General features: G+C 33.2%; 2 protein-coding genes and 3 pseudogenes across 2 annotated transcripts; 4 read left to right on the top strand and 1 right to left on the bottom strand.

Moving 5' to 3' along the window:
- Positions 1–23,334: 23,334 nt before the first annotated feature.
- Positions 23,335–39,332, top strand: LOC142616026 (G-type lectin S-receptor-like serine/threonine-protein kinase At1g67520; annotated as a pseudogene).
- Positions 39,333–39,340: 8 nt separating this feature from the next.
- LOC142616025 (G-type lectin S-receptor-like serine/threonine-protein kinase At1g11330) lies at positions 39,341–103,978 on the top strand (annotated as a pseudogene).
- LOC142615277 (protein SUPPRESSOR OF K(+) TRANSPORT GROWTH DEFECT 1-like) lies at positions 87,041–95,960 on the top strand. Its single transcript, XM_075788012.1, has 9 exons — positions 87,041–87,272; positions 87,399–87,504; positions 90,281–90,479; positions 91,502–91,533; positions 93,307–93,352; positions 93,453–93,527; positions 93,638–93,736; positions 93,814–93,963; positions 95,673–95,960. Exons 1-9 carry the CDS (start codon positions 87,041–87,043, stop codon positions 95,802–95,804), a joined length of 1,071 nt encoding a protein of 356 aa, XP_075644127.1. The 3' UTR covers positions 95,805–95,960.
- A 9,775-nt stretch (positions 103,979–113,753) lies between the features above and the next one.
- On the top strand, positions 113,754–120,903 carry LOC142614713 (G-type lectin S-receptor-like serine/threonine-protein kinase CES101; annotated as a pseudogene).
- A 13,592-nt stretch (positions 120,904–134,495) lies between these two features.
- Positions 134,496–134,975, bottom strand: LOC142616024 (uncharacterized). The gene has a single exon (XM_075788919.1). It carries the CDS (start codon positions 134,973–134,975, stop codon positions 134,496–134,498), a length of 480 nt encoding a protein of 159 aa, XP_075645034.1.
- Positions 134,976–136,977: the final 2,002 nt, after the last annotated feature.

The raw sequence follows: 136,977 nt of genomic DNA, 5'->3' as shown, positions 1-136,977 counted from the left end.
AAAGTAATTCTTAATTTATAAAAACTCTCATCAGTCACTTTTTGCTTTTTAATTTTGTTAATAGAAGGAAATTATAAAATTCAGTTATTTGTGTTTTTTTATGTCAATATATTCAATTTTTCTTTTAATTAGATTTTGTTTGATTTAAGTCTCCTTTTGAACACCCTAAAAAAATTTCTAGAGCCACCACCTATCTATTACATATAGGAACTTAAATGTGCTTACTACCATATATCTAGATGAACATATTTATTTCATAAGGATAATTTAATGTAAAACAGATAACACAAACTTTCCTTGAGCAAAGAGATTATCAACTCACACGAAGTTTGGAAAGTATAAAAATATTAGTAGAAATCATTCGGAGAAAATGGAAGAATTGCATAAATTTTGGTGATCTAAAGGGAATCCACATGAGGATCAAAACTCATCGTCTTATAACCATAACCTACACTACTTTTCAAGCAAGGTCCTCTATTTAGGCTTTAATTTTGCTATTTGTGGTCATTTTTTCAATTATAACTTTAATTTAAAATTCAGAATAATGTCACATATATTTTGGGATATTTCTTAAAGTCCAAAAGATTGTAAATTTCATAATTTTTCTCTCTTTTTTTCCTTTCCTATATTTTTCTTAAAAGAAACAATTTAACCTATTTTCTACCATGGTTTTGTACTTAAAAGTGGAGTGTTCAAGGGTCTCCTAGTTGATAGGGTACCTTATGAGAGACATTCTCTTGACATGACTCTTTCGAATAGGGACGGAGCCATGTATTGGGCTTGGGGGCTATCAATTTGAATATATATATATATATATATATATATATATATATATATATATATATATATATATATATATATTTACAACTTTACCCCTGAAATATAGACACTTCCCCCTCCCAAAAAACCAAAAAAAAAAAAATAATAAAACTAACCCCGTTGAACCAAAAACGAAAGAACTGCTCAATTGCCTAGACAAATCTTTAGACAAGCATCAATATATGAACAAAACAAATCACAAATCCAATATACGAGTTTCTAAAAAAATAAAAAATAAATAAACAACTCCAAATAAATAAATAAACTTATTTTTCATTTCCTCATTTCTTCGTTTATTCTCTTTGAATATCTTGCAATCCCATATCTAATTGTTAGCAACAAATATTCAAACTCAAAAATGAGATCTGGACTTTATAGAGAGAGTATGAATTTGAGAGAGAGAGAGAGAGAGAGAGAGAGAGAGAGGTATGGTTGAGAAAAACTTAAAAAGAAAGAGGGAAGATAAAGAGAGGGAATTGGTTATGGTTGAGTGTTGAGACTGAAAGAGAGGGAGTGCAGTGGAGATGAGAGTCACTGTAAAGAGATGGTTTGATTAGGGACCGTTGGATTCGTGCACACTAAGCTGTTGGATTATAATCCTTAATACTATTAATGTCAGATAATAATATTTTACGATATTTCTCTTCCATTTATAGTCATTTATCCTCATGTTATAGGACAATAAAGATAGTAAGAGTTTTTGTTGTGTAGATAGTAAAAGTTGCTAAAGAATATGCATGCTCCCTGCGCATGCGTGCATCCCAGAAGCCTTAATTTTGACAGCTCTGATGGCCCAACTTCAAATGGCCATAACTCGCTCATTATTAATCTAAATTGGGAAAAATATGTGTTCAAATTAAAGCCCAAGATGTCTACTTGCCAATGAATCAAACCTTACTAAAACATTCTTTATGAATCAAAATTTATTATAAAAACAATAAGCAAAGGTCAATTTTTAGCATCGTTTTCAAAGCGATTTGAACACTTTTGAGTTGTGATTACTTCCAAACTATCAAAATAACTTAAATTATCTTTTGCAGACATTCCAAGCTCATCATTGGGACTTGAGACTAAAATTTATTAATGGGTACAAAATGTGGTGTCTACAATTACTAATTCTAATTTTGGGCCAATACTTATATCATTTTTTCACCCACTAATAATAGCTTGTTTTATAAGATTTGTTGTGAAAATGTTGTACATATAGCATTAATCCAAAAATATTAATCCTCTCTCTTACTCTTTATCTCATAACTTTCATACCTATTTTACTCTTATGGCTTGTGAAAGCTCGGATTTGTGTTAAAAACACAAGAGCTGTTTAGACCCCAAATTAATAAATTACGGCTCAATTGATTTTACTTTAACTTAAACTAAGTGCGGAATAGAGTAAATGCGAGCGAACAAACAAAACCGCTACTCTAAGCCATATTCAATAAAACATAGCAGTAAAATGAAAGTTAAAAGAGTAGGGAAGAGAGATGCAAACACAAGATAACACGCCGATGTGTTATCGAAGAGGAAATTGAAGAACTCAACGAAAAACCTCTCCACCGCCCTTTAAGCGGTAAATCGATCCACTAGATAATAATCTGGGAAACACGAATAGCAAAAGACCCTCCAAGCCTAGTCTACCCAATGCACTTAAGCCCTCCAAGCCCATATTCCAACAAGGCTTCTCAGAACCGTGTCTTGTTTAGTTTTCCGGATCGCGCAATGCGTCCGATTGCATCCGCCAAAACTTGGCTTCTTCTAATACTTCCTAGCAGCACCAAAAATTCACTGGACACTCAGTATGAGTTTGGTAAGTGTTTGGGCTATCAACCTCTCAAGGATATAGAAATGGAGAGGTAGGAGTAGAGGAAAACCACAATGGATGGTTTGTAGAATTGTGGGTATGACAATCTCACACTCTCAAGGGTTGAGGCTAGGATTTTCTCTTCTGAAAAACTCTCTACTCAATATGTGGGTAATGATGGTATATATAGTGTGTATGAGGATGTAGTGGAGCAAATATGACAAAATAGCAAAATAGACTGTTTCGCCGGTACCTCGCGGGAAGGCCTTACCCACGAAACACTCACGAAAACTAGCTGTCACCATCAGTCATGACTCTTCGCATTCCAATCATGTGCAAGGCACATGCATCACTTCAGGGGATGCTTAGTTACGAGATACCCGCGAGAAATCTTCTGTCTTCAAATGCTTGAGTCTTCACACACTCTCTCTCTCTATCCCACAACCTTTACAATAAAATCCCACATAAAGTACAGGGTATAAAAGATTGAACAAAATTACAATCAAATTTGGCACGAAATTAAAGCCAACACAAAACAGTTGTAAATCACAACTTTACAGCTTTTTTTCCCACTTTCTGTTAACGCAAAGGCTTATCAAAACCACTCCAATGTAACACATTTAGGATCTTCGCTTTCTCCCAATTCAAACCATACTTCATGGCTCTCTTCTTCTGGACTTTTTGCATTTGGATTCTACTCACAAGGTGATGGCTTTACTATTGGAATATGGCTGATTAATCAAGCTGAAAAAACAATAACTTGGATTGCAAATCGAGATGACCTACCTGTCTCCTCACACACACACACACACACACACACACAGCTATGAGGCATGGCAAGGGCTTCAGATAAGTATTGTCCCAACCCTAGAAACCCTAAGGGTGCCAAGAGAGTGAAGTAATTCCTATGTATGACAGGAGAGAGCTTTATCCTTAGAGAAAAACCAAGTTCTTAATCTCCCTTTTCCATCTCTTTCATTCTATTGATAGAAATTCTATAAATGCATTCCTCATCCACAAACACATACCTGTGAGTAAGTGAATGCATAAGGAAACTTGAGAAGCCACAAAATAAATCCAATCTTTATTGGTGGTGATTCTATTGGTGCTTCAATGGAGGGTCTCTGATAAGTTAGGAAGAGAAAGGGCTCATTGACAGTTACTAGTTGGAGCTTGGAGGGCTCAAATACATGTAGGAGCTTAGGCTTAGAGGGTTCATTATATGCCTTATGTACAACAACTATCTTGCATAGTGGAGATTTTCGACGGGTGGTCAGGGGAGAAGTTTTACTCTCGGTGCTTGGGTTCTCCTCTTCCATAATACTTGTGGTGTTATATGTGGTTTGCTTGTCTTCCCCTTTCTATTTCCTTTACCTTACGATATTACCATGCTTGTGTACTGTAGTTTGTGTGTTGGAAAATTTGCTAAGTCACTTACACTTTAACTATTGCTTAGTTTAGTGTTAAAACCAACTTAGCCGTAAAATTTGGTGTTAAAGGTTCTAAATATTTGCTAGGTTGTACATAGCAATTTATCAATTGGTATCAAAGCGAATTCATATTTGCTTGTGATTCACATCACATTGTGTGGACCTTGAATCCTTGTTGTGTTAGCATTTTCCTTTTTTGTGTGTTTTTCCCCTATTTTTGTTGCATTCCTTTTGGTCTTTACCCTTATGGAACGTGGCCAATCGATAGCTACTGCCTCACTCTTTGATGGGAGCAATTATGCTTTTTGGAAGAGGCGCATATGTACTTTCCTCTATTCCATTAATGACAGCATTTGGAGTTACATTGAGGAAGGTTGGGTAGCACCTGATAAGCCTAAGGCTGAATGGGATAAGGTTGCCAAAGAAGTCTATCGCTTACAACAAAGCCTTGAATGCTATATTTTGTGCTATGTTTCCTGAGGAATTTCGTAGGGTATCTCACATGGAACTAAAAGCATGGGACATCCTTCAAATGACCTACGAAGAAATGAAAAGGATCAAGGATACCAAGCTACAAATGCTCGCAATTCATTTTGAATAGCTGAAGATGAGGGTTAAAGATGGGGGGAAGATGAATCATTTGACTCGTTCTACTCCAAGCTAAATCAGATTTTGACATCAAAGCTGAATCTCAGAGAGAGAGTTCCAAATGAGAAAATAGTAAGGAATGTTTTGAGGACCTTGCGAAAAGTGTTTCATCCTAAAGTTGCTGCAATAGAGGAGAGCGATAATATTGATAAAATCAAAATTCAAGAGCTTTTGGGATCATTACAAACCTATGAGATGGGACTACCTTCACACAAGTCTGGAAAATCCATTGCCTTAAAATCGGTTGAAGAGTTGAAAGTTTCAAATTCCAATGAGATTGATATTGAGAAAGAGGTTTCTTGCAAAGAATTTCAATAAATTTCTGAAATTCAAGAAAAACTCAAGAAGGCAAGATGGAAAGCCATTTAGGAAGTCATTTGATTCAAGAAGAGAGTTCCAAAAGGACGATGGGAAAAGGGACTACAAGTGGAAGAAATCTAGTGAAGGATCTTCAAACTCCACACCTAATGCTATCAGTGCAATGGAGTAGGTCATTTGAAAAGAGAATGCCCAAATAACATTAGGGTAAAGGGAAAGGTTATGAGTGCAACTCTTGGTGATTCAGAAAGCTTGTCATCTGAATTCCGATGATGAAGTGGACGAAGATGGAAATTACATTACTTTTATTTCCATCTCTAATGGTGATGCTACAACTCATCTTGATGAGATAAATGAAGAGGATGGTGACGATCCGGAGACCATCCCTACAGAAAAAGAAGTTGTTCCTGAAACAAACTTCTCCCATTATCAATTTTAAGATAATGAAGAAGAGTAAGGGAAAGAAGGAGTTATAAATTCTTCGGCAAAATTATGATGCTTTGCTCAAAATGAGTGGCAAGTACGCTAGGAAAGCTGAAAATGCTACCATATGAATGAAAAAAGCTGAAGAAGATAAGAAAGCTACGTTGGAAGAATTGGAATCTATATGCGGCTACTGTTGTCTACAAGAAATTAAGGACGTTCAGACAGAAGTCTCATCCATAGAGATTGTTGCTCAACACTTTAGTAATTTTTAGTTACATTCATCAGAATTGGGATTTATCACACAAATCCACTATTTTAGAATATGGGAGTAAATTCTCCAAAACTTGCTCCCACTCCCCCCACTAAGTTAACATGTCTTCCATGAGCGGAGTTACATAAAATAAGGAGGCCCACTCAAGATTCCTTATATAAAGACCAAACCTCATCAAATTCAAGGTATATGAGAAATTTACAAACTCTTGTATTTCGAGAGTTCATGGAGATCTTGAGAGAGTTTCTGACTTAACCATATCAGGTCCATGGCTGGCACCATTCTAGTGCGCTTCAATGGTATGTTTCCTCTCTTTTCAAGTCTAATATACTTAGCTTGATATAAACATTCATAGAGATTTTAAAATCTAGCAATATAGTGATATACTTCTTAATTAGGTAAAAGCTAACAATATACCCTTCAAGTATAAACATTTTGATTTTGGTGTGGCAAGAATTTTTTAGCAAATCAAACAAGAATTAAGTACTACTAGGGTTGTTGGGACATACTAAGTAAATAAATATATACCGTTTCATTTTAAATGCTTGCATTACTTCTTCGACTTGATTATTAATGGAGTTATAAATTTAAAACTTGTTTTATGTGTTGATGTAGTGGACATATGTATGCTCAATATGACATGAAAGTTTATTTTTATTTTTTATTTATTTATTTTTTCTATAAATCTGATGTCTACCATTTTGGAGTCATGGTGAGACAGACTTATAAGATGTGTAAAAGCTATTAGTTCCTTACAAAACAAAGTGGCACAACTTTTGGTATATATAGTGGTTTCACTCATTGTTGTGAAATGAGAAACCTCTATTTAATAAATATTATTTTTGATTTTCTTTTGTTTGTTTGTTTGTTTGTTTTTTTTTTTTTTTTTTAAGTTAATGTGAAAGGGTTCGGATTTGTGCTAAAACATACGAGCTTGTTTAGACTTCAAATTTTAAATTACGGCTAGATTACTTTTACTCTTACTTAATCAAAGTGCAGAACAAGAGTAAATGTGCGCAATGAACCGATACTACTCTAGTACATAAACAAGAACAACAAATAATAAATGTAAAGCACAAGAGTAAGGGAAGAGAGATGCAAACACAAGATAACACCAAGACATGTTATCGAAGAGAAAACTGAAAAACTCAACCAAAAACCTCTCCAAACTCAACCAAAATCGATCCACTAGAGAATAAAGTTGGAGTACACAAATAACAAAAGACTCTTCAAGCCTAGTCTACCCAATGTACTTAAGCCCTCCAAGCTCCTGTTACCAACGAACTTCTCGAAGTCATGTCTTTTCTAGCTTTCCGGATTCCACAATACACCCGATTGCATCCGCCAAGCCTCACTGGCTTCTTTTGGCAAATCTCCAAAGCTTCCCAAGCTCTAAGATACTCACTACACTCTGAATAGGTGTGGGTGGTTTTTTGGTACAAATCTCCTCTCAAAGTATGACAATGAGAAAGGGAAGGAGAAGAGGCTACAATGATTTCTCAGTAAAGGATGAGTAGGTCTCTCTCTAAAAGATGGGTGTGTTGTGTTGTAGAAAACCTATCTAGGGTTTTCCTCTTTGAATATGGCCTCTCTTACTTTTGTAGGTAATGAGGGTTTATATAGTATAGGTGAAGGGTAAGAAAGTCACACTTAAAATCCTCCAAGCAGGTTAAGGGTACCTCGCGAGATGGCCTGTCCCACAAAACACTTGCGAAATGCAGCCTGGCACTTAACTCTTCAGTTTCCAGTATATGATTCTCACGTGCCCTTTTCACGGGATCCCTTTTCGTGAACTTCTTGCGATTTAGTCGAAAAACTGCACTGATCTTTCATTCATGCTTGATTCTTCACCAATTTAATACTAAACCCAATACAATAAAATCCCACAAAATACAAGGAAATAAATTAATGTAATTACAACACTTTTTGTCATGGAATAAAGCCAACATAAAATATAGTTGTAAATCACAACTTTACAATCTCCCCCTTTGGCTAAATACTTGTATTCTGAAACACTTGCACAAAACACATTAGACCCTCAAGGTAAAGCAAGTAATAAAAGGACAAGTATAATTAAACAAGTAAAAATGCGATCAAGTAAATATGATGTGAAACATATGAACAACTTGATCAAACATATGACAGTTATATGGAATTGACTACAATGTTCACATAACAAAACAAATGATCATCCGAACATGCAATCAATAAAGCACAATGGTATAAGGATGTATGCATGTCCAACACATAAATATGATGCGATGAGAACAACAAAGCATAGATACTAAACATAACTCAAAACACCATAAAGCAAAACAAGAAAACAAACAAAGAGTAAACCAAACAAGACAAGGTTTTCTCATTGAAAGATGTCTTCTCCCACTTGGTATATGCATCTTTCCTATGACTTTCTCCCTCTACGAATGTGCACCAGATAGAATTTCTCCCCCTGAGAATGTGCACATGAGTCATATAGAAATGACGATACACTCTAGTATACTTTTTAGTATACTCTCCCCCTTTTTATCACGAATAGACAAATGAGTCAAGAAAAAGGAGGGGAAAAAAAGAAGAAGATATGAACAAGGGCAATGATGCATGAGGAGTGCAAGATGAATGAGAAAATGAAGCTTAAACAAAAGATAAAATATCATAAAAACACAATGCTACAAAGCATAAAGAAAACACGACATGCTGAGGATGATGGAACAAGATATAGACCAAGGCATGACATCGACACAAGAACATGTTATATATGCTAAAAAGGTCTAAAAAGACTTAGCTAGCATGAGTGAATGCAAAACATGTCAAGTGATAGAGTGTGTGCACCAACAGTGCATCTAGTGTACATGTGAGATGCATGACCAATGCATGAGTAAGCACTCATGGGGCAAAGTATGTAAAACACACACCAATGATCAAAACATGATAAACATGCATAGTCATGGTAATCTCCCAAAATTGGTACTCATCGGAGTACAAAAGAGTGAAAAAATACCATAAAGGCATTTTATCAAACACTTAAGAGTGTACACACTACACTTGTATACTAAACAATGCATGAACAGATGAAAATCTTGCCTAAATACATGTTAATTTTGCCATAAGGGGTCAACATCCAAAGCGAATAGACATTTAAAACAAAACCCAATGAAAAATATTGACAAAAATTAAGCTTTCCAACCCCTATTTAAGAAAGTCCCAACTATGAACATAAACCCCCAAAAACATAATCTAAGGATTAAATCAATTAAAAGTGTTAAAGATTACCATAGAGATGTTTATAGAGTGTAAAGCAATTGAAATTAGTTGGGTTTTAATGTAAAATCTTTGAAAAATAGGGTTTGGAAAGGATAGAGTCATAAGAGAGACATATGAGGAATTTTAGACCAAAAACTCAAGAAATACCCATAAAATAGCTGATCTGAAAATTTTTGCAGATAACTAGGAATTTTCACGGGTACTTCGCAAGTAAGCCCTTCTTGCGAGACAGCAAGGCAGTCGCAAGACACTCGTAAAAGTCTTTGTTTGATGACCAAAAATGCTAAAAATGCAATTTTTAGTTTCGCAACTTGCAGCCAAATCACAAACAACTCGCGAAAGACTTTGATTCATGTTTTTCAACACAAAAACAAGCTTGAAACATTAAAAAACAAAGAAGGTACAAAACCTAGAAACAAAGAGTGATGAAAAACACTTCCAAATACAAATAAAACGATCAAAATTTTTATTTTTTCAATTTGATCCACATATGGTTGAGCACACACACATCACATTTGAACACATACAATCACACAAATGAAATAGACATTCATTGAACATTAAACTTGTGTGTTGTGTGTGTGAATCAAGTATGAACTAGTCCATAGTCTAATATGAAGCTTCAATTTTCAATTCAATCAAGTCATACAAAACTAGTACGAAGAAAAGTGACTTATCTCACTTATAGAAATGAACATCTATGACCCCTCACCAATGTGTTCACATATGATAGAAAGCTTTTCATTTGGCTTTCACTTTTTATGCTTTTGATCAAAACAACTCAAAATTTTGAGAAACGATGTCATGAACTTTTTGATATTTCTTTGATAAATAAGCCTTTGGCTTTGGCACCATACATTCTAATACATATTTGCTCCATCTTTTCCTAGTCAAACTAGTTTTCGAAGCAAGGGTTTTTCAGCTCTTTTCTCCTTTTAGAGATAGACATTTGTAGAGCTCTTTGCAAAAAAAAAAAATGTCTCTTTGAAAAAAAAATGTGAGGAGATATATAGGCACAAGTATACGCATGTATCAAGATCAAACAAGACTATTGATTAATCATTCATAACAAGCTTAAAGATCCATTTACAACAATCAAATGTAGATTTCTAGATCTCACTCACACTTAGCATACATAATAAGCTAAGCTCGTAAATACACTACGTCATTAGTACGGAGGTACTAGGCCAAACTCACATGTGAAATGTGCTTAAACATATACGATCAAACTTTTTGAATTTTCCACTTTTTACGGGTTTTTGGATTTTTACTCACACAAAACAAAAGCATAAAAGTAAGATCAACTACAAAAACAATGCATACAAGGAAATGCTAGATGCACAAATGCATGAGTATGAAGCATCTAATGCATAAAAAGGTCCTACAAAGATTGAAAGAATTAGATCAAGGACCAAAAGAGCATAAGCTCAACCATAGGAACTCTTCCTCATCCAAACGGGATGATTGTTTGGAGTAAGTATCTCATGAGAAGTGAGACAAGGGTTGGAAGAATGAGAACTGGAGATGCACATAGAGAAGGAGATAAGAGCATTAATTAGCTTGCACAAAAACAACTTCCAAGAAGCTCAAGTTTATCTTTTCTTTTGATTCTTTTAAGAGCTTGAAAGTTAGAGTAATGAGGTCTAATATGACCAAAGGCACCACAATGGTGACAAACAATGGGTTTAGGTCCACTAATTTTTTTAGGGAGGGATCTAGCAACATGGTTTTGTTCTCTCTTCAACATGGAACATTGTGGTTTTATGTGACCGATCACATCGCAATGGTGGCAAGTAGAAACAAACTTAGATCCACTCAAATCCCTAGGATGGGACCTAAACGAAGGCTTGACTTCTTTACAATTCATAACATTTGATCTTTACATCTCTTTTTGAGATCGATGCCTGAAATTTTTAATATTTCAATTTGATGAATAAGCTTTTGGCTTTTGGGCACCATACACTTTCATAAATGTCGCTTTCCCTTTTTTCTAGTCAAATACTAGTATGTGCGACGGCTTTTGCAACTCATTATCTCTTTTCATTTTGAGATTTATATTTGTTGAGCTCTTTAAGTAAAAATAAAAGGGTGGGAAGATATATAGGCACAACTATATGCAAGTCTCAAAATCATCAAAACCATTGACTAATCATTCATGACAAGTTTGAAGATCTATTTACAACAATCACATAGATGTCAAGATTTTTCCCACAAAGTTATGAGTGCAAAAAGAACAAGCTACACGTAAATGCTCAAGGCCATTTATATGAAGGTACAAGGCAAAACATGTGTGTGAAATAACACAATAATGCCAATCAAACCTTTTGGATTTTCTACTTTTTATGTGTTTTTGGATTTTTGACACAAAAACAAGTAAAGATTGATAAAAAAAAATGTAAAGACATTCAAAGAAAAAGGCAAACAAACAAATTTTTTTTTTCAATACAGAGAACACACAAACATTCAATGTCCCATTACATAGGAAGTATTAATGCATGGACATGTTATAGTGCTTATGCATGTGTACCCCTCTTCACCCACACGACATATGCGTTTGGGGTGATATCCTTAGAGGATTGGGTACTTGTCTTACAATTCTCAAACCTGGTTGAAGTTTGTGAAACAGGTAGTGAATGCTTCAATCATCTTCATCACATCCCTCACTTCAGGATCACTTTCTTGAATTTTTGATTGCTCAGCAGTCTAATTCTCTTTGCCATTTCTTGGTCCTCTTGTCCTTTAGGCACTTGCATTCTTTAATGCTTGAAGATTATGAAAATTAGGTCTGGTGTGTCCTTAAATTCTACAATGGTGGCAGAAATGTTGAATTCTTGGACCTCTTTGTGACTTTGGGAGTGATTTCCCTTTAGCCTTAGATTTAACCATTGATTGGTTAGGAGGCTTTGTCAAAAACCATTGGTCAATCTCATTCCGCTTCTTCTCAAACTTCACTTTCTCAACAGCTAAAGTTGCTACCATCGGTTCCTTAGCTTTCACAAACTTTATATCCTTGGACATATTTGCACTCAAACTGCTCTCTCTAGTGTATCCCAAACTGCTCTTGTCAAAAAAGGGATTTTGATGTGCAAGGACTTCATCAAGCTTGTTGGAGGAGACCAGCTCTACTTTAGCATTAGTTTGAATCACTTCAAGCTTAAGAAACTTGATCTTTGAGTAGGCTTCGATTAGCTCTTCATTCAGCATCTCAACTTCACATTTCGTCTCCTTGTACTGCACTAGAAGACTTCTATAATCTTGCTATGCTCTCTTCATTTTCTTAATGGCTACTTTAGCCACTTTTGCATATTCGCCGGTCTTCTCAAGAAGAGCATTATAGGTTTCTTGTAACCCCATTGTTTTTCCAACTTCCTCATCATCAAATTCCTCCACTATCCCCATCGACTCCACTTCTGTGTGCTCACCAAGTTCTTCCACTAACATACTCAATTCATCCGAAGATTCCACGTGAGAAATGGTCATAAATGCGGAGTAGTTTCCTTCTCTATCACAGCTTTCTTCTGAGTCTGAATTAGAGGAGTCTGGGTCACTAAGAGTAGTGGAATACACTTTACCCTTCTCTCTCAAATAGTTCGGACACTCTTTCTTGAGATGTCCATGACCGTTGCATTCATAGCACGTGATTCCTTGAGAGGATTGAGAATCCTTCTCATCTTTATTTTTGAAACCCTTCTTCTCCTTCCAGGAATTTGAGGATTTTCCCTTGTCAGTATGTTAGGATTAGTGCCCTTAAATCCTATTGTATGATGCTATGTATGATATTATGTATGACTTAATATTGTGATTGATAAAATTATTTTATTATTATCTAAAATAATGGTAACATGAATATGGGACATTATCATATAGTTCATGAGATGCATTGTATGTGATTTATGTGAAAAGTCACAGAAAATGTAAATCACAAGTTCTTTGTAAACTCAGAATTTATAGCTCGTAGTCGGTGATAAAATTGGGCATTTCATCTACGAAGACTATAACGTATCAACTAAGATGATTTGTCTTGATCATAGAAATGGAGACTTCTAGTTAATATGTTGATATGTTTTAAGAGTTAAGACATATTAAACAGGACCGTTGTGAGATTTATTATTCTCCTAATGACTGTCAAATGAATAATAAATCTCATGACTTCTATTTACATGAACTCTTAATCCTGAGAGAATAATGGACCTGATCATGAGGTGTAGGTTGCTTTGATATATCAGGAGTAAGATCTAAAGTGACGGTCAAAACCTCAGTATGTTGGGCAGCCACATTTAGTGTTGATGGAATATATATTCTCAAGATGGAATTCATAGTTTCTTGATAGAGACATAAAATATTCCCTTGAGATAAGTATAATGAGTTAAATTATTCAGAGAGTTAGGCCTAACCACTTTAGTAAGAAATTACTAAAGTATATATTTATGAAATTGGATTTCATAAATATATAATGAATAACTTTAAAGGATTAAACCAGGTACTCAAGGATAAGATGTAGTAATTTACAAAGTGGCAGTCTACATTTATAACTTTGTGTTACTACGAATATATTTATGAAGGGGTTGCATGTATAATAAAGTATTGGGATATAATTTGTTAATAAAGCCTAGAGTGCAATTATATTTATATAGTGGTATTAAATATAATTAATAGTAACTTTGGACTTGTCAAGAGTTGACGGAAAAGTCCAAGGCCCATTGGAGCTAGTGTCTTATTGGTCCCTTTTGGTCCCACTCCAAGCCACACACTAAAACACAATTAGAAAGGCCCAATAAGTCAGCCCAATTAGATAATCAGTTAGTTATAAAGGGAGAAACATACAGAATTTTTATAAGTGAAAATTAGAAACGATGTGTGAGAGAGTGTGAGACACACTTTCATTCTCCCTTGAAAACTGATTGAGAGACCACACATCTTGGGCGTAAAGTGGAATTGGAGTGAAGATTAAAAGTGTTCCCAAGTGCTTCTAATCTTTGTTTTGAATTTCGCCACACCAAGGTATGCTATCTTGTTCTTAAATTCTAAAATTTACATAGTGCACGTTATCAATCATGAATGAAATAGATCCTTGTTTGCTGCTTCCGCTGTGTGTTTTGTATGAGATACAAAACCAGAAATTTTCCTTCATAGCAAACTTTTCATTCTTGTTGAACTTCAAGAATTTTTGGAAGTTCTTAAGAAGATACGCCACATCTTTTTCAACCTCATCCTCATCCGATGAGTCTTGAGCTTCCACTCTCTCATTGATGGTCTTTAGAGCAAGAAATTTGCTCTTTCGTAGTGATGGTAGGGACAGCTTATAGGTTTGAAGTGAGCCAATGAGTTCTTGAACTTTGATCTCATCGAGGTCCTTGCTCTCTTCAATGGCAATAACCTTTGCAAGGGAAGTTCTCTAGTAGTGATCATAGTATTTTTCTTACAATCTTGGAGGTATCCGTCTTTTCCCCCAAGTTAAATTTCCCAATTACCACCTCATTAAGCTTCCCATAAAATGGGTCGAATGACTCGTCTTCACTCATTTTCAGCTCTTCGAACCGTGTGGTAAGCATTTGGAGCTTGGTATCCTTCACCTTTTTGGTTCCCTCATATGTGATTTCCAAAATTTGCCATGCCTCCTTGGAAATTATAACATGAGAGATCCTGTGAAATTCATCATTAAAAACACCACAAAAAAATAGCATTTAAAGCCTTGCTATTAGCATTAGCTGCTGCAGGAGCTACCTTATCCCATGTGGATTTAGTAGCCTCTGGCCTAGTCCATCCAATATCTACAGCATCCCAAACACTCTCATCAATAGAACATAGGAATGCCCTCATACGGACTTTCCAAAATGCATAGTTGCTTCCATCCAAATATGGAGGAGCATTAAGAAATTGAGACCGATCCATCTCAAAAGGGGTCTAGGATCACACTTAGGTAATTAAACTGCAGCAAGTGCACCTACTCTAATACCAATAGAAAGTTCAATTAGTGTATAAAACACCAATGAACGTTTAGACCCCCAATTCCAAAATTACTAACACAAGCTTATACACAAACAATATATGTGCAGAATGATGAATATAAGCTAAACCCAAGTTGGTAGCACACTTTAAACCATAATTAATTACAAACACATTAGCAATTAAAAGGTAAAGAAAAAGGGAAGAGAGATGCAAACACAAGGATAACACGCCGTTGTGTTATCGAAGAGGAAACCAAAGAACTCAGCAAAAAACCTCTCCGCCGCCCTCCAAGCGGTCAATAATCCACTAGAGAATGAAGTTGGGATATATGAATAGCAGAAGACCCTCCAAGCCTAATCTACCTAGTGCACCTAAGCCCTCCAAGCTTCTTGCTCCAACAGAGTTACGCTGAACCTTGTCTTCTCTAGCTTACCGAATCCCACAATCGCCCATTGCATCAACCAAAATGAATTGGTCCCTTCTAAACTGCTTCCCAAGCACCAAAATTCCTCCTCACGAATATGAGTATGGTGAGATGAGGATTTGGTTAAATGTACCTCTCAAGGATATATCAATGGAGAGGGTGAGAGTAGAGGAATTTGAAAAATCAAAGGATGAAGATTGTGGATGAGTCAATCTTGTTTTTCTCTAGGGTTTCTCTCTTAAAATTCTCTCTGGAAGCTCTTTACATTTCATGGGTATAAGGGTATTAATAGTAGAGTATATGAGGAATGTGAAACGTCAAGTTTTATCCAAACAAGGCATTCTAGCGACTCGACCTCACAACTGGAATAAGTCGCGAGTTTGAGTCACGAGCTAAGTGCCTGGCTAGACTGGAAGTTTTGTCCTGTAGTGCTCTAGCTATCACGACCCTTCAGCTCCCCTGCATGCACCACATGTGTGCCACCTTTGGCGACTAGCCAGTCGCGAGCCAGTTGCGAGGCTCTTCTTGAGTGCACACATTTAAGGTTTCTTCACACTCTCTCACATAATACCCTTACATAATTTTCACCTAAATACAAGGTATCTAATTGCTAAAATGCAAGCAAATTTGGCACGGAATAAAGCCAACACATGAATGAATAAATTCAACCTTACACATGTCATCACAAGCATGAGGATAAACACTCATAGAGGTATTTTCACAAACATATGGCATGTTACAATCAACAACATTCATAGAAGCATACAAAGCACTATCCATGGGAATAAACACAAGGGGTCAAGGATCACACTTAGGTAATGAAAACAAACAAGTGTATTTGCTTTAATACCACGTGAAAGGGCTCAGATTTTTGCTAAAATACATGAGCTTGTTTAGACCCAAATTTTAAATTACATCTAGATTGCTTTTACTCTTACTTAATCAAAGTATGGAGCAAGAGTAAATGTGCGCAATGAACTGATACTACCCTAGTGCATAAACATGAACAACAAACAATAAATGTAAAGTACAAAAGTAAGGGAAGAAAGTTGCAAACACAACATAACATCAAGACGTGTTATCAAAGAGGAGGCTGAAGAACTCGGTGAAAAACCTCTCCATAACCCTCCAAGTCGAAATCGATCCACTAGAGAATAAAGTTGGAGTACACAAATAATAAAAGACCCTTCAAGCCTAGTCAACCCAATGCTTGAGCTCTCCAAGCTCCTGCTACCAACGGACTTCTCAGAGTCATGTCTTCTCTAGCTTTCTGGATCCCTAAAGCTTCCCAAGCTCCAAAACACTCACTACACTCTTAATAGGTGTGGATTGTATTTGGGTACAAATCTCCTCTCAAAGTATGACAATGGGATAGGGAATGAGAAGATGCTACAATGATTTCTCACTAAATGATGAGTAGCTCTCTCCCTCTAAAAGATGGGTGTGTTGTGTTGTAGAAAACCTATCTAGGGTTTTTCTCTCTGAATATGGCATCTCTTACTTTTGTGGATAATGAAGATATATATAGTATGGGTGAAGGTAAAAAAGTCACACTTAAAATCCTCTAGGCAGAGTGTTTCACGGGTACCTCGTGAGATGGCCTGTCTCACGAAGCATTCACGAAATGCAGGCTGACACTTGACTCTTTAGCTTCCAACATGTGCTTCTCACATGCTCTTTTCGCGAGAACCCTTCTCGCAAACTTCTTGCGAGCTAATCGTAAAACTGCACTAATCCTCAATTCATGCTCGATTCTTCACTAACTTAATACTAAACCCAATACAATAAAATCTCAAAAAATACAAGGAAATAAATTAATGCAATTACAACACTTTTTGTCATGGAATATAGCCAACATAAAATATAGTTGTAAATTATAACTTTACACAATGGAAGATAAGATTCGTCTCCATTTGAAACATCAAAAATTGCAGCAAGTTGGGTTACAAGGCTCTTGACAAAACAACCTTTTTTTTTTTTGCAAAAGTGTTTGAACGAAAATACCAAACAATATAATAACAAGAACGTATTTTCAGTCCTTAAGAAAGAGATAAGACGTGGGATGCAATGGGTAGGTGATAAAAAAATGTGAATCGATAACTTTGTGATCGTTTGAGAATAACTTATCTAGTTTTTTGCTGAAATTGTGTTAAAATATACTTGTACCTTGAAAAATGTGAAGAAAAGTGAGAAAAAGGGGAAAAAGGGGGAAATTAGAGGGAAATTTTGAAAATTTTAAAAAGGTGTACATAAAAAAAAAGAAGCTAAAACTAATACCAAACACACTCTTAGTATAAAAAAGTGAAGCGAAAACTTCTCTCAAAAAAGTGAATCGAAGACTCTCAAATGTACCCATGAGTATTGTTAGCATAAACACCACGCGTGGGCTTTTTTCATCCTTTCTTTGGGTGAGTACGCCTTGGCCTAGGGTGGACCATGACGGAGAAATGAAGTCACCACCTAGATTAGATCTAGGAACGATAAATTAACGCCCTTTGTGGAAGGACTAATCTACTACCAGAGCACGTGTCTGAAGTTTAGGTATGAGGATGAGAAGGTGTTAGGCACCCAACCCCACCTGACCCGTGGGTCGGCTTCCACTTATCGTGTTCCATGTATTAATCCCATTAAAGACAAATTCAATATCGTTATTCTAACTCACACACACCCTAGCATGCATCTAAAGCATAAAAACATGGCATAATCATCTCACAACCTAACATTCATCTATCATGGCATCGTAAGAATACATCCCAAGGACAAAAACATAACATGGTAGGATTATCATACTAGAGGGATCTAAACATCAAAGCATATAGCATTTAAACAAGCATGTTCATATCCATCACCAAGGCAACATCATATTTGACTCAATGCATGTTCATGTAAATGCATGACTTACCTCACTTACCTTACTGCATCACAGCACCTATGCATCAATGCATGTTCATGTTATATGCATGTTCATGGTGTATCAAGAGATCAAAACCCTAACTAAAAGTAAAGAGATAAACAAGACAAAACAAACAAGGCAAAGAAACAAAGGCTTACTGATGTGAATAACAACCCAGACAGAGGCATATTATATAAATAAAATAAAGAAAACAGAAACAATAAATCACGGATTAGGATTTCTGGGTATGAGTATGTGTGCGCATACATAGGGCATGCGTGCGCAACCCAGTTGTATGCGTACGCATACTTCGAGTGCATGCATACACGCCCTAAACCCTAACTTAGAAAGCAAGAACACTAAAATAGACAGAAGTTGAAATCTAACAACCTAACTCGCTTAATACGACAATGTAAAGCAAATCTAAACTACACAGATATATTAAGATGCCAAAAAAAAAAAAAACATATAAGACATATAAAACAAGAATTAAAACAAAAGGAAAACAAAATAAAATGGCAAAGATAAAGCTAGAACTTTACCTCCATACAAAGACTCTCTAGCTTGATTTTGACTGTTCCCCTCAGACAATCTAGTCACAACCAAATAAAAACAAGTTAGTAAAACCTTGGAATTCAAAGATCAAGACCAAAAAAGGTCTTGATCAGAAAAATATTGACTTGAGGGTGTTTTGTGAAAAAATCCCTCTTTGATTCACTATTTTCTAGTGAATCTTGTTTGTTTTTCTCCTAAATTCATCCTCCCTTGAAAATCTACCATTAATGGGTTTTTTATAATTAAAAAAAAAAGGTTTAGAATGGCTCCCAAATGATGTGGGATTTGTTCCAAACCAAGTTTTAAATGCAGAAAAAACTTGTCTTTTATAGTTTTTGGAACCTTAGCAAGCGCATACATGCCTGTGTATGCGTACACATGTATTAAACATGTGCATGTAGAGCTTGAACATGCGTGCGCATATGCTTGCATGCATACGCATACCCTAGGGTTTTTGTGGTCTTCATTTTCCAAAAATAGCTTATTTAGTCCAAAAAAGAGTTATATTTTTCCAAAAAAATTTCCTCAAATCAATTTCCATCCAATTAGGCCCTAAACCAACCTTGAGTTTTAAAATTCCAACATCATTGGGAAAAGGGGGCCCGAGTCGTAAGGAGTACAAAATACAGTGTCTACAAGCATCACGGGGACCTTTTACCACAATGGATAGCCACAATATCAAAAGTTTTCCTGGGTGGTATTCATGTGGTTTGTGATTGTGTGTTGTTTGTTTAATTTAGAACTAATTACATAATTAATCACTTCAATTAATTGATTAGAAATCTGATTGAATTTGACTCAACTAAGGTCTAAACCCTAACAATATGTTTGAAAATGAGGATCACTAGGCGCTCATGATGTGGTCCTTTGGAAAAGAGTGAATAATTTCTCGTGGAGTGGAGATGCAAATAGAGAAAGAAACTTAGAGTTGTTGAGCAAACATCCAAGTCCACTTCTTTGTGTCTAACCAAATTTATTTGGTCTTTTCTTTCTGCATCCAAAAACACAAAAGGAAAGATGATTTGTTTTTCTTCTCCATTTAGTTTCTCTTCTCTTTTCTTTTCTTTTCTTGTCCTTGGGTCCATGCAAACAGTCAGTGCTCATTCACATCTTTCGGATTATAGTAATCAATTTGTCCTTAATCATGGAAAATTTTGTTTAGCTTGCACTTGCAATGTAAATATACACTGCATACACATATAAATATGGCAGATACTGTACGCATTTACCAAAAATGATAAATATTGTACACTTTTTACAAATATGTACAACATTTACTACTTTTTGTCTGTCTAAAATGTAGATTTATATTGCAAGTGCAATGTAAACGTGTAAAGGTTCTTTACCTATTAAACTTTGGAAAGGAAAAAAGAAAAAAGAAAAAAAAAAAAAAAAAAAAAAAAAAAACTAGATGATGGGTCTGTTTCACAAAAGATTACAGGATTTAGCACCGCAATTATTTAGAAAAAGAGAGTAAACTAGATGTGTGCCATTGTTGTCATAAAAATCCACAACATATCGAAATTAATATATATCTAAAAGCGAAAACGTAGCATTTATTGTTGCTATATTCCAGTTGAGCTACATTAGCGACTACATCACCCACTTATTTCCAACCATTTTTCTCTTATTTTTTGACTCTTCTTCTTTTTATTGATTTTGTACCTTATTGTTACATTTTCTCCAATCTTTACCCCTCCCTTTTACCTTTTCATTTCCCTACTACGTTTAATCTTAATGTAATCCTTTTTTTATCTCTTTATCTTCCTTTTATTTTGATTCTTCTTATCCCTATCCTCTTACTATAAATTTCCAATTTTCTCATTCTACACATATTTTCCCAAAAGGTTATCTCTCTCTCTCTCTCTTTCTCTCTCTCTCTCTCATGTTTTTTTTGTGGATTTTTTATTTTATATACCTCTACTTTATGTTGATGAAATTTTGTGCTCTTTAGAATTCTACTTTGGGCTGATGCAATTTGATTTTGTTTTTTTAAGTTGTTATTTTTTTTTTCATTGTTAAATGTTATCATATTGCATTATAAAAATAATATATAAGAATATAATTTTATTTTATTATATAGTATGACTTGGATAATTTGGTGTGACTATAATCACATCATCTTTCTACTTTTATCTTTCTATTTTCTCACTTACATGAATGGGCTGTTAATTTCAGTTTTTTTTTTTTTTTATATACATACATTTTGCTCAAATTTGATAGTATTAGTGGAACTTTCATTATTTTATTATGTTTAATATGGATTAGAATTTTATGGGCACTGAAAGTGTAAATGGAGGCACATACACCTTTATGTTTTGGTTTTTTTTTTTTTTTTTGACTGGAAAACACTGTTCAGTAACGGTATAGTAAATGTAAATGTAAATGGAGGCACATACACCTTTTTTGAGGTTTACTTTTCCTCAAGGTGGAACAAAATGGACCAAAGTTCCTAGATATGCTGGCAGTGTTTCCCCTCCTCTGTTCGAGCAAGCTTAGAAAACATCCCAAAACACCCCTTCCTCTCCCAAACCCTCTGGAACAAACCTAAAGTAAGATTGATGATGTTTTTGTTGTTGAAGGAGATCAAGAGCCATCAGAAGTTCATAGGACAATCCAATAAACCAACCCAATAGGCATGGCTTACATGAATTAGTCATGAAATTGTTGTACGTTTAGTCATAATTAAACCACTATTTGAGTTTCTTTTGTCTTTTGGAGGCCATTGGGTACAACAGAAGACAGTGAAGTCCTTTTTTTTTTTTTTTTTTTTTCACATATATGTTAAGTTGGGGTCAATGCCAGTTTGTGCTCACCTAAAATATATTAATATATTATTTATTGTAAGAGCATGATATCAAGCCAGATCGAAACATAAATACCCATTTCACTTTCTAATAAGAAATAGAAATGATTTGTTTGTCTCCCCACAATATAGCACTTTTATTTTTTTTTCTTCACCTATACGTTTTTTTTTTTAAATCAAATCAAACTTTATTTAAATCTTCCTCTTCTTAGATCATGCCTTTTATGTTAATAAATCTTCATTTTTCATAGCATGCCTTTTAGGTTACTAAGGGAAAAAATTGTTGGGAAATATGAATAAAAATATTTATGAAATAATTAAAGGAGCTTAATATAGTGAATAATTATTAAAACGGCGGCAGAAATAGGAATGATTTGTTTGCCTCCTACAATGTAGAACTTTTATTTTTTTTTCTCACCTATACGTTTTTTTTAGAGTAATGTTAGAGATACAAACTTTTTTTTACAAATATTTTTACAAATTGCTGATGTGGTAAGTTGTTATTGGCAAATGAAAATGTGATATTAATGGTAGATCTAGATGAAAACCAATAAGAAGTTGGTTACATCATCATTTTGTAAAAATGTTGTAAAATAGTTTGTAACCGTAGAATTACTTCTTTCTTTTTAAGAGTAATGCTAGAGACATAAACATTTTTACAAAAAAATTTACAAACTGCTAATATAACAAGTAGTTATTGATAAATGAAAAAGTAATGTTAGTGGTGGGTCTAGATAAAAACCAATAAAAAGTTTTCAACAACAATAATTTGTAAAAATGTTGTAAAATAGTTTGTGACTGTAGCATTATTTTTTTTTTAAATCAAATCAAACTTTACTTAAATCTTCCTTTTTTGTTTTTAGATCATGCCACTGTTGATGAACCATTATATTATTTATAACACTATTTTGAGTTGATACGATTTGGTAGTGTGTGTTTTGAGCTCTCTCTCTCTCTCTCTCACATAGCTTTTGTTTGTGTTTTGTTTGACATAATACTTAGTTATTTTGAAAGTTAGAAATTGAATTTCTAGCAAAATACGATCTTGTTATGTATTTGAATGTGTATGCTAACTATTTGAGTAATATCAGGTGTAATTTTGTGATAAGTTTTTATTATCATGATAATTTCTTTTAAAAGAATGAGAAAATTGAATAATATATTTGAAACCTAAAGAGTTTAGTTGTAAAAAGAAAAAATATATATATAACGTACCATAACATAATTTAGAAACACATGGATCACCTCAAAAAAGAATAATATCAATCAAACACACCAAAAATATTAAAATGGTATATTTGTAAAGATGGATTGATGAAAAATAATTTTAGAAATTGTTTAATTTATAGGAAAAATAAATTATCTTCCACAAAATTTAAATAACAATTTATATATTATATCATAATTACAAAATACTTATTTATTCTCGCGTATCGTATAAGTTTGCAACTATTTCTTTTTTAAATAAAAAGTATTCAACTACGACCACATGCAAGTTCATGCAACCATACCTCGTACATTAAAATCTATATCCACTTTCATTAGACCAATGAGTAAAGGTTTTTATTCTTCTTTCGGCACTAACTCACTAACTGTTGTCTATACATTTAAACATTAAAGTAATTCTACTACTATTGTCTCATAGAATCGCCCCATTCAAATAATGCATCTGACCTTACCAATATTTAAACACTTGCATTTCAATTTCAGCAACTAGAGAAATTCAGTGTTCAACCATGGCTGCCAAATTACATAATCTCCAATTTATTTTCCTTCTTTTTATCTCATGCTTGTGTACTACACACGCTGCAGAAGGGAAATTAAAATTGGACGGCGATAGTCTCAAACCAGGCGACATGCTCAATTCATCAATTGGCCTATAAGTTTCCGCAAAAAGGAAGTTCATTTTGAAGTTTTTCAATAAACAAGAGAACTCCTTTTTGGGAGTAACGGACAAGGCAGACAAATTTGTTGTATATGTTGCTAATCCAGGCAAACCTATTGCCAACGATTCGGGCATGCTCACCTTGGATAATACAGGAACATTGAAAATTATGCACCTTGGTGGGGATCCTATAGTGTTATACTCTTCTGCTCAACCTAAAATGAACACTGTCGCTACTCTACTGGACTCCGGAAATTTTATCTTAAAAGAATTGTACTTTAATGGATCTACCAAGGGGTCTTATGGCAAAGTTTTGATTATCCATTCAACAAACTTTTGCCTGGTATGAAATTAGGGGTCAACCACAAAACGGGCCAGACATGGTCACTTACATGTGTTATCTGATGAAATCATAGCTCCAGGCCCTTTCACTTTGAATTCAATGGCGAAGCCAGAATTTTGTCTTTGGGGGCAAATAGAAAAGGATATGAATAATTTTCTTCTCTATATATAAACTATATTTTTTTTTTGTTATATATAGTAATAAAAAATAGTACTATTAATGTAATTTAAGCACTTTATAAATCTTTTTTCTTAATGGAAAGTACTTTATAAATCAATATGTACTATATTTATATGATATATTTTATCCATTTAAGCTTAATACTTTTTGTGTGATTTATATGTGAGATTTAGATTTAAAAGTACCAAGATTTAAACCTTGGATTTGAACCCTTTTAGGCAATTGAGTAACAACACTTAAACTATACAAATACTATATTTTATAATATTTGTATACAAATGCTATATTTTGTAAAATTTACATCTGATAAATAAATGTTTGAATTATATTTTGTGATTGATGATTCATCATTTGTAAATTCTACATGTAATATTCCTAGTATCATCCTTTTATTAACTAGTCAAAAAGAAAAGACAAATGCTGTGTTTATAATATTTTTACAATAAATCTTAAATGACAAAGTATTACGAGTTGTTATTAGTGGGATAAAAAAGTAATCTCAAAGGTAAGTTCAAATTAGAACTAATAATAACTAACCACTTAGGACTTATTGTCAAGACTTACAAAAAAGTTGTGGAGGTAGCACTTTTCAAAAGAAAATCTAGGAATGCAACAAATGCTACAATATTTTCACAACACGTTTATTTTTAGTTGGGGGTGGATTTGGATATAATATTTTATTTTGGCGGTCCATTGTTGTAAAAATATTGTAAGATTTTGGTGTGTATTTTCACAATTCCTAGTGAGATAACAAATTCAATTCAATCTCTATCTCTAAAAGTAGTTTTATAGTTCCAAGAAATAATACTGTTCATCTATCATAAAATTATTAACAAAATATGAAAACCACATATCTGTGGTGAAACAAACATATTTAACAATACGTGTCAAAATTTGTACTAGACAACATAACATAAAAATCAAGAGAATTTGGAAACAAAGAATATAGAGATAGAAGAAGGGGAGAAGAAGAACTCAGCTCCTTTGTGCCACTACAAGTAAAACAGGCTATTGCGGCGGGTTTTTTGTGGCAGTTTAAAAAACTGTTGCTATATGTCACATATTGCGGTGCTTTTTTGAACTGCCCCTGTACATAAGATATATTACGGCATACCATTAGACCACCGCAATAGAGATAGTCTTTTGTAGCACTCTACAGCGGCAGTATAAAAAAACCACCGCAATATATGTGTTTTAGCGGCATTTTTCCTAGTTATAGCAGTGGTCTACCGAATCACCACAATATATGCCTTTTTGCGGCATGTTTTCCTAGTTATAGCAGCGTTTTGAGTGAACACCACGATAGACCTTTTAATTGCCTAGGCACGTTTTTGCTTTTACTTACCCACCTAAATTTTCATTTTTGCTTTTCATTTCCCACACAAAAGCAACATTTCCCATTTAACTCTAGGATCTTCTCACACATTTCCCCTTTAACTCTAGGATCTTCTTACACACACACACACACACACACACACACACACACACACACAAAAGCAACGTCTCATTTTCTCTAGAATCCACTTCATTTCTCACTCACACACACGGCCTCACCTTCACACCGAGGAGCCAAGCCGAGCCCATCGCCGCACCGAGCCCAATCTGCTCTTCTTTCTTTCGATCAACCAGTGACACCTGTTCGCGTAAAATAATCTACAAGCGCACAAAATCATAACAAGTAGTAAAGTGTTTTTAGAAAACGAATGTCGAACCCACAGGGATTAACTATGTTATTGAATACTGAAATTCACTAAATTAATTACTATTTGGAAAATTGAAAATAAAAGGAATGTTCTACTATCTGAGTTAAATTAAAATATTTAATAAAAATAAATCTACGAATAAAAGATTAACAAAATGCAAAAATCTAAAAGTGTAAAAATATGATAAAAATGGATCTAGAGCGGTTGATTTCACCTAACAAATCCCACACAATTTATTCTTCCTAATTATTAAATTCTAATAATCTCTCGTTGATGATTAAAAATTCCTTAAGTATTTAATATCTTCTCTCAAATAAGATCAAAAATATCTTCAACTAACAATTCCATATCTTTATGTGAATTTAATTAATTGGAGACTCATTACGTACTTCGAATTTTCTGACAAAATCAGACTAATCGCGGTAAAGCATCTCTACTTTCGCTCAACTAATGATGTTTAATTCTAGAAATAAAATAACAAATCACCTCTCAGTCTCATTGTAATTCAATTGATCAAACAATAATTCGTATAAACAAATAGTAAGCATTAAGAATAAGAATTAAACACTCAATCATGGAAATATTAAAAATAAAGTTACTCAGAATATAAATTGTGTTCATTGCTAGACTACATCAATGCTCTAGAAAATAAATTTAGTTCATAATAAAATTGAAAAGAAAACAAATAAAAATTATATTTTTCATCTAAATTGGTTGATCAACATGAAGCTCTCGCCTTTGTCCTCAGATCCTCCTCTTCATAATGACTCCCAAAACAAGTTCTTCTATGCGGCGCCCCCTTTTCCTCTCTCTGGTTTTTCTTCTTTTTACCCTAAAGAGCCTTTAAATAGGTCAAGGAATCTTATTCCCGTTTGGAGAAAATCCCAGATTTTTAAGCTTCACTTAACCGACTATTTTGGCCTATTTAACGTCAGAATTTGGACTTTTAGTAAACTACAAAGTTTTAGCCCTTTAAGTAAAATTTCCAGCCCAACTTGAATCATCTCGATTGGATATCTGAGCCGAAAGTTATGCTAAAAATACTACTGATGTGTAGGCTGGAATCCTAATCCGAATTGGACTTGGATTTGGTGCAAATTTCCTTTGATTCCTTGCCCCACTTGGACTTGAATTTAATTGGCTTAGTCTTCTCTTGAATTCATGCCTCGCTGGATGTAAGTTGGCTTGATTCAATTGGCTTAGCCCCACTTTGCATGTAAAGTCCTTGTTACCTGCAACACAAAGATATTATAAAATCAGTAACAGAATAACATAAAAGTAAGGCAAAATATGTAGATATGTGAGTACTTTATTGTATATATTTCATGCACATCAACACCAATCCTCACATTTCTCACTTCTGATCATTTTAAAATCTGAGATTTTCATTTCTATTGATTTATATTATTTGATAGATCATATTATTTTGTGTGTGAATTTTTTTGGGATTTTCATGTGATATTTTAGGGTTTTGTTTGCAGGTACAAAATCTGTTAATGGGTCTTTGGAAACAAGAGAGTTTCAAAGATGAGGTATGTGAAATGCCAGTTTGTGGGTTCTTCATTTTTTTCGTTTATTGGTTTTTGCTTGGATTTCTAGGATGATTAATGCTGCAAATTGTATGATTGAAGGTTTTATGTTCTATATGTGTTGTAAATCTATTTCTGAAAAAATTGCTTGTATTCTCTTGAATTTAATTTTTATATTTACTAACCATCTTACTTCTATTTGACATTGTATTATTATCTGTTGGTTGTACTTATAGTTAAGTTATATAAGCTCTGGGTCTGACCTCTTCAAGTCCAATAACCACTCCTAAAGATTTATTTGTTTTTTTTTCCTAATAAATTTCTCTGGCTTTTATTTTATACTAGCAGTGGTCTTTTTGATTTTCCTAAAGCTTATTTTTTAGACTTCCCATATATGCTACATGCTCTCTATTTTGCCAATGGTATTCATCAAAATATATAGAATAGTGAGTTTCTTACTGATATCAGCATCCAAAAAGAGGCTTATGACGAAGAAATGTGACAGTGTGTAATGGAATTTAGTTGATCCTCTATGAAATTTATTTCATTTATTTGTCTTTAATTTGTAAATGTTTGTCACTTCAGACTGTGATTCTTAGTGGACTTTAAGCCACCTTTTATTTTCATAACCTCATAGCCGATTACATCCTCCACTCCATCAAATCTGGTCGGTATTTTTTCAATTCTCTTTGAGCTCCTCCAATTTTCCTCTTGTTTGGTTCGGCTAAGTTGAGTTTAATTATTACTATTTTTTTTTCTTTTATTGGTGATCAACAGGATCTCAGTTCTCTAGATGAGTCTGTGGTCGATTTGAGCAAGGCAGAGAGTGACTAAGAGGGCTATCTCGTTGGCTTGACGAAGAGCATAGTAAGTAATACTTGCTTAAATACTTATTAAACATTGTACTTATAATTATAGTAATTGTGTTGGGGTGGATTGTTGTGTTGGAGCAAGCAAGTGGCTTGCATGGTGTTATAAGGTGGTTAGAATTGATATTGGGAGTGCTTATTAAATTTTGAAATTTTGGATGGATATTGTTGAGTTATGTTTGTTGTTTACTATTTTTTGCCAATACTTGTAAGCATTTTATATTTGTTTTCTTAGGAGCATAGGTTTGTTTTGTTAGATAAAAGATGATTTGTTTCTTAAATTAAAGGTAAAATGAACTAATTGAAACTTGGATCAACTCTAGGGAGGTGTATTAGCATCTCAAATGTCGCAAGTGGTTTACATGGAATTGTATGTATTAGCACCTCAAGTTTCGCAAGTGTTTTACGTGGAAGATGTGAGACATAAAGATTAGGTGGTGGCGGTTAAAACAAAACCTAGGGAGATGTTTGATGTTGGTATTAATGCTTCACATGATGATGATGATGATGATGATGATGATGAAGTGGATACTTTTTTTTGAGAATGTCCCTTATAATATAACTATTGATGATGCATGTGATGATGCTAATGACAGCCGTGATTGGGTTCAAGTTAATGAAGAAAGTACAATTTATGATACACCGTTGATCAGTGAGAATGAATTGCTTGAACAAGACTTGATAGATGATGAAGAATTTAGTGATGATGTTTATGAGTCTAATGATGATGAGTCCAATGATGATGAGTCTACTTAATACTTTGGTTATCATTCATTATATTATGACTTAATTATTAGAAGTTGTACTTGCAAACTACTTATATTTTGCATCATTTTATAAGAAAGGACAAACTTTTTTTGGTATCCTATTTGTACATAGGTATATTGGTCTTGAAACTAAATGTTTGTGAGGTCATTGTGCCTATATATTTGTTTATTTTAGTCAATGAATGATGAAACAGCAAAGCAAAACTACTTATATTTTGCATCATTTTATAAGAAGGTTGAATAAGTTGTGAACTCTTATTGTTCCCTTTTCTTTTGCTTATTTGAACGGTTGTTCATGAGCTTGCTTTATTTGGAAGAGAAACTATTTTTAGTATCCTATTTGTACATAGGTATATTTAGACATGGCAAAGTTTTTTTTTTGTTTTTGAAATAGATGCAATTTGTGAATCATTTATGAGTTCTTCAATTGTGATTAGATTCTCACTGGTGATACTGTTACTAATTACCACTAAACGCTTGATACCCAAATTTGGTTCAACTCTTGTTCCAGCTTTTTAGAAGCTAAGTGATTAACTTAGGTAAATTATTTAGGTCTAGGTTAAAGCAAATACTACACAAATATTAAAGCAGCAGAAAATAAAGAACACACCGATATAATAACCCAGGAAAACCAAACCAGTAAAAAACCTAGGGAGGATTTAACCTAGCTATCCTCAAGGTAAAACAAGATCCACTATGAAAGAATTGAAGTTTACACAATAGCAACTTAGACCACTAACATCCTATTGCTACCTCAAGTAGAAAACTTACTACCACAACCATGTGACAGCTCCGAGTCCGCAGACTACTTCTTTCTCAGATCAACAACATCCACTAGTACACCACTTGTATATCATGAAGTTCTTTATGTAGCAACTGAAACGATCACAAAGCTCTCGACATCAATCTCGAACTTGATAATCCTAAGTATGTATGAAGGCAAACACCTCTAGATCTCACAAGAGATTCACACACACAGCATAAACAACAAACTTAAAACGTGGTTAGGGTTTTTCCTTTTATATTTTAGGTAAAAACATAAAACCCTATACGTCAAACGGGCTTGGGCTTAGTTGAAAAATTTTACAGAAAAATAATTTGCACGAGCTTCGATTGATCAAGTCTAATTTTCGATCGATCATGCCTTGCAGAAAGTGAACAATAATTTTTTGCAATTACTTGATTCCAACTTTACATTAAACATACTTTGAGCAACCTAAATCTAGACTCTAAGTTTTGATCATGGCTTGCCAACATTACACATTGAAGTTCTAATACATTTAAATCTAGACTCTAAGTATAAGATGAAAAGTTTTTAAAAAACCTTGAATTTAACCCTCATTATCCAAAAATAAGATTTTCAATCAATTTGTCCTCAAAAACACAAACTTTAAACACATTTTGCAACAAAATCAAGGTTTGTCAATCTTGGATGGCCACACTAAAATCACACACAATAATATGTACCAAGTTTAGCAAAGAGTACTTGTGAAGTGTGTGCAATTAAAAAAAAGCTTGAGATACATGTAAGGTGATATGTAGATAGAAATCAATCACAATTTCTACAAAATTCATCACATAAATTAGAAAGAGACTATCACTCAAAGAACTACATCATATAACTCCCACGTCTCCTAAAAAACAAGCTTGCAATCATATAAGTTTCTTGAATTTGCCTCATAATTTACACACCAATTTTTATTTCAATTTGAATTCATTATAGCCCAATAATGTACACACCAATTTTACTTTATTTGAATTCATTATAACCAAAGCTACACCTTATGTTCTTTTTATGCATGTGCTACACTTTCTTGAGCACAAAATTTTATGATATGCACTAAGGTGTTCATGATTGGCTAGTAAACGGTGGTGAGATGGTTATTTATGTCTTTCTCATTAAGTTCAAGTCCAACAATCAAAAGCATGTAACTTCAAGATTAAGATCAAATGATCAAAAACTATAAACATCTCCCACACAATATGCACTACATAGCCAAAACTAGCAAAGTACAGTAAAATAACCTCATCCAAGCTAAACAAGGTACACAAGCATGTTATGTAAAGATAATAGAACAACCTTGATTACAAATCCATGATATGTAATACAAAACACAAAAATCTTTTTGGTTAAAAAAAATTTTATGACCAAAAACAAAAGGCACATATTATGCTAAATGAACAATGCAAAGCTATACATGATAGTGCAAAACTAAGCTATAGAGGGTACACAAATAAGAAATATCAATTTCTTAATTAACTCATGAGTACATGTATGAACTAGTACATACTCATACAAAATTAGAAATAGCTTAGCACTTATGTAACACATACTATTCAAGTTTCTCCACAATGTCAAGCTTGTTCTAAATCAATAGAGAGATATCATAATTCATGTAATCCTCAAGAAAAATAAAACAAGACTCAAAATAAAATATTTTTGTCTTTTTAAAATTTTTCAATGCTTTTGGATTTTTTAATAATCAAAACAACATAAGAAAATAAAACAACCAAAAACTAAAAGTAAACATGTCCACAAATAATTGAAAGAATTTAATCAGGGACAAGTCAGCAACACTCACCTTAGAAAATATTTTCTCACCCATATAGCACGAGTCTTCGGCTTTGTAGGTGAAAATCCATGAGAAGCAGAGTGTATTTGAGGGATTACACCAATCTTCTGAGAAAGACTGAAATTCTGCAATTTTCTTTCACAAGCCAATAAGCTCAAATTTTTCAAAAGAATGTGAAACAATTTATTTAGACTTATGGCAGGAGATATATCTTCACATATCCTAGATTGAAATATAGAATGTTTAAACTTCAATTTATGACAATTAGGACAAATGTGACCGAAGACACAACAAAAGTGACAAACAAGAAAAAATTTAGGAACATTAGTATTCCTAACAGGAAATTAAGTCTCATATTTTGGTTTTTGCCTCAACAAAGAACAATTTGGTCTAATATGACCAACAACACTACAAAGGTGACAGGTAGGCACAAAAATAGATTTTTTATGATCTCTAACAGTAGGTTTAGACATAGATTTAGAAACTTCAACATCTACATCAGAAATTTTACCTTTGTCTAACCTAGCAAAATAAGTCTTTTCTTTATTATTCCTCTTGAAATGGGGAATATAAACTTTTTCAACTTTAGGCTTAAGAGAAACAGAAACACTTTTATTATCAACAACAGGCTTTGCACTAGTCAACTTTTCAAGTTTAGCTTTAGACTCAACTAACTCTTGTTCCAAGCTTTTCATCTTGAGAGGAAATTTAATTTCTCAAAAATTCATTTTTTTTTATTAGATTCATCTAATCTCACAATCAATTCCTCTTTTTCAAGATTAGCCAATTTTAACTCTTATTTAAATTTCTTAGCAATTTTCAAAGATTTAGATAATTCCTTACGAAGAGTTTCACAGGCATCAATAAGATCAACAAAAACAACAATGTCCTTTTTATTCAAATCATCACAAATATGAGCAAAAAGAGACTTCAAATTATCAATGATAACAAGGATCAAGGATCAACTCTTAAATCAAAAGATCTAAAACACTAGATTAACCTGCTCTGATACCACTTTTACAATTTTTAGACCTCTTAAACACTAGCTGTTTAACCTAGTTATTTAGCCAAGTGATTAACATAGGTAAATTATTCAGATCTAGATTAAAGAAAATCATACACAAATATTAAAGCAGGGGAAAATAAAGAACACAATGATATGATAACTTAGGAAAACCAAACCGGTAAAACACCTAGAGAGGATTTAATCTAGCTATCCTCAAGGTAAAACAAGATCCACTATGAAGGAATTGAAATTTATACAATAGTGACTTAGACCACTAATATCCTATTGCTACCTCAAGTAGAAAACTAACTACCACGACCACGTAACAGCTCTGAGTCCACGGACTTCTTCTTTCTCAAGTCCATAGCACCCACAAGTACACCACTTGTATATCTTGAAGTTCTTTATGCATCAACTGAAATGATCGTCAAGATCTCGACATCAATCTCGATCTTAATAACCCTGAGTATATATGAAGGCAAACATCTCTAGATCTCACAAGAAATTCACACACACAGCATAAACAACAACCCTAAAACGTGGCTAAGTTTTTTCCTTTTATACTTAAGGCAAAAACATAAAACCTTACGCATCAAACGAGGCTTAGGCTTAGTTGGAAAATTCTGCAGAAAAACAATCTGCACAAGCTTGGGCTTAGTTGGAAAATTCTGTAGAAAATGAACAGTAATTTTCTGCAATTACTCAATTCCAACTTTACATTAAACATAGTTTGAGTAGCCTAAATCTAGACTCTAAGTTTTGATCATGGTTTGCTAACATTACACATTGAAGTTCTAATACATTTAGATCCTAAATCCTTAGAACCTAACATTAAAGAATTAGGACTTCCCTTGCTCCTCACCATAGCCAAAAGACACTACGGTGCTGATGTGAACACATCAAAAACATAATTCGTGTGCTTAGTCTCTAGATCCTCCACTCATTCATTTTGATTTAGCTGTACAATTCATTCACACACATGATAGCAAGCTAGAGTTTGCTTCTACATTCACACACATGATAGCAAACTTGTAAACTTGTAAAAAGTATATTTTAACATTACATTACTAATAATATCATTCCCACAAAAAAAAAAAAAAAAAAAAAACCTACATGTCATGGACCATATCAAGTTATCAACCTTCTTAAGTGCTAATGTTCCTATTGCATTTAAAATAATAGTAAAGTTAAATAATAGTAAAAAATATTTAAAAATAAATATAACATATTAAGTAAAGAGGAATTAAATATTTTATAAGAATTACACCTTAATCTCAATCTACTCAACGTTGGTAGCAAATTCAGCATTGCAAATATTCATACTTGCAAATTGTAGCTCAAGTTGGCCAATTTCGTTAGCATCTTCATCTACATTACAATATTTTAATATAACTTAAGGTACCATGAAAGCAAATCAATAAAGAATTAAAATTGTATAATTATGACTATAAATAAATTAAATTACCTTCAAATCCATATAACCAACTTTTAGTACACAACATAGCTTCCACATTCTCAGGTAAAAGACGTGATCGATATGGAGAAAGATTTTTTTTTTTTTCCAATGCTAAAACTTGATTCAGAAGTAACAGTGGTTATTGGAATGCTCATGAGATCCCGTGCCATTAAAGAGAGCTCTGGAAACCGATTGTAATTCTCTTTCCACAAAGAGAGAACTTCCAACTTTTAATTTTTCTTCTTGCTAAGTCTAGGCTCTTCTAAATACAAGTCCAACTGAGATTTTTTTTGTTTTGGCACCACGACCACTTTCATAATGCTCAAATTCCTAATCATTAAAAAAATTGCAATGAAAAATAATGCCACACAACATTACAATCTTTATTATAAAAAACATAGCACAACATATACCAAACAAAATGTGATTCACTTGCATTATCTTCCACATCTTCATCATCATCAGAATCATTCACAGCATCGCTAGTATAACTAGAACTCCCAACACAAGATGAGACATTTGTAGTGGCCTTAGGCTTGGGGCATTCATATTCTGAAAAGCTTATACAATATAGTTTGAACTTCCTCCACCTTCATTTCAGCAATGTGTTCAATTGGCTCTATTTTCTTGAAAGTATAGTCCACATAATCCAACTTATACCTTGAATCAAGAACAATGGACAAGCTAGCACCACACTATAACAATCCCAATATTTGTCAAATTTACCTTTCATTTGTTCTACCATATTATTGATAAATGAATCTTGGCTCTCCATTTCTTCAAGTAAGAGCAATTCAATTTGAGACACTCCTTGAAAATATAGATTTGTTGTAAGGTAATCAATTCCAGAAAATAGAGTTGTAATGTCATTGAAAGGTTTCAAAAATCAAGTTATCCTTTCAACTCTATTCCATTCATCCCTTGGTGGACAATGCTTGAAATTAGCATTTTCCTCTGCAAAATGGTTCAACACAGAACGATGTCATATAGCACTATTAATCATGTCATATGTTGCATTCCATCTTGTACACACATCTAAATGTAAACCCTTTGTTCTCTTCATACCAACTATCTTGGCACATTCATCAAATCTGCACATTCTACTCTCTGATCCTTTAAGAAATTTCATAGTTTCTCGGATCTTAATCATCAAGTCATCTATTACTTTCAATCCCTCTTGAACAATAAGATTCAATATATGAGCACCACAACGCACATGAAAAAAGATACCATCACATAACAATAAATCCCCCTCATTAAGCTTTTGCTTTATGAAATCTTGGCAACTATCATTATTAGATGCATTATCTAAAGTAATGGAAAATATTTTCTTCTCAATACCCCATTCTTCCAAGAAACTTAAAATTTTCTCTGATAAAGGAGTTCCCGTGTGTGGAGGTGGCATATGAAAAAAATTCAAGATGATGTTTTTCAATTCCCAATTCTCATCCGCATAATGTGCCGTAAGAAAACTATATCCCTCGCTTGTGGTAGAGGTCCATAAATTCGAAGTCAAATATATTCTACCAGGAATTGATTTCAACTTATTTTTAACGTCATCCTTCTCTTTCTTATAAAGTTTTAGAACATCAACTTTTGAAGCATTCCTAGAAATATGTTTAACATCTGAATTTAGATAGCTAAAAACTTTTCTAATGCCCTCATACTCAAGAAAGCTAAATGGTAAATTATGTTTAATAATAGCCTTCGCTAACATCTCACAAAACTCTTCTTGAGTTATCTTGTTTTGTAACACCTTACCCTCTTCTTCACCATCTTCTTTTACTTTATTTCGTTTTAAGCATTTGAGAAGATGGCAATGCAAGTTTGAGTTCCATTATGACTATTTGCCAAAAACATTTTCCCACACCATTGACAAATAGCCTTACTTAACCCTTCTTCATCAATAGACAATTTCACAAATTCAATCCAAATTGAAGAAAAATATTGTTTTTCCTTTTTTTTGGTTCCCTGAAACTCTTTTTGATTTCTTAACCTTTGTATTAACTCTTAAAGATGGTGAAGGATTACTAGTAGTAGTAGTAGTAGTAGTAGCAGTAGTATCCATAATTACAGCATCATCATCATCACTTTCCAAATTTACAGCCAGAGAAGCCGTTGTACTCTAATTATCAAAGCAAAATATATAATTAAAATTCTAGTCTATGTAAAACATCTAAAGAAACTGTGAAGTGTGAACATAACTACATAAGACATTTATCCAAATGACAATGAGTCAATGACATGTTCAGTTTTTTCAGCAATCAAACACACAAACAATTAAATATAATATTAACTAAGCAGTAAACTATATTACTATTGTTAAATCATGATATTAAAAATCAATCCAAAAACTAAAAACATTTAGGGATTTAAAAGAATGATGAAAATGATTTAACTTAACTTTACCATAGTTGATGATTTGTGGTTGTGCTCCTCTTAAATGGGTCAGCAGGTGGCAGCAGCAAGTGGTTGTGCTCCTCTTAAGGATTGAAAGAACTAAGAAGAAAAGAGTAGAGGCACAGGCAATCACAAAGAGAAAAGATTAGAGGGCAATAGTAGAGGTAGAGAGGTGCAAGCTTGAAATTGAAAAAGTGTGGAAGTGTGAAATGAAGGGCAAAGGGCCAGAGGCGCAACAGTGCAAGAGAAGAGTAGAGGAAGTGAGGAACTGACTCACTGAGGAGGCTTTGATGCTTTGGCCCTTGTGGATGTGGCTATCATGTTTCATACTTCAATGTTTCACACTTTCACTCTTTCATGTTTGTGAGTCTGTGACTAAATTGTGCCTTTGGTAATTCCGTAATTGGCTTTGGAAGTTTGGACTACAGCTAAGCTAGTCAAGCTCATTAGATTTTTTCTTCTTTTTTTTTAATGGTTGGGTTGTGTAACACTGTAGCTTGTGTTGTCTTATCTAGAGACTAGATGTCTCATTCTCTCTTGTCAATTTGTCATGTCTGTGGAGGCAATGGAGAGCTGAAGCTTTAATCCTTTATTGGTTGTGATTCGTGAAGCTTTAATGCTTTTATTGACTATTGCATTGGTTTGGTTCGGGTGCTTTGGGCTTTTTTTTTTAGCAAATTTTTTTTTTAATGGGTCAAGTCACGGGTTATTCGGGTCGGGTCTAGTTGACCCACAAAAAATCGGGTTGGGTCACAAGTCAACCCGTTTTTTCTTCCGGTCAATAAAATTAGGTTTGGGTCAGGTATTTTTCAAGTCGGGTCGGGTTAGAAAATTTTGAGCTGTTTTTCCATGTCTAGGTATATTGGTCTCAGGTCATTGTGCCTATATATTTGTTTATTTTAGTCTTTGAAAGATAAAATGACTAAGTGGCATCATTTTATAAGAAGGTTGAATAAGTTGTGAACTCTTATTGTTCCTTTTTCTTTTGCTTATTTGAATGGTGGTTCATGAGCTTGCTTTCTTTGAAGGAGAAACTATTTTTAGTATCCTATTAGTACATAGGTATATTGGTCTTGAAACTAAATGTTTGTGAGGTCATTGTGCCTATATATTTGTTTATTTTAGTCATTGAATGATGAAACAGCAAAGCAAAACTACTTATATTTTGCATCATTTTATAAGAAGGTTGAATAAGTTGTCAACTCTTATTGTTCCCTTTTCTTTTACTTATTTGTTTGGTGGTTCATAAGCTTGCTTTCTTTGAAGGAAAAACTGTTTTTGGTATCTTATTTGTCCATAGGTATATTGCTGTGTTTTTCAACATGGTTATTATATGAACTTATTAACTAATCATAATTTGTATTTAGGGTGATCCTCGGGACCAACAATCTCTAGCTCTCCAAAGATCATCATTTGCATCCCATCAAGAATCAAATTAATCAGTTTAATCTTGGTGTTCGAGGACTTTTTGCGTACAAAGAATTACATTTCAACAACTGCATTTTTTGCAAGTGTTGTAGGATATTTTCTAACACTTTGGAACTTTGACTATGTAATTAACTTAGTTTGGGCTGTTGTTTTATTCTTAGGATCACATCTTTTTGTCAGTCCAATGATGATGATATTGTAGACACTGTTATGTATATTGATAATATATTTCTCTATATGATCATATGCTAATATTATGCTAGTTTGGAAACATTTGTGGTGTTGTGTTAGTAGAGCCAAAACTATTACAGGTTTTTTTGTAAACATGTTATCAATATTATAGGATATTGTGGAAAAAAAAACTACCTATAGTGGCGGTCAGAAGCGCCGCTAAAAGTGTACTTTGAACATTTTGAATGAAACCTTATAGCCGTGCTTATTGCCCGCCGCTAAATGTGGACTCCTATAGTGGCGCATATGGACTGCCTCTAAAGGTTGATTTATCCAATTCCTAGCCTTATATGGCGGCGGTGGAAAGCCCGCTGCAATAAACAAAATCCGCCGCTAAAAGGTTCCTATACAGCATTACTTAAACAGTGGTGCTTTGAAATGCCGCAACAGTAGCCGCCACTAAGGTCAGATGTGCCTTTTTTGGTTTTACAGCACTTTTTTTTGTTTTAGTGGCGCTTTTGGAGCACCGCAATAGCCCGTTTTTCTTGTAGTGTGCTGATCTATCCAAAATCAAATGCCAATTTATCTGCTAGTAGAGTTGTTGTTGTGTTATTTTTTTAAAAAGAGGAGTGCACTTTGCTGCCTCCATTGTGTGCCAACCATCAACCTCTAGTACCTAAGGGAAGTGTTTTTACTCGCTTTTCTTTTTATTAAAAAAAAATCTTAAAATGAGGAACAAGCAAAAACTAAGAAGAGCCCTTTCTATTAAGTCATTTCTTTTTTAGGGATTCAGTTAATCCAATTTTTATAAACATATCAAAATTTTAATGGGATTGGGGAGCCAATCAACCTACATACTCAAGAAAAAATTTTAATTTTTGTATGACTCATATATTTGAAAATTTTTGGGGGGGCCAAGGCCCCTATGTGGCTCCACCACTGTTTGAATGGGACCCCAAGGGACACCAAATTATCATTCAGCGACGAGGGGCTGTTTATTGGAGAAGTGGAAACAGGTTTCAGATGTTACCTGCAGAGACAAATACTACATACGATTTCATCGTCATTTCAAATATGGATGAAGAATACTTCACTTATAATAATATAGATCAAAGTCAGCAGTCGAAATGGATGCTTGCTTCTATGGGAAATTAAAGGATCTCAATTATGGATCTAGTATTGCCCGAGCAAATAAGTGTTATGGCTATAACACTAATGGAGGATGTCAGAGATGGAAACAACTCATATGTAGGCATCGTGGTGAAGCATTTGAACTTAGACCTCGTTATTACTACTCTGATCCATCAATTTTGTCAAATTCAAGTCTCGGCATCAGTGATTGCAAAGATGCTTGCTGGAATAACTGTTCCTGTGTGGCCTGTTGTTCTCTATTTAATAATGGCACTGGATGTCAATTTGGATAGAAACATCCATGTTTTTTCTTGTAAACAAAGGGAAAGTTTATTCTCTTGCACAGACTTATCGCAGTGGTAAGTAAATTTGTTCTTTGTACTACCATGATGTTGTGGAAATCTGAAGAAAGCACACTTGATTCTCTCTTTGATCAACAGAAACTAAACTATTAGTTCTTGGGTAGTAAATCTTGAATCCACGAGGGGTTCCTTAAATCCATAAAGTGATAAAAAACTGGAATCCACCAAAGAAAAAAATTGACAAAACGTCTGTGCTTATATTGATAATAATCTAATTTGCTTCTGATGGCTATAAAACATATAAATACTAAAAAATAAAACCCTAGGACGACTGGGAAACGTCCAAAACCCTAATTCGCACGAATTACGCGATTAGGTGACAAAATACTGAAATTTACCAAAAATAGCAAAATTGAGTTAAATGCAAAATCATAAACTACTAACCTTAAAGGTCATCCCAAAATAAGTGAGACCTTATTCTAACTTTTGAGTAAAAAGTTATTATGGAAACAAAAATTACTATAAATGGCAAAATCGCAATTTTCGGGACCTAAATGATGGAATTTATCATTTTCAGGAGATACCTCATAGCAAAGCAATGACTATTGCTTAGAAAGACTGTTTTGCTTCAGCCTACCAAATTTCATGTCATTCTGACTCCATCGCCCAAATGATTTCTACTAGTGTCTTTTTGCCTTGCATGATTTTAGGCACGCTTGGGAGTTCAAAAAGGCCATGACGATCTGTTCTACGTCATTCCAACAATACACAAGTTTGCAATTTCACCTTGATTATCAATAACACAGCTTAATTGGTGTCGATCACATGCAATCTAGAAAATATCATACAATTTTCCAAAAAATACCTTAACCTATTAGAAAAAATGAATTTAGTGAACATGACACTAGTGAAAATCATTGAACTAGGTTAACACACGTCTTATTTATATTTGCAACTATTTTTTATGTATAAAAACAAAGCAACTTCTCATTAGCAAACAAGCTTGGTGTGGGGGGGGGGGGAGCTCTGAACCTGTTTATTCTGTATGGTATAAACAAATTCGTAAACAATGATGTTATAATTAACTAAATCTAACATTAACCTAAACCCTATTTTATCATCACATCAGGGAAAATTGCAAACCAGAGAAAATATAGCCATTAAGAAATTATCAAGACACTCAGGACAAGGAGTACTTGAGTTCAAGAATGAGTTGATACTCATATCTAAACTCCAACACATGAATCTTGTTAAAATTCTAGGTTGTTGCAGTTGTGGAAAGGAGAGAATGATAATATATGAATTCATGCCCAACAAAAGCTTAGCTTAATTGGTGTCGATCACATGCAATCTAGAAAATATCATACAATTTTCCAAAAAATACCTTAACCTATTAGAAAAAATGAATTTAGTGAACGTGAGACTGGCAAAAATCATTAAGCTAGGTTAACTCACGTCTTATTTATATTCACAACTATTTTTTATGTATAAAAACAAAGCAACTTCTCATTAGCAAACAAGCTTGGTGGGGGGGGGGGGGGGGAGGGCTCTGAACCTGTTTATTCAGTATGGTATAAACAAATTCGTAAACAATGATGTTATAATTAACTAAATCTAACATTAACCTAAACCCTATTTTATCATCACATCAGGGAAAATTGCAAACCTGAGAAAATGTAGCCATTAAGAAATTATCAAGACACTCAGGACAAGGAGTACTTGAGTTCAAGAATGAGTTGATACTCATATCTAAACTCCAACACATGAATCTTGTTAAAATTCTAGGCTGCTGCAGTTGTGGAAAAGAGAGAATGATAATATATGAATTCATGCCCAACAAAAGCTTGGATTACATTATATTTGGTTTGAAAAACATTCACAATTTTCTTTAGACTTCATGTGATTTCCTCTATTAAATTATGTATATCTATATCATATATACATTTTTATATCAGACAGATTCAAATAGAAGCAAAATACTAGATTAGAAGAAACGCCTCAACCACTTTGAGCACCCACTCAATCTAGTTGGATATTTACGTCAAACACATATGAAATTTGTTGACATTTTTATTATGTGTGCAATTGACATTTATACAATATTAATTCTTGCCTCAGGCATGGGACTTGTGGAAGGAAGGCACATGGGTAGAGCTAATGGATCCAACACTAAGGACCCATTTCCATTGAGGAAGGAAGGAGGCGAAGTGGAAGAGAGTAGAGTAGAGTTTACTCAAAATAGGCTAATTTTTGGCCAAATCTACTCTACTCTACTCCTCTCCTTCCCCCTCAATCCAAACTGGCCACAAGTAATTCATGTATTACATAGCAACTGTTAAGATGCATACAATTTAGTCTTTTATGCGTAGAAGAGAGTGCATTTGATAGACCAACAATGTCTGAAGTTATATCCATGTTGACAAATGAAAATATGCCATTACCAATGCCAAAAAAACCAGCGTTTTCATTTGGAAGAGAAGTAAATGAGGTGCACACATATGAAAATGAATCAGAAATTCATTCAGTCAATGGCATGTCTCTTTCTAAGATAACTGCACGATAAAGTTTGCATTATACTCTTATGTATGTAAGGTGCACAATAGATTTTGTCATTTTTGTAATACTATTTGTCTACTTTCCAGAATTCTTGCATGTTGACTTTTGACTATTGCTATCTCTAATAAAAGTTTCTCTTTGTATGTTTCATTTGTTGATTACAATGCAATGATTAGAAGGCAGTGATTGTGAAAGCTCGGATTTGTGTAAAAATATATTTTTAGTAGTCTCTCTTCTAGTCAGGTAACGTTATAAGTTTTTTTTGAATTATTTGATTATTGAGTAAATAGTGCTTTAAAATTGTTTAGGTGATATCTACGGATTTTAGAGAAAGTGTTAGGGATAAGTTCTTTTGTAGTGAACTAGATGAGGTAAGTAACCTCATCCTAATTGGTTTTATTTTGCGTATTTTAACTATTGAACATTGTTTATAATTGTTGTAATTTTATTTAATTGTTTTAGTTGCATTGATTTTAAAAATAAAAAAAAATTATCTCAAATATATTTGATTTACTAAATATATGATTTTATGTATGTATTTAAATGAAATATATTTTTGTTTGAACTATGATTTGATATATATGATTTTAGACAATCTGACTATACTTTGACTCTAATACCCAGCCAATGAGGGTTATTCATTGGTACTGAAATTAGTTCTATTTAGGGCATTATGAGCTTATCATGTTTCTAGACCCAGCTAATGGGGGATATACATTAGCACAGAACTTAGTTTCATCTGAATGTAACACCTATATATCCCTGTGACCATAGTCGTAAAGATTGTTAAGAGTATGAATTATGTTGAATATTTGAATTGTTTTAAGTCCTTGAAACAACTTATGTGTTTTTGGAACTTAGGGTATGTTTAAATACCGCTTATTTGCTAAAAACTGAAAATTTATTGCTGAAAACACTATAGAAAAATAATTTTTCAATGTGTGAATAGTGCTGTGAGACCCAAACTTATTTGCTAACTTTTGTGGGTCCGTGAACAGTACCCATGGACCACTAAAAAAAACGCAAACGCACTAAAATGCAGTCTCAGTGCTATCCAAACTCACACCTATTGTAAATTATAGCTTTGATATATATGAAAAACAGATTAATTTCTAATTCATCTATGATATATTTGTAAGATTTAAAATAATTTGATCTATATACAACTTATTATTTTACAGATCTATCTGCTTGATAGAACTTCTTAGGACTTTCGTTACTTTTTGAGTTGTCAACTCACCCCCACTCCTCTTTCCCCTTTTAGATTCTGATTAGGAAGAGTAGCATATGTTTGGGCTTCTGCTAGGATGTGCACATAAGTGAAGTTTAGGAAATCAATGGAATAAGATTTGAACTTTTATGTTTAAAATTACCATTTGTGTAGACTTTTAGACTTAAAGGATTTAGTTTATTTTTATTTCGATGTTGGAAGATTATTCTTTGGAGATCTTTTGAGAATTGCATTATTAAAGATATTTTTAAATTTATTGATGAAATTTTCTTTGAAGATAATTATTTAGTTGTTAAGAAGGCTTTTTAGACTTGTAGGGAGTAAACTTTATAAGTATGTGACTGTTGTCATGTGCCTAACTCTTACTTTGGTTCGGGGCGTGCACATTAGCTTAGCAACAAAAAAGACTCAATATTTGTTTGAGCTCCACAACAGCCCATTAATGTTGGTTTTAATGGTTAATCACATAGGAATTTACTAGTAACTGCTTATAAGATGCAAATGTACACGGAAATGTTTACTATGCAAGGAATGCTCAAGTACGTGAGATATTGAATAAGGTATCTCACACATTGCACTCAAGCCTGTTACTGTTTACTAGAAAGCAATAAACAGTTTTTTGTTGGAACAAATCATAAAACGTTACATGTCTTTATCTACAGTAGCACTCTAAAACATAAGCTAATAAAGAAAGAAACTCGTGAATGCAAATCAAGTTGAGAAACAGGGTTTCATCCAGCTTTAGCTAGTTGGGAGAAAGCAACACAGTTCAAATTCCACAACTATCATTGTCAAACCCATTTATGATTCCTAGCTAAGACTCAAAACACTCACACAATACACAATTATTAAATAAACAAAGGGGGACGAATAAAACCTTGGGGCCATGGGCGGCTCTACTTGGAGCCCAGGGGGTTCAAATGAACCCCTTGCTGGCCAAAAAAAATAAAAAAAGAAAAAACTATATATATATACTCTTCCTTATTAATCATGAGAACTAAGGATGACCACCATATTCCTATCACAACTCCACTTGAATATGTCCTAGTTAATCATTTCAATTCCAAGCTGAGCACATGGGCGACTCCACTTGGAGCCTAGGGGTTCAGATGAACTCCCTGCTGGCCACCAAAAAAAAACTATATATATATAGACCTCCTTAAAATAAAATTTTGAACACCTTGAACATGGATTTCTTTTAAGCCCAGCTAAAATAAGTTTGAATATGATCCTCTTAACAATATTTTATAATTTAAAAAAAAAAAAAAAAAAAAAAAAAAAAAAAAAAAACTCAATAACAAACCAATTTCATTTAAAATTTGGGAAAAAAATTAATAAGTCCAATGAATCAATGGGAGATCAATGGATGAATGATTGTTTGGCTGTATATATTGAAAAAAATGTAGCTCGTAAGATTGATAATGAAGAAATCATTTAACAATTTCAATATATGAAATATCATAGAAAGCAATTGCAAAACTTTATGTATTTCATTTTTTTTTTTTTTGTGATGTCGATATATTCAAGTTCTCTTTTGTTTTAAATTTTGTATAATTTATGTTTATTATTGACCCTCCTAATAAATAATCCTAGAGCTGCCACTGCTTAGGGCTTGTTTGAATTGAGGGAAGCAGGAGGGGGAGTGGAGGGAGGAGGGGGGAGTAGAGTAGAATTAGCTGAAAATAAACTATATAACTAAAATTCCAACATTATAATTCCCATTTTGCTACCACATACTACACCATCCAAGTTTTAATACATAATCATCCAAAACACCTAAAACAATATTCCATAATACATACCCGTAATAGTATAAAACCACTACCATCCAATAGTATAGCCCCGATAGTAGGGATGGATAAATCTGCGCTGCTGCTCTAAACTTTTTTTTTTTTTTTGTCCATCTACATAACAAAACCAAAATAATGGAGTATTAGAAGCAATACCACATTCTCCAGTGCCTGAAACAAATACGAAGCCTAATAAACTACAATGGAAATATGATTGCGTTTTACTAACCAAAAAAAATTGAATTGCTGATGTTCGATTAATCGATTATTATGTAGTTCGAGCATTTTATCATGTAACATTTAGTAAAAAAAAATAATTAATTAACAAAGGAGCTCCAAACAGAGAATAAGTCATATAGATATCCAATGGCAAGTTGACAATACTAATCCTTTGTTAAATAACAAAAGAATTTCCAGCTTTTATTCACAGACACACACACACACACACACATATATATATATATATATATGAATTTGGTGGAGTTTACTAATTTGAGATAAATGGTCCAATGTGATATAAAGTCTTTTAGTATAATAATCACTCTTAGGCTTATAGAAATGGTGTTAGATTAACCTTTATATATATATATATATATATATATATATATATATATATATATATATATATATATATATATATTTATATATATGATGCTAGTTATGATTGCAAGGTGAAAAAAGACAGAGAGAACTTCTTGTTTGAGGTCTCAATTAAAACCACAAGCTGATTGTCAGAAGCTCTACGTGGAGTCCTATTGCTAATGTTTAAAAATGGAATCCAAAAATCAGTCAGAAAGATTTAATAGTTGCACAAACTATTATAGGATATCAAATGGCCTTATTGACAATTAGGATTTTTTGGTATAACAATAGGGAGAAGTACATGGCCTTATGGAAAAATCCTAGTTATTGATGACAACTCCTAGCATATGGCCTTATTGATGACAACTCCTAGTACAAGCTAAGCACATGGCCTTATTGACAATTATAGTCTCTTCTAGTTGGGTACCGTTATAAGTTTTTCTTGAATTATTTGGTTATTGAACAAATAGTGCTTTAAAATTGTTTAGGTGATATCTAAGGATTTGAAAGAAAGTGTTAGGGAGAAGTTCTTTTGTAGTGAACTAGCTGAGGTAAATAACCTCATCCTAATTGGTTTTATCTTGCGTATTTTAACTATTGAACATTGTTTATAATTGTTATAATTTTATTTAATTGTTTTAGTTGCATTGATTTAAAGTAAAGAAAAAATAATTATCTCAAATATATTTGATTTACTAAATATATGATTTTATGTATGTATTTGAATGAAATAAATTTTTGTTTGAACTGTGATTTGATATATATGATTTTAGACAATCTGACTATGTTTTGACTCTAATACCCAGCCAATGAGAGTTATTCATTGGTAATCTGATACCCAGCTAATGGGGGTTATTCATTGATACTCTGATACCCAGCCAATGGGGGGTTATTTATTGTTACTGAAATTAGCTCTATCTGGGGCATTACGAGCTTATCGTGTTTCTAGACCCAGCTAATGGGGGATATACATAAGCACAGAATGTAGTTTACCTGAATCTGATGCCTATATATCCACGTGACCATAGTTGTAAAGATTGTTAAGAATATGAATTATGTTGAATATTTGAATTGTTTTAAGTCCTTGAAACTGCTTTTGTGTTTTGGAACATACGGTATGTTTGGATACTGCTTATTTGCTGAAAATTGAAAACTTATTGTTGAAAACACTATAGAAAAATAATTTTTAAATGTGTGAATAGTGTTATGAGACCCAAACTTATTTGCTGACTTTTGTGGGTCTGTGAACAGTACCCATGTAATGTGCGGTCATGTAACATTTAGTTCGAGCATTTTATCATGTAATATTTAGTAAAAAATAATAATAATTAACAAAGGAGCTCCAAACGGAGAATAAGTCAAATAGATATCCAATGGCAAGTTAACAATGCTAATCCTTTGTTAAATAACAAAAGAATTTCCAGCTTTTATTTCCAGCTTTTCCACTTTCTTTGTTTAATGTCTTTCCTCAATAATGGCATAAGATCAAATCACAATTTTTAATATTTTTATTACTCAATGTGATGCGCGGTCATGGGAGAAGTAAGAGATGCAATCATTGTAGGTCAATAATTGGTAACCTTTTTTAAATAATATTTTCATGCCAAAAAAAAAAAAAAAAGCCTTTATTATAATATCATGCTCGCCATCTTTTCTCAAAAGAAAAAATAAAATTAAAAATTGCCTCTCATCTAGCCAATCTTCTATGGGCTTCAGCGGCGGCTCTACATGGAAATCACTCGCAACATCCCTGACTTGCAAAATATATATATATATATATATATATATATATATGTCAAAAAAATATTATATGTTAAACTAACTTGTTGTGACTACCTAAATAAAAATTATGAACACCCTTGAGAATTACAAAAATTTGGATGTAACAAAAATAAAAGTAGTGCTACTACATTCACAATATTTTCACAATAATTTTATAACAAATTTAATATAGTAAGCTGTTACAGATTCTAATTTGGACCAAATACTAATATTATTTTTTTATCCACCAATAACAATTTTTTGTATAAGATTTATTGTAAAAATGTTGTGAACATGACATTACTCTAAAATTAATTCTGCCGCAAAACATAATTCTTAATCTTTTTTTTTTTCCTTAAAGCTTAAACAACGACAATAAATATTAACTCAAATAACAACAAACATAAACCAAACAAGAACAAGGCAAAATCAAACAACAACAAGTGAACAAATTATTCAACAAAAAGCCTACTATAAAACAATAAAAATATAAAATTTGTAGCTCATTCAACTTATTCAATAAAAATAATTTCTAATTTCATTTTTTTTTAAATGATACAAAGAAAAATATTGTGGTAATTTAAATTTCTTAGTGATCGCCTTAAAAAAAATTCCTTCAGTCATTGATCCGCTTAACAATGAAAGCACCCCTCTTGTCAAGCATCTTTATATTTGGGGTAATATATTGTATCAAGCAGTTTATATCAATTGTACTCGATTCTATGTGTGTGTGTGTGTGTATATATATATATATATATATATATATATATATATATATCACTCGTACTCAAGTGTTGTACATCAAACATATATCCCCGTATCACTTGAAAAGTGGGGATGACCACTTGAGATAAATTTATATACTTTTTTGTTCTTTAGTTGAGAAGTTCATATTTATTTACATATTTCCGTGTCTTACTACTTATTTAGTTGTGTAAGGCCAAATGGTTTCATCAGTAAAACTTGCATGAATCGAAATTGGCATAGAGATGGTCTTTTTGGCAATATCAGCGTCATGAAGTTGCTGCTTCACTAGCATTTTTGGTTTACGTACAGGAACTTACTACACCAAAAGGTTTGTGGTACAATAAATGCCTTAAAACCTTTCTTGGCAGTCTCTAGCTAGCATCTTCCACCAAAAGTTGATTTGTCAAAGTACAATATGAAACAGACGAGTAAGTATAGTCCGTTATAAGTTTTATCATCATTAGAGCATTCTCATTAAAGATGCTAAAAGGGGTATATACTAAATTTTACCATCAAAACACCAAAAAAGCCACTCCATCAATAATTTCAAATGGCAAAATTTTTGACATACTGCTACAATGAGCTTCTATCAATACAAGCTTACTGTAGCTTGGATTGTAAAAAAAAAAATAAAAAAAAGAGTTTTTTATTCTCATGTCTCTTTCTTTCTCTCTCTCGAGGTCTCTTTTTCTTTTACTTTTTTTGTTTCTCTCTGCTTCTTTCTCTATGCTCTTTGTCTCCGACGGTCTGCCTCGTCGGAGCCACCGCAAGCCTCGTACTCTTCAAGATCGCCTTGGCCCACCCCGCAAGATCGCCTCACCTGCTCTTCAAGATCGCCTCATTGGAGCCATCATAAGCATTGAGTCGTAGGAATGAGTGGGTGGGTTTTGTAAAATCGGATCTGGGTTGTGGGTGGGTTTCGGCAGCCTTGAGTGGTTTTATGGTTGTGAGTATGAGTTGATTGGGGTGGATTTGGCTTATGGGTGTGGGTTGATTGATTTGGTAGGTGGTTGTTGTGGGTTGTGCCGTGGGTTGAGGCCATGTGGTGGGTGGTTTCTTCTTCTTCTTCTTCTTTTTTATATTTTATTTTATTTTATTTTATGTTGTTGAGTGTCGTGGTTAAAGGTGAAAAGCTCAGGCCATGGAGGTGGGAGAAGCTTCTAGACCGGGTTGAGAAAGATGGAGATACAGTGGGGAGAGAGGTAGAGGGAGAGTGAGAAATAATAATAAAAATGAATAAAAATATTAAATGAAAGAATATTTAAATGAAATTGTAAAAAAAATAGAATGTTTGATGTTTGGTATATTGTAAAATGAGATGTTAAATTTGTAAAAATAGTGTTTTGAGGTGGTAAATGCTAAATTTTTTAGGATGTTTAATGGGAATGCTCTTAGAGGTTTGACCTGGTACACTAGCAAGCACCTCCCACCAAAAGCAAGTCACATGTTTGAGCGTAAGGATTGTGGAGATTTTTATGGATACTTGTATTGTGATTATGTGAACCTACTCTTCCCTCATTGACATAGAAAAAAAAGAAGTTAAAGGCACTTCCCTAGTTCCAACTTTAAAGAAACATATGCCGACAGAGAAAAAAAAATGTAAAATTATATTATTGGTTTCTCAAGTTTGCTAATTGGTCATTCTATTAATAGATGTTAGTCTCAATACGGAACTACGATGTAGCATTAAATTTTATATTAAGAAAATTAAAACACATCCATTCAATATTTGGATTAATCTCTTATTTTGATTGTTAATAATTATGAATTGGTTGTTTTTGTTTCATTATTTAATACTATAAAACATATTCTTATAATTAATTGAGATTGATAATAATGAGTTCAAACAATTGGGAATTAATGAATAAATCATGTGGACCAAAGATTGTTGAGTAAATTGAATTAGGTATTAAAAAAAAATATCACAACTTATGTTTATATTAAATTTTGTAGGAATTTTTTTTTTAGAATTATTTTTTTTTATGAATGTCAAATAATATTTTTAAAGCTAATTTTTTAATATTATATATATATATATATATATATATATATATATATATATATCTATACTATTATTTAAGGGGCTTCCCCTGTTTGGATTCCACAATTTTGATGTCCAAAATATCCTCAAATTTACCAGTTTGTAAAGCTTAAATAATCGGGTTAGACATGTAAAATTATCAATTTAAAAAGTCCTAAATATTTAGATATGTGAATACTTTATTGTATATATTTCATGCACATTAGAGACCAAATCCAAGCTTGTGGGCTGAATAGCATGCATGGAGTTCTTCTAAGACCAAATTCAAAACAGAGGAGATTAAAGGCTAAAAAAGCTTGATTCGCATTTAGGCATATAGGTTAATTTGTCCCAAAAAAAAAGTTAGCAAAAGTCATCGTGGTCGGCAAAAAGTGGAAAGACACGAAGTCTTCAACTATTGCTAGTCTAGCTAGCTCTTCTCAAATAATGCAAGGATTATCCAAGAAAGCCTAATATAAGGTGCAGGGAAAGCACCATTGACCCCAAGTCCTTGGCATTTTTGTTAAGTTTAGTTGTTTAGGCCTTCCTAAATAATGCAAAATTGGTATATTACTAGTGGCGGATGCAACTTTATTACTTGCTGAATGAAGACTATCTTACAAAAAACAAACAAGAGGGTAATCAACTAAGAGAGAGAGGAAAAAGGAGAATGTTTAGAGTCCTTGAAATACTGGCATATCATCTAATCAAGAACTTATAGATCTTTGACAATGCCAGAGAGAAGCAAATGAGTAATGTTTAACTTACTAAAAACCTCACTACATATTTAATCATTTATATAGTAAAAAATAAATCTAAGATTTATCCCAAGTGAGTTCTAAATCTCCTAGTTGGCATTATTTAATAAATTATTAGTTTATATTACACTATCAATGTAAAACAATAATTGTTTAAAAGGAAACGGCCAACATTTTATCTAGAAAGAGATAATAAAAAAATGTTGATTTTTGCAAGAGTATACTCATTTACAACACAAACTAACTTTTATTCCCAAATTTCGAAAAGATATCTCATGTGCCAAGCGCATACAAGAGTTTTGCAGGATCCCATATTCAATATAGTTCATTTATGCAATGAGAGAGTCACTTTTCAAATATATCTAAGGATATGGCCAAGCACAACAAACTGCCCTGTTAAAAGCATTTTACAAACAACACATGCCATTGACAAACCTATTTGCTTGGATAAAGTAGAAATTTTATTATCAAAACAAACACAATTCACAATGAAATCCAAACACCAAAACAAAATTAATCCCTAAAACACAAATCAGTTGCAAATACTACCCTCCAAACTTCCGCAAATACCACTAACCTTATTTCTTAGCCAAAATATTACAATTCCAAATTAAAACAATTATTCCAAACTACAGAAGTACATTACATCAAAACCAATGTTCAAAACTCACATCAAATCCAAGATCGAATATAACATTTACAATCTTTGATTCAAAACTTTGACATCAATCTTTGCTATTAGATGATAGCTGAGTCCGCAATATTCGCACATGCACACCAGTTACCAAGGCCAACCCTTATGGTCACACTGTTAATGTAAAAATAAATTCAAAAAGAAAATTAGTGGTTCAATAGTTATTTGGACAAAAAAAATACACACAAGAATAAAATTTTGATGAAAAAGAAAAAATTGCTCTGCAGCTTTGACGAAAATTCATCATGCCTTCATTTTCATCGTTCTTTTTAAATACACGGCTATGATTGTGTAAGCACCTATACTCGTCAACCATATTCTTTGCCATAAAAGTTTGAGACAAATCAGTGATGGTTAGAGAGTGGAAGAAGAAAACTAATTTAGAGTTTTGAGAGAAAAAGACCTCTATGGATAGACTAAGGTCACTAAAGCTAAATACAAACGGATGAGATTGAGCTTTTGGATTTCAAATTTATTTCTAGTTTTTGAATCTTGCCTGTTTATAAATTAAATTTATTTGTGTTTTTCCAATTAAATTTTTTTTTAACTAGAGTTAAATTTATGTGGTTTTGTTTTGTTTTGTTTTTTTTTCATTTAGGAAGTTGAACCAGAGTTGTTTTATATGTGTGGCCTTTTATTATTGGTTGGGACTACTCGCGACCTAGGTCCTAATAATTTCTCCTTTGAAGAATCTAACAGCATATACGAATTGAATAGAAATTCCCAAGAAAGAACCTACTTAACAACACAAAAGATCATTCACCTTCTACACACCTTGTCAAACCTATATAATGGTTTTGAAACCTAAACTATTCAAAGAACTAGAGGATGAAGGGGTTAAGGTTTTTGAGGTTTGACAGAGGTCTAATCGAGGTCAAACCATGATAATGTCATAATTAATTTAAAATTTATTTAAATATTAAAAAAAATAATAAATTAGCATAAATGGAAAAAATGACTAAAATAGTTCCAAAAAATAAAAATAAAAATAAAAACCATCTTTCAAATGTATTTTTTATATCAACGGAATATTATTAATTGTTAAAAAAATAATAATAACAAGAAAAATTATTAATTCACATTATACTATCAAGATAAGATAGAATTATATTATAGACAAAAAAAATGTTTACAAAATTATATATTTTTATGCAAATATGTATAATATTTGCACTTTTTTAATCTATAATATAAATTTCAATTTACAATAACACATGAATTTAACATATGAATACGTGGGTTTGTAGTACCAATAAATTACTGCAATTAGATATTTAAATGTCTTATAAAAAATGCAATTAAATGAAAATGGTTTAAAAAAATTTAAAAGCAAATTACTGGTGGAAACATGTCCACATGTCCAACCTTTTCATGGGGAAGGGGTAGTGTCAGCCATTTTGGTAGACAACTTTATTGGTAAAAGAAAAAAATCCTAGACTTTTGATTTCTTTTGGTTTTGTCGTTTTGGGTAACAGTGATGGAGGAAGAAAGGAACCCCCAAAGAAGCAGGAAGAATAATTGCAGAAACAAAACACAGAAGATTCGAAAACGCAAAAGAAGCAGGGTAATGATAAGGTTTGTGCTTTTCATTTCTATTTTATTTCGTGGACTTGGTGTGTTTTGGGATTGCATAACTTCAACGCCCCCATCTTTTTTTTTTCTTCTTCCTTTTTTAGCTTCAGCCTGACCCGTCCCGTCAGACCCAACCGCTGTATTTTTTGTGTAAAGCGGATTTTGGGTTTAAAGAACAACAGTTTCTGGCTAACCGGGTCCGGTTTGAATTTCAAAACCTTTAATAGAACAGAGATAAGAAACATTTCTAGCACCCAAATACAAGCACTCTAAAACTATCCCCCCCCACCCCCCCCAAAAAAAAGCCATTAAATACTCAGACCGAACCAAATGGTAAAAACTGGGGAAAAAAAAATATAAAAATCCAAACAAATAGGAAAAGAAATTACTATTATCTTTTCCCAGCAGCAATAATAGCAGTGGCAGCCCGGATGGCAGTGGCAGCCTGGCGGCCCTTTGTCCCCTTTGTCCCCTTTGTCACCTTTCGGCCCTTTCTCCCCTTTCTCCCCTTTTTCCCCTTTCGGCCCTGGCTTTCCTGGATCCCCTTGGTCCCCTTTCGGCCCTTTTCGCCGGCGAATGTAAATCGCCACTACGATTAAGCTAAGTAATATTATTAAAGCCAAGATACACCCCAACACGAACCGCATGGATATTGATTGTGGTTGACTTGGTGCAGGCCATACGTTGTCATCTCGTAGTGATGGAGTGAAAGGGGGAGATGGGGGAATATGTTGGATTGGAGTAAACTCCAATGCTGGCGCTGTCGGGGATGGAGGCTGAGTAAGGGAGGGTTGTGGTGGTGGTGGTTGTGAAGAGAGGGTTGGAATTAGTGGTGCAATGATGGTGGTAAACAACATGAACAACAAGGCAAACATGGTTGAAATATTTGGACTTTGGAGTTGGAGGTGAAGGTCCATCTGCTTTGAAATAGCCACAAGGCCATGCTTTTTATAGTTGCTTGGATCACCATCGTTTGGTAGATAGTCTCAAGCAGTCACGGGTTTTTTTGATAGAATTTATTGTTAAAAATTGAAAATATTGTTGTAAAATAATTTTTAAATATGTGAATGGTATTATAAAATTTATTTTTAATAAAAAAAATTAGCTGAAATGTGAAGTTGTGAGTCTCGTAAACAGGACATGACATCCACATATGCAACAAAAAAGATGAAAAAATCAATAAATCACTGTTACTGTTATGAACCGTATGAACAGTACCATTGTCCCTGACCATGCAGCAGCTGCAGAAGAAAAAAAAAAAAAAAAAAAAGAAAACGTGAACACGCAGTTTTGTAAAATGTAACGTGCATCTAAGGTGGAGTTTGGATAGGCGTTTCTGCGTCCGCGTTTTGTGTTTTGTGTTTTTTTTTTTTTTCCCCAGCCGCAAGTGTTGACCCAATTTTCTGTGAACAGACTTCACCAATGGGCAATCAGACTTCACCAATTTTATTTTTATTTTTTGAGAGGTACTACGTCAACAATATTTTTACAATATTTTTATAACAAATTATAGGCAGTTAGTTGTTATTGGTTCAAATTTGAACCTAACACTAAAATTACTTTTTTACCTTAACAATAATAACCAATAATAACTTACCACTTAAAATTTATTGTAAAAATATTATGAAAATATTCTAGGTATATCATTTCTTTTTCTTTTTTTTTGGCATGAACCTCTTTTGTTTTGTTATTTTTTCATTCTCTGCTGCTAAAAGCCTTAAACAATAGAAAGCCTTAAAATACTCGGAAAACAAAAAATAACCCCCAAAAAAAGAAAAAAAAAAAAAAAAGGGTTCACTGCTTTAAGCCCACATGGGCCATAGGCCCATGCGACATGGACCTTTTTATTTTTATTATATTTCTATAAAGCATGGTAGACCTTTTGTGGAAGATTGAAGTTTTTGATGATCATATTTGTTTTATCCTAGCTAATATATATATATATATATATATATATATATGTTGGCACCACAATTTTCTATATTAGCACAGCATAATATTTAAAAAATAAAAAATAAAATTATAAACACTATTTTTCTCTCAATGAAATTTTATGTTTTTAATAAGTTTAACTTAAATTCAAACTCAATCTTTGATAATTTAACTCAAAGTTAATTATGAACACTATAATTACAATATTACCATCTGCAATCAGCTCTACCTATCTGTGACTCTATTCTCAGTTTCTTACTCTCTCTGCATTCCAACTTCAAACTCACTAATCACTATGTTAAAGTTAAGTTTGATTTACTATTCTTTTTCCCCTTTTCTTTACTCATTAGCCGTTTATGAAGCAAACAATTGGTCTGCATTGCTTCAATTTTCAAGAGAACGTGCACCACGTGTGGTTAAAATTTGATGTTTTCATCAATTGAAGTTGTGGCCAGGTATGACTCCTCTTTCCTCTTTCCTCTTTAAATCTTATTAAAATAATATATATTATACTACATAACATTACAATATATATATATATACACACACACATACACACACACATACATATATATATATATATATATATATATATATGTATATATATATATATATATATATATAACTATTATTAAACTATTATACATCATATAATGTATAAAATAAAATAGAAATATAACAGGATTTTTTGGGCTAAGAAAAACAATTGATCATTATTTTTTTTTTTAGTAATTGATTATTTGATTAGATTTTTCATATATTGAGATTTGTCTGCTTTCTAGCAAAGCTTTAATTTATTATTATTTTTTTATGAATGAATAATTTGTTATCCCCTTTTTTGTCACTTATATTTTCTTCTCCTTTACTTTGATAAAAAAATTAAAAAAATTATTTTATGGTTTTTTATGTATTTTTTAGATAGTGATTTTCGTATATGAACCACCAAGCCTTACGCCTGTGACTGTATGTGATTTCGTTTAAAGTTTAGACCTGTTAAAATTTAAAATTTATTACTTTATGGGTTTGTATACTTTTTTTTTTCTTCTTCTTATATTTCTCTTTTGAATAGTTATATATTTTTTGAATTGTTTCAATAAATTATTCTTTAATTATATATCCTTTTTGGCATTTTGGAAGTTTTAAGATTTGAGTTTTAGTTTTTGCAATATTTGAACATGTTTACCAGATTTCAATGACTATACCACGTATTATTCTTTTGAAGGCAATCAATTTCTCTTTTATATTTCTCTATTGTGTAATCATATACATTTTGTTTTGTTTCAAAATTTATAGGAAGTAAATCTTATGATTCTTTAATATTTTTTGGCATTTCAAAAGTTTTAACAACTGAATTATTTTTTTGATGGTAACACATCTTTCTCTTATATTTCACTGTTGTGTAGTCACACACACACACACACACACACACACACACACACACACACACACACACACACACACATATATATATATATATTATCTATAATTTGTAGGCTTTAAATCTTATGATTCCTTTCAATAGTTATAACTATGGATTATTCTTTTGAATGTAATTCATATTTCTCTTATATTTCTCTATTATTTAGTCGTATATATTTTGTTTTGTTTCAATAATTTCTAAGCCATGAATCTTCTGATTTTTTAATAGTTTTTGGTCTTTCAAAATTTTAATATCTGAAATTCCATCATTGAAAATAACAAAATCCATGAAAACATTAAAATAAAAGTTAATGTTATATGAATATTAAAAATTTATAAATTAGAATAGTATTCCTGAATACTGATTTACTTTACGTGAGTAAAATAGAGGATTTTTTTCTCTCTTAATGTTTAAATTTGCATTTTTATACAAAATTCTTGAGTAATTAATGTAAATCCATACAATATATTAAAATCTCTATGTTATTTTACAAATTTTTTGTAAGTCATTGCATATCCAAATAATGACTTATTCATTAAATTGTAACACAAATTAAAGTCATATAAGAGCAAATCATGTAATGATGTAGTTTTCTAATCAATTTAGGATTTTATAAAATCATTTTAGTTTACCTCACAAATAGGTAGGTTCCCGTGTATAGCACGGGTTAGCGACTAGTTAATTATAAGAAGATGCAAAAGTCCTTAAAAATGCAAATAGGGTTCACTATTCACAAAAACCCTACATTCGGTGAGCCATTTTTCATAATATTTTACCACATGCTGCAATTACATCTAAATATTGATGTTACATCCACAACCAAAACTGAATATTTAGTAATGTACAATAATACATGCGCCCACTTTCCTGTTGAATTGTCGATACCAGGACATGATGGGTTTCTCACAAAACTATCTTGTGCTTTGCCCCGTACATAATGGTTGTTAACTTCTCAGTTGTGGCTTGTGTGGCAGTCCTGATAGTGTGGTGTTTCAGGTAGTTGATTTCCAGTTGGGTTGTATTTCATGTGCATGTGTAATGTAAACTCTTTCTTTTAATAAAACCGCTTGTTCATACAAGTTCACTTGGTGTAACTTGAAAAAATTATACATTTTTAAGACCATAGTCACAATGGCAACTCCATGATATTTTTCTAGGGAGTCAACAAAAAGATATATCTTAGGTACTGTAAAGGACATATTTTTATGTAATTGACATATCCTTTGACAAAACGCATTTTACTTATATTTTGGTTAATCTAAGTAGGTTCAAGATGATCATTACAAGTGGTTACATCAAAGACATGAAAATTACTCAAGAATTGCTCAAGAAAAGTGAAATCTGCAGGTCTCAATACCTCCTCAACAGAAGCTCAATTTGTTGAGATTCATTAAAGCTCGACATATGTCTTGATCTATTGAGTTTACAGAATTTAGATTATAGCCAGCAACGTTTTTATTCTAAAAGGCTATCTGTTTATGGGTTTGTATAATCCTTATTGGATTAGGAAAACCCAAGGTTTGTGTATACCTATTTGGAATAGGAGAGTCCATTGAGCTCCTATTTAAACAAGGAGGTGGAAAAAGAAAAACTTAACCCTAATGAGCTTCATAAGGTTTTCTTTTTGAAACCCTAGCCTCCTCCTACAGAAGAAATAATTCTTGCTGAGTTTCTTGTACGTCTTTGGGTTCTGTAACCAAGTAAAGTCTCTCACACCATCATTGAAGATCTTATTGGTGTTTCTATATGAAGCTATTGCAAATCAACTACATCAATCAAAGAGTTGTTGTGGAGTTAGTCACGTACTGAGATTCATGCAAAGGAGTTAGTCACGTACTGAAATCCGTGTATCATTGGTTAGTCACGCACTGAGATTCGTGCAATGAATGGAAAGATTGCCGCTACAATACAAGTCCAATTGAGTATTGGGATAAGGTTTTAACTGTAGATTGGTATTTCGGGATAGGCCAAAGGGTTTGGTAAGATTCTTTACGCTTGTAACCGCTTGTAAGATTCTTGCTGCGTTTCTTGTACGCCTTTAGGTTCTGTAACCAAGTAAAGTCTCTCACACCATCATTGAAGATCTTATTGGTGTTTCTATATGAAGCTATTGCAAATCAACTATATCAATCAAAGGGTTGTTGTGGAGTTAGTCACGTACTGAGATTCGTGCAAAGGAGTTAGTCACGTACTAAGACCCGTGTATCATTGGTTAGTCACGCACTGAGATTCGTGCAATGAATGGAAAGATTGCTACTACAATACAAGTCCAATTGAGTATTGAGGTAAGATTTTAACTGTAGGTTGGTATTTCGGGATAGACCAAAAGGTTTGGTAAGATTCTTTATACTTGTAACCGCTTGTGATTGATAATAGTGGATTCTTGGGAATGGTGACCTTAAAATTACTTTGTGGGATTTTGTTTCGGTGGTTTTCCCTATTCGTAAACCAATCATCCATGTCAAAAAAAAATTTCCTATTGCATTTAGTATAATTAGTGATTTGTTTGTGTTACTACGCTATTGTATATAATTAAACCTTATTAATTAATTTGCAAGGGATCAATATATTTTTGCCCTAACAGGTACAGTGGCGGAGCTAAGAAATTTTCCTAGGGATGGCCAAGTTAGTTATGTCTACATTGTGTTAATGGGTTAAGCCTACGTCAGTTTAGCCTACATTGGCTCAAAATGCAAAAAACTCAAGTTAATTTGGCCCAAATTGTGGCCAAAAATAAATTACTTCATTTCATAAATTAACTTTAAGTAAACTTGTGCCTACATTTTTTTCACTGTACTAAATTATTTGCACTTAGGTTTGAACTTAACTTCTTACATTTTAGAGCTTTTCTAAGGAGTTACATCTAATTTTTTACATTTAGGATAAACCATTGGTTGATTAAGATTATGACTTCAAAGGGATTAAAGAAGAAGAAGAAGCTCTTATCTTGCCTACCATCTTCAAATGCATTTTTGTTTTTATGAGAAAAGCTGAAAATCCAACCGGATATACATTTTACAGCCCTGAGACAAGTCAATATGAAGAATTGTCATTTTGTTAGTATTATTATTATTATTTTTGCTTAGTATATTTTTTTAATTGATGTTGTATGTGATATTGAGTTTGCAATTTGGTACTCTTTTTAGTGAAAATATACAAGTAGTCAATTTAATGTAATGACGTAGCTAAGTTTTAGATTTCAGGAATTCAGAATTTGAGGCAACCCCAATGAAGAGGAAGGGTATTTTAGAGTGTTTAAGGATCCATGGCTTGGAGCTAAAGTGATATATTAGCATATATTTGGCATTTTTTCTCTTATGGTCCTATGGATATTATTGGCTATGGTATTTGTAAAATTATCTTAATTCTGTAGAAAAGAATAGGTTGAAGTGGTTGAATGCTACTACAACCTGTGCAATGTTTTTAATGTCTAATATTTGTGCGTAGATGCTCCAGAAGTGTAGAGCTTTTTTTTTTAATGTTGAAAATTTCATTAATTTTATTTTGGGGTTTAGGCATACTTCGAATGAAGTTTATGCATGTGCCAATCACAAAAATTAATTGAAGTGTGTGATGAGATCTAGAACCAAAAACTGAACCCATCCACACCGCCACATATTCTAACATGGCTTAATTTGTCTATGCAATTACATCGTTTAAGTTACTGTTACAAAATTAGTAAATTTAGCATTTACATATTAGGTGCTGTAAAATATTTGGAAGGCTCAATAAAAGACATTGCATTATAATCTTCTTTGTCGAACATTGTCATATATATAGGTGGATGGAATTTTTAGAATACATTTTTATAATCCAAATATTGTTTACCTTATGAGTTCATTATATATTATTTTAGTTATGTCATTGAACAAAACCATATTATTTACGGACAAAAAACAAATCAATTAACAATCACATTAGAAACAACACATTGAAGGTCAATTTGAAAAATTAAGAGCTATCAATTTAAATACTAAGTAATGTTTTAATATAAGAAAATCCAAAAGAGATAGCATATTCTTTTTATTACGTTTATCTGTTATATGAATTGAACGATTTTTACTAGTTCAATATATTCAAACAGTAGTATTTATAAATTTCTGTTATTTTAGTTACTATATACTCAAAATTTTCCAACCTATATATATAGAGGTTAGAAAATTTTGAATTAAATTTACTTGTGTTGCTTTGACCCGCATCCTTGGATTCTCTCTTGCCCTTGTCTTGGGACTTATATTGAGAGAAAGCAGTTTGTTTGCAATCCTTATCACCAGCATTGACATTTGCATTTTTTATAAACTTTTTGAATTGTCTGGTGATATATGACTTTAGCTTGGTATCCTCATCATTTTCATTATTCTTGGTTTTCAAGGCCATATTCTTGCCTTTGCCACTTTTGCCAACCCTAGTCTACCTCCAAACTTTAGGAGTGTAGTTTGCAATAACCTTATTAAATTTAAAAGTCAGATATTATTAAAAATTATCAAAATTGAATTCTTTACAATGGACATTCTCACTTTCCATCGCTTAGAATAAACGGAACTAAAATAAAGGGGTCAATTTTATCTTTTGTGATAGTTCAAGGGTTTAAAAATATAAATTGATATTAAAGAAGGCCTATGTTTAAAAATGACCAAAAACTCAAGAAGTGCTTATGCAGCTTTGCATTTTTAATTTAACATCTTAGCTAATCGGCTTATGTACAATTTTTTAAAATCTTCATTTTTTATAGGTCAGATCCTACTTTTCCATATTTTCATAAATGGAAGGATTATATATATATATATATATATATATGTATGTATGTATGTATGTATGTATTACTGAACGGAAGGAACTTTCTGTGAAGACGAAATTATTTATGAAATCATGGTCTATATTTTTTTCGTTAAATGTAAATAAGAAATTTGATCTGGGGCTAAACCTCACAATAAGGATAGATACATGCCCCCTTAAGAAAATTATGGTGTGACTACTCTCAAATAATTGGGTGTAAATTGTAAAACCATCAAATCAGCTGAATTCAATTATTAGATATCCACTCGAACATGGTTCACAGCTTGCCTGTTCGATGATCACATTTTGCAAAACTTCTCATTGGTATAATGATGGCAAGTGTGAACATAATATAAAACATATAAATGCTTTCATTAAAAAAAAATACATTTAAATGCTTGACTGCATTTAGTCAGTGTGACCTTGGGTCTGGGCAAAGAATCTTTAGGTAGGATGTCACATTATAGGATCTTGGATGTGGAAATTCCCCGATTTGGGTGAACGAGCCGAAGAATTTTTAAATTTTAGCCATAGTTTGATTTTACCGTATGTCTGGGGAAAATAATTTCAATAAAGCTAGGTACATAATAAAAAAATAAAAAATAAAAAAATTTAAGCAAAAAGTTAATCGATATTCTAACAACATTGTAATATAAAATATTTTTAAAAACTTTTTATATGATTAATTAGATGTTGAAATTTTTCTAAAATGGTTTATTTACATGACCTAGAGATAGGTTGATTTAGAAATGGTGTGAAATTGCTGCGTACAGAAAGAATTTTCAAATTTTTTATTCCAATGAATTAGCTAGAGAAGGATTTTTCAAATTAAGTGTCAGTTTGACATAATTAATTTTGTTAACTTATTTTATTATTCAGTTTATTTTTGCTACTATTCATGTGCCTCATTGGACTTTTTGGTGCAATTCACGGGTCCCACTGTACTGTTTTAGCTAACTTTTACCTTTATCTACAGTACTTTAAGCAAAAAAATTTTAGTTTTAGCAAAATAAGTGAGTCTCAAACAGACCTTTAGTATCTGTTTGGGATAAGTTGAAATTTTCAGCTTATTTGCAATTTTAGTTTTTTTTTTTATACTATTTATAGGTTATACAGTACTTTTTGGTACTATTCATAGGTCCCACTGTACTATTTAGCTCATCATTTTCTAAATTTCTAAAATATATTTGGGGCTACTGAGACAATAGGATTGATTAGAAAAATATCTCAATTTCTCATTAGGATAAGTAGAGACAAATGCTCTATTTTTATATGACTAATCACTAAACAAAGCATAAAAAAAGTTAATTAACCAACCAATCTGTAAAGTTGTGATTTACAACTATGTTTTATGTTGACTTTATTCCATGACAAAAAATGTTGTAATTGCTTTAATTTTGTTCCTTGTACTTTGTGGGATTTTATTGTATTGGGTTTATTATTAAGTTGGTAAAAACTCAAGCTTAATTGAAGATCAGTGGATTTCGCGACTGTCTCGCTAGATGCTAACCCGCGAAAGAGCCATGTGAGGAGCACAAGGTAGAAGCTGAAGAGTTGTGCTAGCCTGGAGGATTTCGCGAGTGTTTCGCAAGTAAGGTCTTCCCGCGAGACACCTATGAAACTTTCTGCCTAGAGGATTTTTAAGTGTGACTTTCTTACCCTTCACCCATACTATTTATACTCTTATTACCCACAAATGTGTAAGGAGATCATTTAGAGAGAAAAACCCTAGATAGGTTTTCTACAACACACACTCCCATCTTTTAGAGAGAGAGCTACTAATCCTTAGTGAGAAATCATTATAGCCTCTTCTCATTCTCTCTCCCATTGTCATACATTGGGAGGAGATTTGTACCAAAACACAACCCACACATTTTCAAAGTGTAGAGAGTGTTTTGGAGATTGGAATGTTTTGGGGATTTGTCAAAAGAAGCCAGTGAGGTTTGGCGGAAGCAATCGGGCGTATTGCAGGATCCGGAAAGCTAGACACGGTTCCGAAAAGCCTTGTTAGAGTAGGAGCTTGGAGGGCTTAGGTACATTAGATAGATTAGGCTTGAAGGGTTTCTTGCTATTCGTGTATCCCAACTTATTGTTTAGTGGATCGATTTACCGCTTGGAGGGTGGCGGAGAGGTTTTTCGCCGAGTTCTTCGATTTGTGTTTGCATATCTCTTCCCTTACTCTTGTGCTTTAATTTTATTATTTGTTGTCCTTGTTTACGCACTAGAGTAGTTTCGGTTTATTATGCTTCATTTACTCTTGTTCTGTACTTAAATAAGTTAGAGTAAAAGCAATCTAGCCGTAATTTTTTAATTTGGGAACTATCTATTGTTATCTCAAACCAAAATTTCACTCAATTATAATATTTTTCTTTTATATATACATTTTTTTTTTTCAGCCACAACTAAAGCCCTAAAGATAAGACCATAACTCCTGTTACTATGTAGGCATGTGAGCCATCTTCAAGTCAGTGTGTTCCTTTGTTTTTTTGTTTGTTTTGACTTGCTTTTTGTTTTTTTGTTTTTTTTTGGTTTTTTCTTTTTTTGGCCACCTGCCACCATTATTATCTTTTGAGATGATAACAACTCTTAGTACAAGACTAGAAGCTAAGCACATAGCCATATGGAAAAACAGAAATTATTCCTTTTTTTTTTTTTTTACACTATAATTTATGACTTGTCAAACTTCATTGAGTTTCTTTTCACCCCTACCAAAACTAATAAACAAAATATAATAATAAAAAGAAGATGAAGGCTACTTTGTTTCTTGTTTTTTTTGCCCTAATCTATACTAACACACTCATATCATCAATAAGATGTTGCTGCTGCAATTTGCATCGACTTTCCTATTCACCAAAAGTACAAAATTTTAAGGCAAAAACTGTGTAGAACCGGACCTAATGACCATGCCTAACCTTTTACAAATTCATCTATACTTACAAACCAGACCCACCATGACCATGCTTAATTTTTTGCAGATTAATCTACACTTAACGCAATAGTAGCATAGGAAAGGAATAATTATTATCTAAACAGTACAGATACTAAATATACAATTTAATCCTTTCTTCGGTCGCATCATAAAATTCATTGAGCATTTAAATGGTTTCACTTCTGACCAAAGTCATGCCCACATGATAAGCATCTGTGATTCATACCCCAAGCTTTGGTTGACTGCACTGAAGGGAGAAGGAAATTGTAGTGAAGTTTCTTGGAAGTGACCTTAGTGTTTGTGGGCGGCCTAATGTCTTCATAGACTCATAGTCATGCCCACATGATAAGCACCTGTGATTCATACCCCAAGCTTTGGTTGACTGCTCTGAAGGGAGAAGGAAATTGTGGTGAAGTTTCTTGGAAGTGACCTTAAAGTGTTTGTGGGCAGCCTATTGTCTTCATAGACTCATAGTCCCGCCCACATGATAAGCATCTGTGATTCATACCGTTGGATCACAGAGAGAGAAATGGAGAGAGAGACAAGTTTAGGGAGAGGTTTAGAATGAAATAAATAAGAGTAATTAATGAGATTTTAATAAAAAAATTTATAATAATAAGAGTTTTTATTAACTGTTACATCTACTTAAATTCAATAATTTAAAAAATGTATAAATTTTAAAGTTATATTAGATGTAACTTCAACGTGTCTTTTATATATATATATATATTACACTCTAGGGGCGGCTAAGAGGGATCGCAAGACCAGCAGTCAGCCCAACAATAAATGCATAACGTGTCTCAGTAAATAATTGAATGTAGAAAGGGGATCCTAAACTAAAAGAGTACGTGACCCCTCTTTAGAGCGTATAAGGAGAGGTCGTATGGAGATAAAAGGAACATATAGTTAGTTGAAAACTACTTTTGAAAAAGTAAGCTAAACAAAATGAAAAGATTACTTTTACTCTAATATATTTATTATATAACACAAAAAGTAAGCTAAACAATGTTACCAACTCCAACTCAAATATCCTTCTCAAAACAAAAAAATCCAACTCAAATATAATGATTCCGATAACTTTACCTGCACATTGTATGGGTTTAACTACTAATGTATTTATTATCTATTAGTTATATAAAAAACACCAATGCTCCTACAGCATGCATTTGGTTTATTGAGTCTCTTTATTTATTTATTTTTTTTTTCAAATTTTGAACAGTGTAACAATGCTCCTACAGTATCAATTTGGTTTGTTCAATGGGCGACTGTAGCTACAGTGCTTTGGTTTCAACTGCTGCACTGTTGCTGCTTTCTTTTCTTTTCTTTTTTTTCTTTTTTTTTTGCTGCTTTCTTTTCTTTTCTTTTTTTTTTTCTCTGCTCTTTTTTTTTTCGGCATAATACCATCCTGTCCACTCTTTTTATTTTTATTTTGGGTCCGTTTGGATACAGCTTATTGCTGAAAACTGAAAACTGAAAACTGAAAACACTGTACCAAAATAATTTTTAAATGTGTGAATAGTATCGTGGGACCCATTTTTAATAAAAAAAATTCTGTAAAGTGAAGTTTGTGGGTCCCGTGAACAGTAAACGGGACCCACAAATGTGCTGAAAAGTCAGCAAAAGCGGGCTACTGTTCATGCACAGTGCATGAACAGTAGCCTTGTCCCCTGACCCGTACAGCAGCCGAAGAAGAAAAAAAAAAAAAAGCGCAAAACGCTGGACGTGGCCACAAAACGCCCAATCCAAACACAGCTTTTATATATAAAGGTGTTAGTTAACAAAATAAATTGTCACTATATTTTTGCAATTGTTGATATGTTAATTTCTTATAAGTTAAAATAAAATATCATATTAGAATCATCCACAACTAAAACTAAAGGTATTATGAGAAAAGAAGTGCTACATTCACAACATTTTTTGCAACACTTTCACAACATTGTTCATTAGGCTTTTTTTTTTTTTTCACAAACCACGGTGCACCAGTTTTGGTTGGGCTGTTTTGGTCTTTTCTTTTAAATATCTATATATATATATATATATATATATATATATATATATATATATATATATATATATGTATATACAGTTACACTGACTTAACAAATTCTTACAATATTTTTACAATTATTAACAATTTGCACTATTCATTGGCTTCTTCTTCTTTTTCTTTTCTTTTCTTTTTTCACAATATGTTGGTTTTGCTTGTGCTTTTAAATATTATATGTGCATACACACTTACACTGATACAACAAATTTTTACAATAATTTCATCATTATTGAGGTGTCAATTTTTTAAAGGTCAAAATAAAATAATAAAGTAAGAGATTGAGACTAATCACAACTAAAAATAAATGCATTATGAAAATGTACATCTTTTTCTTATCACAATATTTTAACAATCGCAAGATTTAAGTTCCTTATAGATAATAAAAAAAAGCTATGTCCACAACATTTTCACAATAATTTTGTAACAAATTTTATGTGGCTAGGTATTTTTGAAGGATAAAAAAGTGATATCAGTAGTGGGTTTAATTTAAAACCAATAACAACTTTTCATTTATAATTTGTTATAAAAATGTTATGGATGTAGCATTTCTCTCAAATAAAATAAAACTATATCTATTCGGATCCTAAAGATAAAAGTATTGTGAAAATGTTTTAATATTTTGTTGTATTCTTAGACTTCTTTTTTAGTATATATAGTTAAATTGGGTGAGCCAAAATTCACTATACGTTTCACACACAATTTTCTTGTATTGTCTTTTTGTTTTTTTGTTAATGCATAATTTTAAAACCAGTAATAATTTTTTACCTAAGATTTGTTGTGAAAATACTATATATGTAAAAATTAAATAATAAAATATCAAACTGGGACCTACCACAGCCGGAAATTAAAAAGTATTACGAAAATGTTGTGACATTTTGTTATATTCCTAAACTTTTTTTTTGTGTGACATTTTGTTGTGTTCCTAGGTTTCTTTTTTCGCTTAGTCAAATTTAGTAAGCCAAAACTCATTGTTTTAGGCACAATTTTCTTCAGTTGGCTTTTTATTTTATTTTTAAATGCACGGTTAAAAGTGGTTAGCTCAATTTAAAACCAGTAGCAATTTACCACCTAAGATTTATCATGAAAATATTATGGATGTAACATTACTCTGAAATAAAATAATAAAATATCAGACTAGGACCCACCATAGCTAAAAATAAAGGTATTGTAAAAATATCGTGACTTTTTGTTGTGTTTTCAGACTTCTTTTTGGTTTATTTTATTTGTTGAACTAAAATTCATTGTTTAATGCATAATTTTTTTTAGGTTGAATTTTTTTACACATTGTTTCAAGCTTTTTTTTAAAATAAAAATAAAAACACACACACACACACACACTCCTAGTCATTCATAATTATAACTCGCACTCATAGTAGTTATCATCTGTTGCTCTCTCTCTCTCTCATCATTTCATATCTCTCTTATTTTATTATTCTCGTATTAGTATTCTTAGTTCTTACTTTATCTACTATTAGATTCTTTTTGCTTTTTAATTTTGTTAGTATAAGGAAATTGTAAAATCTTATGTATTTTCATGTTATTTATTTATTTATGTTGATATATCAAAGTTCTTTTTTGATATAAGAGAGAGATTCTACTCTAGCCTAATTTAAGTATATATGTGAAGCTCTCTCCTAGCAACTTAAACTCTGACCTTTACCCCCCTCACATCCCACAAGTACTTATATTTGTGGAATGACCATTGTACAAAAGTTATGTGGTAATATTTTGTATAATTTAAGTTTTTTAATAAATATCCTAGAAAAATTTCCTAGAGCTCCCGCTATCCAATAGCTTAACTAAAACCAAAATTATCTTTATTTTAAAGAGTAAATCCTTAATACAACTTCAACGGTCTCTCTAAAATGCGAAAATGAAAATGACCATGAGTAGTCAGTTTCTTAGTTTGAAGAGTTACTATTTATTAGCAAAAGAAAAGATAAAAAATTGGTGAAGTCTGTAGAGAGGGAAAATTCCCGACCTATCACAAGCTGACACATCATACTACCAAGTCCACAAAATACAACCAATTACAAAGCGCCACGTATTGCTGTTAGGTTTTGCCATCACTATTCAGAAACCAATAGAAATTTGCCAAGTGTCATTGAAATAAAGGCATGAAACTGCATCAGCAGGTGTAAGCAATGACACAAGCAGCTCCGCACATGTAAGCGATGACACAAGCAGCCCTGCACGTGTAAGCAATGACATAAGCGGACCAATCAAGCTGTGACAAGTGTCACCAATCAAACTCCGCCACGTGTCGCTCACCTACCCCTAAACTCCTATAAATAGAAGCCTTCCTAAGACATTTAGGAGGACAGACAGACAGACAGAACAGAGAGAAGGAAGAAGATATCTTGAGTTCAGAAACCCAGAAGCTCTGTCAGGATCAAACCTCAAAGCCTCCAAGCAATTCAAGAACTTCAACCTCGAATACAAACAACATTCGAAGCAAAATCATCCAAACTACTCGTCCAGATCTCAAAGTTCACTGGAATCAAGCTCAAAAGCCTCCAGAAACCTCAACAAACCATAAATCAACGAAGCTCTACGGAATCAAGCCTCTAAAGCACCGAAGAACTTCCACCACAAACCCTCAAACACGAAGAACACACGAAGAACACGAAGAACACACGAAGAACACGAAGAACAAAGAATTTCTAACAAGCTCATAGCCAGAGATTCATTGTAATTCCGTTTCAAAGATCTTCGATCCATTCCTCAGCCAAATTGAAGAATATCTTATGTTCAAATCAAAATCACATTACCACAATTCCAATCAATAAATCTTTCAAGGAGATCGAATCAGAGGATCACTCTTTTGTAATTACAGAGAATTGTACCACACATTTATCAATACAAATTCGTATTTGTGAAACTATTTTACTAGTTTGATTTATTTCGAACTAAGAAATTTAGTCGTCTACAAATTCTGGCACGCCCGGTGGGACCTCTCTGCCTCTCATCTCTTTCTCCTTCAAAAGAAAAGAAATTCGATCTGCTACTAGCTTCGATGGCTTCTAACAAGAATGCTCAAAAATCGGTGATGGATGCTTCCGTTGCGGATGATTATGTCGGCCCAATCACTCGTAGTCGATCCAAAGCTCTTGATCAACCGCAACCCCAATCAACTAAAGAAAGCAAGCTTCATAATATCATCTCTCTAGACTTTCTTGCAAAAAGGAAAGCCACCACTAAGGATTCATCTGTCTCGAAGGATCTTGAGATCAATGATGAATCATCCTCAACAAAGACCTTTTCTATCAACTCTTCACCCGTAATGAGAAGCCTAAGGAACAAAATGCCTTTGACTCATCCTATCTCATCATTTTCTCCATCATATCTAGAGGTCATGCCAGTAATGATGACCAACACCGCTACTGTGGAAGAAAAGATGGCCGAAATGGAACAAAGGGTCACCCTTCTCACAAAAGCACTTGAAGATAAGGATGTCCAAATTGCAACCCTGATGAACAAACTGGAAGTCCAAGATTCGGGTGAATCAAATCCAGACCTTGAGCACCCTCCTGGCTTTACTTTGAAAGGAGAAAACGCTAGGGATGATAAGGGAAAAGGAGGTGAAGGTACTTCTCAACAAGGACATTCCACCTCAATGGCCTCGATATCTGTCCAACAACTGCAGGACATGATAACAAACACCATACGAGCACAATATGGAGGTTCTTCTACACATTCTCTCATATATTCAAAACCTTATACGAAGCGCATTGACAATATGAGAATGCCAAATGGGTATCAACCCCCCAAGTTCTTGCAATTCGATGGCAAGGGAAACCCTAAGCAACATGTTGCGCACTTTGTAGAAACCTGTGAGAACGCAGGGACTCAAGGAGGCCTCTTTGTAAAGCAGTTTGTTCGTTCTCTGAAAGGGAATGCCTTTGATTGGTATACAGATTTGGAACCTGAGTCAATTGATAGTTGGGATCAGTTGGAAAGGGAGTTCCTTAATCGGTTTTACAGCACGCGCCGTACGGTAAGCATGATGAAGCTTACCAATACTAAGCAGTGGAAAGACGAACCCGTTGTTGACTACATCAGTCGGTGGCGTTCTTTGAGTTTAGATTGTAAGGATAGACTGTCTGAAATATCTGCTGTAGAAATGTGCATCCAAGGCATGCATTGGGGACTTCTGTACATCCTACAAGGGGTAAAGCCCCGAACATTCGAAGAATTGGCAACTCGTGCCCATGACATGGAATTGAGTATCTCTTGCCATGAAAATCTGAAACCTCCCGTACCTGAAGAAAAGAAAGAAAGGCGAGAAATAAAGAGAAATGACAGGAATACAAAAAGTAATGTCAAACACTCCATGAATGTCAACCCTGCCCCAGTCAAAATTTCAACAGGAAATGTAAAGGCTAATGAGAAAAGGCCTGAGGGAGGCCAACGACGCGAGACGCGTCGCTCATCACTCAAGGAATGGGAACAAAAGGTGTATCCTTTCCTTGACGCTGATATACCCGAAATGCTAGAACAACTGCTCGATTTGAAATTAATTGAATTGCCAGAATGCAAACGACCAGAAGAAGCAGGAAAGGTTGATGACCCGAACTATTGTAAGTATCATCGCATCATAAGTCATCCGATCCAAAGATGCTTTGTTCTTAAAGAACTCATCATGAAGCTAGCCAAGGAAAGGAAAATCGACTTAGATGTTGGTGATGTTGCTCAGTCAAACCTTGTAACATTTGCTTGCGAGTCGCCTAGTTGCATGTCTCCAACTACTAAGCAGAGGGTGAATACCACGTTCATCCGATTTGGTTCTTTGGAACCTGTTCAAGTTCAACTCTCACAAAAAGCATCTGATTATAATTCAAATGATGATAAAAAGTCAACAATGGATGAGGAAGAGAGTTGGACGTTGGTTACTCGTAAGAGATGGAAGAAGAGACGAGTATTCCCTCTTCATTTGATCACCCAAGAGTCCAGAAGAGCACAAAACCAAATTCAGCCACAGTCAAGAAGAAAGAATGATAAAAGGAAAGAAAGACTAAGAATGGAAATGTGTGATGATTCGGCACAAACCCAAAAATTTCGAAGTCTCGTCACATTGGAAGAATTCTTTCCCATAAAATTCTTTCAAAACAAGTCAGCAGAGGCTGTTCACACGGTCTCTCGTTGCGAAGTTGATGAAAAACAAAAGGGTGTCGACTATGGTAGTGCAGGTGAGGCTTCATCATCTTTAGAACAACTCAAATCTCAGGTTGATAAAGTAAAACCCTCGCAATCCTCCACCTCACCGAAAGAAGGGATCACCCAAGCTCTTAAAGAGCCAAAGATTTACACTCCTTGTACCAATACACTTCAACAAACACAGGAATGTTTCATGTGCTCTCCAGATTTGACTTTCACTGACGAGGATCTATTGTTAGGCCCTAAGCCTCACAATCGTCCACTTTATGTCTCTGGTTATGCTCGTGAACAAAAGATTGATCGCATTCTCATTGATGGAGGTTCAGCTATTAATATACTACCGAAAATGACAATAAGACGACTTGGTCTTGCTATGGAGGAGTTATCACACAGTCGCTTGGTCATACAAGGTTTTAACCAAGGAGGACAACGCGCCATCGGCATGATACACTTGGAGTTAATTATTGGAGAATTGACAAGCAATGTTTTGTTCCATGTCATTGATGCCAAGACAACCTACAACATGTTGTTAGGACGTCCATGGATCCATGGGAACGGAATAGTGCCGTCAACTTTGCACCAATGTTTCAAGTATCTTCAAGGTGGAATAAAGAAAGTAGATGCTGACTTGAAGCCTTTTTCTGAAACTGAAGCTCACTTTGCTAACGCGAAGTTTTATGTAGAAGATGATATCCCTAATGAAGTTCTCCCAGTTGAAGTCCCGTCCATGAAAAGCAAGCAGGGTGAAAAGAAGCATGTTAAATTCATCACTAGAAAGGATATTCCTTCCCCAAAGGAAGATCCACGATATGGGAATAAACAATCTAGTGAGTCTACTAGCAATTCAGAGAGAGCGGGTGAAAGTTCTACGCCTTCCAATAACCCTCCATTCCTCCGTTATGTACCATTGTCACGCCGCAAAAACGGACAATCACCATTCACAGAATGCCTTCAATCTACAATGGATATGCGAAGACCTCCTACAAAGCTCACGATGAAGGATGTAGCCATGTTGAAAGAAAATCATGTAATGCCTTTAACTTCATCCACAAATCCTTTGCCCTCAAAGCCACTAAATGGATTCGTGAAGTCTTCACAAAGTCTGACAGAACATGGTGTTCTACCAAGTAAACAGACGGAAGAATGGTTTGACCCAAAGGCATATAGGCTATTAGCCAAAGCAGGCTACGATTTCTCAAAACAAAGCGGCCTAGGGAAGCTAATTCCAGAAGCTACCGGAGAAAAGATGCACGGTCTTAGTAAAACGCAAGGGAAAATGCGACTTGAAGGGCATGAAATTCCTATCCCAAAGACCGGAATAGGTTATACTCCAGAACCACCGGCTCAAATATGGATCAATAAAAGAAACAATGCTTCAAGTTCCCAATACATAACAGCAGAGGTTGATGAAAGTCCGAATCAAAGAAAAAATCACTCTTCATCACGCATCTCAGTATTCGATCGCATTAAGGCTTCATCGTCACGAATTACAGTGTTCGACAGGTTGAATACGGCTTGTTTAACGCGAAGTCGGGACACTTTTGCGTGTGGATCAGTCTTTAATCGATTGGGGGCAACAAAAAGGCCCATTGATACTTGCTCTCAAAGCTCAATAAACTTTGAGGACCAAAAGGAGGAGAAAGCTAATGATGAGATACGTAGTAGTATTCCTTCACGCATGAAGCGTAACTTTATCTTGGATATCAGCACTGAAGGAGCTCTCAAAGTCAAAAGGCGAACGATTGTACACACAAGTCAGTCACTCGTCCACAATGAGCAAAATAAAGAAGTATCATCCTCGTTTCACATTACAGTAGAAGAAGATATACTGTCAGATGATGAAGCCGCAAAGAATGAGGTCGATGAAGCTCCCCTAGCCTTGGAAGATGGAGTACAGGCTACAGTTGATGAACTTAAAGAGATCAATTTAGGAACTACTGGAGAACCTCGACCAACTTTCATTAGTGCCCTTCTCACGCCTGCAGAAGAAGAAAGATACCTCCAGCTCTTGGTAGAATATAAAGATGTGTTTGCTTGGACTTACAAAGAAATGCCTGGGCTCAATCCAAGTATTGCTTTACACCATTTGGCAGTAAAGAAGGGCGTGCACCCAAGAAACAAGCTCAAAGACGCTTTCGGCCGGAGCTTATCCCTCAAATAGAAACCGAGGTCAATAAGCTAATTGAGGCGGGCTTCATCCGTGAAGTACGCATCCGGAGTGGATCGCTAATATCGTCCCCGTCAAAAAGAAGAATGGACAAATCCGGGTGTGCGTTGACTTCCGTGATCTGAACAATGCATGTCCCAAGGATGATTTTCCGTTGCCTATCACTGAGATCATGGTTGACGCCACTACTGGTCATGAAGCCTTATCTTTCATGGATGGCTCTTCTGGTTACAACCAAATTCGAATGAATCCTAAGGATGAAGAGTTCACAGCTTTTCGTACCCCTAAAGGTATTTACTGTTACAAAGTGATGCCTTTTGGATTAAAGAACGCTGGTGCTACTTATCAACGAGCCATGCAAAAGATCTTTGATAATGTACTTCATAAGTATGTGGAGTGTTATGTCGATGATCTGGTGGTTAAATCAAAAAGGAGGGAAGACCATCTGGTAGATTTGCGATCCGTGTTCAACCGCTTAAGAAAGTATCAGCTTAAAATGAACCCTCGCAAATGCGCTTTCGGCGTAACATCTGGGAAATTTCTTGGTTTCATTGTGAGGCACCGCGGTATTGAAATTGACCAGTCCAAAATTGAAGCTATCCAGAAAATGCCAGAGCCTAAGAACCTGCGAGAACTTAGAGGCTTGCAAGGAAAACTAGCTTACATACGACGATTCATTTCAAACTTGGCAGGTCGATGTCAACCTTTCAATAGATTAATGAAGAAGGATGCACACTTTCAATGGGATGAGGCTTGCAGCAATGCTTTTGCGCGCATCAAAAGATACTTGCTTAATCCTCCAGTTTTAGGTGCTCCTATCCCGGGAAAGCCTTTAGTGTTGTACATCGCGGCACAAGAAAGGTCTCTAGGTGCTCTTATGGCACAAGAAAATAAAGAAGGGAAACAAAGAGCCCTTTATTATTTGAGTCGGACTCTCAATGGAGCTGAATTAAATTATTCTCCTATTGAAAAGATGTGCCTCGCTCTTTTCTTTGCCGTAGACAAACTGGAACATTACATGCAAGCACATACGGTCCGTTTGATAGCAAAGGTGGATCCGGTTAAATATGTCCTCTCCAGGCCAGTGGTTTCGGGTCGCATAGCTCGATGGGCAGTCTTGCTGCAACAATACGACCTTACATATGTTCCGCAAAAAGCCATCAAAGGACAAGTATTGGCAGATTTCTTAGCTGATCACCCAGTTCCATCTGATTGGGAATTCTCTGATGATTTCCCAGACGAGGATGTGTTTTACATTGAAGTAATGCCACCATGGATGATGTTTTTCGATGGGGCTGCACGTCAAGAAGGAGCGGGGGCAGGTGTAGTGTTTGTTTCTCCACAACGACAAATACTTCTATATTCGTTCTCATTAAGTGAACTTTGCTCCAACAATGTAGCCGAATATCAAGCATTGATCATTGGTCTACAAATGGCCATTGAAATTGGCATATCGCATCTCGAAGTCTTTGGGGATTCCAAATTAATTATCAACCAAACCTTGGAGCAGTATGATGTCAAGAAAGAGGACCTTGTCCCTTATTGCAAATATGCGAAGAAGTTGCTCGCAAATTTTGAGGCAATTACATTGGAGCATATACCGAGGAAGGAGAATAGACAGGCCGATGCTTTAGCCAATTTGGCTACCACCTTAGCATTATCTCAAGAAGAGACAACCAAAGTTGCTGTTTCCCAAAGGTGGGTGGTGCCTTCCGTGATTGAAGAAGAAAAAGAAGAAAAGCAAGCCAACGTCATCTCTGTATGCCTTGTCGAAAATGAAGATTGGCGACAAACAATCATTGAGTACCTTTAACATGGAAGACTCCCAGATGATGTACGCCACAAGACTGAAGTTCGGCGAAGGGCTGCTCGATTTATTTACTATAAAGAAACTCTCTTCCGCCGTTCATTTGATGGTTTGTTTCTCCGTTGCTTAGGAGAGGAAGAGGCTAAACAAGCCTTAGAAGAAGCTCATTCTCGGAATATGTGGTGCACACCAATCAGGTCCTAAGTTACACTACAGATCAAGCGAATGGGTTACTATTGGCCTACGATGGTGCAAGATTCCATGGAGTATGCTAAGAAGTGCGAAGCTTGTCAATATCATGCAAACTTCATCCATCGGCCACCAGTAACCTCTACGCCCAACTCGTAGCTTCTTGGCCTTTTGATGCATGGGGGCTTGACGCAATAGGACCATTACCAAAATCATCTCGGCGGCCATTTGTACATCTTGGCTGCAACCGATTACTTCTCGAAATGGGCGTAAGCCGTGCCTCTTAGGGAAGTAAAGAAAGAGACGGTGGTCAATTTTATCCGAACTCACTTGATCTATCGGTATGGTGTCCCTCGATATATAATAACCGATAATGGCAAACAGTTTCAGAATAGGTTGATGACAGAGTTGTGCGATACATTTGCATTCAAACAAGATACAATTCTTCTATGTACAATGCCCCAAAGAAATGGATTAGCTGAAGCTTTTAACAAAACTCTTGGCAGTTTGTTAAAGAAAGTGGTATCCAAAACTAAGCGAGACTGGCATGAAAGAATTGGAGAAGCATTATGGGCATATCGAACAACATTTCGAACGCCTACTCAAGCAACCCCGTATTCTCTCGTTTATGGAGTAGAAGCTATCCTTCCCTTAGAACGCCAGATCCCATCACTACGGATTGCCATTCAAGAAGGATTAACTGAAGAGGAAAATGCCAAGCTTAGGTTACAAGAGTTGGAGGCACTGGATGAGAAAAGGCTCGAGGCCCAACAACGCCTTGAGTGCTATCAAGCTCGTTTGTCAAGCGCATTCAATAAAAAAGTTAAACCATGATCATTCCAAGTTGGTGACTTAGTCCTCGCTGTTCGAAGACCTATCATCATGACTCATCGTACAGGCGGTAAGTTCACCTCGAAATGGGATGGACCTTATGTTGTACAAGAAGTCTACACTAATGGAGCTTACAAGTTGATTGACCAGGAGGGTGTAAGGATCGGCCCCATCAATGGGAAGTTCCTCAAATGCTTCTATGCTTGAAAATCAAGAATTGCTCCTCGGTAAGAGCTTAAACTACCCACTACAGCACTACAAGGGTACATGATGTTTTCCCATTATCTTTGAAAGTGCACAAATAAGGAGAAATTAATCCCACTTTATGTCACCATTTGTGAGTGTGGCGTAGTGGTTGGATGCCCATGTCACCCTTGAGGCCAAGGTCTCGGGTTCGATTAGAGGTGATACCCACTATTGCACAATTGGTACCCATGAAATGCCGTGGGGCGTAGGGCAAGGATTACACACGTGAGCCCTCCCTTTTTGTAAAAAAAAAAAAAAAGAAACAAAAAAAAAACAAAAACAAAACAAAAGAAAAAAAATCATCAAAAAAACAAAACAAAAGAAAAAAAAATCATCAAAAACAAAGCAAAAGAAAAACAAAAAAAAAAAAAATCATCAAAAAAAAAATTTGGTTGAACTACGTAAATGACTTGATCCCTCTCCAGGGTACGTAGGCAGCTTAGTACTTTGCACTAAGTTCAGTCACATAAAAAGAAGAAGGACTGCCAGTCTAGCTTGAAGAATTTGTCCAAAGGTCGTCAACATGCTTTCAAGAACCCTTTGATTGGCAAGGTGTCGCTTAAGATCAATCAATTGCTCACTATATGATGTTCAAAGATCATTGTGGTAGAAAGTGATAGCTGCAAAGAATTGGTGTTATGTAGCTTTCCTTGAAATAATGATAACTTGATTCTCGGTTGTGGAGTAAAATAAAATCTTCAACCTCTGTTGCAAGGAATGGAGTTTGCATGGCATTGCTCATCTTTGGTGGACATATTCTCACGTCTCTGAAATATACTTTGCATCACTTATCTCCTGGGGGCATCTTTTTTGTACCTTTCAAGTCTAGGCTATATTGTCTCTCTTCTAGGTTGTGCCACTTCACAACTCTGAAATTTGAACCACGTCATCTCCCTTCTGAGTGGTGTTGTTTCACATCATGTCTTTAAAATCTGGACAACGTCACCTTACTCCAACATCTGAAGTTGATGTTGCATCATCTCTCCTCTAAGGGCATGTTCGTGCAATGTCAAAATCATGGCGGCATTCTTCTCACATCTTCAAGGTTTTATTGGCATCTCTTTGCATCCTCAAAGTCTTGATGGGAGCTTCTTGAAACTTCAAGCTTCATTACAAAAGCCAATATTAAGTGCAACTTCGATGCGAATGAAGTATTGACATAGCTTCATGGCAAAGATGAATGTTGGCATGACTTCTATGCAAATGAAATGTTGACGTAGCTTCATAGCAAAGATGAATGTTGGCATGGCTTCTGTGCAAATGAAGTGTTGACGTAGCTTTATGGCAAAAATGAATGTGGGCATGGCTTCTGTGCAAATGAAGTGTTGACGTAGTTTCATGGCAAAGATGAATGTTGGCATGGCTTCTGTGCAAATGAAGTGTTGACGTAGCTTCATGGCAAAGATGAATGTGGGCATGGCTTCTGTGCAAATGAAGTGTTGACGTAGCTTCATAGCAAAGATGAATGTTGGCATGGCTTCTGTGCAAATAAAGTGTTGACGTAGCTTCATGGCAAAGATGAATGTTGGCATAACTTTTGTGCAAATGAAGTGTTGACGTAGCTTTATGGCAAAAATGAATGTTGGCATGGCTTCTGTGCAAATGGAGTGTTGACACGACTGCATGACAAAAATGGATGTCGGCACGACTTCAATATAGATGAACTATTGGCCCAGCTTCGATGCAAATGAAGTGTTGACGTAGCTTCATAGCAAAGATGAATGTTGGCATGGCTTTTGTGCAAATGAAGTGTTGACGTAGCTTCATAGCAAGGATGAATGTTGGCATGGCTTCTGTGCAAATCAAGTGTTAACGTAGCTTCATGGGCGATAGCATTATTGCCTAGCTGAATATCCTTATGGAAACGTCATTGCAAAGACGAATATCACTAAAAGATTGTTGATGCAAGAAAAGAATGTAACAACACGAAGGCATGCGTTCTTGCAACGTTGCTATCAATGAAATACAAAGTCACCAAATGAAGGCAAACACTTCGATGAGAATGTCAGCGTGAAGTTTGATGCCAAAACCCAAAGATCAAGGAAATTGAGCTGCAAAAAAAAAAAAAACAAAACAAAACAAAACAAAAAAAAAAAATGTCAGAAGAAAATCTCATTGCATGTCTAAACAAAGAAAAAAAAAAGTGAAATATTTAATAATAACAAATAAATAATTAATTAAAAAAAAAATATCTCTACACTTTTATTCAGAAGATTACACTTTGAAAAAATGTATGCATGCCCGTATGGCTTTATATAGAAAATTTCTGTGATAAACAGACAAAAAAAAAGGGAGGAGAAGTAACAAAGTTCAACAATCAAAGCTTCCCTTCCAAAATTTTCAAATCTCCTGTCAGGGCGGCCACCATAATGTCTTCATCCTGTCAGGGCAGCCACCATAATGTCTTCATCCTGTCAGGGCGGCCACCACAAAATTAGACCAGAGAAAAAGAAAGCCATAAGTCCAACAAAGACCCACGACTTTCTCGTCCAAGTTTGTGAAAATTCAGACCTTATTTCACAAATCTGACACCACAGGAGTCTTCTACAGCCTTCGATCCGCCAAACCTGAAAGTTACAGGCCCAGATACCCGGCCACGCACCACCACGCGCCGCCACAAATTCTCAGTGACCCGCGGGTTTCTCATTCAAAACTGTGCAAATCTATGCACAATTTCACAAAACCGACCATATAGCAGTCTTCTACGGCCTTATAACTGCAATATGTGAAAATTTCAAGCCCAAACGATGAGCCACGCGCCGCCACGCGCCGCCCGAAGGTCCGGCGATCCCAGCTTCAGGTGCACGCGCTCCCACGCGCAGGTAATCTCGCACGCGCTTGACACGCGCCACGCGTGACACGCGCTCCAGGCCGATGACGTCACGGATGACGTCATCCTCCTCGGCCCGGTTCGACCCGCTTAGACCCGGTTCAACCCGACCCGGATCCGGACCGCCTGAAAAAAAAAAAAAAAAAAACTTGGCAAATTAAGTATTTAACTTGGACTTTGACCAAAAAGTCAAAATTTTCAAAACGGACCTGTCCCACTCAATTTTTCACGTACTTTCCAATTTTGGGGTCTGTTTCTTCAACCGAGACTCGAAAATTGCACAGCAGTCCAATTTCTAAAAAAATTGACTTTTGTACAAATTTTGACCAAAAGTCAAAATTTTTAAGATTGACCTGTCTTGCTCAATTTTTCGCGTACTTTCCAATTTTGGGGTCTGTTTCTTCAACCGAGACTCGAAAATTGCACAACAGTCCAATTTCTAAAAAAATTGACTTTTGCACAAATTTTGACCAAAAGTCAAAATTTTTAAGATTGACCTGTCTTGCTCAATTTTTCGCGTACTTTTCAATTTTGGGGTCTATTTATTCATTTGAGAATCCAAAATTGCTCAAATAGTGTAATTCTACAACTATTGGCTTTGATGTAGACTTTGACCAAAAATCAAGATGTTCAAGCAAAACTTGTCTTATCAGGTTTTTGCAAAGATTTTGATTTTGAAATCTAGGTATTTGTTTTGGACTTAAAAATTACACCCGCTTCTCCAAAGTACTAGCGGTGTCCAAAATTTAAGCTCTCAAGATCATAATTTGAGATCCATCCATTTGGTCTAAATTCCCTCAAAATAATCCTCCAGACTTGATCAAGGCTCCCCTTTCAAAAACAGACGAACTCTCACAAGTATGTCTCAAAATTGAAATTACATTGGGTCACTGCTTCAACCTATTATTTTCGTCGGTGCCTACCAGTCTCCAACCTAACGTTCCCATTCGGCGCCTACCATTCTCATCCACCATTCCCATTCGGCGTCTACCATTCTCATCCACCGTTCCGACCGAGAAGTCTCATCCGCCATTCTTAACTACCCAGCTACCATTCTTCATCTCTTCGCTATAAATAGAAGGGCCGGATTCGCTAAGTCCATCAAGAAAAAAAAACACATACACTGAGTTATGAAATGAAAATTTGCTTCTTTCAAATTTTCAAATCCTCCTTCTCACAGCCAGTTCTCACTATGGTCTCGTCATTCTCAATACTGAGCAACCAAGATCACTTCATGATCAGTTTGAAATCAACCCCTTCATGGTTCAGTAGCAACCCTTCTCACAACATCATCACTGTTTTAGGATTCAAACAAATTTTGTTTCCTCACATAATGACCACGTTTGTTCATAGAGTTATTCATAACAAGGTCGGCATCGTTGTTCCATGCTTTCTTGGATTTGGTTCACCAGGAAATCCAAGTCCAGCAGAGACACCCGTTCCTAAGACCAGGGCTTCCGTAGTCTTTCTTCAACTGTTTGGTCTCCCAATAGAAGCGGTGGTTCGGAACAAACAGCAGCTTGGCTGGTTTCTAAAACCAGGATCACAAGTTAGCTCCATCTTTCATTTGTTATGCTTTCCCAATAAAGATGCATCAAGTGAAGATGGTAAGAAGTGTTGGGGTATCCTACAAATTGTCTCCCATCCAACACTTGTGATGACCTCCAAGGTACCAGCTCATCAGAAATTAGCCTTTGGTGTCGGTGAAGGGTTACTAAAGCCTCATCCCATGTTTCCGCCATCATGGGGTCCAAAGGTCATCGTTGCTGGTACCACAAAACACACTTTCTGGAATTACTCCAACTTAAGATCAGCTTGAAGAATTTCAGAAAATATACTTCTGAAATTACTTCAACTTAATGTCCGTTAGTATGGTCCAGTTACACAGGCGCATTCAACGACTTGCTGACGGACATCATTCAGCATGCAGCCAGTCCCACATCCGAAGGTGTACTTCCCAGAGGCATCTACGCCAGAGAGTCCCTAACATGCAGGGTCAGGGCCATGGTGTCGTATGTCTCACCTATTCACTTGGCTTCATCACCATCTTCTTTCACCATCAACAACAACAATCCAAAATACTCTTCTGAAATTACCTCAACTTAACCTGAGTGATGCGATAACGCAAGCACATTCAACCACACTCCCACATGTTCTCTCTGTGACCCAAAGTATACCCTTCAGCTATAACTTCACCAGAAGTCCTTAAAAATAAGAGGCTAGCTCTAGAGCTCTGCATGCTGTACCCAGCCAACATCCTCACCTCTTCTCCATCTTCAACACCCTGTGATCGCCACCAACAATCCAAAATACTCTTCCGAAATTACCTCAGCTTAACATCTACCGAAATGTTTCAATCTTGCAAGTACATCCAACTTCTTGCAAATAACTTTCAGCCCCACCAACCCACTCCAAGTACCATTGAATACTCTTCTGAAATTACTTTGACTTAACCTTTGCTCAGAAAGCTCGGTCACACGAGTACATTCAAATACGGGCAGACCCCTTCTCAGTCTCATCAAAACCTTTCATATGGGTGGGTCTACTCTTCTGCAATTACTTCATCCTGCTAAAAGCTCCACCACCTTCAACTATTTCACTAGAAGAGTCAAGTATAAAAAGGAATCCACTTTCTTTCAAGACTCATTCATTCACCACACTCTAAAAACTGTGTGCATGAACGAGTCTCGAGGGGGCATTTGTAGAGAGGGAAAATTCCCGACCTATCACAAGCTGACACATCATACTACCAAGTCCACAAAATACAACCAATTACAAAGCGCCACGTATTGCTGTTAGGTTTTGCCATCACTATTCAGAAACCAATAGAAATTTGCCAAGTGTCATTGAAATAAAGGCATGAAACTGCATCAGCAGGTGTAAGCAATGACACAAGCAGCTCCGCACATGTAAGCGATGACACAAGCAGCCCTGCACGTGTAAGCAATGACATAAGCGGACCAATCAAGCTGTGACAAGTGTCACCAATCAAACTCCGCCACGTGTCGCTCACCTACCCCTAAACTCCTATAAATAGAAGCCTTCCTAAGACATTTAGGAGGACAGACAGACAGAACAGAGAGAAGGAAGAAGATATCTTGAGTTCAGAAACCCAGAAGCTCTGCCAGGATCAAACCTCAGAGCCTCCAAGCAATTCAAGAACTTCAACCTCGAATACAAACAACATTCGAAGCAAAATCATCCAAACTACTCGTCCAGATCTCAAAGTTCACTGGAATCAAGCTCAAAAGCCTCCAGAAACCTCAACAAACCATAAATCAACGAAGCTCTACGGAATCAAGCCTCTAAAGCACCGAAGAACTTCCACCACAAACCCTCAAACACGAAGAACACACGAAGAACACGAAGAACACACGAAGAACACGAAGAACAAAGAATTTCTAACAAGCTCATAGCCAGAGATTCATTGTAATTCCGTTTCAAAGATCTTCGATCCATTCCTCAGCCAAATTGAAGAATATCTTATGTTCAAATCAAAATCACATTACCACAATTCCAATCAATAAATCTTTCAAGGAGATCGAATCAGAGGATCACTCTTTTGTAATTACAGAGAATTGTACCACACATTTATCAATACAAATTCGTATATGTGAAACTATTTTACTAGTTTGATTTATTTCGAACTAAGAAATTTAGTCGTCTACAAAGTCAAAATAAAATATAAGTTAGAAAGATTAAAAAATTGAACGTAGAAAGATTAAAGTAAGAATAAATAAATAATGAAGAAATAATTATTTAAAGACGCTTGTTAGTGGATGCTTGTAGGACATTTATTAATAGACTAATTTAAGAAATTTTTGATATTATTTTCTTAAGGAAATATAAGAAGTTATTAAAAAAAAAGTTTTTTTCTTCTTTTCTCATAAAATATTTTTAAAAATATTCTATAAATTAATACCCTTAAGACATTGATTAACTTTTTTAATATTTAAATAACATGGAGAAAAAAAATATATAGTCAGAGAGTTAAGTTATGTTTGGTAACCTTTTTTTGTTTTCTATTTTCAAAAGCTGGTTTTTGGGAATATAAAGAAAAAAAAAATTCTTGTATTTTTTTAGATGAAAAACATGTTTGGTTACTTGAAATTAAAAAGATAGTTTTTTGAAGAAATAAATAGAAAATACTAAAATATGTTGTTACTAAGATTTTAAACCTAATGCTAACTCATTAAATGAGACAGATTCATTAAATTAAATGCGTGTTTTTATTGGCTTTTGAAAATTAGAAAGTGAAAACAACCTATTGCATGTTTTCAATTTTCTTTGCAATTTGAGTGTTGAGAACAGTTTTTGTTTTCTGTCCATTTTGGGTTGCCAAACAAATTTTTTAATCTCTAAAATAAAAAATTGTTTTTGGAAACAAAAAATAAGGAGAAAAAACAGTTACCAAACATAAACTTAAGTGGAAATTAATTTTGAAATAGTAAGCAAAATGAACTTTTAGGTAGAGTTTGGATAGCGTACACTATTCGCGGAACCTACAAACCTTTTTTTTTCAGCAAAATTTTCATTAAAAATGGATCCCACTGCACTATTTACAAATTTAAAAATTATTTTCTTACAGTATTTTCAGTTTTTAATTTTTAGCAATAAGTGGTATCCAAACAGATCCTTACTTTTGGACAGGATCGGCTAAATAGGTGATGCAATTGATGTAATCGCTTAAGGCCCCCAAATAAAAGAAGGCCCCCACTTGTAAAAAAAAAATTATATTTATATAATATTTACCTACATATTTTAATTAAAAAAAATTTTAAGCACTTTTATTGGTTAAAAAAAATGCATTAAAAAGGCCCAATTGTATCCTAAAATGCAAAATATTAAAAAGGGAAAAACAAAAATAGTCAAATCCCAGTTAACAAAATTAAATTTTAGGAGAAAATTTTTTTAACTCATTCTTGAAATATGCTAAAATCAAAATTAATATCAAACAAATTCATTAATTATACAATGTAATTGTCTTGAAATATACTAAAATAGAGATTATACATTTTAAAAATAAAAGAAAAACCTCTCATCTCTCTATCTCTGTGCCTCTCTGTCTATTTTCTTACCGTCTTACTTTTCTTTTCTTCATTTTCATCTTGATTTTTGATCTTTTTTCATAAACTTAGTCAGTCAGTTTAGTTTGAAATTTTTCTTTGTTGATTCCAACGTACCATTCACCAGAGGTATTCTTCTTCAGTTTTTCCCCTCTGTCTTTTTGTCTTTTCGAAACTGAACACCCTGAGTCTTCTATTTATTTAACTTAAATATAAAGTGCGTTTAAATACCATTTATTTTGTTAAAAACTAAAAATAATAAAAAAATAATTTGTATGTACTATTAATTACTGTTTATATACCGAGAGTGCGTTAAGCGCTGGTTAAAAAAAAAAAAAAAAAATTCACTCCTGAAACGTGAACGTCCAAAATGTGGACACGATCCAAACAAACATGTGTTTCACACTTTCATTGCACAATTGTTTGATGGGATGGGACACGTTTTTTGAATTTTGCTATGATAGCTTTTTTGCCCCTCTGACCCTTTTTTGCCAAGATAATTAATAGGGCATGCGTTTTCTTTAAAACTTAACCATAGGATGGATGATAGGAGTAGTGGAGGGTTCTTACTTTTTTATGTTTATAGGAGTACAGGATGTAAGCCCACAGTCTTACACGGTTTCTCACTTTTTTTTTTTATTAATTTTATTTATTTATTATTATAAATTATTATACAGTTAATAATTTGATATGTATCATATCAAATCATTTGTATTATAATGACACTAATTTATTAAATTATATATTAAATTAATTTTTATTTGTACAGGTTTAAACTTTAAAATGATCATGGCTTTAGAAAAATTGCAATAACCAAGTTTTATTGTTCTATACTTTAAATTTTATTTTTAGTTAAATTATCATTTTTAATTATATATTGTGTTTTATTTATCGATAAATATTTTCTCATTCTAAATGTCTACTAGAAAATATTTATTCTGATATGAAAAACTTCTAAAAATTAAAATTAATAAAATCTTATTTAAGGTCTACTATGTCACAAGAAAAATTAAGTGGATTAGTTATATTATCAATTGAAAAAGAAATGTTAGAGGAACTTAAATACAAAAACTTAATTAGTAATTTTGCATCTCAAAAGAAAAATTCAATATATATATATATTTGATTAATATTTAATTGTAAAAAAGTCTCATTTAAAATTTTCGCCTAAAGCCTAAAAATTGTTGAGCGGGCTAGAAATCATCTAATACATTCCACGGACACAAATTACTATAAGTATCATCTTTGTAACAATCTTTTTTTTTTTTTTTTTTTTTTTTGATGAACAAAAGGGAGGGGGAAGCGACCATATATGGCTTACGCCCAGGGCGTGACCTAGTAGGGCCACCCCCTGTTAGAAAATGTTGGATTGAGCCATAACTACTGTGACCGGGGTGCCACAGACCTCACCCTACCACCCCAAGAGAGCCAGCAGATGGGCACAATGCAAGCTAGGAACTCACCTCCCACATAGTACCCACCACGACTCGAACGAGAGATCTCATATTTACATGTGGGATCCCACACCAACTGGGCCACCCCTCTTGGGCCATCTTTGTAACAATCTCACCCTCATAACACAATTACAAAGAATATCTTTGTCAGAACCTTTGATTTAGCTTGGCGATCTTTTGGAAACAAACAGCGTTCTGCAGGTATCATCAACTTTTTTATTTTTAAATTATTATTATTATAATTAATTTGGACTTTGGAAAAAGCTGTTACTGGGTCGGATTAATATTTTGGAGCTATGTTCATGGTCTTTAGCGGGCTTTGAGTGCTTGATTTAGGCGTGATCCTGATCATAATTTTTTTATTATCTAATTTATCTCCTCCTAGATCATTAGTTCCATATTTTTATTCCAAGATCATAAACAAACCAAACGTGACCATTACCAACGTGACCCTTATTTTCGTAATAGACTATATCTTTAAAAATATTATAAAAGATTTTTTTTATTAAAATTAAGGAGGATTTTAAAAAACAATTTCTCCCCCCGAAACCTCTTTTTTGCAAAAATAATATTACTTTATTTTTTGTTATTAAAAATAGCACTTTGGGAGAATAATTTAGGAGAATAGCTTCATTGTAAAAATCATGGTTGGCTTGAACCATTGTTTTCAAAACACAATTTTAGTAAAAACCATAATTTTAAGATTTAATTGATTTAAATGGTATAATTGCCCTTAATAACTTACCCTTCAACATTTTACATTGAAATTATGTTTGTAAAACATGATTTTAAGTAAAATTGTATATTCAAAATACGATTTTATCACGAGTCCTAAATAATTTACTACCCATATAAATTGTGATGATTGGTTCGTTGGCCCAGGCCTCCAATCACCTCTCACCCGTTAGAGGAATAAAGAGAGGTCAGGGGAAATCAGACACGCTGGTTAGATTTATTGCTCATGCATATATCTATTGCAGATTAACTGTATGAGTGAATTAATTGACATACATATCTCTCTGTGTTATAGATGACTGACAATCTGGGCCCGCTCTTCGATGAAGCTAATAAGACTGCGACTGGCAGTTGATCCAGATAATAAGGGCAAAAAACGTAATTGCCTATGATTATTATAAGATGGCATTTGAGCAGTATCTGCTCCATTTTAAAAGGGCAAAATTATTAGCAAGAACACTACCTTCTGGATCCTCTATAATATGGCGTTTCCCTACGGACTCGTCCCCGAAGTTGAGTCATTTTGTGAAGTCGAGTAATGTAAAGTTTGATGATGTGGCTGGACTTCAGGGTTGCAAACAGGTATTGATAGAAGCTGCCACGTGGCCTGAAAAGTTTCGTCAATTTTTTACTGGTAAGTTCCTCCTCCATCATTGTATTTAACTTTTGGGTTTTATGATCTCTGCTTTTAGTTAGTTTATCTTGATATTCTTAAGTTTCAATTCTAATAAGAATGGCTGGGTTTTGATCCTCTGTTTAGGGAATCGAAAACCATGGAGGTCTGTATTACTATTTGGTCCACCTGGATTAGGGAAGACCCTTCTAGCAAAGGCAATTGCAGCAGAAGCAGACTTTCATTTCTCTACGTAATATTTATATGGAAATTTATATGTTTACATTGAACTTGCAATATAAACTTAACTTATGTTATGGGCACATAAAAAGTGGAAATTGTTGTACATATTTATAAAAACCAAAAAATATTATACACGTTTTGCAAATGTATTACAACCTTTTGTGTGTTTATAATGTAAATTTACATTACTAGTTCAATGTAAACATATAACTTTTCTATTTATATTTTTACCAAACCCAATGCCAATATGTAGCAAACAAATGAATCACAATAACTGATGATGAAAGAATTATACATGGAAAGAGATAAAAGAGCTCATTTTCATCTTCTAGCAAGTGTTACACTTTGTCTAAAAATTCATATAAGGAATGGAAATGAATATAGTGGAAGGAAAATGTTTTTAAATAAAAGAAAATGAATGGAAAATAATAGAATATAATAGAATTAAGTAATCTTGTTTGGATATTTTAAAATAAATAAATATAATGGAATGGAAGGTAACTAGGTAAGTAACTATATTTGGGAGTAATATAGAGAGTAATGAATGAAATAATTTTATGATGATATTACTATTAGACTCCAATTTTAAAATAAATGACTGAATATATAGGAGTATTTTGGATGTTTCACTTAAAATTTCATTAAACTTAATTTCATCCCCTTTGATTACTCCCAATGTTGGGGGAAACAAAAATTGAGCTCTTGAGGGACTAGAAATGAATGAATGTTCTATCCATTTTATTATTTCCCACTTAAACTTCTAAATAAGAAAATGAATTTTCTATTCCCTTAAATAAAACTTTGGAACAAGGGAATGGAAGAAATATTTTTAAAAAAATTCTTTTTATTCCATTCTCTCCTCCCAAATGAGGTGTAAATGGAAATACATGTTGTTGATTACACTTACCGATTCATTACTCACTCTCCCCAAAATATAACCAAACTATATTAAACTCCCCTTCATCTTTTCATCAGTAGAAGCTACTCCAAATTTTAAATAGATTTCCTATTTCAAATTCTTTCTTTTTCTGTATTCCCACTTATCCATCTTAATATTTTCATTTCTGCTATATTCATTTTATGGATATGTTGCTTCTTAATCGTCCAACATTTAGTACCATAGAGCATAGCTTGTTGTATACTAGCCTTCTAAAATTTTCCCTTTATCTTAATAGGTATTCTTCAATCACATAATACTCATGATGCACCTCTCCACTTCATCTATCCTACTCTTATCCTATAATTGACATCCTCTCAATCTCTTTATTTTTATGCATTATTAATCCAAGGTATCAAAAGTTCTCTCTCTTTAGTATCTGTTGACCATCAAGTCTTGTCGTCCCTTTGTTTATGTTTCTATTTTTATTGAACCTATATTCCATGTACTCCATTTTAGTTCTATTAAATGAAAGCCTTTAGATTTAGAGCACCTTGCAAAATTTCTAACTTTGCATTAACTCCACTTCTAGTTTCATCCTCTATACCTACATCATTTGCATGATCCATACACCAAGGGACTTCCTCTTGAATTGATTTAGTGAGCTCACCACTCACTAGTGCAAAGATATATGGGTTTAATGTTGACCCTTAATGCAAACCTATAGTGATCACTTGTGAGTCCTCTAACTTGTTTTACACACAAATTACGGCTTCGTCATACATATCCTTAAGTAACTTAATATAGTTTAGAGGAACTCTTTTCTTTGCCAATACCCACCTCATAACCTCTTTAGGAACCCTATTATATGTTTTTTCAAGATCAATGAAAACCATATGAAGATCTTCATAGGTCTCTCTATTTTTTTTTATTAGACGTCTATGTAAGTGAGTAGCTTCCAAGGTAGATCGTCCTAGCATAAAACCAAATTGATTTTCTGATACTAATGCTTCATTCTTAACCTATGTTCAATCACTCTTTCCTAAAGTTTCACTCAAGTTTAATTTCATGGTACTTAATTTGTACAATTTTGGATATCCCCTTGTTCTCATAAATAGTAATTGAAGCCTCCACTCTTTAGGCATTTTATTAACACAAACTCATAGGCTTATGCCTTTTGGATCAAGTAGTGTCCCTATTATTATATTAACTACTCAATTGGAAACTCCCTAATGTGTTATCTCCCCCAACAAGTGGAATTAGGGTCCAATGTGGGGCGTGACAAAGGTGGCTAGGTGCTCAGAGTCTTGATTCTTTGAACAAACGAACAATTTCTATCCTCCATTGGGTTATCTAGATTGCTTTACATTAAAAAGTTTATCAAAATAACTTTTCCATCTCTCTTTATTTTTTTCTTCTTTTACTAACACTTTTTGATTTTTATCTTTGATGCACTGAACACCATTCAAATCTCTTGTTTTCAATGTCCAATAATTGAGATGACGGACAAAAGTCTTTAAATTTGGATTTAATAGATTAAATATTCTTGTTGAAATCTAAGATATTTGAGTTTCAGAAAATGTGGACTTGAGTTCTTAATATTTTATATTGTTGATGTAGTTTCCATACTTCTTATGGTTGGGTCTTTGGCTCCTTTTATAAGCTTTTTCAATGCAATTATCACATTATTGGAATGTGTTGAATTTCTGAATTCACCATCCCCATTATGCATCAATTGATTCCCATCTCCGATTGTTTTATTCTCTACTGCTTCCAACCAGTTATTTTCGGGTGCATTTATTACAATTCATGTACAGATTTCCCATAGATGTAGATGTGTTTGCTTTACAATCATTTTATCTAGATGGAATGTTGCCAACACATTTACATGTGTACTGTTTATACACAGTATTTCTCCATCAGCCATTGTGTCTAAATGGATGGGAGAGAGTGAACAGCATGTCAAAGATCTTTTTCAAGAGGCTCGTGAAAAAGAACCCTCCATTATTTTTATTGACGAAATTGATTCCTTATGTGGCCCACGAGGTGAAAACAATGAGAATGAACCATCTCGACGAATCAAATCAGAACTTCTTGTACATATGCAGGTATTTTGTTTTCCCTGGAAGTAAATTTGGAGTGATTTGCTCCAAGCTTCATTTATATATATTATAATTCACATGCTTAGATTAAGATTGGGGACAAGTAGTTTGTCAATAACTTATTTTAGTTTATTACTATTCTGTTCAGTAAGAATTTTTTACATTTCATGATATTAGTTGAAAGGCATCTTATTGAACATTTTTATACATATAAAATGGAATTTGAGGGATTTGATGAAAAATTGAACCGAAATGTTTAGTATGGGTGGCCTAACTAAAGGTATTTAAGCTTAAGTAACTTCAAATCAATGTGGCCCAAAGAAAGGCTATTTTTTCTTTTGAATTTTAGGTTTTAATTTTTCTTTTTGTTTTGCATTCTTGTATATATGTCTAATGAGTTGAGGAGAAGTACTTTAATAGCTATCTACAAGAACAATGAGGATGTTCAAAACTGAACAAATTACCATAAAATTAAACTTATGAATCATGCTTTGAAACTTTGAAAAAGAGTGATTGAATATAGGTTAAGACATAAAATAACAATATTAGAAAATTAATTTGGTTTTGTGCTAGGACAATCTACCATGGAAGTTACTTTCTTACATAGACATCTAATGGAAAACTATAGAAGCTTGTAAAGATCTTCATACGGGTCTTTATTGACCTAGAGAAAACATATGATATGGTCTCTAGAGAGTTTATGCAGTGGGCTTTGGAGAAGAAAGGCATTCCTCCAAGTATATTAACTTGATTAAGTGTTTGATGGAGCTGTATAAGTGAAAGAATCACAAGTAAGATACTGTGACCTATCATTATATATTTGGAGAGACACTCTAGAATCTAAATGCTTTCGATTAAGTTGAACTAAAACATAATATATGCAATATAAGTTTAGTAAAAGTAGAAATATAGATGAAGGAGATATAAAATTCAATGATCAAGAGATACTAAAGAATAAGAGCTCTTGATATCTTGGATAAATAATTCACAAAGATATATTGAGAGATTGAAGATGATGTGAATTATAGGATAAGAGCATTGTGGATGAAGTGGAGAAACAAAAAAAAAGATTATTTTGTGATAGTAGAATACTTTTAAAATTAAAGGAAAAGTTTTATAAGATTGTTATAAAACTAGATATGCTCTATGGTACTAAATGCTGGGTTGTTATGAAGCAATGTATTCGTAAAATAAGTATATCTGAAATGAGATGGTTCAAATGGATTAGTGGAAATAGAGGATTCGAAATGAAGAAATCCACAAAAAGATAAGGGTGACCTTTATTGTTGAAAAGATGAGAGAGTCACTTGAGATGATTTGGTCATACTAAGAGGAGAGCAACTAATGCACTCGTAGGAAAGGGTGAGGTCAATTCAAGTTGAAGGAAAGAAAAATAATAGAGGAAGAACAAAAATAACGTTAGTAGAAATAGTAAAAAATGACATCAATTAAGGAAGTGAGAGAGAGTATGAGTTTGAATAAAATAAAATGGAGGAAAAAAAATACATATAGCCAACCTTGATTAATCTGTTGAAGATCGATAGTTGGCCCCAAAACAATTAGGACTAAGGCCTTTTTATTGTTGTTGTTATTATTATTGTATGCATCCTATTAATTACCAATTATCCCAAAAGTTTAAACTATTAGAAAAATATAAATTTAATCATTTAACCATAATTCTAACACTTTTTGTAACTTGTGGGTCAAAACTTCCCCTTAATAAGTGGAGACCCAATAAGTAGAAATTTAACATTTTAAATGAGAGGTAGAATGAAGATAGAGTCTGAATTCATGATCTCTTTCTCTGATATTATGTTAATTATTGATTGTCCAAAACGTTTAAACTATTAAAAAATGATGAATTTAATCACTTAACCATAATTCTAACATATCTTGTACTAGAGTTTACATTATTTATGATTAAATTTATTAATTAATTAAAAAAAAAGAATTATTAACATACAATAGATGAGAATATGACCAACCATTTCCTTGTTGGCCTTGATTCTAAAAAAAAAAAAAAAAATTGTTGGCCTTAAAATTAATGGCAGTGTAGTTTGCAATGCAGTTCATAATAACTTTATGTTTTATTAAATAGTTAGAGTCCGAATTTGGTAAGGATATAGTGTAAAATCATTGTTTTACACTATCCAATAAGAGATTGCCACATAAGATTTTTACTTAAAATTTAATACATTCAATCACTCTCTAATAACCTTTTAATAAACTCTCAATTTGGTTGGATTTTCAAATGGGTATTAGAATTTTTTTGAGTAAACAGTAATACTTATTAAAACACATAAAAATAGTAATAATAGTGTTTTAAACCGGGTTTATAATACATTACATAACCAGAGTACAACTACAAAAATGCTTAACCTTTGTAGTTGTAGACTGAGTTTATAATCAGTAGACACTAGACACACATAACTAATGTGGGAGAAACATCTTTATTTTTTTTAGCAAACAGTAAAACTTATTAGAATACACATAAAAATAATAATAATAGTGTTTTAAATCGGGTTTATAATACACATAAAAATACATTACTAACTTTTGTAGTTGTATATTGAGGTTATAAACTGCGGACACTAGACAAATACATGATTTATAATGATTGTACTTATTCTCTAATATTTAATAAGATATTGTGTCATATTGGGATTAATATTGAAGAGTGTAAAATATGTTTTTACACTATATGCTTATAAAATTTAATCTCAAATATTTAATACATGACATTATCATGCGTTGTTTCCTTCTACTCTACATGTAATCTTGAAATGGAAATTTTCTTCAATACATTTCAGGGTGTATGCCATGGTGTGGAGCGTGTTCTGATTCTAGCAGCCACAAATACTCCTTATGCTTTGGATAAGGTAAGTAAAAAATAAAATACTTCTAACCTACGGCCATGGACAGAAAAGATTTTATGATCTACGTTGCTTTAGGGTTGAGGCTAATGCAAAGTTAACCTAGGCCATACTGAGGCGTTTTGATTTGCGAATCTATATCCCTCTCCCAAATTACGAGGCAAGGAAACGCATATTTAAGGTACTTCAGTTCTTGTAATGCAATGAATTTGGAGAATCAAAGCAACTCACTGTAATTTATGCTTTTGTAGTTTGTCTTGTTTAATATCCCCCAGTTTTTTATTTGAGCAGGTTCAGATTGGGGAAACTCCTAGTGAGATTGATGAAAATGGATTGAAGCGTTTAGCTGAATGGACAGATGGTTTCTCTGGTTCAGATATATCCTCTTACGTAAGTGTCAATTTGACATTAGATGTCAGTATGTCTCCGAAGTGATTATACGACCAAAAACTGTTACTTACTTTCAGGTCAAAGATGCACTATATCGGCCTATTCGTACTCTTAGGAAAAAATTCTTCGTTAAAACCAAAGACAATGCGTGGGTCCCTTGCCCTGATGCTGGTGTTTCAGACAAGAAATCATTGCTTGATATTGAGAAACTCAACCAAACTTTACAGGTACTAGCTAGGAAACTGATGTTCAAGACAAGAAATCATTCCGAAAAATCATGTTTTTGGCTGAATATTAATTAGTAACTTAATTATGGATAGAATTTATTGTTGTAAATTAAAAATTAAAAATACTGTAATAAAATAATTTTTAAATTAGTGAATAATATTATGGGACCTTTTTTTAATAAAAAAGTGGCTGAAAATAAAGTTTGTGGGTCGGTAAACAGTGCACGAATGCATTGTTTACAAAAGAAAAGTGGCTGAAAAGTCAAAAATATACGGCTACTGTTCATGAACAGTAGCCATTTGTCCCTTGAAATGCGTGCTGCAGCAAAAAAAAAAAAAGAAAAAAAAAAGTGAAACGCAAGAAATGCCAGACGCAAGTAAACGCAATGTGTATCCAAACGGATACTTAGGGTCTGTTTGGATAGAACTTATTGCTAAAAAATGAAAACTAAAAATATTGTAACAAAATAATTTTTAAATGTGTGAATAATATTGTGAGATTCATTTTTAATATTTTTTTCTGAAAAAGTGTGGCGGATCCCATGAATAGTGCTCGAATAGTGTATGAATGTACATGTGGTCTCTCCCAAGTAATTCCATTTACATAAACAGTATCTATTACTGTTCACACGCTGGAGAAAAAAAAAAAAAACTAAAAACGCACTGGTAAAACATAGATTTAAACACATTCTTAGTTTGCATTTATAGACACACAAAACACATTCTTAGTTTACATTTATAGACACACAAAATGTGTGCATATAAGTCAATAAAAGTTCGAAAAAGAATTTTTTTTTTTGTGAGATAAGAGATAGAATTTTATTTATTACAAAGTATAAGAGGTACGGGCTACAGACCAGCACCAGGGAAAGAAAGCCATATGCAGAAAAGACAAACTACCCAGATATCACAGCGCCACAGGCTTACAATATGGAAAAAACCACGCTAGAGCACTGATAGAGAAAAAACGAAGGCAAAAGACAAACGAAGCCCAAGTCCCACACACCACAATATGGAGCTTTCAAACCACAACACTACAATACAGAGTTTGCAAAAAACAACACGACAATACTCTGATACTCTGCCAGGAAACCGAGTGCCCCTTCCAAGATTACTTTAGGGTGTTGCTGAACATGTTCAAAGTAATATTTATTTCTAGCATTCCATAGCGCCGAGGATATTGTCGCCCATCTATCCAACTCCATCTCTGGTTCTGGGAGCCGATCAACAAGCATCCGGAACAGAGCAAAGAATTCCCTAGCATCATTGGGACATTTCTGAATTTTACCTCTACAAATCGCCCATACATTTCTTGCTAAAGGACACTCTCACACCGTGGGTCCGCCATAACTTTCCTCCGATGCAAGTTTTCTCTTGCTGGCAAAATATTAGAGCAAGCACGCCACACAAACATACGAACCTTGGGTGGAACTTTTAATGCCCAAAAGTCCTTATGTAAAATAGGACTGAAGAAAAACTCAAAAGAGGGCAGGGTGTTAGTATACTGGAAAGAAAAAGAAAAAAGACCGTGTGTCACTCAATTGCATTGATTCATGTTTGGTGTTGATTTTCTCTTCTATTAACATAGGCTGATTCTTTTTTTTTCTTTTTCTTTTTTGTCAAGTTTGTTTGTAGTAGTATTTTAAGACCCCTATGTCCACTTTGAATTTTCATATTCATTCGTGTCTCTGGAAATTGATGACTTGCAGATCCAGGTACCAAAGATCACATTAGATGATTTTGAGGAAGTGCGTTATAGACATAAGCGAACTGTAAAAGATGCTGAACTTAAACAGCTTGAGGAGTTCAAGAACGAGTTTGGGGTTGCCGGTGAAATGTAGAGACACGTTGGTGGTGGTGGTTGTTGTTGTTGTTGTTATTTATTTTATTTTTTTTCTGAGTAACTGTTATCCATATGCTAGCGTAATCTGAACTTATCTCGGTGAGTTACGTGTGTCAGTTTTGTTAATTAGAAGCTTTCCTGCCCGTTTGCTTTTTGTCCTACTTTTTATATTACAAAAATGCAATAGAACTAGCCTTTCTTTAATAAATCTATTAACAATATAAAACACAGTCAATAGACTTAGAAATAGTTTTAGAAATAGTGATTTGGTTTGGTCATGTTTTTAGATTCATTCTAATGCTACTAAAAAACCTCAATTTCATACTTATTCAAGGTATTTGGTCAATCTGGTGAGATGGATTTTTTTTCTTCTCAAGTACACCGATTTGTTTTTGTTTTATATTATATTATCTATATATAAAAAGAGCAAATGCCTTAAAGCTACAGTAGCTTCGCAACAGTATTTTTAATTTGTTCAATTTGTATTGATTCACTGGCCCCTACTTTTGTTTTTTTTTTAATGTGAAAGCTACAATAGTTTTGCTACGTCATTTTTGGTTTGTTTAATTTGCAATATTTCACAAAATAATAAAAAATATTAACATAACAAATCATAGGTGGTAAATTGTTATTGGTTCTAATTTAAACTTCCTAATGAAATTATTTTTTTGCCAACTAATAATAACTTGTAACAACCTACTATTTATAATTTGTTATGAAAATATCGTGGACATAACATTTTTTTTTGTGAAAATATTAAGACATCTTGTTGTCGTCACAATATTTTCAAAATTACTGAGCTGTGAATTCTTTACAAGTCAAAATAAAATATAACAAAATTATAAAGGTATTTTGAAAATGTTGTGCCATTTTTGTGTTTTTAGAAATTTTTTGTTGGTTTAGTCAACTTTGTTGAGCCAAAATTCACTATTTCGCATACAATTTTTTTGGGTAGACTTTTTGTATTTTGTTTTTCTTTACGCACCATTTTATGTAAAAACACAGAGTTTTACAAAAAAAAAAACTTAGGATAAAAACACTTTTCATCCTTTATGTTTGAGGTAGTTTACAATTCCTCTTTCAACTTTAGAATTAAGCAATTTTTCCTTTAATATTTTGAAAAAGAGCAAATATGTCATATTGTGATTCTCTCAATTAAACCCTAATGAAAGCTTATGATTCTTAAAATATTTTATTGTGTAATGTCTAAAATACTCCTACTAAATTTTAACATTCAAAAAATTTTCTTCACGTATTTTCAGTTTTAGATGATAGTAATGATTGAAAAGTTAGAATGATGATATAAGGTGTTTTATTTGTTATCTAAAGAACATTGATTTTCTAGATTTAAACTTTCAAAACATATAATTATCTAATGAAAAATTCAATTACACATGCCTTTTGTTATCTTTTTATTTATTTATTTTTTCTTTTCTTAGCAAAACTGAGTTCCTTTACTGTATCATTTATTTTCTGTTGCATACTTAGTTTAAATTGGTAATTTTTTTGTGCTACCACGCAATTTGCATGTTAATATGATTAATTAATAACTTGGCTAATTAATCAACTAAATTCATCATAAGGGGTTAATACGTTTTTAGCCTATCACAACGGTTTCAAACTATCGAAATATATCTCACGACAACATATATTTCAACAGTTTTCAATAATATTTCGACGTTTAATAATTTTTGATAAAGGTGAATCACATTTTTCGACGGTCACATAGGGTGTAGAAAAAAAGTTTCAACACAGTTTTTAGTGACGGTTCTCAACGGTCACTTGAACCGTTGAAAATACTTTTTTTGACGGTTTCTAATACTTTTTTCGACGTTTTCAACCATTGAAAATAGCAAACTTTCTTGTAGAATTAGCTGAAAATAGACTATACAACTAAAATTCCAACATTATAATTCCCATTTTGCTACCACATACTACACCATCCAAGTTTTGATACATAATCATCCAAAACACTTAAAACAATATTCCATAATACATACCCGTAATAGTATAAAACCACTACCATCCAATAGTATAGCCCCGACAGTAAGGATGGATAAATCTACGCTGTTGCTCTGATTTTTTTGTTGTTGTCCATCTACATAACAAAACCAAAATAATGGAGTATTACAAGCAATACCACATTCTCCAGTGCTTGAAACAAATACGAAGCCTAATAAACTACAATGGAAATATGATTGCGTTTTACTAACAAAAAAAAAATTAAATTGCTGATGTTCGATTAATCGATTATCATGTAGTTCGAGCATTTTATCATGTAACATTTAGTAAAAAAAAAAAAATTAATTAACAAAGGAACTCCAAACAGAGAATAAGTCAAATAGAGATCCAATGGCAAGTTAACAATACTAATCCTTTGTTAAATAACAAAAGAATTTACAGCTCTTTTTCACACACACACATTTATATATATATATATATATATATATATATATATATATATATATATATATATATATATATATATGAATTCCTATTCGTGGAGTTTACTAGTTTGAGATATATGATCCAATGTGATATAAAGTCTTTTAGTATAATAATCACTGTCAGGCTTATAGAAATGGTGTTAAATTAACCTTTTTTTTAATTAAAAAAATGGTGTTAGTTATGATTGCAAGGTGAAAAAAGACGGAGACAGAGAACTCCTTGTTTGAGCTCACAATTAAAACCACATGCTAATTGTCAGAAGCTCAATGTGGAGTCCTATTGCTAATGTTTTAAAACGGACTCCAAAAATCATTCAGACAGAAAGATTTAATAGTTGCACAAACAATTGAAGGATATCAACATTGTCCCTAACGATTATATAAGTACTACTTTCTTGTAGCTCAAAATTAATTACTAAGTGAAAAATGCTAAAATAATTTATTACTCATTAACATGATTTATAGTTTATTAACAATTATTTTAAAAGTTCTCCCTTTTTATTACCTTTGTTTTTCCATTTTCTTTGTTTAATTTCTTTCCTCAATAATGGCATAGATCAAATCACAGTTTTTAATATTTTTATTACTCAATGTGACGCGCGGTCATGGGAGAAGTAAGAGATGCAATCATTGTAGGTCAATCATTGGTAACCTTTTTAAATAATATTTTCATGTAAAAAAAAAAAAAAGCCAGTCTAATTTTAGTCAGCGTATAATGACAGATATTTTGAGAGAGGAGACTATCCATAAAACTCAAGCAGAGAAGGTTTGACTTGCAAAATTGAAGTAAGAGCATGAGAATCTCTTTCTTGTCAAGTCTAAGTTTTATTTGGAATTAGAGTATATCTTATTTGTATCTACTTATCCTAATGAGAGATTGAGATATTTTTCTAATCAATCTGTTGTCACAGCAGCCTGAAAGATTTTTTAGAAATTTTGGAAATGATGGGGCTGAATTTTTAGTTGGGATATGGAACATACAAATCCTAGCCTTGATTTGAAAAATCATTCTCTAGTCATTGGAACCAAAAATTTGAAAATTCTTTCTCTACTTCACAACAATTTCACACCATTCCTAAATCAACCTATCATTTAACATATGGGTCATTAAAAAAAATTGGCACGCTAATTTTGAATGTTTTAAATTTTGGATCATGTTAACGGTGTCTTTAAAGCAATTGTGAATAAACTATTTTCAAAAAGTTATTATATCTATTTAATAGAAAATGTTAAAAATCGTCAAAAAAATTAATTATTTTCTTTCATATAAAAAGTTTCTAAAAATATTTTATATTATAATGTTCTTAGGACATAGATTAACTTTTTCTTTAAATTTTTTATTATATACTTAGTTTTATTGAAATTCTTTTCCCCAGGCAGGCATACACTAAAATCAAACTATGGCTAAAATTTGAAAATTCTTCGACTCGTTCACCCAAATCCGGAAATTTCCACATCCAAGATCATATAATGCGACATCCTACCTAAAGATTCAGGCCTCGGCCCAGACCCAAGGTCACGCTGACTAAATGCAGTCAAGCATTTATATATTTTTTCTTCTGTTCACATTCCGCGTCATTATGCCAACTAGAAGTTTTGCAAAATGTAATTGTCGAGGAGGCAAGCCGTGAACCATGTTTGAGTGAATTTTTTTTTCTTTTTCTTTTTTTTGAGAAACTGTTCGAGTGTATATCTAATAATATTCACAGACATTCACAAAATATTCATTAGATAATAGATGTTCGAGTGAATATCTAATAATTTTATTCAGCCGATTTTATGGTTTTACAGTTTACACCCAATTATTTGAGAGTAGTCACCCCGTATTCTTCTTAAGGGGCATGTATTTATCCTTATTACGAGGTTTAGGCAAGGTTGCATGGACACCTATACGAGTACGGATACAATATAAGTACAGGAGTACGACATGTTTAGGGTATGGCGATTAATTAATTGATTAATATTTACATTTAAGTATATTTTTAAATTTTATTAGACATAATTTATATTTATTTTAGAATTTAAATTATCTAAGAACAGCAAAGAAGTACAATATCACTCATAAAATAGCAAATACTAAACAACAAAACAATTAGTCATTTACTAAACCCAAAAAAAAAAACCCATAAAATTAGAAATAGTCATTTACTAAACAACGTCAACAAAACAAATAGTTAAATTACTAAACCTATAAAAGAAAACATAGAATAAAAGAAAATGTGTAATAAGAAAGAAAGACCGAAAGAGAGAGAGAGAAATTGAAACCTGAAGGAGAGAGAAACTTTGTTCTATGACGGAGGGGGAGAGAGGGAGCATTGGGGTAGTCGGCGGGGGTTATTTTGTCGCCGATCTACGGTGGAGTGACTCGCTCAATACTGACAAGGCAAGAACAGAGCAAAGAGAGGCTAAGGGGCTTCGGTAGGAGAGAAGGAAGAACAAAGAGACAAGTGTCTTTTAGGGCTTTTGGTCAATTGTTATGCTCAAACGAGGATGAACGGTAAGTGGTTTGTCCAGTTGTCAAAATCTTGCTTTTTGTTTTTTGTTTTTTTGTTTTTGTTTTAAAGATTTGCCGTGTCTGGAACGTACTGGCATGTCGCGACCGTGTCCCGGCCATACCCAATTTTTTTATTTTTTATTTTTTTATTTTTTAAATCTGGTACACATTGGGTACGGATTGTCGGACATGCGTACTTGGCCAAAATAGGATTGTCCGTGCAACATAGGGTTTAGCTCTAGATAAAATTCCCTTACTTACATTTAACAAAAAAAGAGCAGCATCAACACAAAGATTAAACGTTGTCGTTCTTTCAACATAACAAAGAAATATTTTTACATCAAATACGCTAGCTTTTTTATCAGTTTCATGTTTATTGTTTGATGTTAAAAGTTGTTTTCTAATGGAAAAATCATAGGTGGGTTACGGAACTCTAACAGAGCTACCTTCAGGTAGATAAAATGCCAAATTTCAAACCATAGATAAATAACATAAATTTTGACCAAATCACAGGTGCGTAAGTTGTAATTTGCCTTTTCATAAATAATTTCATCTACATAGATAATTCCTTTCATTCACTATATATATATCCTTCCATTTTTGAAAATATGGAAAAGTAGGATAGCATCTATAAAAAATGAAGATTTTTAAAAATTGTACATAAGCTAAGAAGTTATAATAAAAAGGGAAAGTTGCATAAACACTTGTTGAGTTTTGGGTCATTTTTAAACATAACCCTTCTTTACTATCAATTTATATTTTTAAACCCTTGAACTATAACAAAAGATAAAATTGACCCCTCTATTTTAGTTCTGCTAATTCTAAGTGATGGAAATTGAGAACATGCATTATAAAAAATTCATTTTTTTGATACTTTTTAATAATAACCAACTTATAAATTGAATAAGGCTAGATTGCAAACTACACTCCCAAAAGTTGGAGGTGTTTGGATTATATATCTTAAAATTTCAAAATTTTGATTTTACCCTCTAAAGTTTAGGAGTATTTAGATTTTACATTCTGAAATTTCAGTAATTTGATTTTACCTTTTGAAGTTCTATTCTATTTACATTAGCAATCCCTCCATCTCTATTTTCTGTTAAGTACCACATAAACTTACCACGTATATTTAGTTTATCCAATAAAATGATGTCATATCATTTTGTAGCCTAAAATAATTAATTAATTAAAAATGGTATGATATAATTAAATGACGTGGCATCATTTTATTAGATGAACTAAACACATGTGGTAAGTTTATATGGTAATTAACAAAAAATATGGATGAAGAAGTTGCTGATGCAAATAGAATAGAACTTTAGTGAGTAAAATTCAAATTCTCAAACTTCAGTGTATAAAATCCAAGCAGCCCTTAGCTTTAGAAGTATACCAAATATTGAAACTTCAAGGTATAAAATTCAAACACCCTCAAACTTCAAGGGGTAAAATTTAAATTTTGAAACTTCAGAGTGCAAAATCCAAATACTCCCAAACTTTAGGGATGTAATTAGCAATTTAGCCATTTAATAAAAATCATTTACAAAAATTTGATGAGAGAGAGAGAGAACTTGGCCACCATCTACGAAAATAGAGGGAAGAGTTTCCCAAATATGTTACCAAATTATTTTTATTTTTATTTATGCTTTAAAACGTGATACTGATCAAACAACAAGATCAGTGGCACCTCCAGATTTTTTTTTTCTAAGGGGGTTAGCAGTGGTGAAGCTGGAAATTTATCATGGGGCAAATAAATTTTTTTTTTTTTTTTTTTTTTTACATGTGCAACTTCCATATTATATACATTATACAATAATCTAAAATAGTATTCTAAATATAATTTAGTATAAATATCGGTAAGAAAACAACCATTGAAAGCATAAATATATATAATTAAATAACTAATAATACACGTGGTCAGTCTCTTAGAGTCTGATTAACGGTAAATGTGAAACTAAGAAGAAAAAAATAGTAATTGATATAAGTTTTAACTTTTGATATGTATGACTTCTTAATCATACAAGTGGTCAGTTTCTTGAAATTGGAGTAAGCACTAAAAGACTTTTTGGATTTAGAAATCTATAGAGCATTTATCAAATTACTTGATCAAATAAAGAGAAAAACTAAGAAAACATAGAAGGGAAAAAGAAAGATAGAGAGAATGAGGAAAGAATCACATATATAGATACAGATCTAATTAACAAAGGTGTACTTTTTTGTTGATGAAGAAGAAAAGTGCAAGGAAAAACAACTTTTTTCTGTTGTCAATGGAAAGGTAAGCCAAAGTCTTGGAAAAAAGTTTTTTTTTTTTTTTAACGAATGAGCAAAAATTTGGAACTTTTTTTTTTTCTTTCTTATAAAATTATTTATTTTAAGAGTAGAGCTATTGACACAACACTTTCACAACAAAACCTATGTGACAAGTTGTTAAAAGTAGGAAAAAAGTGATGCTAGTTGTAGATCCTAATAAAAACTAATTACAACTCCTTGATGAAAGTATGAACCCAAAGATTTCTGATTTTGGTATGGCAAGAATGTTCAAACAAAATGAACCGGTAGCAAACACTAATAGAATTGTTCGGACATAGTAAGTTAAAATTACATCATTATCTTATATACAATAGTTAACCATGAATCCATGTACTTTTGTTAAATGAAAATTGTTTATTTTGTCTTTTTATGTAGTGGTTACATGTCTCCCGAGTATGCTATGAAGGGTGTATTCTCAATTAAATCTGACGTGTATAGCTTTGGCGTCTTAATGCTTGAAATGGTTAGTGGTTGAAGAAACAATAGTTTCTATCATGCTGACCAAGTGATCAGTCTCGTAGAATATGTACGTTTAGAAAAAATCAACCTTGAATTATGTATATTTTGATCATTGTGTATTCTAGACATTCTAATTAACTATAACCTTCTTTTTAGGCATGGGATTTATGGCAAGAAGGTGAAGGGATACAACTAGTTGATCCAACAATAAGTGATTCATGTGTCATTTATCAAGTGCTAAGATGCATTCATGTTAGTCTACTATGCGTAGAGGATAGTGCAATTGATCGGCCTACCATGTCAGATGTACTATTTATGCTGACAAATGAAAATATGCCACTACCTTTGCCTAAAAAGCCAGCATTTTCTATTGGAAGGAAAGCAATTGGGGCAAATATTCTTGATAAAGAATCAAATACCCATTCGGTGAATGGTTTGTCCATTTCCGAGATGAATGCACGATAGATGGATGTATAACAGTGGGGGAGCTCATGTCATGGAGCTACGTAGAGTATTGTCCCTTTATATTTTATAACTAGTTAGTTCAAACTTCTTGTTTTTTCGAGTTTAAATTAGGTTGCAATTGTAAAATTTTCTTCATGGTAGATATTATTTTGTTATAGTATATATTTTTTCAACTTCCTTCTAGAAAATTTAACAACGCCAAGACAATATGATGTGCCTAAAATTGGCGTTAAAATACAAGCACGATTAATCAAGTTCTTTTGAAATTGAAAACACATGCCAAATGATGATCATATTAGATCATTCAAAGGGAAAGCAAGTGTACTCGTCCATCTTCGCCTGCATTAGAAATTTTTTAGAAATTAGTAGACTGTAATAGTACAGTCCATACTTCTGCTAAGTTGGCTAGTAGTTTTAGAAGGTATTTTTTTTTTTTTTTAATAATAAGTCCAACCTCCATACTGTTATTGCTGATATCTACAGGGGTTAATTATCCTTTATGTTGTTATTTGGTTTTTTGCTTTAATTAAAGTCCAAATTATCAACAACAAAAAAAAGTGTGGAAAGGCCGCTGAAAGGCGATACTTTGTACCCATTTTGACTACTCTTCAACACTGGCTAGAAATATCGAAAATCAGGTTTAACGTGTTTTTGAAGTCGGCTACTGCCTAAAATTTAATTTTGTACCCTACTTCCATCTTATATAGAAGGCATCTTATACATGACTCTTTTTTATTTTCTTAACAAACACACACACAAGAGAAAGAGAAAGAGATTCTAACACAAAACCTTTTGGAAGATATTTCCATATATGCAGCTAAATCATTGAATATCAAATCCTCAATCTTCTTCAACGGTGAGCTCCAAAAGTGATATTCCATAGTGGTATTGCTCCAAAAGCAATACGCCCGATTGCTTCCGCCAAACCTCACTGGCTTCTTTTGGCAAATTCCCAAAATTTCCCAATCTCCAAAACACTCTCTACACTTTGAAAAGATGTGGGTTGTGTTTGGGTACAAATCTCCTCTCAAGGTATGACAATAGGAGAGGGAATGAGAAGAAGTTATAATGATTTCTCACTAAGAATTAGTAGCTTTCTCTTTAAAAGATGAGAGTGTGTGTTGTAGAAAACCTATCTAGGGTTTTTCTCTCTAAATGGTCTCCTTACACATTTGTGGGTAATGAGGGTATATATAATATGGGTGAAGGGTAAGAAAGTCACACTTAAAAATTCTCTAGGCAAAGAGTTTCGTGGTTGTCTCGCTAGAAGGCCTTACTCACGAGACATTCGCGAAATCCTCCAAGCTAGCACGACTCTTCAGCTTCCACCATGTGCTTCTCACATGGCTCTTTCGCAGGTTAGCATCTAGCGAGACAGTCGCGAAATCCACTGATCTTCAATTAAGCTTGAGTCTTTACCAATTTAATAATAAACCCAATACAATAAAATCCCACAAAAGAACAAGGAGCAAAATTAAAGCAATTACAACACTTTTTGTTATAGAATAAAGCCAACATAAAATATAGTTGTAAATCACAACTTTACAAATTGGTTGGTTAATTAACTTTTGTTATGCTTTGTTTAGTGATTAGTTATATAAAAACAGAGCATTTGTCTCTACTTATCCTAATGAGAAATTGAGATATTTTTCTAATCAATCCTGTTGTCTTAGTAGCCCCAAATATATTTTAGAAATTTAGAAAATGATGGGCTAAATAGTATAGTGGGACCTATGAATAGTACCAAAAAGTACAGTATAACCTATAAATAGTAAAAAAAAAAAACTTAAATTGCAAATAAGCTAAAACTAAATTTTGCTGAAACTAAATAGTGGGACTTACTTATTTTGCTGAAACTAAATTTTTTTTTGCTAAAAGTACTGTAAATAAAGGTAAAAGTTAGCTAAAACAGTACAGTGAGACCCGTGAATTGCACCAAAAAGTCCAATGAAGCACATGAATAATAGCAAAAATAAACTGAATAATAAAATAAGTTAACAAAATTAATTATGTCAAACGGACACTTAATTTGATAAATCCTTCTCTAGCTAGTTCATTGGAATCAAAAATTTGAAAATTCTTTCTGTACACAGCAATTTCACACCATTTCTAAATCAACCTATCTCTAGGTCATGTAAATAAACCATTTAAGAAAAATTTCAACACCTAATTAATCATATAAAAAGTTTCTAAAAATATTTTATATTACAATGTTTTTAGAACATCGATTAACTTTTTTCTTAAATTTTTTAATTTTTTTTATTATGTACCTAGCTTTATTGAAATTCTTTTTCCCAGACATTCGGTAAAATCAAACTATGGCTAAAATTTAAAAATTCTTTGGCTCGTTCACCCAAATCGGGGAATTTCCACATCCAAGATCCTATAATGTGACATCCTACCTAAAGATTCTCTGCCCAGACCAAAGGTCACATTGACTAAATGCAGTCAAGCATTTAAATGTTTTTTTTTTAATTTTAATGAAAGCATTTATATGTTTTATATTATGTTCACACTTGCCATCATTATACCAATGAGAAGTTTTGCAAAATGTGATCATCGAGCAGGCAAGCTATGAACCATGTTCGAGTGGATATCTAATAATTGAATTCAGCTGATTTGATGGTTTTACAATTTACACCCAATTATTTGAGAGTAGTCACACCATAATTTTCTTAAGGGGGCATGTATCTATCCTTATTGTGAGGTTTAGCTCCAGATCAAATTTCTTTTTTACATTTAACGAAAAAAAAAAATAGACCATGATTTCATAAATAATTTTGTCTTCACAGCAAGTTCCTTCCGTTTAGTAATATATATATATATATATATATATATATAATCCTTCCATTTATGAAAATATGGAAAAGTAGGATACGACCTATAAAAAATGAAGATTTTAAAAAATTGTACATAAGCCGATTAGCTAAGATGTTAAATTAAAAATGCAAAGCTGCATAAGCACTTCTTGAATTTTTGGTCATTTTTAAACGTAGGCCTTCTTTAATATCAATTTATATTTTTAAACCCTTGAACTATCACAAAAGATAAAATTGACCCCTTTATTTTAGTTCTGTTTATTCTAAGCGATGGAAAGTTAGAATGTCCATTGTAAAAAATTCAATTTTGATAATTTTTAATAATATCTGACTTTTAAATTTAATAAGGTTATTGCAAATTACACTCCTAAAGTTTGGGGGTATTTAAATTTTACATTACAAAATTTCAGAATTTAGATTTTACACATTGAAGTTTAAAAATTTAGATTTTACCCTTAACTAACTTCCAAATTTCAGAATTTGAATTTTACATTTTGAAATTTCAAATTTTGGATTTTACAAAACCAGAGCCTTAACTAACTTCCAAACTAGGTGGACTACCCCGCTAAACAAGCTAACTAACATGTGCTACATGTGACTACTACAAAAGTACAAGTCGTTTACTACTCTGAGCTGTCGTTTAGCTCCACTTTTTACAATTTGCACTTTATCTTCTTATCAGACTTGTTCCCTTCAAGCTGTTGTGCCATTTGTTCTTAATCATTCTAATAATAATAATTAAAATTGGCATTGTATAATAAAATGATGTGACATCATTTTTATTGGATAAACTAAACACCTGGAGAAAATTTATGTGACACCTAATGAAAAATAAGGATGGAGAAGTTGCTAATAAGAATGGAATAGAACTTTAGAGGGTAAAATCTAAATTCTAAAACTTCAGAGCATAAAATCCAAATACTCCCAAACTTTAAGCGGTAAAATCCGAACACCCTCAAACTTTAGAAGTACAAAATTTAAATTCTGAAACTCAATGTGTAAAATCCAAACACTCAAATTTCACAGTGTAAAATCCAAATTCTGAACCTTCATGATATAAAATTCAAATACCTCCAAACTTTAGGGGAGTAGTTTGCAATTTAGTCATAAAAATCATTGACTATTGTTCTCTCTTAAAAGTTTCTCTTTGTAAGTTTTGTTTGTTAATTACAATGCAACGATTAGAAGGCAGTGATTGGTTGGTTAATTAACTTTTGTTATGCTTTGTTTAGTGATTAGTCATATAAAAAAAGAGCATTTGTATCTACTTATCCTAAAAAGAGATTGAGATATTTTTCCAATCAATCTGTTGTCACAGCAGCCTGAAAGATTTTTTAGAAATTTTGGAAATGATGGGGCTGAATTTTTAGTTGGGATATGGAACATACAAATCCTAGCCTTGATTTGAAAAATCATTCTCTAGTCATTGGAACCAAAAATTTGAAAATTCTTTCTCTACTTCACAACAATTTCACACCATTCCTAAATCAACCTATCATTTAACATATGGGTCATTAAAAAAAATTGGCACGCTAATTTTGAATGTTTTAAATTTTGGATCATGTTAACGGGTGTCTTTAAAGCAATTGTGAATAAACTATTTTCAAAAAGTTATTACATCTATTTAATAGGAAATGTTAAAAATCGTCAAAAAAATTAATTATTTTCTTTCATATAAAAAGTTTCTAAAAATATTTTATATTACAATGCTCTTAGGACATCGATTAACTTTTTCTTTAAATTTTTTATTATATACTTAGTTTTATTGAAATTCTTTTCCCCAGGTAGGCATAAGCTAAAATCAAACTATGGATAGAACTTATTGCTGAAAACTGAAAACTGAAAACACTGTAGCAAAATAATTTTAAAATATGTGAATAGTACCGCGGGACCCATTTTTAATGAAAAAGTTGCTGAAAAGTAAAATTTGTGGGTCCGTGAACAGTGCACGAATGCACTGTTCACGGTTGAATTGGTCCACTATTGCGGCTACTGTTCATGCACAGTGCATGAACAGTAGCCTCTGCATCCTGAAACGCGTGCCCAGAAAAAAAAAAAGAAAAAAGAAGAAGAAGGAAAACGCAGCAAGGAAATGCAACGTGAATTAATTCGTATCCAAACGCCCTCTATGGCTAAAATTTGAAAAAAATATCGGCTCGTTCACCCAAATCCGGAAATTTCCACATCCAAGATCCTAAAATGTGACATCCTACCTAAAGATTCTCAGGCCTCAGCCCAGACCCAAGGTCACGCTGACTAAATGCAGTCAAGCATTTATATATTTTTTCTTCTGTTCACATTTCACGTCATTATGCCAACTAGAAGTTTTGCAAAATGTAATTGTCGAGGAGGCAAGCCGTGAACCATGTTTGAGTGAATTTTTTTTTTCTTTTTTTCTTTTTTTTTGAGAAACTGTTCTGGTGTATATCTAATAATATTCACAGACATTCACAAAATATTCATTAGACAATAGATGTTCGAGTGAATATCTAATAATTTTATCCAGCCGATTTTACAGCTTTACAGTTTACACCCAATTATTTGAGAGCAGTCACCCCGTATTCTTCTTAAGGGGCATGTATTTATCCTTATTACGAGGTTTAGGCAAGGTTGCATGGACACCTATACGAGTATGGATACAATATGAGTACAGGAGTACGACATGTTTAGGGTATGACGATTAATTAATTAATTAATATTTACATTTAAGTATATTTTTAAATTTTATTAGACATAATTTATATTTATCTTAGAATTTAAATTAACTAAGAATAGCGAAGAAGTACAATATCACTCATAAAATAGCAAATACTAAACAACAAAATAATTAGTCATTTACTAAACCCAAAAAAAAAAAACCCATAAAATTAGAAATAGTCATTTACTAAACAACGTCAACAAAACAAATAGTTAAATTACTAAACCTATAAAAGAAAACATAGAATAAAAAAAAAAATGTGTAATAAGAAAGAAATACTGAAAGAGAGAGAGAGAAATTGAAACCTAAAGGAGAGAGAAACTTTGTTCTATGACGGAGGGGGAGAGAGGGAGCATTGGGGTCGCCGGCGGGGGTTCTTTTGTCGCCGATCTACGGTGGAGTGACTCGCTCAACACTGACAAGGCAAGAACCGAGCAAAGAGAGGCTAAGCGGCTTCGGTACGACAGAAGGAAGAACAAAGAGACAAGTGTCTTTTAGGGCTTTTAGTCGATCGTTATGCTCAAACTAGGATCAACAGTGAGTGGTTTGTCTAGTTGTCAAAATCTTGCTTTTTGTTTTTTGTTTTTGTTTTTTTTTTGTTTTGTTTTAAAGATTTGCCATGTCTGGAACGTATTGGCATGTCGCGACCGTGTCCTAGCCATACCCAAATTTTTTTTTAAAAAAAATCTGGTACACATTGCATACGGATTGTCAGACATGGGTGCTTAGCCAAAATAGGATTGTCTGTGCAACATAGGGTTTAGCTCTAGATCAAATTCCCTTACTTACATTTAACGAAAAAAAAAAGCAGCATCAACACAAAGATTAAACGTTGTCGTTCTTTGAACATAACAAAGAAATATTTTCACATCAAATACGCTAGCTTTTTTATCAGTTTCATGTTTACTGTTTGATGTTAAAAGTTGTTTTCTAATGTAAAAGTCATAGGTGGGTTACGGAACTCTAACAGAGCTAACTTCAGGTAGATAAAATGCCAAATTTCAAACCACAGATAAGTAACTTAAATTTCGACCAAATCACAAGTGCGTAAGTTGTAATTTGCCCTTTCATAAATAATTTCATCTACATAGAAAATTCCTTTCATTCACTTTATATATATATATCCTTCCATTTTTGAAAATATGGAAAAGTAGGATAGCATCTATAAAAAATGAAGATTTTAAAAAATTGTACATAAGTTAAGAAGTTATAATAAAAAGGGAAAGTTGCATAAACACTTGTTGAGTTTTGGGTCATTTTTAAACATAACCGTTCTTTACTATCAATTTATATTTTTAAACCCTTGAACTATAACAAAAGATAAATTGACCCCTCTATTTTAGTTCTGCTAATTCTAAGTGATGGAAAGTGAGAACGTGCATTATAAAAAATTCATTTTTTTGATAATTTTTAATAATAACAGACTTATAAATTGAATAAGGCTAGATTGCAAACTACACTCCCAAAAATTGGAGGTGTTTGGATTATATATCTTAAAATTTCAAAATTTTGATTTTACCCTCTAAAGTTTGGGAGTATTTAGATTTTACATTCTGAAATTTCAGTAATTTGATTTTATATACCTTTTGAAGTCTATTCTATTTACATCTGCAATCCCTCCGTCTCTATTTTCTGTTAAGTATCACATAAACTTACCACGTATGTTTAGTTTATCCAATAAAATGATGTCATATCATTTTGTAGCCTAAAATAAATAATTAATTAAAAATGGTATGATATAATTAAATAACGAGGCATCATTTTATTAGATGAACTAAACACACGTGGTAAGTTTATATGGTACTTAACAAAAAATATGGATGGAGAAGTTGCTGATGCAAATAGAATAGAACTTTAGGGAGTAAAATTCCAATTTTCAAACTTCAGTGTATAAAATCCAAACAGCCCCAAGCTTTAGGAGTATACCAAATATTGAAACTTCAAGGTATAAAATTCAAACACCCTCAAACTTCAAGGGCTAAAATTTAAATTTTGAAACTTCAGAGTGCAAAATTCAAATACTCCCAAACTTTTAGGGATGTAGTTAGCAATTTAGCCATTTAATAAAAATCATTTACAAAAATTTGATGAGAGAGAGAGAGAGAGAGAGAGAGAGAGAGAGAGAGAGAGAGAGAGAGAACTTGGCCACCATCTACGAAAATAGAGAGAAGAGTTTCCCAAATATGTTACCAAATTATTTTTATTTTTATTTATGCTTTAAAACGTGATACTGATCAAACAACAAGATCAGTGGCGCCTCCAGGATTTTTTTTCTAGGGGGTTAGCAGTGGTGAAACTGGAAATTTATCATGGGGGCAAATAAAAAAAATTAAATTGTTTTTTTTACATGTGCAACTTCCATATTATATACATTGTACAATAATCTAAAATAGTATTCTAAATATAATTTAGTATAAATATCGGTAAGAAAACAAACATTGAAAGCATAAATAAATATAATTAAATAACTAATAATACACGTGGCCAGTCTCTTAGAGTCTGATTAACGGTAAATGTGAAACTAAGAAGAAGAAAAAAATAGTAACTGAAATAAGTTTTAACTTTCAATATGATGACTTCTTAACCGTACAAGTGGTCAGTTTCTTGAAATTGGAGCAAGCACTAAAAGACTTTTTGGATTTAGAAATCTATAGAGCATTTATCAAATTACTTGATCAAATAAAGAGAAAAACTAAGAAAACATAGAAGGGAAAAAGAAAGATAGAGAGAATGAGGAAAGAATCACATATATAGATACAGATCTAATTAACAAAGGTGTACTTTTTTGTTGATGAAGAAAAAAAGTGCAAGGAAAAACAACTTTTTTCTGTTGTCAATGGAAAGGTAAGCCAAAGTCTTGGAAAAAGTTTATTTATTTATTTTTTTTAACAAATGAGCAAAAATTTGAAACTTTTTTTTTTCTTTCTTATAAAATTATATATTTTAAGAGTAGTGCTATTGACACAACACTTTCACTACAAAACCTATGTGACAAGTTGTTAAAAGAAGGAAAAAAGTGATGTTAGTTGTGGATCCTAATAAAAACTAATTACAACTTATCACTTAACTTTTTTTGTTAAATTATCGTGAAAATATTAAGAAAGTAGTATTAAGATGATTATATTCAGACTTATATTAGTTGGGTTTAAAATAAATTTAGGGTAAGGGGTTCAAAATTTTATTTTAGGGGCTAAAAAAAGTTATTAAAATTTATATATATATATATATATATATATATATATATATATATATATAATTATGGCCTGATTAGGGGGTTCATTTGAACCCCCTGGGCTTAAAGGTAAAGCCGTCCCTGAACAAGATCAATTAAATAGCATTTTTTATTTATGTTTCCCATTAAATTATTAATAAAAGAAAAAAGATATTTAAACAACATGGTTTTAAAAGAAAAAAAAAATTCATCTAATTAAATTAATTTCAACCCTAAAAAAATCAATAAAGTGGAATTGACGGTCCACCAAAGATATCACGCGTAATTGCTTCACACATAATTATTGACCCAATAATCCATTATGGGTCCATTGGTCTATAAATTTTGTTTAAAAAAAATGTGCGTTCGATGGTCTATCATAAATGTGCGTTCAATGGGTCAAAATATACGTCCATACAATTTACCTAAGTTCACATCATCACAGTTAAAGCGTAATATTATTTTATTCTTTAGACTTTAGGCAATCATATATATATATATATATATGAGAAAATCTAATTAAATTCTACATTATAGTTTAATTTTGCACTATGTGTTTCATTTAATTTCTAAATTTGTGTATCAAATGAATTATTAGATATAAAAACCAAAAAGTCTAAATTCAATTAGATTCTAAATTAATTTTAATTGTAGTTCAATATTGCGTCATGTATCTTATCTAATTTTTTAATTTTTATGGCAAGTGAATTATTTGGTACAAAAACCGAAAAGTTTAGATTCAATTAGATTCTAAATCATACATGTGTGTGCCATTGTGATTATTTTTAAATGTACCCATGCATATACACAGGATTATATACAAGTTAATACATAATATACCACACTAACATTTAGTAAAGAAAAAAAGAAAAGAAAGGAAAATCTGTTACGCACCGATTCAAAGGTGACTTAAAATTACGAGGTCATTGCATTGTGGTCAGTGGGTAAAAACTAGCCAAAAGAATATGCCATATTGTGATGGCTATAAATAATATACCATCAAGTAATTGGATCGACCACACTGTATTGGTCCAATTATTCCTCTAATCTTCTTTCAGACCTTCCCAATGAATTTTACCAATGTTGTACACCTTCTCAAACTAGTTTTCCTGCTCTTCTTCACATGCTTGTGGACTCCTCATGCTGCACAATGGGTATACGTATCATCTGCTGAGATATCATCCCCAGGTGACAGTCTCAATCCTGGTGACACCCTTAATTCCTCGACTTACATAGTTTCTGCTAAAGGCACATTCGCTTTGGGGTTCTTCCACCGGATTGACGGTACTACTAACAAAACCTACTTAGCAATATCTAAGATTGATGATCAAAGTTCTCTTTTCAATGTCTTTGTATGGTTTGGTAGTCGAGACAGACCTATTATTAACAATTCTGGAATGTTTACCTTTGACAACAAGGGAACATTGAAAATTGTACCACAAGGTGGAGATCCTGTAGTTCTATACTCTTCTCCTCAACCTACTGAAAACACAGTTGCTACTCTATTGGATTCCGGAAATTTTATCTTGAAAGAAATGCACTCAAATGGATCTATGAAACAAGGTCTTATGGCAAAGTTTTGATTATCCTGGTGACACACTTTTGCCTGGAATGAAATTAGGGGTCAGCCACAAAACTGGCCAAACATGGTCACTCACATCATGGTTAACTGATGAGATCCCTGTTCCAGGGCCTTGCAAGCTTGAATGGGACCCCAAGGGGTGCCAATTGATCATTCGGCAACGAGGGGAGGTTTATTGGACAAGTGGGGTCTTGAAGAGAGGTAACAGATTTAAGAGTATCTCACTAGATGTAACATCTATGTATAATTTCATCGTTGTTTCAAATGAAGATGAAGAATACTTCTCTTTCAGTAACAGAAATCAAAGTCTCATGTCAGAATGGTTGCTTACTCCTATGGGTCAATTGAAGGATTTGAAAGGACTAGATATTGCTAGAGCTGATAATTGTTATGGTTATAACACTAATGGAGGATGTCAGAGATGGAAGCAGCCAGAATGTAGGCATCATGGTGACACATTCGATCTCATATCTGGATATTTAGTAGCTGGAGACCTTTCAGTTAACTATAATTCAAGTCTTAGCATCAGTGACTGTAGAGCTATTTGCTGGAAGAACTGTGGTTGTGTGGCTTTTACTTCTTGGTTTCATAATGATACCGGATGCCGATTTTGGACTGGGAATTGGAGCTTCCTTTCAGGCCACCCTAGTGCTCTCCCGTCCATTTTTGTTCTCTCATCAAATCCATCGCAAAGTGGTAAGCTTACTAATTTTTTGCGCAATGGACAATGCTGGTTTTTAATTTCAAAGGGAGTCTTTAGAAGTATGCATCCAACTTACCAACCCTATGACACTGACTCAGGGTTGATTTTGAGTAGATAGGTTAGGTTGATTTGGTAGGAATTTTATTTTAAACCTCAAGTAAGATTTGAGTTAGGTAGGAATTTTATTTCAAGCCTCAAGGTAGAATGGTTCAAGTTGATAGCATGGTTTTTAGACCTAGCTCGTTCAAAGAATTGTAAAAGACAAATTCAAGGTTTTTAAGATTGGACTGAAGTTGAACTGAAGTCTAACCATGATGACATTATAATTAATATAATAATTATTTTAAATATAAATAAATATATTAAATTAGTAAAAATTGAAAATTTGACTAAAATAGTCCAAATAAATATAAAAATCTATCTTGCAAATGTATTTTTCATATCATAACTTTCCTAAAATAAATAAGAAATGTTAAATTTTAAGTAAACATAAATAAAGAGGTGTTTAATAGAATAGTTTGAGATGAAATTTTTGTAATTTTTTGAAATACGTAAATAAAAAAATATGTAAAAATATATATAATGTTGTTTAAAATATAAAAATATGAGTTTGAAATAAAAAAACAATCTGACCCTAAATATTGAGTAATTTTAGAAAAAGGTATGAGTCTTAAAATTTTAACCCATTATTATATCTTGTTCTCATAGGATATTTTTTCCTAACCAAAGAGTCTCTTGCTTTAGTGAATTGGTGGGCAGATAGACCGAGAAAGCTAATAGAGAAAAGTAGAGAGTATTAATATAAAATGGAAAGTGCTCAAGTTTCAAGAATGTGTTGGCAGCACATCCTCCACGCAAAATGCTTCAAAGTTGGGTTTTTTTTTTTTCTTTAGATAAAAATAGTTCAAAACTTCTATTCACTTTCTTTCTTTGAAAGTTTTAGATGCGCCTGTGAGTTTCTGTTCTTCTCTTCACTTGAGCTTCCTCCGTCGTGCTTGTGAATTTCTGTTCCTTTCTTCCTTCTTCTCTTTTTTTGTCAACAAACTCTTTCATTTTCTCTATCTCATCTTGCTCTCTCTTCTCTATCATTTGAAAAAAATGATCCAAACCTTATGGAGAGAGACACGAAACGGAAGATCTGAGAGTAGAAAGAGAAAGAATGCAAAGACTAAAAGAGAGACACGCAAGAAGAAGGAGGTACTTCAATTTTTTTTAAAGCTCTGATCTAAATCATGAGAACCATCCACGATTTCAAACTCGGGCAGTTCAACCGTGGTTCGAACGGTTTTACGCTATTTATGCATAGAACAGTTGTTTGGGTTAATGGAACCGTATTGATGAAAGGTTGACAGTTAACCGAGTCAGACCATACAGATCAGTCCAGGTTTGAAAACTATAGTTGATAGGTTTTTCAATCAACCTAGTCCACAAATATATATATATATATATATATATATATATATATATATAAGTTTATTTTATTAACACCATCTTTTTTTAGTTATTTTTGGTATTTTGATTATCAATATAAATGGATTTAAAATTTTGAAATATAATTTAAGCATATTATATGAATTATAAAAATTATTGAAAATAACCTTAAATAATTGATGAAAGTAATTTTTTTAAGGCATTGAAAAATGAATGACAATACACTTACCCAATTCTACCTATGCGGGTTATACATAAGTGATTGATAGGGTTGGGTTGCGGATTTTTCAACTGGACAATATGTCATAGGGTCACTTTTCACGCTAAAATTTTCTGCCTATAATGAGCCTAAGGCCTTAACTTAGTCTCAGCCAATACCACACACACAGTAAGAACACTTAGAACAGATTATAGGAACCACAAGCACACAACAGACAGAATGTTTATAGGGAAAACCCATCCTTTATTACTTAATCACAAATATAAAGGAAATCTCACCCTTACAAAACTTAGAGAAACACACAATTCTTTCAAAGCCATTTCACAATCTGTTATTAACACCCCTAACAACATAAGAGTTTAAATACACACAAATAATTGTCAATGGTAGTTTCTACCAAGAAACTGCCTACACCTTGGACCATCTACCGCTTGGATTTGACTTAGGACATCACCAACTGCTGCTGTCTTGGTTCATTTCTTATGTTTCTAGCCCCTTAATAGTAGGCCAACATCATTTGGAACATTAGGAACTGCTTGTTGACTACTAGTCATTGCCACTACACATCAGCACATGTCACAACACATCATGAGGCTTCTATCCGTCACCTTGCATCCCACACATCATGTCAATCCACATTTGGGGAGGCTTGGCCCATGCCAATGCCATCCCTCATCAAGCCACATAGACCACACAGCCTGCCCACATGCAGCATACACATAATAACTACCTATCAGCCTAATCTATCTTGCCCATAAGCATTAGTCTATGCACTAGGTCAGAACCTACCAGCCCATGCCTTGCATACAACATCAAATTACTCATCATCATGGCAGCCCAATCTTGCCTTGCACACAAGCCACAAAACCCATCGACAAGCAACCAATCCATTAACTCACCAATGCCATGCACCACCATACAAGGTTCAACACCACTTGCTGCCGCCCATCATAAAACTATCTTTGCCCACTATGGCCCTCCTATACCATGGCCTTGGGGCTTCATGTGGAGCAAGGTCCCTCCACATGTTGCCTTTATCCATAGCTCACTCATCTAACTTAACTTGAGAGACTGGGCATGTCCCCCTTAAAAAGTAGTTAGGAGCATTTTGAATCTGGCATGAGGAAACATTAATATGTTGAGGAGACATAAAGCCATGTGACTGACCCCATGCAGCTTAAACTCTACCATTCCTCATGCCACCATCATCACCAACTAAAGCTCCTAACACAAGGTTAGGTTGGGTTGAGAAAATAAACCCTCTAACTCGACCCATTCTAACCCATGCATGCCTCTATTAGTCATTAATATGTAGAAATGGCAAAATTAATCACATACTTAAAACAATGGTATGGATAATAGATATAATTTTTTTATTGACAAACAACGGTGTTGAAACCTCTTCAAGTATCTGACTATTCTCTTGGGTGTATGCAATTCCTCCGTCTCACATGCACTAGGTTATTATAGGAAGGAATCCTATGGATGTAGCCCCAAGATGTTGGTAAGAGATTTCAGACCCAATGATAACCCAAATCGGTTGGGTCAAACATAGAACCAACCTGACCACAATCATTACCGTTAAATTTGAAATTTAATTTTTTTTTATGTGACCATTTTTTAATGTATTTTTATATGCTAAACTTATATAATATATTTTATATATCTTAGATGAAAATACTATTGGTACTCATCAACTTCAAGTGCCATTAATAAATATAAATATATTATTTTTGTATCAGATCTACTTTATTCGAAAGCTCATTGCACATTTTCTTCGTACTTATTCTTAAAATTCTAAATATTTAGTTATTAGAAAAAATGGATTAATTTTATTTATTTTTTCATCTAGAAAACTCGTATGGATTTTTTTTTTTCAATAAATTCTTAAATCTTTTCTCCATTCCTAAAATAAAATGAAAATGCTCCACCCAGAGTTCCAACCAAATTGCTAGGCCCATATAAACCTCTTTAACTTCTTAAGGTAATTAGGCATCTTGATGCACATCAGACATGTTATATATTTAGCAGTGGCTCTTCCACAAGCTTCGGAATTGTGATTAAGGCATCAAAATCTCACTTCCTCCTTGTAGAGAGTCAATAAGTTTGCAATATATAGTTTGTTTTTATTAAATATGATGCATACTAACACAACTACTTATTACCAATGTAGGAACGAAGAACTGGATATGGATTGGTATTTCCATCGCCATTTCTATTGCTCTTCTTATAATATTATTGTGCTATCGACTAAGGAGAAAAGTTGTGTCTAAAGGTATTTCACTCTCATATAGATTTAACAAAATTGGTATGTCAAAAGTTGTAACCATTGTATAAAACTTTCACTTTTGTAGGGTCTATGAGAAGTCATGGTCATCCCCCCCCCCCCCCCTTCCTCTCCTTTGGAGAGGTTGATTGTCAAACTCAAACTCCTGATTTGTTTCTTTTTGGTGGAAGGCAATTGCTATTACACCAAATCCTAACCTATAATTTTGCAATATCATGAAGATTTTCTATTATTGATTAATTGAAGTTATATATTTTATTTAAATTTAAACAGGGAATAATATAACAAAAGATGAAAAGGAATTGCTTGATTTAGTGACATTAGAGAGATCTAGTGTCAATGATATTTCAATTGATGGGGAAAAGGAGCTTGATTTACGTGTATTTAGTTATGCACATGTTGCAGCCGCCACAAATAACTTCTCATCAGAAAACATGCTTGGAAAGGGTGGCTTTGGACCTGTTTATATGGTAAGTTCTAATTAGATTGAAATGAAAGATGTTTTAATTAACATATTTAATGCTGGCTTAATCTTATTTGGTCATCACATCAGGGACATTTGCTAACAGGGCAGAATGTAGCCATAAAGCGATTATCCAAATATTCAAATCAAGGAATACACGAGTTCAAGAATGAGTTAATACTCATATCTAAACTCCAACACATGAATCTTGTTAAGCTTTTGGGTTGTTGCATTCATGAAGAAGAAAGAATGTTAATCTATGAATACATGCCCAATAAAAGTTTGGACTGCTTTCTATTTGGTTTGTGCAACATTCACTTTCATCTAAAGATTTCATTTTTTTACTAAAAGTATATTTTTTATCATACTTAACATTTTGTATTGGACAGATCAAAATAGAAGCAAGCTACTAGATTGGAAGAAACGTTTCAACATAATTGAAGGAATTATTCAAGGATTGATATACCTCCATAAATATTCAAGGCTAAGAGTAATTCATAGAGATTTAAAAGCGAGCAACATACTCCTTGATGAAAGTATGAACCCAAAGATTTCTGATTTTGGCATGGCAAGAATGTTCAAACAAAATGAACCGGTAGCAAACACTAATAGAATTGTTGGGACATAGTAAGTTAAAATTACATCATTATCTTATATACAATAGTTAACCATGAATCCATATACTTTTGTTAAATGAAAATTGTTTATTTTGTCTTTTTATGTAGTGGTTACATGTCTCCCGAGTATGCTATGAAGGGCGTATTCTCAATTAAATCTGATGTGTACAGCTTTGGCGTCTTAATGCTTGAAATGGTTAGTGGTCGAAGAAACAATAGTTTCTATCATGCTGACCAAGTGATCAGTCTCGTAGAATATGTACGTTTAGAAAAAATCAACCTTGAATTATGTATATTTTGATCATTGTGTATTCTAGACATTCTAATTAACTATAACCTTCTTTTTAGGCATGGGATTTATGGCAAGAAGGTGAAGGGATACAACTAGTTGATCCAACAATAAGTGATTCATGTGTCATTTATCAAGTGCTAAGATGCATTCATGTTAGTCTACTATGCGTAGAGGATAGTGCAATTGATCGGCCTACCATGTCAGATGTACTATTTATGCTGACAAATGAAAATATGCCACTACCTTTGCCTAAAAAGCCAGCATTTTCTATTGGAAGGAAAGCAATTGGGGCAAATATTCTTGATAAAGAATCAAATGCCCATTCGGTGAATGGCTTGTCCATTTCCGAGATGAATGCACGATAGATGGATGTATAACAGTGGGGGAGCTCATGTCATGGAGCTACATAGAGTATGGGCCCTTTATATTTTCTAACTAGTTAGTTCAAACTTCTTGTTTCTTCGAGTTTAAATTAGGTTGCAATTGTAAAATTTTCTTCATGGTAGATATTATTTTGTTATAGTTTATATTTTTTCAACTTTCTTCTAGAAAACTTAACAACGCCAAGACAATATGATGTGCCTAAAATTGGCGTTAAAATACAAGCACGATTAATCAAGTTCTTTTGAAATTGAAAACACATGCCAAGTGATGATCATATTAGATCATTCAAAGGGAAAGCAAGTGTACTCGTCCATCTTCGCCTGCATTAGAATTTTTTTAGAAATTAGTAGACTGTAATAGTACAGTCCCTACTTCTGCTAAGTTGGCTAGTAGTTTTAGAAGGTTTTTTTTATTTTTATTTATAATAAGTCCAACCTCCATACTGTTATTGCTGATATTTACAGGGGTTAATTATCCTTTATGTTGTTATTTGGTTTTTTGCTTTAATTAAAGTCCAAATTATCAACAAAAAAAAAAGTGTGGAAAGGCCGCTGAAAGGTGATACTTTGTACCCATTTTGACTACTCTTCAACACTGGCTAGAAATATAGAAAATCAGGTTTAACGTGTTTTTAGTTTTTTGAAGTCGGCTACTGCCTAAAATTTAATTTTGTACCCTACTTCCATCTTATATAAAAGGCATCTTACATGACTCTTTTTTTTTTTTTTTTTCCCTTAACAAACACACACACACAAAAGAGAAAGAGAAAGATTCTAACACAAAATCTTTTGGAAGATATTTCCATATATGCAGCTAAATCATTGAATATCAAATCCTCAATCTTCTTCAACGGTGAGCTCCAAAAGTGATATTCCATAGTGGTATTGCTCTCACCGAGGATGATTTCAGCTAAGGCTGACATGTCGCTGATGACTGGATGATGTCAGCAAGTGGCAATAAGGTACAAGATAGCATATGATGCGTGCAAGCAAAACCAAAATCTTTGGAGAGACGATGATAGGGGCCGCTCCGCATCTAAGTTAGGGTAGTCACAAGACAACTCCCGATTCAATAAAAATTATTATATATAAATTTTAAAATTTTATGATTTTTTTTACATTTAAATAATAATTGTGACTACACTAAAGTTTTTTAGGACCAACATAAGTAAATTTTGGATAAAGTTTGATAACAAATTTTGTTGTAAACTGTTAGATTTTCAAAATATTTAGTTATGTTTATTTGTTTAGTAAGATGTTTAGTTTTTGGCTACAACTAAGTTTGTAGCCAAACTAAGAGGTTTAGCTTTTGGCTATAACTAAGTTTGAAAGAATGTAACTTGTAATATTGATAGTGAGACTATTATATAATATTTCAAAATAAGAAAACTCATTGATAAAAATTGTAGGACTTTATATATTTGTATGTTCTTTTTTGGAGAAAATACTATTTTGGTCCCTATATTTTAGGATCAATCAATTTGGTCATCGCAATTTTCAAGCCACAATCAATTTAGTTCTCACTGTTAGATGACTAATGAAATCTGCCTACGTGGCAAAAGGAATGCACACGTGGCACAAATTAAATTGAAATATAAATAGTCATCCTACGTGTCTTAAGTGGTCCTTCCACATCAACTTCCCCCACTTGTAGTCTCACGCGATCCTCACATGACCCAATTATCAACACCCTGCCCACTAGGCTTTAATGGAGAACATTCCATAGTCTTTAAGCCTTTAACTGAGAAGGCCTCTGAATTTTTTTTACTTCGTTTTCTCATTACTGAACCTCTACTTGGATATGGATTTTGGTTTTGGTTTTTCTTTGGGTTTGAGTTTGATATTTGTTTTCCTATTTCTTAAGCTCTATATGGATATAGGATTGAGTTGGAAAAAAAAAAAAATTCTTTCTTTTTGCTCAAGCTCTATTTGGTTTGGATGGGGTGGTTTTGTTTTGGTTTTTATTTTTTTATTTCTTCTCTCCGTTGAATCTCTGCCTGGATTTTTTTTTTTTTCAAATCATTAACACAGCAGTTAATCCCTCTATCTCTCTTTATCATTCAAATCATCCACACGGCAGGTAGCAATGCAATGGTATTGGGCTATTAGAGATTTTGCCTATGGTTTTGGTTTTGGTTTGATTAGTGCAAAAATTAGAGGAAGAGAAATGGGCACAACAAATTGAAATTACTTGTTTCCTCAGTGGGTGTGTTTTTAAATAGAAATTTTTTATTTTTTTATTTTTAGTGAGGAGGTTGTTGATAATTGGGTCATGTGAGGATAATTGGGTCATGTGAGGGTAATGTGGGACTAATAGTGGTGGAAGTTGATGTGGAAGGACCACTTAAGACACATAGGATGGCTATTTATATTTTAATTTAATTTGTGCCACGTGGGCATTCTATTTCCTATGTAGGCAAATTCTATTAGTCATCTAACCGTAGGGACTAAATTAATTGTGAATTGAAACTAGCAGTGACGAAATTGATTACTCCAAAAATGTAGGGACCAAATTGACTGTGACCCCAAAATTTAGGGACCAAAATAGTGTTTTTGCCTTCTTTTGTTGTTGTCAATATTTACAATTCTCTTTTTATTATATTTTGTATAATTTAAGTTTCATAATGACCACTCTAAAAAAAATTCCTAAAGCTATCATTGTCCCATGAAGGCTCATGCCTACTCTGAAGATGCCAATTCTTCTCCTAAGATGTAGATTGGAGGGAGAAGATTCAATGATACAAATGGCGACAAGATCAGAGCAAATTGATGGTGGCGATAGAGAGTAGTGGACATTGGTGTGATTGGTGGCGACATGCGACAGTGGATTGGTATTAATTACGAGTTATTTTAGAATAAATTTTATTGCATGTCAAGTTTTACGATGCTCTTAAAAAGGCCCTTAAGTTTGTAAAAGTTCTAAAAAAATATTATTTAATCAATAAAATTTAGACTTTTATCTTTTTATCTTCTAGTAAATTCCAAACCCTTTCTCCTTGTGGATTCAAAGACCCTCATGGATTTAAGGAACCTTTGTGGATTCGAGGTTATTTTTAGAAGCAAACGTGTTTTTGTTTCTTATTTTCTAGAGGTAAACGTGTTCTGCTTCTTGACGATTCTGCATCCTGCATTAGTTGGTATCAAAGCCTTGACTTATCCTGGTCTAGTGGCTAACATATGAGACAGTAGAAATTCTAGTGATAGAAAACTTAGCAAGTATTATGTGACGTATGACTAGCACTCACAAATATCTTTTCAAAGATGCCGTCATTGGAGCATGGAAACAATAGGGATAACTATCATGGAGACATAACTCGCGAGCAACCTATTGGTAAGCAAATTTCATATAGACCTTATAAAAAAATTCCACGTTTTAATGGTTATTTTTATAAAGAATATTTTCTTGATTGGTTACTTGGCCTTAAAGAGTATGCCTTACATTACTGGAAACAAATGCAGTTTGATAGACTCATATTGGGTAAAAACAAAATTTATTCATGGTCAAGGATGAAAATAATGCTTGCTACTAGATTTTATCCTTCGGATTGTGATGAACTTTTGTCATATACGAAACAAGATTATTACCGGCCAAAAAGTTCACACTTGAATTATTTTGAAGAGCCATATATTCCACAATTAAGAGAAGAATTACATGTTGAAGAAAATACTTTTCTTTAAGTATATGTAGAAGTCAAAGAAGAAAATATAGATATTTTTAAGGAAATTAATGAAGACCTTATTATAGAAGAAGAACCTGGAATCAAGTTTGTGGAGGAAATTAAAGAAGACCCTATCGTTAGGGTCATTTTTTATTGTAATTGGCTAATCCTTTGACAAAATGCACTTTATTTGTAATTGAGTAGATCTAAGATAGGTTTAGTACTTCAAGAAACATGTTGTTCAAGCAAGTATTAAAGACATGAAGATTGGTCCAAGAAATAAGTGAAGAAAAACTGTTTATTAAGTTTCGACAAATAGCTCAACAAATGCCTATTATCGAGACTTAATGTGAAACTTGATTGATAGCTCGATAGCCGTTCGATCTATCGAGAACTACAATTTTAGAATTTTCAGATCTGAAATTTGGCCTAATCTTGTGTATTTGTGTAGGGTTTCTTTTCTCACAACCCTAGATGTATATAAGGCTTATTTTAAAGGTCATTACACACAGATACAAAGACCAAAAGACTTATTTTCTCTCTGTGAAGCTACTGCGTTTGTATGCCATAAGGTTTTATAACCGAGTGCTTCCAGATCTTCATTGTAGATTAAGTGAAGAACTTTGCAGTCAACAATATCTGCTTAAGTTGCTAGAGTTAGTCACGTACTTAGGATCCGTGCAAAGGGTTAGTCACAAATTGGAAGTTTGTGACTCAAAGGGAAAGAAGGCTACTACAAGATTAAGTCCAACTGGGTATTGGAGTAAAGGTTCAATTGTAGGTTAGTATTTCGGAATAGGCCAGAGCAGTTGGTAAAATTCCTTATACTTGTAACCGCTTGATTATTGATTAGTGGATTCTTAGGAGTGGTGATCTTAAAATCACCTGGTGTGGTTTTTGCCTTGCGAGGTTTTCCCCATTGGTCAACAAGTCACCATGTCTAATTTATTTTCTATTGCACTTAGTTTTTTAGTGATTTGTTGGTGCCTTGACAAATTGCATGTAATCAAACCTAATTAATCAACTTGGGTAATTGATTTAACTAACTAGGGTCAAGCTATCTTAACCCAACAAGTAGTATAAGAGTAGACACACTCTGATTAGGTTTTAATTTTTACTGTGTGATCCATTGACCCCTATTGTTATGGATCGTGGACAATTTTTGATTATTCCTCCTTTATTTGATGGTACTAACATGCATACTGGAAAGTACACATGAGAGCTTTTTTGAAGTACTTAGATGAGAAAGTCTGGCTGGCAGTTGAAGTTGGTTGGAAAAATCCTGAAGAGCCACTTGCAATATAGGATGATACCAAGATCAAGATTGCCAACTTTAATAGTAGGGCATTGAATGCTCTATTTAGTGCAGTAACAAATGAAAAATTCAAGAAGATCTCTTGCACTGACAATGCCAAGGAAGCTTGGACTATTCTTTAGAATACTTTTGAGGGAACTAAAGTTGTTAAGAACTCTAAGCTTCAAAGGCTCACTACCAATTTTGAGGACATTAGGATGGATGAAGATGAATCATTTGATGAATTCTATGCCAAGCTCAAGGACATGGTGAATTCAGCCTTCAATCTTGGAGAAAAAATTCTGGAGCCTAAAATTGTTAGGAAGATCCTTTTATCTCATCCAGAGAGATTCCATGCCAAGATTATTGTCATTGAAGAATCAAAGGACCTTGAATCTATTCCTTTGAAAAAAACTGATTCGGAACTTGCAAACCTATGAATTAGGGTTAGCAAGAGTTTTGCAAAGGTGGCAAAGGCAAGAACATGGCCTTGAAGACCAAAAATGATGACAATGATGAGTCATCTAATGATGAGAATACCAAGGTGAAGTTATATATCACTAGACAATTCAAAAGGTTCATTAAAAATTCGAATGTCAAAGCTGGTGATAAGGATCACAAACAGACTGCTTTCTCTCAATATAAGTCCCAAGATAAGAGCAAGAGGAAATCCTAAGATGTTGGTCAAGGCAACAACATTCCTACTAGACCAAAATGCAATAGGTGTCATGGATTTGGACATGCGAAGCAAGAGTATCCCACACAACTTAAATCCATTGGCAAAAGCAAAGACCTAGTTGCCACCTTAAGTGATTCAGAACTAGAAGCAGATTCCAATGAGAGTGACCAAGAAAGGATAGTAAGTGCTTTTTATAGCTATAGTTTAGTCTACTGATGGAGAAGTAGATGTAGTTGATGAGGAAGAAGAGCTGATGGAGTCAAAGTTTGAAAAGATGGATGATTAGGATGACATCCACACTGCTTACACCAAGCAGTACAAGGTCTCTAAGAAGCATGAGAAGTTCTATAGGTTGGCCACAAGAAAGCTCAGTAAATTGGAATTGGAATGTGAGGAACTCTTCACCAAGGTTGATGAAGCCAATTAGACCATTGGAACACTAAGATTTGAGAACAATCTTTTTGTTGAAAATGCCAAGAAGCTGGATGCTAAACTGTTTTAGGTTAGAGCACAATTGGAAAGGACTTCAGGTGCCAAACTAGATGAAATGCTGAACGTTCAAAAGTCAGCATTTGACAGAATAGGTCTTGAGTATGATCACACGCTTTCCTCTTGTGGTACCTCTTTTAATGCTTTAAATTGAGTTATTTTTGTTCCTCCTGCTAATAATGATAACTCTGACTACACTGAGGTAACTAATATTAAAACTGAAAATGTAAGTGAGGATAGGAGTGATAAGGGAAAATCCATTTTAGGAGCACCCCCTAAGGTTGGTAAGAAAAAGTCTAAGTAGAAAAATAATTGCTCCAACAACAAGAAGCCTCATTTCTATCACTACGATGGAACATCTGGGCACACTCGTCCAAATTGCAATAAGTGGTTATCCACTCAACAAAGCAATAGTGTGTCATCTCTAGGGAACTAAAATCAATTCCAACTTTCTTTAGCCCCTCTTGGTTAACTTTTGAAGGCAATTATGCTTCTTTCGAACTTCAACGGTTTCAACTCTCCTCCTTATCCATCTAGACAAAAGTTCATGCAAAACAAAGGATCTCCATCCAAGTCTCTTGTCTAGAAGGAAAAATATCCTAAATTATTTTTTTCTTTTTTCTGATCTCTTGCATGGATTGTGTTGTGGTTTGAATTAGTCTAGTTTTTATGCTTTGTTTGTTTGTTTTTGTTTTGTTTTAATTTTTTTAATAAAAGTAAAATAGAAAAAAATAAAAATAAAATACATAAACAATGTGTGTTTGTGTATACTGGTACTTGTGTACTTTTGATGGCCTTTGAAACAAAGTTTCTAAACTTTGTATCTCTTGTAGCTTAGATGAGTATCTTCATGCACAAATAAACAATGTGAGCTATGTGGCTCATTTTATGTGATTTGTATGATTTTGTTGATCTCTTATCTTTCATATCTTAAATCACTCTTTTTGATGGGAAAGAGTAGAAGATCCTTAGAGAAATGCATAAATAATCATCTCACCACTAAAACTTGTCAATCATAAAATATCTGTAAGCAATTCATAAAAGTCGTGCTCGGTAAGATGTAGCACTTACATAGCAAAATAAGGATTTTCAAGCTTACATAATTGGGTATTTTCTTTTCTGTTAGGTTTTAGATCTTGGTAAACTAGATTGTTTAACCTAATTAATTAACCAAGTGAATACTTAGGTTTATTATTTAGATCTAGGTTAAAACAAAACAATCATATTATGCAAAGCAGTGGAAAAGTAAATAACACAATGATATGATGACCCAAGAAAACCAAACAGGTAAAAAACCTGGGGAGGATTTAACCTAGCTATTCTCAAGGTAAAAAGCAAATCCACTATAAAGAATTGAAGTTTACAACAAGACTTAGACCACTAACATCTTATTGCTACCACATGTAGAACTTACCGACACAACCATGTGCAATCTTTGAATCTACAGACTACTTTTTTCTTTGGACTTTGTACCAACACAAGCTCACCTGTTTGTGACTCCAAGACCACCCTTAATGGTATAGATCATCAGCTATTGTTGATCTTCATGCAACAACTTTAGATCTACCAGTTCTAAAGATATGAGAGTGATATCCGGTAGTAACTTTGATAGAAGAAGGCACATAACCTTTCAGATCTCACAAGAGCACCTCCAAAGTCATAATAAAATGTGTCTAAGGTTTCCTTTATTTACTAGAAGAACTAGATTTGAAACCCTAATCCTTTTTGGGCTTGAACTGTTGTTGGGCAAAATTTAAAATTCTGTAGACCCGTATTTTGATTGGTCGAGCCTGTCTTTCGATCAATCAAACCAGACAGATTTCGAATTCTTCTTTCTGCAGCTTGTATGATCTTGAATCTTAACTTGTATCACTTTGTGCATTGTCTAATAATACTTATAGACTTTGGGATCTATATCTAGACAAGTTTGTTTTCATGGTTTACCAATTGTTCTAAACTTTTAGAACCTAACATTTTCTCTCTCTCTTTATGCCCATGCATGATATGCTTAAAAGAAAAATATGCAAAGACCATGAAAAACAAAAAGAATCAGAATGTTTTTCATACGGTTGCAAGTGTGTTTCTAGGAGATGTGGGAGTTATATGATCTACCTTAAAGGTGGTAGTCTCCATCAAACAGTTATGATTGTGTGTAAATGTAGTTGATCTTCCTATACCATTACTTTTCATATAATGATGTATGTGCTCTCTTGCAAAAGTTTCACACACAACACACATACTCTTTTCTACATTTGATACTATTGTACAAGTACAATGTGATTTGTCCATCACAAGAAATGCATATGGTACTATATGCTCTCTAATCTATCCAACCCTATTTTGAAATAAATTTGGTTAGACATGTTTAGTGTGGTTTGATTTAGGAATGCTTTGCATATAGAGTTGAGATTGTGTTTCCGTGCTTAGCATGCTCGTTGAATGATTGCTTTAATAGTTATCTTTGTTGCTTTCATCTTGTGTTGATTCTCTTCCTTAAAAAACCTTCTTTCAGGGCTCTCAATAGATACCTCGATACCTCCTCAATACTTGCTTGACACCTTCTCAATACAAGCTCTCCTATCGAGATTTCTAGGCTTCTTTTGATACCTCTCAATAGATAGCCCGATCCATCGAGCCAAATTCTTAGGGGTCTCTGTCTACTCGATAGCTCCTTGATACCTCTCGATCTATCAAGCTTTTGTTCTCATTAGAAGCTTGATACCTCCTAGATCTATCGAGTTGATATTACTTTATTCAATTTCAATACTTGTAAGCATTGTACTTGTGATGTTTGTGATTAGTTTCGTGGTGGGTTGTTGTGTTGGAGCAAGTAGGTGGTTTACATGGCATTATAAGGTGGTTTAAATTCATATTATGAGTGTTTTTAGTTTCTTGCAAATGTGAATGGAACTTGTTAATTTGATGTGATGAATATTACTTTATTTGATTTCAATACTTGTAAGCATTGTACTTGTGATGTTTGTGATTGGTTTTGTGGTGGGTTGTTGTGTTGGAGCAAGCGGGTAGCTTACATGGTGTTATAAGGTGGTCTAAATTCATATTGGGAGCGTTTGATTGTGCAATGTATATTTGTTTAATATAGACTTGTGCATTCATGAATGTGATAAAACTTTATCTAAGTAGCTTATAGACATAGATATTAGAATACATTATACATGAGTTGTCTTATTTTGCTAAATTAACATTCACCTTGCAATTGTAGTACTTTATTTTAGCAAGAATAGGTCCAAAAGAGATCCAAAAGAATATTTTTAACTTTTTGAGGAGCAAAGGTTATGATGACGTTTTTACCTATGGGGGTGATTCATCTTCAAGTTAAAACACTTATTGGTTAGCACTTTATTTTAGCAATTGACCTACACCACATGGTGTGACTACTTTTTTTGTTATATTATTTGCAACTAACTGTATTATATTACACTTGAAAATTTATATTTGCTTTCTACAACTTATACATTAGGAGTTGTGATTTTAATTCATTAGTGTGTCTACTCTTAATGCATTGTTAGAAATATTTCTTATAACATAGTTAATGTTTTTACTTTACAATTTTAATGTAGTATTGTTTTTATATTTGTACAGATTTCTTATTGGTAGCTTTTAGGGGATTAACTGTTGGCATTACTTGAAGACATATGAGGACATTTTTCATTGGTTCTAATTATATTATGCTACATTTTTTGTATTGTTATAAAACATCTTGAGTTATTGTATGTGTTGCAAACAATTATTATATAGGAGTTTGAATTGGATACTTGTTTTATTTTTACTTATGGAATGTATGGATCGATTTTTTATAAATGTGTAGTTGAAATAAATGTGTTATTCAAATGTAAGGTTTTAATAATGTAATGACAATTACATGTTAATATCAAACTCATGAAAAAAATAAAAACAGAAAATAAATTTTAGCGACGAATTTTTCCGTCACAAATATAGCAACAAAAAATTGTTTTAATGAAGAAATATTTCATTGCTAAATGTAGTAGAATTTTGTAAGAAACGGTTTTAGTGACGCAAATTTTTGTCGTTATATGTGCCTGGATTTTCTTAAAAGTAGTTTTACTAACGAACTTTTTCGTCATTATATGTACCCGAAAATAGTTTTAGTGACGAAATTGTTCGTCACTAAATATGATTTTTTGTGATGAAATATTATAAAGTGTTTTTTGTGACGAAATATTTTTATCCCTGAATAGTGTTTTTAGTGAGGAAAACATTTAGCGAGAAAACATTTTTGTCGCTAAAAGTTTTTTTTTTAAAACAAATCGGGCTTTTAGTGACGAAATTTTTCGTCGCCAGGACTTTTAGCAACGGGGTTTCAGCAACAAAATGAGTTTTGTCGCTAAAGAGTAGATTTCGTTACTAAAGGTTCTTAGCGACAAAAAACTGGACTTTTAGTGACAAATTTTTTCGTCACTAAAAATACATTTTGTTATAGTGAATGTGTGCACATCCCCAATCCTACGTATGCAAGTAGAATTCCAGAATCCTATAACTTCATTTTTTAGGGCCCAAAGCCTCCCTCTTTGATGGGCTCTGGCCCCTAGACCTTTTGGGACATCCAAAACCCTCCAAATGAATTTGAAAACTCTAGTTTAAACATAAAAATATAACCTTATGCCTTCAAACTCAAACCCTAGCTAAAGAGAGTTGATTTTCCCCATAAACTTCTCAAAAACTCTTTTCTAACTCAAAACTTTCTGCACTGAAAAGATTATGCACATTTTTGAGTTCTTCAAAACCTCTCTCTATTATTCTTAAGGCGGAAACTATTTTCTAATATTTCCAAAACCTTTTTCATACAATCTTTTCAAGAACATCCTTTAATTTTGAGTTGTGATTACCTATAAACTATTGAAATCTTTTATTAGCTTTGATATCTCATTGAATCTTGTTGTGTAGACACTGAGGGGCCGGTTAAATATCAACCAAGTTGTGTTCCATAAGTAAGTAGAGTCTTTCTTCATGGCTTTTCCTTGATTAGGGTCTTTATAACTTGCATTGTTGTTGTTCTTAATTGATTTACACATGTTATATATGCTTAGAAATATGTTTTGCTTCGTTCAATTTCGTTTTATTATGTCTTATCATGTTTTTATTGGAGAGTTGAATGATTAGATATATTGATGAACATGTTTTGATGTGTTAAATGTTGTTATTATTTGTTGTTAGATCCAATGCGTGTTTAGGAATAGATTTTTGTTTTGTTTTTGATATCTATGTTGTTAGTTTAGGTTGTTTATTTTTATATTAGAAGTATGCTTAGTTGTTAGTTCTTTGTTTTAAGTTGTTGCTCTGTTTTTTTGCACTTTAGTGTCTGGGTTAAGGTTTGAGGCGTGTATATGTGTGCATGCTCGTACGCATACTCGAAGTATGCATATGCATACAACTATCCCATGTACGCAGGCTTATGTATGTGTACACATACTCCTGCCCAAAAACCCTAATATAAGTTTTCTTCTTTATTTTTTTTTTAATTTCTTTTATGTCATATGCCTATGTTTTGACCCTTTCTTATGTTTTTGAGTCTCTATCTCTTTGTTTACTTGTTGTTTGTTCTTCACATGTTAGATTAGGGTTCTCTTCCAATTTTTTCTTTATTCTACCATGAACATGCATATGATATGATCACACATTGATACATAGGTACTGTGATGCAGTAAGGTAAATGAGGTAAGGCATGCATTTATATGTACATGCATTTAATTGGGATATGATCTTGTTTAGGTTTGATGAATATGATATGTGAACTTGGAATATGTTTGTGTTCTTGATGTTTTTCAATAATTCTCTGATGTTGTCATGGCCATGTGATAATTTTATTTGTTAACTGCCTTGGATGAGATAATATGATATGCATGATAGATGTATGTTAAGTTTGATATGAGTTGTCATGATAGATGTATGTTAGGGTTTTGGGATGATTGATGCATGTTGATTGCTAGATGTATGCTAATGTGTGTGTGTGTGGGTATAGATAACAATATTGAATAGACTTTCAATGAGATTAAGATGTAAGACACAATGACTAGAAGTCAACCCACGAGTTGGGTTGGGTTGGGTACGTAACACCTTCCCATCCCCATACTTAAACTCCAAATCCATACTCTGGTAGTAAGATTAGTCCTTCCATGTAAGGGCACTATTTTATGGTCCCTAAATCTAATCTAGGTGGCGACTCCATCTTTTCTCTGCCCCAGTCCACTTAGCCGAGGCGTACTCCCCTATCGTAAGGAGGAAACTGTTGCGCCCACAGTAACAACTTATCACAAAAGATTTTTTGTGAAACTATTGTAAAAATGTTGTGGATGTAATAATACTATTTTATTATTTTTAAACTAAATTCTTGTAATTTCAACTGAGGGTGTTCAACATTTTTATTATAATGATCAAAATTTGTTAATTTAGTGTGTGTGGATATATATATATATATATACACACACACACACATGAATGACACATTAGTGTTTGTTACACATTGTCTGTTGGGTATAACAGGTAGTGTGCAGTGTGCACTAGTCATTACCCTTATAGCAAAACTTTTGTATATTTTTTTTAAAGCTTCTTTTAAGGTACAATTTGAAGTCATGACATGCTCAACATATTTTAGGCCAAATAATTTCTCAACATCAATGTGATTATTAACCTAAGTTAGCTATTTAGTGTAGTTTTCAAATGTAGCATCAACTAATTTTGAACAATAACAACAAAAATTAGTCCAAATAACATAAAAAGATAACCCAAATAATAAGAAGATTAGACCAAATAACATCAAATGAACAAAATATTCAACAAAAAAATTTCAAAAACAAAAACTAAAAACTCTCAATTATTTTAGATTCATAAGTCGTTCAACCCATTCTATAAAAATAATCTCTAATTTTATTTTCCTACTAAGAGAGGTACTACAACAATGATTTTTTCTTAACGACACCGACAACTCTGCTCTTCCTAACTATGCAAAAGCAATAACTCTACTTTTCTCAACGGCTGGACTCGCACTCATAACTAGTATCATTTTTTGTTCTCTACATCTCTCTCTCTCTCTCTCTCTCTCTCTCTCTCTCTCTCTCTCTCTCTCTCTCTCATCATTTTAGACTCTCAATCACACTATTACTCTTATCATAGGATTTTCAATTCTCACTTTATCTCTCATTAGTTATTTTTTACTTTTTCATTTTATTAGTAAAAATAAATTGTTAAATTCACATATTTGTAATTTTTTTATGTTGATATAATCAAATTCTATTATATTAGATTTTGTATAATTAGGTTTCTTACAGTTTACCTTAGAAAAAATTATTAGTAACAGGTATGTGCTTGTATTATTAAACAGGTAATGGAAAGAAATAATGACGAAAAGATTAGCAAAAAATTCTTTCGAAAAGCTAATCCAATCTAATATAGTATTATTCTATAAGGATAAATGTCAATATATTTATTAAAAAAAATTAATAATAAAATATTTTCTCATACGTCACAATGGCACAAGAAAGTGCTCTACAAGACACAAATATCACAAACATGGCCTCCCCATAAACACTTTTTTTTCTTTGAGCAAGCCCATAAATATTTATCAAAGAGAAAACGCAGAAAAAAGCTGAAACTTTATAACAATTTCTTCAGACCACTTTCGACCACTCACATACAACTCACAAGCTCTTCTTCATGTAATTAAAGTTGATAGATACAAACTGACGCTAGCCATTTCTTCTAAGAACGCAGTAGTTTTGGCAATGGGATTGGTCTTGCCAGATTCCGAGAACCCGTCATCGCACGTCCCGTAGTTGGTCTGGGCGGAAGAGATGTAGCTATTCAGGCCACCCAGGTCATGGCTCGAGATGCTTCCCAAGGCATCTTTGAGGTTGTCAATGGAATCCTCAAAGGTACTTATGCAGTCATCAATTTCGGGGGACTTGGCTTGCTTTTGAGCCAACACCTTTGCCAGTTTGGTCTGGTAAACCAATTTTTTAATGGATGCAACCAAGGCATCAGTGGCGTCAGTCCGATTACCAACAATTGCATTGCAGTAGGGCTTATTTTTAGCATTGTCGCATAGGCCAGCGCCATGAGCGTGGCTAGCGAGGAGGAGGATGGCTGTTGCTAAAAAGACATGAGAGGAAAAGGTGTAGTGCTTGAAAACCATGATTTTTGTTAGCTTTAATAACAACAAGGCTTTCTCTATTGTTGGGATTCAGTGAAAGAAGTGATTTATACAAATTTCAGAAGCCTATTATAGAACTTTTTTTGGTATTTTTTTTTTTCATTGACCATGGGAAATTATTGATTTTTTGTTTTTCTACAGCTAAGTGTTTGACTAGAACCACCTTAACTTTTTTATTTTTTATGAATTGAGAGGATAAAAGGGGTTGGTTTGTGAGGTTTACATTAATTAGAGAAAATATTTGTTGTGTTTTTAGCTTTTTTAAGGAACAAATTGAAGTGATAAGCTCGACATATTTTGGGTAAAATAGGTACTCAACATCTACGTGGTTATTAGCACAAGTTAGCTATCTGTAGTGGACTCTAAAATAAGAGGGGATTCGGATTTTGATGAGCTTTTTTAAGATTTTACCACCGAAGATCAAATTGTTTTGGAGGAGCATCATCTATTTTTGAACAATATGAGTTGTAACTCTTTTTTTCACTTCTTTTTCTTCTTTATTGATTAAGATTATCTTCAAATAGATGAATATCTATTTAAGGAAAACTTACACTTGTTTGAATACAAATTTACATGCACCTAACTCGATTACATGAAGAAAATGACAAAAAAAAAAGTGATAAATTGAAAATACATAGGACTCTACAAAAACATTAAATTGTAACATATACATCTTCTTGGTTTGAGAATTTCAAACCACTTTGAGGAAGCATAAACTCCCTAGCCGCCGCATGAGTTCCTTTCCTTCTGTTGTCAGAAAGCTTATGATAATTGCTAATGTTTACACTACTGTCTTAGTTTTGATAGCTAACATCACATCATGTTTATGTTTAATTACACGTAAACATGTGAGTTTGAAAGATTTTTCTAAAATATACTCATTACATGTATTTTTTTTTCTTGTAGGAAATTAAAACTAGTGAACTACTCAAACAAAAATAAAGCCAAACTAGTCTCATCACACGCGCGAAGTGCGTGCAACGAGACTTTTTTTATTGTGATCTTATTTTGTATAAAAAAAAAAGTTGTATTTTTTTTTATTTTATATATATAATTTTTATTTTGAAAATCTAATTGATAAGTGGATAAAGTAATTTGAAAATTAATAGGAAAGTGGTCATATTTTTTAGGTAATGTTTTAATGAGAGTTAGAGTTGCATTTTTACTAGAATGTCCTTTAGTTTTATCTCTACTTAAACATAGGGATATAAGAGTATTTTTGAATAAGAAAATGAGGAATCCAAATAGGGGATGCCCGTTATGACCCTCTTATGACATGTTTCTTATCTTGTCACTTTCAGGTCAACTCATTTATGACCCAAATCCATTAAGGCCCAACCCTAACTTGTAAAAACCTGTGTCGAGTTCGTGTTGTGTTCGCGGGTTGGGTCGAACATTGGCGCCCCAAATGTGAACTTGAGAGAGATAAGAATTAGGGTTAACTCAAGTATTTAAAAAAAAAAAAAAACTTTAATCAACAAACCAAAGTTAGCGTGCGTGTTATTAAAGATAATAGTATAAGTTTGTTAGAGTTAGAGTTTGATTTAAATTTTGATGACATCATTTTTCCTGAAAATCCTATTAAAATTGTTCAGAATAAAGATAAAGATTTGTTAGAATTTAACTCTATCATGGAATCTTTAAAATTTTATCACCACATCATCAACTATTTAAATAAATAACTAATGGAGATCTAATGGGGATCTAACCATGTGCTTGGTGGCTCTACCTTCTCGGATCCATAATGAATTGTGAATGAAAATCATAATTGAGAGGTTGGAATTTGTGAGGTTGCTACATACCTAATTGTCAAATTAACACGAAAAATAAAAAAATTTAACACCAAAAACACATACAATGATGGTAAAAAAAAATTCTCAAAAAGAAAAAAATACAAAGAAGGAAAAAAAAAATGTGAGGAAAGAGAAGGAAATAGTAATTGAATTAAATGAAAAAAGACAAAAACCTTGGCATGCCGCTATGA

The sequence above is a fragment of the Castanea sativa genome, chromosome 11 (genome assembly GCF_040712315.1).
Source record: "Castanea sativa cultivar Marrone di Chiusa Pesio chromosome 11, ASM4071231v1".
In the NCBI taxonomy this organism is placed as follows: Eukaryota; Viridiplantae; Streptophyta; class Magnoliopsida; order Fagales; family Fagaceae; genus Castanea; species Castanea sativa.
The sequence above is the reverse complement of the archived record's forward strand: the minus strand, read 5'-3'. Positions and strand labels throughout refer to the sequence as shown.

What these genes read in the sequence shown, in the direction of transcription:
- LOC142615277 (XM_075788012.1), top strand. Translation starts at nt 87,041, where the DNA reads ATGGCATTTGAGCAGTATCTGCTCCATTTTAAAAGGGCAAAATTATTA. An exon ending in AACTTCTTGTACATATGCAG is followed by an intron (nt 90,480 to 91,501) that starts GTATTTTGTTTT and finishes TGTGAATTATAG; the next exon opens with GATAAGAGCATTGTGGATGA. An exon ending in CTCCTTATGCTTTGGATAAG is followed by an intron (nt 93,353 to 93,452) that starts GTAAGTAAAAAA and finishes AAGTTAACCTAG; the next exon opens with GCCATACTGAGGCGTTTTGA.
- LOC142616024 (XM_075788919.1), bottom strand. Translation starts at nt 134,975, where the DNA reads ATGGTTTTCAAGCACTACACCTTTTCCTCTCATGTCTTTTTAGCAACA.